The 144,179-nt window shown below is 36.7% G+C and overlaps 8 protein-coding genes and 1 long non-coding RNA gene across 11 annotated transcripts in view; 4 read left to right on the plus strand and 5 right to left on the minus strand.

Annotated features, from left to right (window-relative positions):
• Positions 1–19,045: 19,045 nt before the first annotated feature.
• On the plus strand, positions 19,046–20,553 carry LOC131166332 (uncharacterized). The gene is made up of 2 exons (XM_058124787.1): positions 19,046–19,298; positions 19,712–20,553. The coding sequence occupies exons 1-2, from the start codon at positions 19,070–19,072 to the stop codon at positions 20,404–20,406; spliced, it is 924 nt and encodes a 307-aa protein (XP_057980770.1). The 5' UTR covers positions 19,046–19,069; the 3' UTR covers positions 20,407–20,553.
• A 16,170-nt stretch (positions 20,554–36,723) lies between these two features.
• On the plus strand, positions 36,724–38,771 carry LOC131166333 (2-methylene-furan-3-one reductase-like). The gene is made up of 4 exons (XM_058124788.1): positions 36,724–36,976; positions 37,619–37,942; positions 38,136–38,295; positions 38,395–38,771. The coding sequence occupies exons 1-4, from the start codon at positions 36,782–36,784 to the stop codon at positions 38,670–38,672; spliced, it is 957 nt and encodes a 318-aa protein (XP_057980771.1). The 5' UTR covers positions 36,724–36,781; the 3' UTR covers positions 38,673–38,771.
• Positions 38,772–39,310: 539 nt separating this feature from the next.
• Positions 39,311–41,192, plus strand: LOC131166335 (2-methylene-furan-3-one reductase-like). Its single transcript, XM_058124791.1, has 4 exons — positions 39,311–39,936; positions 40,030–40,353; positions 40,467–40,626; positions 40,782–41,192. The coding sequence occupies exons 1-4, from the start codon at positions 39,733–39,735 to the stop codon at positions 41,060–41,062; spliced, it is 969 nt and encodes a 322-aa protein (XP_057980774.1). The 5' UTR covers positions 39,311–39,732; the 3' UTR covers positions 41,063–41,192.
• A 374-nt stretch (positions 41,193–41,566) lies between these two features.
• LOC131166334 (organelle RRM domain-containing protein 1, chloroplastic) lies at positions 41,567–50,917 on the minus strand. The gene is made up of 9 exons (XM_058124790.1): positions 50,457–50,917; positions 50,234–50,331; positions 49,733–49,973; positions 49,552–49,649; positions 49,399–49,464; positions 42,964–43,053; positions 42,539–42,607; positions 42,330–42,436; positions 41,567–42,224 (listed from the first exon to the last, which is right to left on the minus strand). The coding sequence occupies exons 1-9, from the start codon at positions 50,834–50,836 to the stop codon at positions 42,138–42,140; spliced, it is 1,236 nt and encodes a 411-aa protein (XP_057980773.1). The 5' UTR covers positions 50,837–50,917; the 3' UTR covers positions 41,567–42,137.
• A 1,703-nt stretch (positions 50,918–52,620) lies between these two features.
• Positions 52,621–73,099, minus strand: LOC131166385 (uncharacterized). Of its 3 annotated transcripts, none has more exons than XM_058124899.1 (15): positions 72,889–73,092; positions 72,492–72,753; positions 66,681–66,792; positions 66,443–66,555; positions 66,239–66,361; positions 65,967–66,139; positions 65,785–65,860; positions 65,108–65,194; positions 64,491–64,571; positions 64,374–64,406; positions 64,119–64,172; positions 63,973–64,014; positions 53,249–53,327; positions 53,084–53,154; positions 52,621–53,012 (listed from the first exon to the last, which is right to left on the minus strand). In XM_058124899.1, exons 2-15 carry the CDS (start codon positions 72,678–72,680, stop codon positions 52,911–52,913), a joined length of 1,335 nt encoding a protein of 444 aa, XP_057980882.1. In that variant the 5' UTR covers positions 72,681–72,753; positions 72,889–73,092; the 3' UTR covers positions 52,621–52,910. The 3 variants fall into 3 exon arrangements, with proteins under 3 accessions (XP_057980882.1, XP_057980879.1, XP_057980880.1); XM_058124896.1 differs by having other exon boundaries at positions 72,492–72,762; XM_058124897.1 differs by having other exon boundaries at positions 72,492–73,099.
• Positions 73,100–106,715: 33,616 nt separating this feature from the next.
• On the minus strand, positions 106,716–107,599 carry LOC131166805 (uncharacterized). The gene is made up of 3 exons (XR_009139873.1): positions 107,452–107,599; positions 107,163–107,304; positions 106,716–107,080 (listed from the first exon to the last, which is right to left on the minus strand). It is a non-coding gene; the product is annotated as an uncharacterized LOC131166805 (long non-coding RNA).
• Positions 107,600–113,151: 5,552 nt separating this feature from the next.
• LOC131166804 (uncharacterized) lies at positions 113,152–115,975 on the minus strand. The gene is made up of 2 exons (XM_058125391.1): positions 115,726–115,975; positions 113,152–115,139 (listed from the first exon to the last, which is right to left on the minus strand). The coding sequence occupies exon 2, from the start codon at positions 114,942–114,944 to the stop codon at positions 114,036–114,038; it is 909 nt and encodes a 302-aa protein (XP_057981374.1). The 5' UTR covers positions 114,945–115,139; positions 115,726–115,975; the 3' UTR covers positions 113,152–114,035.
• Positions 115,976–116,056: 81 nt separating this feature from the next.
• On the plus strand, positions 116,057–117,022 carry LOC131166542 (uncharacterized). The gene has a single exon (XM_058125133.1). The coding sequence runs from the start codon at positions 116,057–116,059 to the stop codon at positions 117,020–117,022; it is 966 nt and encodes a 321-aa protein (XP_057981116.1).
• A 10,860-nt stretch (positions 117,023–127,882) lies between these two features.
• LOC131165733 (uncharacterized) overlaps positions 127,883–144,179 on the minus strand; it is a 16,820-nt gene continuing 523 nt past the window's right edge. Inside the window, exons 1-14 of the mRNA XM_058123754.1 lie at positions 144,095–144,179; positions 141,731–141,842; positions 141,493–141,605; positions 141,289–141,411; positions 141,016–141,188; positions 140,834–140,909; positions 140,158–140,244; positions 139,535–139,615; positions 139,418–139,450; positions 139,166–139,219; positions 139,020–139,061; positions 128,620–128,698; positions 128,455–128,525; positions 127,883–128,360 (exon numbers count right to left, since the gene is read on the minus strand). The exon at positions 144,095–144,179 is cut by the window's right edge and continues 523 nt beyond it. Coding sequence (XP_057979737.1) covers positions 128,259–128,360; positions 128,455–128,525; positions 128,620–128,698; positions 139,020–139,061; positions 139,166–139,219; positions 139,418–139,450; positions 139,535–139,615; positions 140,158–140,244; positions 140,834–140,909; positions 141,016–141,188; positions 141,289–141,411; positions 141,493–141,605; positions 141,731–141,842; positions 144,095–144,179 — 1,231 coding nt within the window. The 3' untranslated portion in view covers positions 127,883–128,258. The remainder of the gene's footprint in view (positions 128,361–128,454; positions 128,526–128,619; positions 128,699–139,019; positions 139,062–139,165; positions 139,220–139,417; positions 139,451–139,534; positions 139,616–140,157; positions 140,245–140,833; positions 140,910–141,015; positions 141,189–141,288; positions 141,412–141,492; positions 141,606–141,730; positions 141,843–144,094) is intronic.

Here is a 144,179-nt window from a genome sequence, read left to right on the forward strand (position 1 = left end):
AAATGTGAATTTTGGCTTGAGAGGGTCGTGTTCTTAGGGCATGTTATATTTGGAGATGGAATTTCTGTAGATCCTAGCAAGATTGAGGCTGTAGTGAATTGGGCTAGATCGAGGAATGTCCAAGAGATCAGGAGTTTCTTGGGGCTAGCTGGGTATTATCGCCAATTTGTAGAGGGATTCTCAGTTTTGTCAGGACCCTTGACATGATTGACGAGGAAGAATATCATATTTGAGTGGAACGACAGCTGTGAGCAGTGTTTTCAGGAGCTGAAGCAGAGATTAGTCACAGCGCCTGTATTGATCATCCCATCTGGGGGTGAAGGTTACACTATTTACAGTGATGCATCCTTGAAGGGACTTGGTTGTGTATTGATGTAGCATGGTAGGGTAGTGGCGTATGCGTCCAGGCAGTTCAAAGAATATGAGAAGAACTACCCTACACATGATCTTGAATTGGCTGCAATGGTACACGCACTAAAAATTTGGAGGCATTATCTGTACGGTGAGCAGTGTGAGATCTTCTCCGACCACAAGAGCTTAAAGTATTTTTTCACGCAAAAGGAACTGAATATAAGGCAGAGAAGGTGGTAGGAGCTGATTAAGGATTTTGATTGTATCAGCAGTTATCACCTAGGGAAAGCAAACGTGGTAGCTGATGCGTTGAACAGGAAACCCATGGAGCCAATGTTGGTGGCTATGGGGATCTAGCATCCGATCATGATGGATCTGGAGAGACTTGGCATAGAGTTAGTAGAGAGTGATCTTCCAGTATGTATTGCCAGCCTAGTGGTACAGCCTACCCTGCAAGAAAGAATTAAAGCCGCTCAGAAGGAGGATCCAGAATTAGAAGAGGTGATAGATAGAGTACAGAGTGGGCAAGGGGAGGAGTTCAGTATTGTAGATGATGGAGCTTTGCGGTTTCATTCCAGATTATGCATTCCTGCCGATACTGAGATCAGGAAGACCATTTTAGAGGAAGCTCACAGATCTTTGTATACAGTCCATCCTGGTAGTACGAAGATGTATAGAGATCTGTGAGAGTCATACTAGTGGAGTGGTATGAAAAGGGAGATTGCCGAGTATGTAGGCCAGTGTCTGACATGCCAGTAGGTAAAGGCTGAGCACCAGAGGCCGGCAGGGCAGTTGCGGCCATTATTTATCCCAGAGTGGAAGTGGGATCATATATCTATGGACTTTGTGTCAGGACTATCGATGGCATTACATGGTTAAAATGCCATCTGGGTGATTGTGGACCATTTGACGAAGACCGCCCACTTTATACCTATCAAGATCAACTACTCCCTCAGCCGTTTAGCGGAGATCTACATTTAGGAGATAGTTCGTTCTCATAGAGTGCTAGTATCTATTGTGTCAGATCAAGACCCACGATTTACGTCATGATTTTGGAGGAGCTTGCAGGAGGCTTTGGGGTCTCAGTTATCGTTTAGTACGGCATTCCATCCTCAGTCAGACGGGCAGACTGAGAGGACGATACAAATATTAGAGGACATGCTCAGAGCGTGTGTACTAGACTTTGGGGATAGTTGGACTCAGTTCATGCCGTTGGTAGAGTTCGCGTATAATAACAGTTATCAGTCTAGCATTGGCATGATACCATTTGAGGCTCTGTACGGTAGGAGATGTCGTTCTCCTTTGTTTTGGGATGAAGTGGGTGAGCGGCGAGTTGTGGGGCCAGAGCTTGTGCAGCAAGCGTGTGATAAGGTTCGGTTTATCAGAGACAGGATTAGTGCAGCTCAGAGCCGACAGAAAAGTTGCGCTGACCATCGCCGCAGGAATTTAGAGTTTGATGTAGGTGATCACGTATTTTTGAAGATAGCTCCGATGAAAGGGGTTATGCGCTTTGGGAAGAAAGGTAAACTTTGTCCTAGGTTTATCGGTCCATTTGAGATTCTATATAAAGTGGGGCTAGTAGCCTACAGACTGGCTCTGCCACCTATGTTGTCCAGAATCCACGATGTATTCCGTGTTGCTATGTTAAGGAAATACGTCCTAGATCCTTCTCATGTCATAAGTCATGATGAATTGGAGCTTAGTGATTCACTAGTATATGAGGAGGTACCAGTACAGATTCTAGATAGGAAAGTACAAGAGCTACGTAACAAGAAGATTCCTCAGGTAAAAGTGTTGTAGAGGAATCATGCAGTAGAAGAAGCTTCTTGGGAGTCCGAGGAGCAGATGAGGCAGAAGCATCCGCATTTATTCCCAGAAGTTTGATTCGGTAAAATGTAAGTAATGAAGTAGTATTCTCTTTTGCAAGTACATGTAATGTTTAATGAATGTAGTATTTCAATTTTGGGAGAAATTTTCTTTTGTATATGTAATCTCCCAAGACTCGGAATGTAACAACGGTATTCCTCCGCCACAAGTGAGGGCAGGTAATAAAATAAGTAGACCATTTTGCCTTATAAGGGATGATGAACTATACGAATAGTATATTTCGAGGATGAAATTTTATAAGGAGGGGAGGATGTAACGACCCAAATAAAAATGGAATTTAGATAATTAAAATAAAGGGAAATGGAAGCCGAAAATAGAAGGAGGTCGTCGACTTCGTTGACGACATTGAACTTTGGAAGGACTAAAGGAAAGGGGGTCAGCAGGGTTTCGTCAATGAATATAGGGGATTTGTCGATGAAGGCTTTAAATATTTCATCGAAGAACACAGGGTTTCATCGACAAGAAGTGGATTTCGTCGACGAAATTTGTGAAGGACTCGTCAACGAATGACGTGGCTCGTCGATGAATCCCCTGCTTATAAATATGAAAAATTCAAATTTTTATCTTATTAAGGAAGCCATCTCTCTTTTCTCTCTCCCCTTCGGTTCTCCTTGTTTCTTTCATTGATTTTGGGCCAGATCTTTACCGGATCGACAATCCGAAGTCACCACGACGCTCTTGGCGGAGTTCTCTCCAAATCTGCTGGAGCGGATCGTGGAAGAAAGTTAGTTGGAAATTATCCTAGAGTTGAGGTAAGGCTTTTTAAGCCATATTTGGTCTTGCGCTAGTTATAAGAAATGTTGTGTGCATGAAAATACTAACTTTAATACTGAGAATTTCCATTTTCAGGGTGTTGAGTTGGGAACCCTGCGGGTGTTGGAAAGATTTTCTTAGGGGCTTTTCAGGAATTAGGTAAGGGGATAAACTAAGTTAGTTTTGTTTTGATAAAATACTTGTATATATATATATTTAGCATCTGATTTATAGAAAATAAATATATATATATATATATATATGTGTTATATTTGCAAAAGACTGTGAAAATGATCGTATGATTGAATATGTGAAAATCCGTTTGTGTGGCATGAGTAAAAATGTTGTGAAATACTATTTTCTGGGAATATGGATGATATGAATTTTTATGATGGAAAAACCTGCATACGGGCCGAGATATTTTTATATATATGATTTGTCGGCATATGAGCCGTGCTATGTGGATATGTTTTTCGGCGTATGAGCTGTGCTATGTGGATGAGGTTTGCCAGCGTACGGGCTGTGCTATGTGATTTGCCGGCGTACGGGCCAAACTATGATAAAAAGGTGTAATATCGGCGTACGGGCCGATGATTTTATGATACGCGTATATATATGCAAAATGATATGATTGATGTGAAAATAAATTATATGAGATATTTATGTATCACAATTTTAGCATATGTATATGATATCAGAACTTGGTTGGCTTGGTCTAGGCTAGCACTTGCATGGTACCGTTGCTATGTGTCCATGGTTTTCGTGATCATGATATCTGTGTTAACGCCACTGTACGGAGTGGTGTGAGATTGGATGGTCGATGTGGTTATTTTTAAGAAGTGTGTTGTTATCGCCCCTAGTGTACGGACCAGTCTGGGTAGACCCATCGGACCTACAAACTAGACTATTGACTTGGCAGTGGTCGGCCAACCATTGTCAGGTACCGCCTTCAGGCCATGCAACCCAGTCATGTGGGGGTAATACATGACAACAGCCAGCTAACCTACCAGGATTGTTTTTATGTTATTATTATTATGATATGAGATGAGATATGCTTATGAAATGCAGTATGTTCTGTCATGTTTTGATATTCATATGTTTTCCCAGAATTGATAAACAGTACCGGATATGATATGTATGGTATATGTAGAACACGATATACTCATGTTGCCACACACTAGTATTAGTTTATTTCCCTTACTGAGAGGTGTCTCACCCCTAAATCTTATTAACTTTTTAGGAGCCCCGAATAGGAGAGTGGGAAAAGCCTTGCAGAATTAGTGTTGTTTATCTGCCCTCTGCGAAGGGTAAGTTTTTGGTAGGGATAGTTAGGTTTTGTGGGATTTGTCCCTAGATTTCATTTTTGGGATGTATATATGGAAGTACAGTGATTGTAATAACTGTAGTATATTATGATGTATGATATGATGGTATGTAAATGATTGTACATTTTTTGCTGCGTAGGCTTCTGCTGTATGTTCTGATGTATCCCTGGTACTCACGGATCTAGGTGGATTGTGACCTGCTGAGCTGAAATGTGAGATATGTGGTATTGATTTTATGATGATATTATTAAAAAAAAAAATTATGTGGAAAATGAGCAGGTCGTGACAAGTGCTTACTGGTTTTGACTGCTCAGACATGCCAAAACTCTATACTACCTTCTTTAAATACTGTTTCTAAGACAAACTAACTCTTCCACTCGTTCAGTCTCTGCGAATCTCCATACCAAGTACCATCTTTGTTTCACCAAGATCTTTCATCTCAAACTTTTGATTTAACTGACTTTTCAACTTGTTGATTTCTTCCTTATTCTTTGAAGCTATCAACATATCATCAACATACAATAGTAAATATAAAAAGATCCAATTGTAGTCTGTGAAAATAAACACAATGATCATGTTTATTTTTGATGTACTTCTGACCCATCATAAACTGATGAAATCGTTTGTACCACTATCTTGGAGACTGTTTTAAACCATACAACGATTTACCTAGTTTACATACTCAATTTTCTTTTCCAGCAACCTGAAATCCATCTGACTGAGTCATATAGATTTCCTCTTCCAAATCACCATGTAAAAATACTGTTTTTACATCGAGTTGAACTAGTTCAAGATCAAATTGAGCTACCAAAGCCAACAAAGTTTGAATGGAAGAATTTTTAACAACTAGAGAAAATACCTCATTATAATCAATGTCTTCCTTCTGTGCGTAGCCCTTAGCTATCAATCTAGCTTTGAAGTGAACATTATTTGCATTTGGAAATCCTTCTTTCTTTACCATTTACAACCAATTGCTTTCTTACCCTTGGGCAGCTGGGCTAGCTCCCAAGTCTGATTTTGATAAAGAGATTGCATTTCTTCATCCATTGCTTTTTTCCACTTGTTCGATTCAGAGTTCCTCATTGCTTCTTTGAAAGTGTAAGGAACATTATCATCCACAACTGGAAGTCCATAGGCCACCATATCAGTATACCAAGCAGGTTTTCAAATTTCTCGTATTGGCATTTGAGAAACAATTGATTCTTGTTGCTGTGAAGATTCCCGAATTGAAATCTCCTCTTCTTGTATACTATTCCCCACCGTAACTGGAGAGTTACCTTGTGTAGTCTCATTTCTCACTAGGTTTCCCAAAATTTTCTCAACCTCCACCTGTTGTTGAGTACCACTGGTCTTCTCTTCAACTCATGACTCCTTGCGTATTGTTTTCTTCATCATCGCAAGTTCATCAAAAGTCACATCCCTGCTTAAAATCATTTTTTTCGTCTCTAGACACCAAAGACGATATCCTTTGACTCATGCACTTATCCCTAAGAATATTGCTTTTTTGGCTCTTGGATCCAACTTAGATTATTTAACATGATAATAAGCCATAGTTGTAACGACCTGCTTAATAAACTGATTTTTTTTATATACAATAACATTCTACATGCTCTGATACCATACTGGGAGTATACCCAATCAATAACCTAAGCAGCAAGAAGCATAAATCACATAGACATAACCATACGAAAATATATACATAAAACAAAATCAATACCACTTAATACCAGAGTACTACATGTTTCCTAAAATATACACATATCACTGTTTTTCCAAAATACCCTCAACTAGCTAGGGTATACAAAAATTCTCCCAAAACATACTCACTCTCTGACAGAGCACCTCTAAAGCCCCTCTATCTGCGAGCCTGATCTGCTCGCCTATCTGGATCACCTGAAAAATGATTCAACACTGGGATGAGCCAACGCTCAGTAAGACGAAATATGTTATTACTAGTATGTGGCAATTGAACTATTATACTATGAAAATCTGTTTTCATATAATTATGAATAACTGGATGCAAAAGTACAGTACAAGTAATAAAATATACCACCCCTTTTACATGTTGCTTAACATAACAGTATTATGGGTTATAATTCAAAGTACTTCTAGTATAAGTAAGTATGTTCCCTGTTTCTGCAAATCGATACATACGTAATAATAACTAAAAATGTTCCCTATGGCTATCTGGGTGTCATGACTTACCCCCTCATGACAGGGTTGTGCGGCCCGTAGGCGGGATTTACCCTGGCTGGCCAACCAGGAATAAATCACTATACTCCGTCAGTCGATCTGCCCACCTCAACCCATATCTAGATGGGGAGTCTGACCTCTTCAAGGGCTTAGGAGATCGACCTATACCACGTATTATCTAAATAAGTGGTTAAACTCATAACGTAACATAGTATCTGTAGCAACGGTGTCATGCTCTGTAGCTGCAAGTCCAACAGGATCTGATATCATATAATATATTTCTATACATATCTATCTGATTTGCCATGATTCTGAAGTAATCATAATAACCATGATGCTGCATAAACTATACTGTAAATCTGAGAACTGTATAGTCATAACACTGCAACTGCATAATCATAATACTGATATTTGTATAATTATGGTACTAAGATTCATAAAATCATGGCACTGAAATATCGTAAAATCAGAATACTGAAATATCGTAAAACATATTTTCGTACTATATTCATATTCACAAGCCACACGATACTGTAATACATAATTTTCATCATTTAATAATCTGCATAATGTTTTAAAAATACCTAGCATAGCATATTTCCCTTACCTGACTACTGAAAAGCCTCTATGGAAAAATAGCCTAATGCCCGCAGGGCCTCCTACAAAACACCCTGAAAATAATATTTTCCAGAACATAATATCAGTATTTCATTGCCTACATCATTTCTTATAACTACCATAAGGCCAAAAATAGGCTATAAGGTTATACCCTGAATTTGGGATGAAATCCAACTTCGTTTCCCTAACGATCCGCTCCGGCAGACTTGTAGAAAACTATGTCAGGAGCGTCGTGGAGGCTTCAGATCATCGATCCGGTGACTAGAGGGGCTGAAATTGAAGAGAGAAGGGAGAGAATGATGTAGAGAGAGAGGAGAGAGAGAGAGAAGTCAAAAATTATGATAAAAAATCTGAGCTTTTTCTACTTATAGGATCAGATTCGTCGACAAGACACGTCACCTCGTCAACGAGTTTTTTCATAAATTTGTCGACGAAACCCTGTATTCGTCGATGAAATTCAGAGCAGCTCAAACCGTCTCTCGGTATTTTCTCGTCGACGAAACCCTGTGTTCGTCGACGAAGCCTGGAAAATTTACTGAAATTATGATTATCCTCCTCGCCTTTTGCTTCTGTTTCTATTTCTCTCCCTCATTATTATTAAACTGCTATTATTCTTCGGGTCACTACAATAGTACCAAATACATGTAAAGAATCATAATCACTTGCTGACTTTCCAGACCATACCTCAAAGGGAATTTTTCCCCCTATTGTAGATATTGGTAGACTATTGATGAGATGACACGCATATCTAACAGTCTCAGCCCAAAACCTTTTGTCTAACCTAGCATTAGACAACATACATCGAACTTTCTCCAGCAAAGTTCAATTCATGCGCTCTGCCACCCCATTCTGTTGTGGTGTATTTCAAACTGTGAAGTGTGGAGCAATACCGTCATCCTAACATACCTTCATAAACGGGCCACCCGTGTATTCACCACCATTATCTGATCTGAGTCGTTTAATCTTTTTTCCAATTTGAGTTTCAATTAATTTTTTCCACTTAAGGAATATATCACACACTTCATTTTAATGTTACATAGAATACACCTAAACTCTTCTGGAAAAATCATCAACAAAAGTGACAAAATAATGCATACCACCTAACGAAGCCTTTTTGTGGCCCCCCATACATCTGTATGGATGTAGTCTAAAATATCTTTAGTCTGATGGATTGCTGTGCCAAATTTCACTCTAATTTTTTTTTTCTCAAAATGCAATGCTCACAAAATTCAAGTTTGCATACCTTTGCACCCATTAACAAACCTCGCTTAGCTAATTGTTGCAAAGATTTTTCTCCTGCATGTGCTAATCGCATATGTCATAACCTGGTTGTATCTGAACCTGCATATTTCTCAGAAATAACAGCTGCTGAGCGAATGAATGTACTACCTTGTAAATAATACAAGTTATTTTTTCTTATTCCTTTCATCACCACCAGCGCACCTGATTTAATCTTTAAGGTTCCATCTTTCAAAGTGATAGTGAGCCCTTTAGATTCTAAGGCACCCAATGAAATCAGATTCTTCTTTAGGCGTGGAACATACCTAACATCAGTCAAGGCCTTAATAGTTCCATCTTGACATTTCAACTGTATTGTTCCTATTCCAGTTTTTTTACAAGTATTATCATTTTCCATAAAAACAACCCCACCATCTAATTCTTCAAAATTAGAAAACCATTCCCTATTGGGACACATGTGATAGGAACAACCATAATCCAAAATCCACTCACCAAAATAATGTGACGAAGATGTTCCAATAAGAGAAAAATATGACTTACTTCCATCATCGTTGGCTATATTGGCATTAGAATGTGCTTTGCCTGTATTCTTCTGCTATAATTTAGGGCAATCTTTCTTCCAATGCCCTCTCTCAAGACAAAAGGTGCATTCATCTTTAGCAGGTCTCCCTCGAGATTTACTCCTCCCATGAGATTTACTCTTCCTTCTAGGCATACGACTCTAAGAACATCCCCTTATTGTTAGTGCTTCTGCTGTTTCCTTATGGACCCTCTGATCCTTCTTTTTGCATTTAGTACTAATCAATGCAGTATAAACATCATAAGTAACTTTATCTTTCCCATACAAAATAAGTGGTGGTCAAATGTTCATACTCATCAGGGAGAGAATTCAGTAACAATATAGCTTTTTCCTCATCTTTCACCTTTTCATCCAAATTTAACAAATCGGCCAAAATTTTATTGAAAGCATTTATGTGGTCATTAATCGAAATACCTGGTTGATACTGGAAGAGAAATAATTTCTTTTTCAAATAGAGCTGATTTTCCAGACTCTTGGTCATAAATGTATCTTCCAATGTCTTCCACAATTTCTTTGCAGATATCTCCCTTATAACACAATGTTTCTGATTTTTGGCGAGACATAGACGAATCGTACCACATGCCTGAATATTGATCTCTTCCGAATCTCTGTCACCCATATCTACTGGTTTATCATCCAAAGCAATATCTAGTTCTTGTTAATACAATATGTCCATTACATCACATTGCGCCACATACTAAAATTATTGGTACCATCAAATTTCTCCACCTCAAACCGAGCATTAGCTATCGTCTTCGATGATGATGTCGAAGCCGAAGAGGTTGGAGTTCATGTGGACAGTGTTTCTTCTACTGCTGCACTAGTTTTTGCCATCTTTTATATATTCAATAGCAACCAACAAAGCAAAAGGCCTAGGATGAATAGTACGTACCAACTGTGTCTACTTTGTTTTATCCTATGAAATTCCACTTTGACCAGGCCGACCTCCAAGAGCGATTGAGTCGCAATGGTCTCTGAGCACTCGCTTAGATAAGGTCTTTCTTAGGCATCAAACGTGGAATCAAGGATCCTAACAGAGAAACAGCTCCGTATCAACACTATTCAACCTAGCTCTGATACCAATTGTTGTGTCGGGCACCCCACTTGTGCCAAACACCAATACTACAACTATAGGTCCTCGGGCGCCGATGATCAATCTACTACTTCTTGACAAAGTACAACTTTGAGGTGTGTTTTACAAATGAAGAGTTGAGCTCTTTGTGTAGCTTCAACCTCAAGTCTAAAAAACACTTCTCTCCAATGTGGGAGAAATAATATAAAAAATTAAAAACAACCTTTTATACTAATGTGGAACTATTCTACCAATGTGGGATAAAAAACAACACTTCGTCTTATTTTTGCTACTCAAAGGCTCGAATTTAAAACTAATGAGCTAGGAATGGGAATTTGAGCATCGATAGGCGTGTGATTTTATTCAACAGTTCGTTGAGGAAAATGTTTACAATAGCATTGATCAAGAGACACATGCACGTACTCTGTGGAATAAACTTGAAAACTTATATGCTTCAAAACTGACAATAATAAGTTATTCTTATTTAAAAGGATGATGCAACTAGAATGTAAAGAAAGGACATCTATGGCTGATCATCTGAATGAATTTCAAGGAGTTATGAATCAATTACTTGGTATGGATATAAATTTTGATGATGAAATTATAAGGCTTTAATTGCTTGCTACTTTACTAGATTCTTGGGAAACATTTCGAGTTTCATTTATCAATTTTGCTCCCAATGGTGTTGTGACTATGGAATTTGCCAAGAATGGTATGTTGAATGAAGATGAGAGAAGGAGGTCTCAGGGTTCTTCATCACCATCTGAGGTTTTAGTTACTGAAAATAGGGGGACAAATAAATACAGAAATGAAAAGGGTAAAGAAAAAAGCTAAAGTAAGTTGAGAACAACATGCAAAAATCTTGAGTGTCATCATTGTGGCAAGATGGGTCCTATCAAGAAATACTATTACAAATAGAGGAGAAAGAAAGGGGGTGGTAGTGTTAAACAAAGGAAGAAAGATCCTGAAAATACTGATCGTGTTTATATTGCTATCTCTGATGATCTGGTGGTTGTTTATGATGAGAATATGATCGATCAACCTAGCATGCGGTGAGACAAGTTGGGTGATAGATATTCGTGCTTCACTTCATGTTACCTCACGAAAGGAATTCTTCACATCTTATACACGTGGTAGTTTCGGAGTAATGAAGATGGGTAATGATGGCTTGTCACATGTTTTTGGCATGAAAGATGTTAGTTTGGAGACTGACAATGGAACAAAGTCGAAGCTCATAAATGTCAAGCATGCACCAGATATCCATTTGAATTTGATTTCAATAGAAAAGCTCGATGATGAGAGATTTTGTAACACCTTCAGTGAGGGTCAGTGGAAATTAACTAAAGCTAGCCTCCTTGGTTATAGCTCGAGGAAAGAATTGTTCAAATTTGTACTTGATGTAGGATTCAATTTTTTTGAGGCATTGTTCATGTGACAAAAATGAAAACTCAACCAAGTTATGACATGCATAAACGACTTAGTCACATAAGTGAAAAGGGGCTTAATTAATTGTTTAGTGAGGAAGAATCAACTTTTTGGTTTGAAGAGTGCTACACTGAAGAAATGTGCTTATTGTGTAGTGATTAAAAAAAAAAAAGTAATTAATTAAATAATTATTATTAATTAAATAATATAATATAATATAATAACATATTAATATATATAAAGGATCAGGATGCTTTGAGAAGCATCCTGATCAATTTGATTTCAAATTGATACCCCCCTACGAATTCTCTTAGCTTTCTCTCACCACTTTCTGTATTCTCATTCTCTCTCTCTCTCTCTCTCTCTCTCTCTCTCTCTCTCTCTCTCCTTAAACTCTCTCTCCCCCCCCCCCCCTCAATTTTCTTGGGGAAACCTGCGCCGATTGAAGAACAAAAACTATCCTTGCTAGGTTCCAATTTCAGCCACCAACGTTTTAATTGGGGAGATTTCGTGGTTTGGGCGTTGTAGACACCACTCCTAGGATAAGGTAAGGGGAATAGATTATGTTAGGTATTTTCTAGAAATTCACCCGATTAAAATAAAGAATATAGTTGTAGAGTATTATATATGTGTTTTCTGAGTATTCAGGCTTGTGGAAATGGGAATTTTGAATTATCATTGCTATATGTATATTTCTGGGAAACGAGTATTTTGAGGTTTAGTAAAACCTTAGAGTTGATCACGCCATTAATTTTCAGCAAAAAATACAGTTATCCCAAGTAGAATATTATATTATGAATTATTAACTCAAATTGTGTGGCATGAGATTAATACAGAACAATGATATGATAGTGTTTTTATACAGAATTATAGTATGCTAGAATTTAACAGAGTTATAGAATGACAGTGTTTAATACAGAGTAATAGTATGACAATGTTTTATACAGAGTTATGATATGACAGAGTTTTTGTACAGAGTTATAATATGACAGTGTTCTATACAGAACTACAGTACAATAATATTTTTTACAGAATTACAGAATGACAGTATTCTATACAGAAGTACTACAGCATGACAATGTTTTATACATACAAAATTATAGCATGATAGTTTTATATCAAATTGTGAAATTGAGATTATGTTACTGTATTGTTTTATAAATCACATTATATGATTTAAGAACCCTGATGGACCAAAGTTAAGCTCGGTATCGTAGCTTCATAGATACTAGTGCAGCCATACTATTGTGAAAGTTTTGGTGGTATATAGTCGATTTGGTCAGTGAAGAGTAGAGTTACCCCCTAGATTTCAGACTAATTGGGTAGGCAAATCATACTTACAGTTACAGTCACAGTTATAGTTTTAACTTAGCCTGGTGGTAGGTCAGTCATGGTTAAGTCTAGTCTTCGGACCGCACAACCCGATCATGTAGAGTTAATTCATGATGTTGTGTGATTATCCACTTAGGGAGGTTCTTTTATGCATATATGTGGATTTATGTACACAGAGAAATTTATTAAGTCAGAGGAGGTATTGAGAAGAAAAGTAAGTATTTTGTAATTATATATATATATATATATATATATAGGTGTGAGTATAGTTTTATATGATTTCACAGTGAAAGAAAAATTAATTAATGGATGTGTTTTTATTAAACTATAACTCATGTTGCCACACAATGATAATAATCTATTCAGTCTTACTGAGATGTGTCTCACTCCTATAATTTCCAACATTTTAAGAAAACCAAGGAATCAAGCTTAGAGTCTTTGAGGCAAAATTGGATAGTGTTTTATTCAGGGTAAGTAGTTGTGAGACACGGATATGTATATGGATAGGCTTCGTGTGACCAGGGATGTATTATGGAGGTTATTTGGGGATTTATGTATATAAATGTGATGACACTAGAACTCTGGTATTGTGATTGGGATTTATATATAGTTATGCTTCCGTGAAGTATTATGATACTAGTTATGGACAGGTGTTGCTAGTACCCATTTTGGGCAACAGGTTGTTACAGTTCTGGTATCAGAGATTATGTATGGAGAATGACACTCTGGGCCCCACCAGGTGCAGGGCGTTTCAAATATGATATAAAAGCTTCTATTTATAGTGTTATTGTTTTTAGGTTTGTCACAGATGTGGTATTAGAGCAGTATGTTTTTCCTATGTGGCATTATAGACCCCACTTTCAGTAACGGGTCGTCACACATTGCTTGGCTAGAAAACAGAAAAGAGTCTCATTTAAGAGTTAGTACCCTCCTAAAAGAAAATCAGATTTTCTAAAGTTGGTATATTCTAATGTTTGTGGTCCTTTGAAGGTAAGTCTGCATAGTGGTGCATTTTATTTCGTGACTTTTTGTAACGACCTCAATTTCTTATGAAATGTAACATAATAAATGGAAAAGTCGACCCGAACCCGTGGGTAACGGGGACACCTGTCAATCACAGCGGAAACCTAAGCAGCACCAAGCATAAAATCTAAATCATCCATCCATAAGCATAATACCAGAGTTTACTACAATATCGTAATACTATATTTAATATACATCCTCATAAACGTCAAAATAACTTTAGGATCAAATACAAAATAATTCTGACCCTAGTACAAAATCTTACCCTCCTAACGAGGTAATATTACTGACTCAACAGCGGCCACGACCCGCCGGCCACTCAGGGTCTCCTAAAAAATTAATTAATGTTGGGGGTGAGACACATCTCAATAAGGGAAAATAAATTTAAATACAGTTATGTGGCAACATGAACATTTAAGGCAATTATACATATACGATACATTTCATATATCTGCAGACATTTATCATAACATACTGAATAATCATATACTTTCATATTTGCTAATAAATCGTACCGTACGTAAAATATTTGTTATAACTGATAATACTGAAAACATACCCAGGATGAATAGCTAGCTGATGTCATGTATTACCCCCCATGACGGGGTGTGCAGCTCGAAGGCAGGACCCGACAATAGCTGGCAGATCACTGTCGAGTCAAAAATGTCTGTAAGTACGATGGGCTCACCGCACCCTGGTTCGGACTGCCAGGTGGACGTCCACACTCTACTGAAAGCCACATTGACTATCCATCTCTCACCCCCTCTTGGAGTGGTTAGCACTAATCTGAACATAGATATCTGATCTATATAGCTACAGTACCAAGCTCCTAAACTGAACTAAACTAACATCCGAGTTCTGATAACATATAGTACATGATTATATAGCATCTTTCATAATTATGGCCTTGTACCGAGCATATCATAATTACGACCTCGTTCCGAACATATCATAATTACGGCCTCGTGCCGAACATATCAAACATATCATTCTGAAATTAAATCAATTACCATGCATTTCAAAATCATCATAATATACTGTACTCTTTCATAATTTCACAAAACATATTTCATTCGTATCATCGTTGTATCATGATATTCTTCCATGGAAAATAATATTCATGCCACACATTTGCTGTATAAAAACATACATTATATTCTAAAAATCATAATTTTTGGCATCTTATACATATATATACGTTTCATCACAATAGCAGTATTTTTCTCAACGTACATTTATTCCATAATATTCAAATATCATAAATACTTACAGGAAATCAAGTTACTCATAAATAATAATAATTTGCGTGAAAAGTAATTGCTTTAGTTTATTCCCTTACCTGACTACTAAGAAAAACTCATATAAACTCTAGTCTCACACTCGTACGATTTCCTAATCAATACCTTGAAAATAAAAACTCCTAGTATTAAACTTTAGTATTTCCAAGTGTATATCATTTCCTATAACTATCGTAAGACCAAATTTGGCTTAAAAAGCCTTACCTCAACTTAGGGATGATTTCCAACTTGCTTTCACCAACGATCCACTCCGGCATATTTGGAGAGAACTTCCCCAGGAGGGTCGTGGTGACTTCGGATTATCGATTCGGCGTAAATCCAGCCTAAAATCGCTGAAAGAGAGAGAGGGCCGAAGGGGAGAGAGAGAAAATGAAAGATGGCTTAACTGTGAAGTAAAATCTGGATTTTTCTATATTTATAGAACTAGATTCGTCGACGAGCCACGTCATTCGTCGATGAATCCTTTAATAATTTCATCGACGAAATTCAGTCGGCTTAAAACCTCTCTCGATATCTCTTCGTCGATGAAATTCAGTCTTCGTCGACTAATTCTCTTAAACCCTCGTCAACGAATCCCCTGTATTCGTCGATGAAGCTTTGATGTTTCCCCTCGTTTATTCCTTTCAAAGTGCAATGTCGTCGACTTCCTCCTTCTGTTATTGTTTCCATTTCCCTTCCTCTTTATTATTTAAATTCCATTTTTATTCGGGTTGTCACACTTTAATTGATGATCATTCAATAAAACTTTGGGTCTATATGCCTTGAAAACTAAATTAATACCAAGTACTTGATACATTTAAATAGTTTCAAGCCTCAGTTGAGAGGTACACAGGGAAGAAATTGAAGTGCATTCGTTCTGACAATGGCGGTGAATATAGTGGACCATTTTATGAGTACTGTCAACTACAGGGAATCAGACATCAAAAGACATCTCTTAAGACATCACAATTGAATGGCCTGGCTGAAAGGATGAAGAGGACATTGATTGAGAGAGTCAAATGTTTGCTTTTAGATGCAAATTTGCTTAGATCATTTTAGGCTGAAGCCTTATATACAATGGCACATGTGATTAGTTTGTCTTTTAGATAGTGTTCCTTTGTAGAGTGATGTTCCAGATAAAGTTTGGTTTGGCAAGGACATCTCTTATGATCACCTGTATGTGTTCGGTTACAAGACATTTGTACATGTTCCAAAGGATGAGAGATTAAAGTTAGATGCATGCCATAACTTGTCAATGTGTATTTCTCGGTTATGATCAAGATGAAATTGGGTACAGATTATATGATCTAGTTGAAAAGAAACTTGTCAGAAGTAGAGATGTAGTTTTCATATTGAGGATCATACCATTGAAGATATTGTTAAGGCAGAGAAGATAGTTCCACGGAGCAGTGATAACTTGACCGGTATGGATCCAATTCCTTTAATTCCTTTTCCAAATCCAATTAGAATGATATGCAAGAAGATGTTAATGATGATGAACAGGCTAGGTATATGTGAACTTAATTCTCCCATGGATGATGTTATAGATGATCAACCCCAAGCACCTATGAATCCACCAGGAGCTCCACTTTAGAGGTCTATTAGAGACCGACAACCTTCTACTAGGTATTCTTTTGACCAATATGTTCTTTTAACTGATGGAGGAGAACCAGAGCTGTGAAGAGGCTATAAAAAGTGACTACAGAGATCAATGGGTTGATGCTATGAAAGTTGAACTTAAATCTTTGCATGACAACCATACATTTGAGTTGGTGAAACTGCCTAAGGGTAAGAGGGCTTTGAAAAATTGGTGGGTTTACAAGTTGAAGTAAGATGAGAAATCTTCAAGTCCATGATACAAAGCTAGATTGGTCATTAAGGGTTTTAGTTAGAAAAAAAGGATTGATTTTGAGGAAATATTCTCGCCAGTTGTAAAAATGTCCTCTATTAGAACTATATTGAGTTTGGTAGAGTACTATGATTTAGAGGTTGAACAAATGGATGTGAAGATTGCTTTTCTTCATGGTGACTTGGAATAAGAGCTTTACATGGAACAACCAGAGGATTTTAGTGCACAAGGAAAAGAGGACTATGTGTGCAAATTGAAAAAGAGCTTGGATGGCTTGAAGTAGGCTCCGAGACAATCGTATAAGAAGTTTGAGTCTGTTATAGGGGAGCATGGCTATAAGAAGACTACTTCTGATCATTATGTTTTTGTTTAGAAATTCTCTGATGGTAATTTTATTATTTTATTGATTTGTGTTGATGATATGCTTATTGTTGGTTGTAAAGCTTCTAAATTTGACACATTGAAGCAAGAATTAAGTAAGTCCTTTATGATGAAGGACTTGGGATAAGCAAAGCAAATCCTTGGTATAAGGATAACACGTGATAGAAAGGCCAAGAAATTATGGTTATAAAAGAAGAAGTACATTGAAAAGGTACTTTAAAGGTTCAATATGGAAAAAACTAAAATGGTGAGCACTCCTCTTGCTACATACTTTAGATTGAGTGTCAAGCAAAGTCCTTCATCCATAGACAAAGAGAAGGAAGACATGTGGAAAGTTCCTTATGCTTCAACCATGGATAGTTTGATGTATGCAATGGTATGCACAAGACTTGACTTAGACTATTATGTTGTTACAGTTAGTCGATTTCTTTCTAACCCAGGTAGAGAGCATTAGAATGCAGTGAAGTGGATTATGAGATATCCTCAAGGTACCTCCAACTTGAAACTTTGTTTTGGTAACGAGAAACCTGTTCTAGTTGGTCATACAGATTCTGATGTAGCTGGAGATATTGACTCCAGAAAATCTACTTCGGGTTATTCGATCACTTCTGCAGAAGGAGTTGTGGCTTGGCCATCCATATTGCAAAAATATGTTGCATTGTCCACTACTGAGTCAGAGTTTATTGTAGTGATTGAAGCGTGCAAGGAGTTGATTTGGAGGAAGAGATTTATACAAGAACTTGACTTTACCCAGGAGATGTACATATCATTTTGTGATAGCCAAAGTGCTATTCATTTTGGTAAGAATTTGACCTTTCATGCTAGATTTAAACATATTGATGCAAGGTATCATTGGATACATGCTAAATTGCTAAAACTCGAGAAAATTCATACTGATTATAATGGTGTTGATATGTTGACTAAAGTCTTACCAAGAGGAAAGTTTGGAACTTGTTGCTTGATCGCCACGATAGCGTCCACATAGTTGGGAGGGGGATATTTGTTGGGTTTGAGTATCTCTCCTATGTGGAGAAACTCATTCAACCCTTTAACACATTTTCTTTGGGATCTTTGTCGGGATTTTTTAGAGGTCTTTTTACACCTCATTTAAGTAAAGAAAATTAGGGTTGACAGTGTAGAATTATATTATAAAAGTGAGAGAGAGGGAGAACCATGTTGAAAAAATCTAGGTTTATGTAATAGTGCGCAGTTTTGATTAACCGACAATTGGAGGATCATCCGTGGTCCGATCAAGCTGATTTTTCGTTAGTAGATAGAGGATTTATAGACGCTGATTTTGAACGGTCGGATTGGTCATCCAAGCAGTGTCGGTTAAGCTAGCTTGGCCGGGTCCATAACTCCTACCTTTTTTATTGCCTCGGTTGGTTGGTCTGTTTTTATTTTTTCATTTTTTACGGTAAAGAAACTCTAAATAATTAAATTAAATATTATCTAGCTATAGCTTGTTTTTTTTAAAAAAAAAAAAAAAAGAAATTCAAGAATCCTTCCATATGACGTAGGAGGCATGCAGTGCATAAGAGGAGAAACGTGAGATATCACGTGAAGCTAGCTAGCGCTGAAACTGAAAGCATATGCATATGCATGCACTTCTTCTGAAGGCTAAACACAAGATTTTCCAAAGACAACAAAACAAAACGCACCTCCCTCGTTGTCCCATGCCTTGCTCTGCAGTTTCTATAAAAGCATATGTACAGGCAATGGTCATTAGCACTACTTCAATTCTGGAATCCTTGTTCATGCACGATGAAGAATATGAGGATGAGTTTGTCAAGTGCGGCGGTTCTCTTTCCTCTCATCATCCTATTCCTGGGGCTGATCTCAACCACCGTCGAGGCTGGCCCGCCCGTCGCCCGGCACCGAGTGAGATGTAAGTCGAAGGGATTCCCGTGGTGCTACGGTGTCTGGTACTCTTGCCCCCTCCACTGCCCCACCAGCTGCTTGATTGACTGCATCTCCTGCAAGCCCCTCTGTAGTAAGTACTAGCTAGCTAGCTTGCAGTATTTATAGCATTTTATACGTGGAGAAAGACTTGCATGTCATGGGATGTCTTACTTCTTCTACTAAAATTATGCCATATAACTAATTTGACCTTATAGAAAAATATACGATTTCAGCATGTACTAGTAATCTTAAATCGAAGTATATATAAAGTGAACATTAGCCATTGGAGAATTCTTAAATATATAAAGTGAAGATTAGCACTGAAGAATTCTTATATATATAAACTGAACATTAGCAACTGGAGAATTCTTATGCCTAACGGGGTATGAGACTATGAGATACAATATTCTAATGTCTGAACCTAACTTCCGGTGAAATACGCACATTTGCAAGTGTGTGCAGCTTCATTTAACTACATTTTGTGATACTTATTTTGTCATGCAGGTTGTGATTTTCCGGGTGCCGTTTGCCAGGACCCTCGCTTTGTGGGTGGCGATGGCATTGCTTTCTACTTCCATGGCCGAAGAGACCAAGACTTTTGCTTAGTCTCGGATACGAACCTCCATATCAATGCTCACTTCATCGGCAAGCGAAATCTTGACATGAAGAGGGACTTCACTTGGGTACAATCCATAGGAATCATATTTGGCACTCACAAACTTCTCGTCGCAGCCAAAACGACGTCAAAATGGGACGACAGTGTCGACCATCTCGCTCTATCCTTCGACAACACTTCGGTTTCCCTCCCGACCAAAAGCAGCTCCATGTGGCAGCCTCCAACCATGCCACTTCTCTCCATTACCCGTACCGATGATACTAATAGGGTTGTGGTTGAGATGGTTGGGAGTTTTAGGGTTTCTGTGGAAGTGGTTCCAATTTTGGCAGACGAGTCAAGAGTGCATGGCTATAACATAACCAATGAGAACTGCTTTGCTCACTTGGAACTTGGTTTTAAGTTCTATAAGCTGACTGAAATGGTGGATGGAGTCCTAGGGCAAACGTATCGAAAGAACTACGTGAGTAAAGCGAAGATGGGTGTGTCAATGTCGGTATTGGGTGGTGCCGACAAGTTCTTCTCCTCTAATATCATGGCCAAGGATTGCCATGCATCTCGGTTTGGAAAAGAGGGTGGTTATTAGAAAGGGGCGGTGCTTAATGAAACATGTATGATTTATTAATTATGGCATCTTAAACAAGTTCGTTGCCTTCAAATATGTTGCACAATGTGCTAAAATTCTGCTTGACGTTTATGATTTAATACTATCACCATGTCTATTAAATACTAGACTACCTTCATTTGTTTTTCCGTTGCTTAATTATGAAGATTTTGCATCTCATTATTTTAATTTTTCATGCTATTAACAGCCGGCTTTAACAGATAAAAGTAGTTTTTATTTTTCTGTGTGATGATGATATATAATAATTAAGACGATCTAGTAGGCTAATTTTTTCAATTACGGTCGAATTATTGTCGATCAGAGTGGAAAGAATATGCTATGCCATATATATATAATTGAACTAAATGATATAATCTACATTAGATCCAATCTTTGAAAGTTGAAAAGGGTGAGATATTGTTTGATAGCTGGATTGTTGAAATGGGGTTATGATTGAAGAAGGAGTCGGCATCTAGAATCATGAAAATTGATTAATTTTTTTAAAAAAAAAACAAGAAGAAGAGGAAAATACTCTATTTGAGAAGGTAGTTTTACGTTTCAAGAAAATCAAGAGGGCTAGTTTGTCAACTTTGGTAAAGAAAATCAAGAGGGCTAGTTTGTCAACTTTGGTAAAGAAAGAAAAAGAACTGTGAAGGCAAAAAATCTAGGATGTTTTTGCTTGAAAGGGGAATAAGATTTCAACATTTTTTCAATATATAGATTGGTGAAAGGTAGAAGATATTGGAATTAAAGAAATGCTTGATGAATTTTTCTTTAGAGAAAAGTTTGAAGAAACTTTGGATTTTGTTTTGTGTGATTTGAATAAAGTTATTAATGAAGTGAAGCCATGTGGTTGGATGACAAATTTTAGATGAGACCTTTGGATGATAAAATGTAAGATTTTGTCCCAAATGATGTGACCCAATTTTAATTATTGGGATTAGTGAAACCGTTGCAATTCTAAATAGTTATGGTAAATTATTATTTTAATTAATTAGAGAAGTTATTTTCCTATTTGGACTTTATCTTTGATGGAAAGAGAGTCATTATGAAAAAAGGAAAATCGGTCCTCTCTCTACCTTATAAAAGTACAAAATATCCATCATTATTTGTGTAATTAACGTAACATCTTTTGGGGCCAAGAGAGAGAAACTGCTTTTCTTCTACCCGACATTCTCCAAAGGGTTTGCCTTCTCCTCTTCCAAGATTTGCCCAATGGATTGATCAGGTACGCTAATTATTTTACACATAATTTAAAGAGAAAATCATGATTATTCAAGATCTTGGCAATCAATAGATATAGATTTTTAATTTACATGTGGTATTAGAGTCTGAGTTTGAATTATTGTGATTTTCTATTTTGTAATTTGTGTTTCGCTGGTACTCAAGATTGTCAATCAGCATGTTTTGGATTTTACTCGTTATAGCACCGAATCAATTTTTTATCTTCATTGATCTATTTTCGCTGGCGAAGAAAATTCCCGGTTTATCGTAATTGAAAGGCATTTATGCTTTCTTAAAACTTGAAACGTGAATGCATGATTTGCCATTCTGTTGATTTATGTTCACATGTTAATATGTGATATGGATTTTTGTCTTTTAAGCCAAGTTCCTAGGTGAAAGTGAATCACCATAATTGTTTACTAGTGTATTGTAATTACAACCCAAAGGTGGAATATGGTAGCACTGCTTATGATTGTTAATTCAAAGCATTAATGTTGTGAACATTTCTTTTTACAGTCTCTGTTCCCATTTTGCTACATTCGCCAGTTTCATTCGTTTCTATGTTTAATGGAACTAATTTCTAAGATTGGTATGAACAAGTCCAGTTTCACCTTGGTATTCTGGATCTTGATTTAGCATTTCGAACTAAGAAACCAGCTACTATTATTGATTCAAGCAGTTTGGAAGAAAAGACTTTCTTTAAGTCTTGAGATAGATCAAACAGATTGAGCATTATGTTTATGCAAATGAGCATAGCGAATAACATTATATCAATGCTTCCTGAAACTAGCAGCACTAAAGAATTATTGAAAACTATAGAAGATCATTTCCGATCTGCTGACAAGTCTCTTGCAGGGACATTAATGGCTCAGCTTACCACCATGAAATTTGATGGTACACGTGGGATGCATGAGCATATTCTTGAAATGACAAATCTAGCTGCTAAACTCAAGGCTCTTGGGATGAATGTGGATGAGCCATTTCTTGTGTAGTTTCTTATGAACTCATTACCTCTTTAGTATGGGTCATTTCAAATTCACTATAACACTATTAAGGACAAGTGGAATGTGAATAAATTGACCAGTATGCTTATTCAAGAGGAGACAAGGCTTAAGCAACAAGGACATCATTCAGTCAACCTTGTAAGTCAGGGAGCCAAAAAGAAATTAAAAAGGCCAAGAGAGGGCATGAAATATGGACCACTTAAAGCTAAAGAGCCTCATAATGCTGTTGGGGCTCACAAGAAGGAGTGAAACAATGATAGATATCACTTCTATAAGAAGTTGGGGCACTTTCAGAAAGATTGTCATAAACGCAAGGCTTGGTTTAAAAAGAAAGGGATTCCTTACAATCCAAATCCTAAGCCAAAATGAGAATTTTATAATCTTGGGGAATGGTGTCAAAGTTCCATTTTCTGCCATTGGGACCTATAATTTGTTTTTAGATACCAGTCATCATTTAGATTTGTTTCAAACTCTTTATGTTCCTTCTATTTCCATAAATTTGATTTCTGTTTCTAAACTTGATGTTGGAGGATATTTCTTTAAGTTTTGGAATAAAAGAATCAGTTTGTTGAAGAATAATGCCTTTCTTGGTTTAGGTTGTTTATGTGATGGCCTATACAAAATAAATCTTGATAACCATTTTGCTGAAACCCTTATAACTTTGCATCATAATGTTGGAAATAAACGTAACCTAATAAATGAGAGTTCTTCTAACTTGTGGCATAGACATCTGGGCCATATATTCAAAGAAAGGTTAGAGAGATTGGTGAAAGATGGGATTTTTCCAAACCTAGATTTTACCGATCTCAATGTGTGTGTGGATTGCATTAAGGGAAAAAAAACCAAACACACTAAGAAAGGTGCAACAAGAAGTGAATCACTTCTTGAGATTATCCATACAGACATTAGTGGGTCTTTTGACTCCCCACTATTAGGTGGAGAAAAAAAAAATTATCACCTTCATCGATGACTTTTCACATTATTGTTATATATATCTGTTGCGTGAAAAATCTCAAGTTGTGGATGCCCTAGAGGTATACATTACTGAGGTTGAAAAGAAATTAGATAGAAAGGTGAAATTTATCAGATCTGATAGGGGTGGTGAATATTATGGAAGATACGATGAATCATAACAATGTCCTGACCCATTTGCTAAACTCTTAGAAAAGCATGGCTTACGTGCACAATACACTATGCCAAGAACGCCACAGCAGAATGGTGTTGCTAAATGGCATAATCATACTTTACTGGACATGGTTAGGAGTACGTTAAGTAATTACTCACTGCCCATATCGTTGTGGATGGAAGCCCTTAAGACCGTTGTATACATACTTAATCGGGTTCCTAGTAAGGTAGTTCCAAAAACTCCCTTTGAGTTATGGACTGGAAGAAAGTCGAGTTTAAGATACCTACATGTTTGGTGTTGTCCAGTGGAGGCTATGTAACGTCCCTCAATTTCTTAATATAAAATATCACATAATAAATGAAATGGTCAACCCGAACCCGGGGGTAGCGGGGACATCTATTAAACACAGCGAAAAACCTAACAGCAGTAAACATAAATCTCAATATCCAATCATAAAACATAATACCAGAGTTTACTACATCATCAATATATTGTTTATATGTACAATCTCCAAAAATCAAAAACAACACTAGGACCATACAACAGAAATCTCCTAATCCTAGTTCAACGCTTACCCTTCTAATAGGGAAGCTCCACTCACTCAACGGCGGCCTTGACCCGCCAGTCTCTCAAGGGCTCCTGAAAATTAATTAATGTTGGGGGTGAGACACTTCTTAGTAAGGGAAAATAAACTAAATACAGTTGTGTGACAACATGAACATTTAAAGTGCTTATATATATACAGTACATTTCATTACCTTGGAAATACTCATAATATCATACTGGATAATCATGTACTTTCATATTTGCTACTAAATCATAACATACATAAGCATCTGTTATAATTGTAATATTGAAAATCTACCCAGGATGAATAGCCAGCTAATGTCACGTATTACCCCCCATGACGGGTTGTGCAGCCCGAAGGCAGGACCCGACAATGGCTGGCCGACCACTGCCGAATCCAATATGTTTGTAAGTACGATGGGCCCACCACACCCTGGTCCGGACTGCCAAGTGGACGTCCACACTCTACTGAAAGCTACATCGACTATCCATCTCTCATCCCCTCGTGGGATGGTTAGCACTAATTTGACGTAGATATCTAATCTACACATATAGCTACGGTACCAAGCCCTGAACTGAACTAAACTAACATCCTGATTGTAATAAGATATACTACATGAACATACATAACATCATCACGGCCTCGTGCCGAAAACATAGATACGACCTCGTGTTGAAATGATAAATACATGGCCTCAAGCCAAAATTGTAAATACGGCATCGTGCCAATAATATAAATACATAGCCTCGCGCTAATAACATAAATACATTTCAGATATTGACATTCTGAAAATAACTCATTTTTCATATATTTGTCAAACTCAGTATAACATAACTCGTCTTTTCAAAACACCTGGAAATATGTTTGCTCGTAAAATCAATAATATCTTTGATTCACTTCACATAAAAATAATGTTCATGCCACACATATGCCGTTTAAAGTCATGCTTCATATTCTAAAAATCATCATTTCTGGCATCTCGTACATACATATACATTTTTATCATAATAGCAGTTTTTTCCAAACATACATTTCATATGTAATGTACAAAGATAGCATAGGCTTTTATGAAAATAAATGTGCTCATAATTAATAATAACATGCATGGAAAATAACTGCTTTAGTTTATTCCCTTACCTGGCTACTGAGAAAGCCCCCAAAATATCCTAGGCTAACCCCCGTATGACTTCCTGATCAACACCCTGAAACTCAAAACCCCCAGTACTAAACATCAGTATTTTCATGCGTACATCAATTTTTATAACTACCATAAAGTCTAATTTGGCTTAAAAAGTCTTACCTCAACCCAAGGATGATTTCCAACTTCGTTTTCCCAATGATCCGCTCCGACAAACTCGTAGGGAACTTCACCAGGAGCATTGTGGTAGCCTCAGATCTTCGATCCGGCGTAAAACTAGCCAAAAATCGAAGGGAAAGAGTGAGAGGGCCGAAGAGGAGAGAGAGAGAGAGAGAGAGAGAGAGAGAGAGAGAGAGAGAGAGTGAAGAGGAAGCTTGCAAATGAATAAAAATCAGATTTTCATATATATAGACAGCAGAATTTGTCTACGAGCCCGATCTTTGTTGACGAGTTCTTCATAAATTTAGTCGAGGAAATCCACTCCTTGTCGAAGAAATTCAGTCAGCTCAGAAACCCCCTCTCGGCATTTTCTCGTCGACGAAACCCTGTGTTTGTCAACGAAATCTTTGAAGCCTTCGTCGACGAAACCTTGTGTTCGTCGACGAAGCTTGGCAGCTTCCCTTCTTTTCCCCTTTTTCCAATTTCCCTTTCTTCTTTCTTTTATTATTTAAATTCCACTTTTAAAATTCGAGTCGTTACAGGCTAGAATTTACAATCCACATGAAAAGAAATTGGATTTCAGAACAGTTAGTGGATACTTTATTTGTTATCCAGAGAAATCTAAAGGGTCCAAGTTTTATTGTCCTAACCATAGTACGAGAGTTGTAGAAACCGAAAATGCTAGATTCATTGAGGATGGTGAAACCAGTGGGAGTGATGTACCACGAAATGTGGACATTCAAGAAGTTAGGGTACAAGTCCCTTTACCTATGGCTTCTAAGGAAATTGTTGTTCCTACAGTTGTTGAACACATTAACAACAATGAGCAAAATTTTAATGATCAAACACTCCATGATAAGGTTATCACCACTGAGCCCATTTTAGAACAAGCACAAGAAATAGCCTTAAGAAGATCTCAAAGAGGAAGGAGATCTGCTATTTTGAATGACTACGTGGTATATCTACAAGAATCTGAATTTGATGTAGGGACAAGAAAAGATCCGGTTTCACTTACACAAGCCATAGAAAGTGATGACTCCAAAAAATGGATTGATGCCATGAATGATGAGTTAAAATCAATGGACCATAATGAAGTCTAGGAGCTTGTTGAATTTCCTGAAGGTTATAAAAATGTCAATTGTAAATGGGTTTTTAAGACCAAGTTCGACTCAAAGGGCAAATGTGAACGACATAAAGCCAAGGTTTTACTTAAAAGGGAGCCATTGATTACAAAGAGACCTTCTCTCTTGTATCTAAGAAGGACTCACTTAGAATCATTATGGCTTTAGTGTCACATTATGATTTAAAGTTGCTCCAAATGGATGTAAAAACTACTTTTCTGAATGGGATTTTATAGGAAGAGGTTTATATGGATCAGACTGAAGGTTTCTTTATAAAGGAAAAAGAGCACATGGTTTGCAAATTAAAGAAGTCAATATATGGACTTAAACAAGCTTCCCGACAATGTTGTCTTAAGTTTATTGATGTAGAAACCTGAACTTGAAAAATAAAAGAAAATAAATATAAAAGAGAGAAAAAAAGGAAAAGGAAGGAAATGGGTTTGGTAGGACCCAAACCATCGACGGTTTTTCTAAAGCTTAAGAAAATCGTCGCCGATTTTCAGTCAACTGGGAGAGTCAACTACCAAACCGTCGCCAATTTTCTAAGGGCAGGGAAAGCCATCAATGGTTTTCCTGCAAGTTGGCTTACTTAAGGGCTAAGCAACACATTATTTTTCATAACTTAAAAAATTCTCTCTCTCTCTTTCTCTCTCTCTCTCTCTCTCTTAGGGTTTTTGGACTCTCTTCCTCTACTTTCACTCTCTTGTGGCTTTCTCTCTCTCTCTCCCGTAGACTCACCAGGAGCCCGTGCTTGGTTTTCGATCACTCTCCTCCTCTTTCTCGATTTGTTGGTTCATTTTTTAGGATCGAAAAGTTAGGGTTTTTCGTTTTTAGAACGGAATCAGTTTCTTTTTTCAAGAACAAGTAAGGGGATCAAGTTAAGTCAGGTTTTTATTAAGTTTGAACCGATTAAACTACTTTATATATAAGTATACTATGATTTCAAAGGTTGTTTCGAAAACCGACCATTCAAAAAGAGATTTTTTTTCAAATATAGGATATATGATACGGTATTTTGAATCAAATGAACGGTGAAAAGCTTGCTTATTAACCAAATATACTATGAGGTACTGGTTGGTTATTTATGGATTATGTTTAAATACTGAAATAGTGTGGAGGGTGAATTATCGATATAGTTATTGTGTAACCGGATTTGGGGTGTGGTTGTAAAAATACCGAACTGTTTGTGAAACATACTGGAACTTGCCTTTGCAAAATACTGGAATTTGATTTTACGTCAAGCGGCCGGGTTTTATTTAACGGTTGTGAGTCAGGTTTTATTTAACGGCTGGGGGCCGAGGTTTTATTAAATGACAGGTTCTATATGAAATGAGATTTATACTACATTGTTTACTATTTAAATTGCATGATATGGTTTAAGAACCTTGAGGACTAGTTGTATTGTGAGCACGATACCATTTCTATGGATTTATTATTGAGACCGTGTGCGCCCACACTATACTGATAGGTGTTGTAACGCCCCAAACTCTTAAACCCGGTCCGGTGCGTTATACCTAATTAAATCCTAATAATCCATAATTCAATCATACATACGCAGCGGAAAACATAACTATGATCCTCAATTATACAAATAATACTAGAGTTTCCTAATTCTATCCATAATTCATAATAATCATCAATCACCTACATTTCCATATATACACATATCACCAAAAATATACAGTATTCGCAAACATCAGTATGTTTCACAACCATCCAAACCTCAGAAAACTTTAAAACATATAACGTAAAACATAACTTATATACATCTCAAATTATCATTAAAATGTTTATACCCTTTCCTCTTTCTATAACCCCAAAAATGCTATGAAGCTCGATATTCTCTAAGCTCATTTACGTGGTGGTCTTGAAAAAAATAAATTCGTAATCGAGTGAGACACATCTCAGTAAGGGAAAGAAATAATATAAATTAAAACGTGTGGTCAACATGAGATTATAATCAACATTTTAATATCATTTGAAAAACCATTAACACATATATTCTGAAATCATTTTTTGAACCTAATCATACACAAGCAAATATTTACCCATGAGACTACCCAACAAGTAGCACCCCTCTATTCTGATATATTAGGCAACCCGAAGGTCACAACTAAAACATACCAAAGCACTCACCTTACTCAGTAAGCCATCAAGTGACAGATTAATCTCTTACTCACACAGTTTATACAAAGGTTTACTAGCGAAGACCCCCAAGAATAAGGAAATCTACCCGCCCATACAAGTAGTTTCCCTCTACCCTAGTGCGTTATGCAACCTACTGCTTACTGATACTACTAGTGCACTCGCCTTTCTCAGCAAGCCCTCAGGCGAAGAGTTTGCCTCGCCCTAGTGTAACATGTTCTACTATCATAAATACCTGATAATATCATAATACATTATTCTGTCTATTGTTATTCAACCATCCATATTTGTTCATGTTCATAACTTTAGCATTTCATAGCATTTCACTTTATGTAACCTTTAACATTTTACATCGTTCACATTTCATATTTCACATCCATTTCATTCACATTTCCATTTCATTCATTTTTATTTCATTTATTCGTACTACAGCTCCTTTTAGCTATACATCAGTTAACCCACATACATATGCACTAGAATCTGCTAATACAGCTCCTTTTAACTGTCATCAATTAGTCTACAGCTCCTTTTAGCTGTCATTGCATACATGGTTGCATTATCAAATACAAACAACATGGTCCTTATATCATTTCATTAACAATGCATTACTTACATAATCTGCATCTCATACATATAACATACATTTACATTGCATTACCATATGCTCATACCACACATTTTTAGCAGAAAAATTCATATATTGCCTGTAAAATAAATCAACCTACATTTAACATTTATATACTGAAAATACCTTTCATTACTTACATAATTATCCTGGAAATATATTCCACTTCCTTCAGTTCAATTTTTACATATACGTAGCTAAATAAGCATTCCTAAGCTCAAAAAACATAATTTACATGGTTGACATTTTATACCCACATGAAAACATATATACATATATAACATAGTCCATTTTTACTTAATTCATAAAAAACCTGATTTAATATATATAATTTCCTCCTTACCTAAATCCTCGACTACACCAATAGGTATCCTAAACCGATGTCTGTGATGCTCACCAAGTCCATGGTTCAAAAACCCTAGTTTAATCAAATAAACCCCAAATAAACTACTATTTCTACGTTTCCTCAACTTAATAAGCTTAAATAACCTTTTAAAAACCCAAAACTATAAATCCAGACCCTTACCTTAACTTAGGAGCGTTTCCCAAAATGCCCAGTTTAGGAAACTAATCTGTTAGATGTGTAGAGAGTCCTCCCTAGAACACAGAGCGACTTCTGATCGTCGATTCGAGCTGAATCTGGGCCGGATTCTTAGAGAGAAGTGAGAGAGACGATTTTAGAGAGAGAAAGCTGAAGGAAAATAAGTTTCCTTCGCAAAGAAGCTTCCCCAAACCTTCTTATACTCGACTTTTCCACGTAAACTCGTCGACGAGAAGATAGGACTCGTCAACAAACCACTGAAGAACACTCGTTGACAAGGCCATGAGCTCGTCGACGAGTATCAGAATAGCCAAACCCTCTCAGTTAATCCTCATCGACGAGACATACATACTTGGTGACGAGTTTCTAAAGATCTCTCATCGACGAGAAAATCCTGCTCGTCGACAAGCATCTACTTAATATCTTTTTACAATTTCTTTTCCCTTACTTTTATTTCCCCTTTTCCTTTTATTCCTTATTTACCTTCTTCATCTATTATTTTTCCTAATTATTTTATCATAAAAATTTTCAGGTCATTACAGGTGTAGGTTGGTTTCCGTCGTTTAGCGTGCGTAAGGATGAAGTACCTTTCCTGGGGACTCGGTCCAGGAAGTGGTAAGGCTATCGGACCTGCAAGCGAGTTGTGGATGTTTGCAGACGTATTGCAGATGGTTAGTTTGACTGTGTCTAGACTAATCTCCCAGGGCATAAGTGTAGTAACCTGGAAAAAGAATAATAATAATAATAATAATAATAATGTATATTAATTATTAATTAGTTAATTAAAAAAATAAAATGAATAGTATTTTAATAAGAAAAAAACTAACTAGAAATACCTCCTCGTCTCTCTCTCCCACTCTCCTCAATTTCTCGGCTGATTTTGGCCCGATCAAAAATCAGGAAATACCGCTAGACTCTATTTTCCGCCACCGCCATTTCTACCAGAGCGGATTTGTCATAGGAGCAGCATAAGCATATCTCTTGAAGTAAGCTCAATTCTCACTTTTACCTTAATTTCTCGTAAATCTTAAGCGCAAATAACGATCGGACACCACCACGAGAATCTAGGGATGATTCTCTACAAGTCTAGCGCAGCGAATTTCTCGTGGGGCCATCGTAAGCATAACCCCACAATTAGGCTAAGGGGGTTATTAAGGGGCTAATTATTGTTTAATTATTGTAGATTTCGAAATGTTAAATATTGGGTATTTTGAGGTTGAATTAGGGTTATTGAATTCAGGGCTCGGGTAAGCGTCGCGGGTGTAATTTCAAGACCCTACGGGCATAGTTCAAGAAACCGAGGTAAGTTGATTATTTTGGAGTTTAACAATTTATTTGGGTTATTGGGAGTCTAGGAAATGTTTTATGGAAATTATGTTGGAATTCAGTTGAATGTTTTGGGGAAATGGGAATTGTAGGTTTTTGTGCTGGAAATGTCACGGGCTCAAGATTGAATTATGTAGGCATCTCAGTAAGACAAGTAAGGGGAATAAGTTATAGCATATATTTTTTAAGAAATACTAGTTGAAATATATGTGAAATGAATTTTGGTTTTTTTTTTTTTCCCTAAAATTATTATTATGATGATATAAGTAATAGATGAGAAATTGTGTGACATATGATTTTATGAAAATTATGAAATGTATTGTGTAAAATGTGATTTGAAATGGGAAATCTGAGAAAAAGATATAATGATGAATATCCCTGAGAAAAAGAAATTAAATGTGGAGATGTTATACGATTTTCTGGAAAATATTGAAAAGGGATAAATGTATATATGGAGATGATTTTATGGGAATAGTGGAAATATGAAACACTGATATATGTGAATATTGAGAAATGTAGAATATGGGAAATATGGAAATTATTTTCTATGAAATGGAAAAAAAAAATGAAATATTGATATGTGCATATTGCAAATGATGAAATATATAAAAAGTGATATATTCCCATATTTGCTTATATATTATTATGAGATGAATTGTGAAATTGAAATGCTAAGAATGAAACAGTACAAAATGAGAAATCTACTGGGAATATTGTTTTATGAATATTGAATGAGAATACTGGATATGTGAATTTTGATATATGAATATGAAAATATTACAATGTGAAATACTGCAATATGAATAATGAAATATGGGAATTGATTTGTGAATGATGAAGTGTGAATACTGGAAATGAAATGTGAATATTGGAAATGAAATGTGAATACTAGAATTGTGAATATTGCAGCATAACAACTGCAATATATGTATTGATATGGGAAACGTTGATATAAGAAAAGTAAAATAATGGAAATGAAAACTCTGATGAATGGATATGTAAACCGTGGCGATAGGTTATGATATCAAGCACGGTACTGATGCTAGCGGTTGAAAAGGGCAACCACACGGACTCGTAGAGCGTGTGGCGTGACAGTGCGAATGGGCCAGAGTAGAGTTATTTATTGCCCCTGGATTTCGGACCAGGGTATGTGGCAGGTCATTTGTTACTACAAACAAGCATATGGTATTATTTTATCTAACTAGGTAGGTCAACCGTGGTTAGATCCAACCTTTGGGCCGCCTAACCTTGACCATGGGGGAAAGCATGACGTAAAGAAAAATCCTCCAGGCAACCATGGGTTACAGACACGGTATGTTATGGTTACAGAGGATACCCATGGACTGGATAGCAGACTAGAAATGGTCATGAGTTACAGACACAATATGGAAAGGTTACTGAGGATACTCATAGGCCAAATAAATGAGAAAAGAATGATATAATGGAAATAAACTGAAATGAAAGAAAGATGAGAAAAGTAAATGAAACTGAGAAATGGGGTATAAAGTTTATAATTGTTGTGTTTTATATTTATATAGCTATTTGCACATATCAGATATATCATATCAGATGAATAATGTTTTGACCGAATATATATATATATATATATATATATATATATATATATATATATTGATGTAATCGCACTCATATTGTCACACACTGTCTATAACTTATTCTGTCTTACTAAGATGTGTCTCACCCAAGTATTAAATATTTTAGGAAACCAAGATCGAGTTGGTAATAGAGTTCCTTGATAAAGTGGAGCAGGGACCCTGATATACAGGGTGAGTGTTTGATCTAGGGATGAATGTTTCCCTTAGAGTTTCGTTACTTTGGGATATTTACTGATGTACGTATTTTTTGATGGGTTATATACTTTGGTATGTATATTCACTATGGTGTATGCATTTATTGTCTTCCTCTTATAAGTATTTGAAATATAATGTGACCGGTATACCCGTGCCCAATGCGGGTCAGGTGATATGCATGGTATCAGGGTGTTGACATGTCCGATAAATATGATGTAAAAAAAAAATGGTATGAAAAATCGAGGCCTCGCAATAAGTCCAGCTTTTAGGTCATACAACCCGTACCATGGGGGAAGTAAATGGTGTGTTAGTCACAGGGAGTGTCTTCTATGCATATCTGTTAATTTATGTAAATGATATTATTATTTATTGAACTGGTTTATACTGAGAAAGCAAATGCATATTTTTCAACTGTAAAAATGTTTATGGCAAAGTAAACTATCTACTTGAGGGCTTGCTAAGAAAGGAGAATACCCTGATAAGTATCAGTTGTAGCCATACCAGGTTGCATAACGTGTTAGAGCATAGGAGAGCTACATGTATGGCATGTAATCTCCCTTATCCTTGGGAACTTTCTCTTATAAATGTGTGTGTGTGTGTGTGTGTGTGTGTGTGTGTGTGTAAGTATGATTTAGGGAATGATTTTATAACTGTGGTTAATTAATAACTGATGATGTTTTGTATACACTAAAATTCATGGTGGCCACACACTGATGTTAACTTAATCTGCCGTATTAAGAAGTGTCTCACCCCAATATACAAATCATCTTTCAGGACCATCTCAAGATCGTGCTTAGTGAACTCTAGGGTGGGGTGATAGCCAGTTTAGTTTTTGTGAGTGTCTGTAAGAACTTTGATGTATTTAAGTTATGTTTTAAGTCCCTGGATATGTAATATGGTTGTATGAACTGAGTTGGTTTTTGGCATTGTATTATGGTCTGTAATATGGATATGTGGAGCCCTGTGTATAAGGGTAGTTTAGAACTCTAGTAATGTTTTGGAGAATGTATCTTTTATTTCTGTTGCTTTTATATGATGAATATGGTATTAGGTACTCATACATCACTAAAGTAGCACCCCGAGCCCCACGTGGTAGGTCAAGGCGTTACAATTGATACTATTACATCCTTCGATTTTAAAGAAAACATTGTTGATTGGTATATATATCTGAAGGTTAGTGGAAAGAAGTTTATATTTTTGATTCTATACGTTCACGATATATTGCTTGCCAGTAGTGATCTTGGCTTATTGCATGAGACTAAAGAATATCTCTCTAAGAACCTTGAAATGAAAGATATAGGTGAGGCTACCTATGTAATTGGGATAGAAATATTCTGGGGTCGATCATGTGGATTGTTAGGATTGTCTCAGAAAGCATATATAGAAAGAGTTCTTAAGAGATTTGGTATGGAAAATTGTTCAGCTAGTGTTGCTCCAATTCAGAAAGGGGATAAATTTAGCCTTATGCAATGTCCACAAAATGATTGGGAATGTAAGAAAATGGAAGAAATTCCTTCTGCTTCTGCTGTTGGAAGTCTGATGTACGCTCAGACTTGCACTAGACCAAACATCAGTTTTGCAATTGATATGCTCGACAGATACCAAAGTAATCCTGGAATGGATCATTGGAAAGTTGCAAAGAAAGTGATGAGGTTCTTGCAAGGAACAAAGAACTCCATGCTCACATTCAGGAGATTTGAGAACCTAGAGGTGTTTGGCTACTCAGATTCAGATTTTGCTGGATGCATTCATAGTCGAAAGTCAACTTTTGGATATTTGTTCCTATTAGCTGAATGAGCAATTTCATGGAAAAGTGCAAACTATCACTGCTTCATCCACTATGGAAGCTAAATTTGTGGCATGCTTTGAGGCCACTATTCATGCAGTGTGGTTGTGGAACTTTATCTCAAGGCTTGGGCTTGTCGACACTATTGTCAGGCCACTGAGTATTTATAGTGATAATACTGCAACAATCTTCTTCTCTAAGAATGACAAATATTCTAATGGTGCCAAGCACATGAAGCTCAAATATTTTGTCATCAAGGATGAGGTTCAGAAACAACAAGTGTCTATAGAAAATTTAAGAACTGAGCTCATGATTGCAAATCCACTAACGAAGGGTTTACCACCAAAGACATTTAAGGAACATGTTAACAGAATGGGTCTTTGTTATGACCCATAACATTTATTTGTGGATTGTATTTTTGTTTATTTCTTGTGACACTTGAGAGCTCATCGAATGTGTTTCTAATATTTCCTATTTTCTATTATGTACGTACATATATATGATTTTGGATGAATGACAACAGGAATTGTCTCTGACAAAAACATAATTGTCGAACCTTGTAGTCACTTCTCACTTGTAGATTATGGTTGAATGGTTTACTAGTGTTGTAGTACATGGAAGGAACTATGTCGCTTTACTAATGTAAAACCGCCATGACTCGCACTTGTAGGTTGTTTAACTTATAGTATTATGGTGACCAAAATGATAAAGAATTGGAATGTTGTGCACCTAATATCTACCTTAACTATTCCAATAAGTATGATATCGTCGTATGAGCCAAGTGGGAGAATGTAAGATTTTGTCCCAAACAGCGTGACCCAATTTTAATTATTGGGATTAGTGAAACGGTTGCAATTCTAAATAGCTATGGTAAATTATTGTTTTAATTAATTAGAGAAGTTATTTTCCTATTTGGACTCTATATTTGATGGAAAAAGAATCATTATGAAATAAGGAAAACCGGTCCTCTCTCTACCCTATAAAGGCACAAAATAACCATCATTATTTGTGTAATTAACGTAACATCTTTTGGGGTCAAGAGAGAGAAACTACTTTTCTTCTACACATCATTCTCCAAAGGGTTTGCCTACTCCTCTTCTAAGATTTGCCCAATGGATTCTGGTACGCTAATTATTTTTGGCATAATTTAAAGATAAAATCATGATTATTCAAGATCTTGGGAATCAATAGATTTAGATTTTTAATTTACATAAAATTCAAAAGGAGGGTTGGACTTTGAGAATGTTCGTGGCATGATCGAGTACTAATTGAAGTTTCTTGAGTTAATTTTGTCGTTGCCTATCTTGCTCAATTCCCCTTTCATGGCAATTCAATCGTTCCAAAAACTACATCAGCATGTTGCAATTATATATATTTGTGAACGCACAGTTACCTAAAATTGAAAAAAAAAAAAAAAAACAAATCCCTCCACACCACCACCACCCTCCACCATGATTTTACAGCATGAGGCATGTTGAAATATGGGCATTGGCATAATTGGGTGCAACCATGGGAGTGTGCTGTGATCATGAAACATCAAGCACAGAAACTTCAATTGTGCTAGTCTCTCTAATTGCGTACCATTTCACACTTGACACTCAATCCCGTACAAGTCAGCTGTCAATTTTGAATTGACAGCCATTTTGATGATGAACTTGGATCTCAAATATGCCTAAATTCATATTTAATCCACTGCTCTGTTTCAAAAATCAATATATAAAAATCTGCACCAACTCTAGCCATTTTTTGGGTTCCCCCTCGCACTTCTAGTTACACAATAGTCATGGATGGCATACCCTCTGAAATGAAGGCATGTGTTTATTCCGAGTATGGAAATGTTCTGAAACTTGATCCAGCTTTGCCTCTCCCTCAAGTTAAGGATGACCAGGTGTTGATCAAAGTTGTTGCTGCCGCCCTTAACCCCGTTGATTTTAAGAGAATGCTTGGGTATTTTAAAGCCACTGATTCTTCTCCCCCAGTGAGCCTCTCTCTATCCCCCCTTAATTCTCTTTTGGGTTCCTTTGTTCTTCACCTTTTGATCCATGTGAACTTGACTTTCTTGGATGCATTCTGCAAAGATGCTTACTGTGATCTCTTGTTTCCCTAGTCTTCAGTCATCAGTATTTTTGTTGATGTGATGTTCATACCTTCTAAGAAACATTTGTATGCCACAGGACACAAAAAATTATTAGATTAGACAATCCTATTACTTCACAATCAATCACATCTCTGAATTTTGAATGATTTTAGGAATATTTTTAACTTTCCTAAACTTGTACAAAATCATTCAAAATCCAGAAATGTTTTCGTGTAATATGACATAATTAGACTGCTTAACCTAATAATTTTTCAAGGAGTATCATGTCTCCACCATTAAAAACTATATCATATAAGCAATTTGACTTCCCACAAAGCATATATATGGTACAATTTTAATGGAGGGATCCAGTATCCTTTTAGCACCTAAGTTTTTTTCCAACCATTTCCCCCATGTTTGTTTCAAGGCGGAAGGCAAAGTAATGGCACTATCACATTTCCTAGAATCACGAACCAAACTATTCCTAAGTTTGCTCTGCACTTAACTTTTTTTTGAATGATTAAATTTTTCCATGGGACACAGACTGTTCCAGGGTATGATGTTGCTGGAGTGGTGGTGAAGGTGGGAAGCCTAGTGAAGAAATTCAAAGAAGGGGATGAAGCGTATGGGGATATAAATGAGAAAGCTTTAGAAAACCCAAAAAGGTATGGGACTTTGGCGGAGTACACTGCAGCGGAGGAAGGATTATTGGCCCTTAAACCCAAGAATCTGAGCTTTGTGGAAGCAGCCAGCCTTCCCGTCGCCCTTGAGACTGCCTATGAAGGGCTTCAGCGATGTGGGTTCTCTGCAGCTCAATCCATTCTCGTTTTGGGAGGTGCTGGTGGCGTTGGAACCCATGTCATTCAGGTGTATACGTACCCATATGATTCATCTTTTTTCATGCATGACTCATTCTTAGTTTGATTCTAAGTTCAAATAGCTAGTAGCTTAATTGCATCATCTCTCAAACAATATATATATATAATTACATTCCTGTTCATCCCCATAAGAAGTAAAATGAATTAACTCTATGTTCAATTATTATGCGTCCGGGGAATAGCTAGCAAAGCATGTTTATGGAGCATCCAAAGTGGCAGCCACCGCCAGCACTGGAAAACTGGACTTGCTGAGGAGTTTGGGCGCCGATCTGGCCATTGATTACACCAAGCAAAACTTCGAAGACCTCCCAGAGAAATTTGATGTTGTCTATGATGCAGTTGGTAGCTTTCCATCCTCCAATGCATGTTTGTCAAATTTGTCGCGAAAAAATAAAACAGAATGCGAGTTAAGTGATGTGAGACCATTTTAAATTAATACAGGGCAAATTGAGAGGGTAGTGAAGGCCGTGAAAGCAGGCGGGAAAGTCGTGGGAATCGTGGGAAGTCAAGAGGCTCAACCGCCGCCGCCGGCGTTCGTTTTCGTGCTCACCTCGGACGGAGGCATCTTGGAGAAACTGAGGCCTTACTTGGAAAGTGGGAAGGTGAAGCCGGTGATTGACACCAAAAGCCCATTCCCATTCTCTAAGGCTGCTGAGGCACTCTCCTATCTTCAAACCTCCAGGGCTACCGGAAAAGTGGTTGTGTATCCAATCCCTTAATATGTTGTATCATGTGCGTGTATGCATACAGCTTGTAATAACAAGAATAAGCGGATCATGATGAAGCATATATAATAAGATGATATGAAATTTTAACTACAGCCGCTGAATAAATTGTTTAAGGGTGTGATTTGTTTTGGTCGATTGATTAAGTTAGGTTAGATTATTAATATTGTTTTTCGAGGTTTGGCTCAACAACAAAGGTGTGCCATAGAATTAGCCAAGGGATAAGGCTGGCCATCCCTTCCCCCATGATCTAGCTATTGACTGAACAATAAAACAAATAACCATGGGCCTAAAACAAATGGATAAAAATTGAATGAAATAAAAAAGATAAAAAAAAAATTTTTTTTTAAAGTGACAAATTTGATTTTATTTTGTATAATTCCATTCCATCCAGGCATAATTACTTGATCAAAAAATCATTTGGCCTGAGGAAAGCCAAACGGTTTCATTACATGATTTTATATCGCATTCCAAAATTGTTCGCACAACCACGGAAATGGATTTGTCTTCGTTGTTATAATGCCTTAAAACAACTTTCTATTACTCAAATCGTGGTAGGCTAAAATATAACGGATTACATTGAAAGTGAAATAGAATGAAAATTTATATATGAACATACAAAAAAATTAAAGAACAATTTCATTCCACTTTTGCAAATAAAAAAAAAAAATCTATGCATCATGTTAACATGTAAAATGAGCACCCAAAAAACCTAGACGAGATTTTACTTTTAACATTATAAGGTTACCTTTTTTTCAAGGGAAGCATGGATGACTTCTAATTTCCAACTTCTAGATAAGTCGAAATATGGGCATTGGCCCAATTGGGCACAACCACGGACATGCGCTGTCAATTTTGCCATTATTTCATATCATTTCAGCTGTCAATTTCCAAAATTAATTGATGACCTCTCTGAGGTTGAACATGGACATCAGTGTGTCTAGATGCATATTCAATCAATTGCTCTGCTCCAAAACTCAAATCTATAAATTCCCACCAGACTCTGCCCCCAACTTCATCCACTCATTTAAATTCTCTCTTATTTATCATAGTCATGGCTGGCATACCCTCAGAAATGAAGGCATGGGTCTATTCTGAGTATGGAAACTCTGTTGATGTTCTCAAACTTGATTCAGCTTTGCCTCTTCCTCAAGTTCAGGATGACCAAGTGTTGGTCAGAGTTGTTGCTGCAGCCCTCAACCCTGTTGATTTCAAGAGAATGCTTGGATATTTCAAAGCAATTGATTCTTCTCCCCCAGTAAGCCTCTTTCTCTCCATCATTCTTCAATGAATTCCTTCTTGTTTGCACTCGCCTTAACTGTTTTTTTTGTCAATTTTCAATGGCGGACAGACTGTTCGAGGCTATGATGTTGCTGGAGTGGTGGTGAAGGTGGGCAGCCAAGTGAAAAAATTCAAGGAAGGGGATGAAGTATATGGGGATATAAATGAGAACGCTGTGCATAAGCCCAAAAAGATTGGCTCTTTGGCAGAGTACACTGCTGTGGAAGAGAATGTACTGGCACTCAAACCCAACAATTTGAGTTTCGTCGAAGCTGCCAGCCTTCCTCTTGCCGTTGAAACAGCCTACGGAGGGCTAGAGCAATCTGGGTTCTCCTTGGGCAAATCCATTCTTGTTCTGGGAGGTGCTGGAGGAGTTGGAACCCAGGTTATCCAGGTATGCATCTGTTGAAAATTTTCCTACCAGCACTGTAATTCACACTTTGGTTATTTTTTGGATTTGGTATTTTAACTTGGAGCTGATAGTCTACATATTTCCTTGTGAGGCAGCTAGCAAAGCATGTTTTTGGAGCATCCAAAGTAGCAGCTACTTCCAGCACAGGAAAACTGGACTTGCTAAGGAGCTTGGGTGCTGATTTGGCCATTGATTACACCAAGGAAAACTTCGAAGACCTGCCAGAGAAATTTGATGTTGTCTATGATGCAGTTGGTAACTTTCTATCTCCACCTACACGCCATGATCTATATCTATGTCATAAAGATATGTGCATAGAGGAAACGTTTTTGTTCTTGTTAACTAATAGTAAATGAAAATTTTTTGCCATGAATATAACTAATGGAGTCATATATATGCAAATAACACAGGGGAGGTTGAGAGGGCAGTGAAGGCAGTAAAAGATGGGGGGAAAGTTGTTGGAATTGTGAGGCCAGTGGAAGGAGCTGCACCAGCACCAGCATTCCTTTTTTATGTGCTCACATCTGACGGAGCCATCTTAGAGAAGCTGAAACCTTACTTGGAAAGTGGGAAGCTGAAGCCAGTGATTGACCCCAAAAGCCCATTTCCATTCTCCAAGACTGTTGAAGCATTTTCCTATCTTCAAACCAACAGGGCAACTGGAAAAGTGGTAGTTCATCCAATCCCTTGAGAGGGAGAGTAGTCGTAAAAATGTTTGATATTACATATGGCTTCTCACATGTTTTTTTCGTTTGGATATAACATATGTTATGGCTTGTAATAATATTATAATGAGAGGAAGCATATGCTCATTGCACGCATAAGATGTTCTATGTTATAGAACAATATAACAAGAGGTCCTGACAATTAACAGATGCACATAGAGATTACCAGTGCATAAGAACCAAGCTTCCATGGCAATACAAAACATATATTGCTCTAATAAAGTGATTCAAACAGAATAGAACATTAAACAATCAAAAGCATACCTGAAGAGTGGAACTTCACAGGCCCGTTTCCATTCTCTGCACTGTGGATGCACAGCCATTTGTATAGCTGCTGCATCATTCAAGAACTGGGACGCCCTATTAAACGAGTCCACATTTCTAGAAATATAATAAAAAAGGACTGCAAGTTTTATAGGATATCTGGAAAATATGCTAGACATTTTTCAATAATATAAAGAAAAAGGAAATTTGAAAGAATTTCTCACTCTTCATTATCGGAATTATAATACATTAATACATGTTTTCAATAATAAAAACAGGAAATGCTTCTTGTATCAACTCTCTTCCCTGTCATTCCCTGCCCTTTCCCACTACCACAACCAATCTCCTTCCAGTACCATCCATCCTCTTCATGCAAGGAGCTATTGATTTTAACAGCAATTTTTTAGCAACTCAGTGCGTAAGGCTACCAGACCTTAATACGAATTGAAGATAGATACATAGCTTCTCTTTTTCATGCAACCAAATTTTTTTTGGAAAAAGAAGAGAAATAGATTAATTTAAAGGGGGAAGAGGGAACAAGTCGTCATTTTTATCCTCACAAATGACTCTACCTACACCACTGTACTAGGATCTCTAGAAATACTAAATACAGTTTTATTAGCTATAATGACCATTGTATCAACCGCTCACTCCACCTGCATGCAAATATGTCAAGTATATTATACTCAAATGACAAATATGCCCAGTATACTCCCCTTTCACAGACACATTCATCCGAGGCTCACATGCCCTCACACACTCATGGACATGCCAGTGTCAAACTGTTGATCTTAGGCTGCCTCTGCTGTACTTTGGTGGGTTCTTTTTTGCCACATCAACAACTATCATCCAGCCATTAATGACCTGCAAGAACCAAGAAAAAGTTGGGTCTTAGTGTCCCTATTTTTGTTACAAGTCTTAAAAGCATTATATTCCAATGAGTATAAACAAGGCTCCTTTGGTACATACTTTTCCATTCATCTCTTTGAGGGCTGCGCTCGCAGCTTCCTCAGTGGTATACTCTATAAATGCATAACCTTTGGACCTTTTAGAAATTTTATCCATTATAATCTTGACTGCCAAGAGAAAGTGGACCATCAGCATAGTTTTTTAATTCAGTAATTAGGTCACATTGCCTTCACAATTGAAGGGGGGGGGGGGGGGAGGAGAGGAAATACCTTCAACAAGCTGACCAAAACCTTCAAATGCTGCACGTAAGGTTTTCTCAGACGTATAAAATGACAGTCCTGTTCAGAAATAGACATCAATGATAATTTTGAAAATAAAGGAAGAAAATAGACAAGTGAAAAAAAAATAAATAAAAAAAATGACAGGTATGACAACATTGGTGGAGCAAATGGGTTCCTGGGAAGCGAACAGAGCACAAATATTCCTCTTATTAGCTATTCAAGTTAGTAAACATTCTTTGTTTTGCATTTCACTAGACTAAGATTTCCTCTGTGCCATTCAAAAATATTGAGAAGCTCATTCCTATGTGGCAATCGTAAAGTGTAGCCATGCATGAGACACTTCCAAAAAAAAAAGCCTTTATGGAATAAATAGACCAAATATCTTTAATACACTAATGGAAGCTGCAACTTACCAGTCACAAAAAGTTTCTTTGTTCCTATGTTGGTTGACTGATTTGCTTCAGCAGAATCAAGCAAACCACTAGAATTCCGTAAATTATCACCTGGATAATTGCATATCATTTTTTGTCTTAGATTGGGAGGGAAAAACAAGTAGTGCTAAATGCCAGATTAAAAATGAATGATAATGCAGCTAAACTATTGATACCTGGCATTTCTTAAAAAAAGAATAAAAGGAATAACAATGTGCCACATCGACATGCTCCATGCGCACATGCAAGGGATAGTAGAACCAAATTCAACATGACACATACATCCAACAATATACATTCTTTAAGCACATTGACTGCACATAGTAAGGAAACATACCAAGTACAAAGGAAAATAACTAGGGTAGACATTAAAGCCATAAAATGTCACCTGTTCAATGAATACTTCCATTTGCTGTAAAATTAAAAATGATCCCAAAAAATCCAAAAAGATTAATTCATGCATTACATGACTCTCTACAACACAAGCCATCTCTCCCATGTAAACATCCACAAAGTCAGCCCTTCCCAGCACACATCCTTTCCACACTTTAACTTCCTTGTGTTCCCATCCCATCTTTTCTTCTTTTTCTCCTCTAATTTATAGAAAGGCATCTACCTTTCTAACACATCTATGATTTAGGAAAATTAAAATGCTAATAATAATAATAATAATAATAAATAAATAAATAAATAAAAACCTTAATTTGTGTCAATATTTTAAAAGGCTCAATCGAGGCATTTTTTTAGACTCCCCTCAATCAAGGCATGCCTAAAACGCCTTGAGGCTCAATCTGAAATACCAAATCCCCAAAAGGGAAACACATTACACACCATAGCTTATGCATTTGTACAAAAGGCATGCTTTTGCACATTTTTAGTTGAGACTCACACATTTTGGGAGTGCAATTCTTAAGTTAGATTTGGTTAGAAAATTTTAACTGTGTTTATATAAAAGGGGTGTTGTAATATGATACAATTTCTATAGCTCTTGAACTTTAACCTTTCCAAAATAGAGTTGCATCTTAGATCTTGAAAATAATTTAAACTTTATAGTGTAACAGTTATCTCTTGTCATGATGTACATAATGAATTCAAGTCAGCAATTTTTGAATGGCCAAGAAGTGTTTCACAAATTATATTTGATTTTTTAAACTTATTTTTTGTGATTCTCTTAATTTTTTCTTTATTTTTTAAAATATATGTAATTTATTTACATATTTCATCTAAAGATAAAATTCTGAAGAATATTACGCACACCATCTCCACACATTTAGAAAGCATTAAAATTAGGGGTATGAATGAGTCAAGTCAACTCATGAAGCTCAACTCACTTGTAACTAGCTCAAGTTTCTTAATGATACTCGCAAGGCTGACGAAGATTATGTAATTTTATTATTTTTATAACATAAGCCATATAATATAAATTTTATACATATTATAATTATATAAGTGTTTAACATTGATTAATAATCAATAGAGCTTACTCGAGCCAAGCTTGGGCTTTAAGAACTTGCGGCTGAGCCAAGTTGAGTTGAGTTCAATAATTTTGAGATATTAGAATCGAGTTTTGAGCTCAAAATTTTCAAGTCAAGTCGAATTTGAGTATACCACTGTGTCGATCAAACTCGACTTGAGTACACCCTAATTCCGTAAATTAAGACTCATATCCAGGCAAACCAGTGCCATGTGGCTATCTGATATATAAAACTCAAACAAGGTCTGCAATAGACAAGTAGCATTATTTCTTGGGTTGATCTAGTTCTCACAACAACTCAATAAAGCCTTATCCCAACCTCTTTGCTTCACATTATCAATAAATGTAGCAAAACCTCAGCCCTCCACCTGACTCCAGGATAGGGGAACAACCACATACAGAAGTAAACACAGGAGAGGCAAGTTGTGGATCAGCCTATTTGCATGCAAGATTACAAGTCAGTTCATTTAACAAGAATATGAAAGAACAAGAAAAGGAAAGAAAGGAAGTTTATCTGCTTTTCTTTGCTTCTGTCAAATAAAATTTTCATAGAATCTACTTCTAGCCTCAGCTTCATTGTCACAGCAGTAGATGTATTTTGCAAGGGTTCAAGTAGATCCCAAATATACAGGAAAAGACTTTGACGTTTATCTGTCATAATAACCAGGAAGGCAATGCTATGTTGAATATTTTGACTCATTTTTAAGCTAGAAGAAACAGACTTCTTGATAATTTTACTCAGGTAAGCCAAGCTTATATTTTAAATCATTCTTAATATGGAAGCATTAATATACTTAATAGTACACCTCCTAAGATTCTCAAGTTGCAAGTTCCGCTTGAACAGCCTCCCAGACCATTCTATATCTTAACTATCATCAAATCATAAATCACATTCCTTCCTCCTGTTACACATTACCCAAATGTCTAGCCAACACCCAAAACAATCAGAAATGTCCCACCATATGTTTCTTACGTGTAATACAAAAAAAAAATCTTCAAAATGCCCACAATTCAACATCAACTATCCATGTCACCCTGGAACCCTCCTTTGGTGTAAGGTTAGGATTCAAGGTGGTCCCTAAATAATTCATAACTCTCATACCTTACCCCTCTATTTCAGTTAACCAAGTCATCTTCAGACTCTTGGTAACAAACACCATTGCAGCTCATCTTATAATAAGAGTTGCTGATTCATCAATTTAAGCTAGCAAAAGAAAAACTTGCTTGTATCCCGGCTAGCCTTGCAAAAGCAGGTGTTTGGGAGAACAGAACTGAGCATCAAGGCTGCAAGATGGAAGGAAGGTTCCGTGTGCAGGAAAGCTTTTTCACCATCCATTGGGTATTTGCCTCCATCTCACTCTCCCAACTCATAATTATGATAGACGGGCTCAACGCTGGATATTTACCTCCGGAGATCCTTCTTTTTGAATTCCCATTATTCAGTTGTCTTCCTTGGTTCCACCCTTCTCCAGAAAAGACATCCTCAACAAATATTTTTATGTCAATAAAAATGCTATTGGAACCTAAGCACAAATTGTGCAGAAAAAGGCCCAAGAATTGACACCCAAAACAAAAGGCCAAATTTTCCTCTTTAAAATTTTAAAGGCCTTTGTGTCTCATTAAATCTCTGCTCCACCATTCCCTCCCAAGGTTCCAAACTAGTAAGTCCCAATTTACAGTTGAAGACCTTTTTATATCATTCATTCTTAAGAGTTCACAGCATCTTTTAATATTCACAATAACGTGAGGTACATGGCATCATTGGCATCACATTCCCATGTTTGTTCTGGGGTTGGAATCTGATGTGGCGGTAAATCTTACATTTCTCGAGAATGAAGGATTCCCATCCATTCACATGCTCCAACCATGGGTAAGGTTCATGGGAATCTCATTTCCATGGGCATCCTACTTTTGGGACTGAATTGGCCCCACAATCTGGCCAATTAAACATTAATACCCCCCATAATATAGTATTATTATGCAGTATCATTATATTTATAATGATAAATTATAATAATAAAAAATTTTAAAAAATAATGAATAATAATATTATTATATTATTATAAAATAACATAATTGCCCTCATTATTGTTGAATTTTTTTTTTTTTTTATGATGGTTGCAATTTTTAGGACATAGGTTTAATCCGTACATATTCTTAGTATTTTTTCCAAAAAATATTATTATTTTTCATATATTGTTCATATATATATATATATATATGTATGTATGTATGTATGTATGTATGTATGTATATACATATTCATGAGGCATGCATCCTGTTTGGAGAATGTCTTCCATGGGAAGATTTGTTATCCGCAAACCAAACAGTACCCTACATGCTACATAATTGATTATCCAGTCTTCCTCATATTCTCCTTAAGAACACTACATTACTTTTCTCCCTAATTAATGATAAAACTAAACCACTTTCATATGCTCAATCCCTTAGGCTCCATTTGGATCAAGAATTTTGTATTAGGAAAGGAAAATATAAAGGAAATTCATTTTCTGTTTTGTAAATCTCTATCAAATACTATTAAAAATGTAAATATGTTCTAATATGGTTAAAAATTAAGAAAAATCAAATGTCAATCATGTGTAAATTAAATTTTGTTTCATTGATTTAATATATATTTTATTTTCTTTACAGTTTCTTCGATAAACAAACATGAAAAGATGGATTTGTTCATATTTTCTTTTCCTTTCCCTAATTTTTCTGAGTTCCAAATGGGGCCTTAAGTTTTCCTTTTCTGTCTTGTTTAAGTCATTCCTCTGTGTTCTCTTTTACGTGAAATGTATAGCTTTGATCTCCTAAGGCTGCTTTTTGATTGCTTGATGCAATGGAACAGGAAATGGGAATGGGAATAGGAATGTGATTTAAGGAATACACATCTCAAATACAACCTAATAGTTTCTATCAGGAAAGGATGCCTTAATTTCAAGAGAAACAACACCTCAAAGGCTCAAACCATGTGATGTAAATCCCAATTCCAAAAAACAAATCAATAACCTGACAACAATTTTAAAAGATAATAACAGAACCCATTCAAGAAACTGTAGTCACATATTCACCTGTGGAGAATAGTTTTCATTTTTCATTTTCAGTTTTCCAAATAATTTAAAATTGCCACTTTTTTCCAGTTCTCCAAATTGAAAAGTTACAATAATTATTTTTGTTGTTTTCCAACTTTTTCTATGTAATTATTGGAGAATTGAAACAAGGTGGCATTTTTGTATTTCTTTTAAAAACTTGACTTAAAATTAAGCAATTTATTAAGCTGAAATTGTGCCAGACTTCAATAATCTGTATTTTTTGACCCAAAGTTTTAGTCTATCTGAACAGACATGACAGCAGGCTAAGGTGCCTTAGTTTTAAGAGAAACAACACCTCAGAGGCTCAAACCTATAACCAAGTTAATGACCAGATCAAAAATCTTAAAATAAGACTCTTGTATTTGTGTGTGGCTCTTATACTTGGTGGAGTTCATACACAAAGGAAGAAAAGCATATGGTTGAAGTTATTGGTGCTCTGCAGCAGGGACTCGTCGACGAGTGTGCCTCACTCGTCGACAAGGAGATACCGAGAGCAGGAAAATCTCAGATAATGGAGATACCGACAGCAACAAATCTCAAAGAAACAATCATGTATGGTAGAAATTCTTTAACCTTAAAAGAAGTTCAATCTATTCTGCACTCTAGAGAGCTGCAGGCTAAGGAAGAATCTAAAACTGAAACTGGTGAGGATCTAAGAGTTAGAGGAAGAGGGGATAAACGGGAAAACCAACAGATCTAGGTCTAAGTCTAAAGGCAAGAAGTTTAAATGCTTCTTGTGTCATGAGGAGGGACATTTCAAAAGAAATTGCCCCAAGAAGAAACTACATCCAAATAAAGGGGAAACTGTAGAAGGGAATGTTGCTGTGGTCCTAGATGGATATGAGATTGCTGAGGTACTCACTGTGTCCAAGATAACTTCAGGTGAGGAATGGATAATGGACTCAGGCTGTTCTTTCCATATGTGTCCTCATAGGTCCTGGTTTGAGTCATTCACTAAAACAGGTGGAGGACATGTTCTTTTAGGGAATGATAGGGTCTATGATGTCTTAGGTGTTGGTGCAGTGAGAATAACAATGCATGATGGCATGACCAGATTGCTTCAAGAAGTTAGATAGGTACCAGACCTTAAAAGAAACCTAATCTCCCTAGGAATGCTAGATCAGTTGGGCTGCAACTTTAAATCTGAATCAGGGGTTTTAAGTGGATCTTCAAGAAAAATGATGATACTCCAAGAGTTGAAGGACCTAGGTATAAAGCTGGTATAACAGAATGAGATCAAGGCCAGATGAAGCAATCACGTGGCATCAAGCTGAGATGTATAAATAGCTGGTAGAAACAACGATGCAAAGCAAGTTCAACAATTAAGCAAGAGATCAGATACAGAGAAAAAAAAAGAGCCAGAAAAACCTTGAGAGAACACTTCTTGTACCCGAGAGAAGATCTGTGAGGGTGGCTTGAGTTTTCTGCTGTGTACTCTTAGTTTTTTTATTTTAATCTTCAATAAAGAGTGGCCCTTGCTGTGTGAATGTAGTGACTCTTGGACCGAACCACATTAAATTACTGTGTGATTTTCTTTTACTGCATTTTTCAATTCTGTCATTCTAGATTAGGCATCTTCTCAGATTCTTGGCTAGTGTTCTAGAATTGTGCTAATATAATCAATATCAAGAATTTACAAAGACAACTAGTCAAAAGTCAAAAGTAAAGTTGCAACTACTCTTGGCAGCAAGCCCCAAATCATATATTCCACAAACTTTTGCAGCTTTTACGCTGGCAATAAGAGCATAGTGAAAAGAAAAGAAAAGAAAAAAAAAAATTCTCTCTAGGATGGCAACCACACAATTGACTTAAAATTAAGCTATTTATCAAGCTGAAAATATGCCAAACCTCCATAATCCTTATTTTCTGACCCAAAGTTTGTGTCTAGCTGAACAGACATGACACCAGGCACACCTGCACCACATTAAATGGTTACTTCCAGTCTGCCTAAACAGACATGCTGCTAAGTTGATTGAACGAAGAAAAGCAGCACATACTGACCTACTAGTTCCCGTGCACATTCCTCGTCAAGTTCACAACAGAACCCAAAATTGGATTGCCAAGAAATGTGATATATACACATTTGAGCATCCTTTTCACTGCATAAAAATATGCCACTATTAGGAAAAAGAGAAACAAAGTACTAAACAAAAGCCCTAAGCATCCAAATATCAACACTTACTTCCCTAAAACCTTGGATAGTATTTGGACATAAAAATCAACCATCTGCGCCTTTGTCACAACTCCAACTCCCGGCTTGTCCATTCGAACAAGCCAATGCTTAGAACTACCCGCAGGAAATAAGTAAGGGCTCCCAATATGCAAGTTTGAAAGATTACCAGAATGGATCATCGAAAAACCATAGTCCTTATTAGCAGAATTAAAATCCAGGTCAGGCCTAACAGATAAAACCCCTGGTAAACCTACAGATCAATGTATGCAAAGTTCATAATTAGAACGCATTCTGAGGTTGAATAAATCCATAAATAACATCTCCAGGTTTAAGCAGCTCATTAAACAGAAATCCCAAGACACCCATTTCGTTGCAACGACAGATAAACAAGACAAGAACTTAAAAATACTATGATTCGCGACTCCTTACCTAAACAATGTAGCCTACATTAATCTAGACACAGGCCAAAAATTATCAGAAAGACACAAATGACAATACAAAGAAACTTACAAGCAAGCTCGCGTGAAGTTTCTTCATCCACATCACAGCAGAATCCGAAATGGGTGTCCCAAGAAGCATCATAAATACACATCTGAGCATCCTTTTCACTGTCCAGACCGCAATTAAAACAGTATTCAGACCAAAAACCGAAGAAATGTGAATTGGGTCGAATAATGAACCACAAAATGAAAGCGGCATTAGTCATTAAAACAATGAATAGCAAAGGGCGCACCTGCCCAAAACTCTTTCCAGGGTTTTGACGTAGTAATCAATGATTTCTGGCTTGGAATCCACTCCTTGAGGTTTCTCCATGACCACCACCCAGTGGTGGTGGCCACTGGCAGTGGATAGTAAAGGAGGGGAAGTGGAAGAGCCAGGTGTTGATGATGCACTTCTTGCTGTCGATGAAGAAACACAATAAATGGAAGAAGAAGAGGAATGGTAGAAGGAAGAATGATTGAAGTTGTGGCTTTGATTTTTCTTGTTGGGTGAGTTGGAAAGTTTGAAGCGTACGTGCAAGGAATTGGAGACTTGGGTTTGCCTCGTCGGCGATTTAATAGGGAAGTTTCGGATTAGGCAGATGTTTGTGGCTGAGGAAGAAAGGACTTCCATGGTTGCCTTCTCAAAATTTCATGCCGAACCCAACTCCACCTCGCCTGTGTCCGGAAGTTCTGATATATTTTGGACACTTTCAGGAAAAAAAAAAAGTTAAAATTGTTAAATATTGTAATGGAGTGCGTTATTTTTTTTTATTTTTTTTGGCCCTTCAGTTAAACACACCCAAAAAAAAAGCTATAACCATACTTTGAAATTATATGTTAAATTTAAATGTGTATAAATTTTAAAATTTAACATTCAAAATTTATGCTCTCAAGTCAATCTAATGAGAGATCCTATTCATTCATCGATTGAAGATAGAAGTAAAAGGTGATCTTGTAAAATGGGATGAGACGTGTTAGGTATAGAATAAATTCACTTGAAGAATTTAAAATGTTACAAATGTTCTTCTAAACTTTTGAAAATAATACTAAAATCCATTTAATTATCTTTTTATATAGAAAATATATATTTTTATAAATAAAACTATTAAATCTAATAAATCTTTATGAATAATTAATAGTTTTTCAGATAAAATATATTTATAAGTCTATGGAAGATAATATTATTATTTGATCAATTTTGCTATATGAGATGGAAAAACTTATTTGCGGGGTGTTTTTTACCTATTGTTTTCCTTTTTTATATTTTTTTCTTAATGTAGAATAAAATTACTCATCTATAAAACAGAAAGGAATAAAATTACCTGTCAGTTATGTTACAAAAATTCAATACACTTGAAAATCGTTAATTCCAAGAAGATAATGAACATAGAATAGTATTAGATAGTTTGTAGAAAATATTGAAAGTTATTTTCAATAGCTAGATAGCAGCAGACTAAATAAAGTTAGTGTTAAAAATATTAAATTAGGGTCAATTATGAAATAAAATTATCACGACTACTAAAAATTACAAATTTCAGTAATTTTTATGTTGATTATAAAATAGATCAAAAATATTGAAAATGTATGTAACATTCAAAAATATAACCCAATATCTAATAAAAAGTTTTGATATTTTATAAAGTCAATTAAATTGTAGAATATTTTTGTGTCTTTTGGGCTAATAAAGGCAAATTAGTTTAAAATTAATTATTATATACATATGTCATGCAAAAGATGCTAATTCTGTCAAATTTAACTCAACTTTATTATGAAAGAGATCGAAATTTTGCCACTAAAAAAATGATTCAATGAGTTTTAGGGTCATTTTTAAAAGTTTAAAGGTCCATTTTAACATGATTTTGAAATATAAATATAATGAAACTTAAGAGGCATGATCTTCATATGTCTAATGATACTAGTTGTACAATTGAATTTGTCTTGTGGTGCAAATATGTAATTCTGCACTTGTGATTTGCCAAATGAATTATTAGAGGAGGAATTGGTATCATCTGCGATTCTGGGTGTCCACTTCCTGAGTTGTTCCTTCAGTGTGCTGTTTATTTTTGGTGTTCTGGGATTTTTAGCCCTGCTTTGAACAAACAAAATGCACACTCTATTCTTCATAACAAAACATCCCGCAATTTTTCACAAGTGATGTATAATTTCGTAAGTTGTTAAAATTATATTTGAAAAAATGATGAACTGATCTCGAAAAGTCATCATCCGGTAATTTTCTTGCCATGAATAAAAATACTTCAAAAATAAATAAATTGGGCGACATTAAAGACATGTTAAGACCCAGAAGAGAAGTTTTGGGCAAAGACTGATCATGGACAAAAAGACATCTAAAAATTATTTATCAAACATTAACACCTAGAATAACACTTGATTCCAACAATTAAGGAAGGGGACTTAAAAAATCTCTCCAATAACTTTTTATTATAAAAGCATCCTATGTCATTTGGCCTAAAGAAGGACAACTGTATGCTCAAGATGCATGTACACTCGTATTTACAACATTACATTAAGTGAATCAATGGATGAATGCCAAAGTTTATATGCTACATTTGAGAACATGAAAATAGTATTGCAATTTCATCCAAGTTCACATAAGCCTAAACTCAAAGGCTTGAACTTCATGCTCCCAAATATAGTTACTGTTTAAATTCGTAGTCTCCATGAAGAGGGCCATGCATCATCAGCTGCTATGATAGAAGTGGTGCTTCAATATCTTCATTGATATCCTTTAAGCCTTCCTTAGGGGGCACTTGTGGTTTTAGCAGGCAAGCAAAGCATAAAGAAACCATCTGAGATTATTGAAAAGTTTGAAGTTAAGGATTTGTCATTTGGTAAAGATTGGCAGATAAAGAGGTCTTACCATGCACACAGATGCACATAGAATACTGAAACCTTTGCAGTTGAATGGAGCATCAGTAGATAAGAACCATGCTGCAACAACACCAGGGCAAAACTAGTCAGGAACATAATTCTAAGGTTTGGAGCAATCATGTAATTAAAAGATGATAGTGTAGCCAACACTCACAAGTCAAGGGGCTCATTGCAATCGGCGCTAACAAACCTGCAATTGATTGCACACCAGCAATAAATCCTTGCGCTTTTCCCTGTAATAAGGAAATAGATAGATAATTATGCCATGAAAAATGATTTTTTTTTTTTTGCAGGATGTTACCCCAGTGCATTGTGTGTTAAGCCCATAGAACAGCAGGAAAAATACAAAAATATGCACATATAAATATTATAACAAATACATTAACAAAACCAGCTGTCTGTGTGGGGAAGGGGGGGGAGGGGGATGGGGTGTTAAGCCCATACAACAACAAGAAGAATGCGCGCCGTGCACACGTACATTAACATGACCACATTTAACAAAGCACAACTGAGCAGAAGGATTCATCAGTTCCATACAAATGCAGCTATAAACTTCCAGGCCATTCCCCCTCTCCCCTCCTCTACCCATCCCTCCTACAACCTCCCATTCCACCTATAAAAACCAGGATCCACCCCTCACGGCCACACAAAACCATACCAACTGTGCTAGGGCGACAGAATCCCCATCACCAGCCAAGCTACCTCCCTTAACCCGCCTCTCATTTGTCCACACCACCACTAGAAGCCCCTCCCTGGTTCCAGAACCACCTTCCACCACCTCTCAGGTTCATGACAACAAGTAGACCAAAGCAACACCACCCCCATCTTCCTCCTCCATCTTCAGCAGACGCATGACCAAGCACCACCCTGCTTCATCTTCAACCACCATTATAGCACACCCCCCCCCCCTCTCCCTGCGCAGCGAGGAAGCCTCTCTCTCCCTCTCTCTCTCTCTGTGCCTGCCATTACCAAGGTTGCACCCTCTTCAGTCAGCCCCACTCTTTGTAAGTTCACTCCCTCCCCACCCTTCTATTGCAGAAATGCAGGACCTTCCCCACCCCTAAAAAATCCTTAAATTAAAAAACGAATTTAGAAATTCAGAAAATTTCTAAAATTTACAGGATAATCTTGAAATTTTGGAAACAAAATTTTGAAAATTCAGGTCGTCCCAAAAATGCCAAAGGCCCAGAGGACCCTAAAATACAACAGGGGATTCCAAAGGTGCCGATAGTCCTGCCAAAACGATTTCCAAACTAAAACTCAAAAGTTTAAAAGTTGAAGCCATCCTTGAAGTGTTGGGAAGGACAGGAGATAAAGGATGCCCTGGAAGTGTCAGGCAACCTGCGAAAACTGAACAAATTCTCAGAATTTCCTAAACATAATCTAAAACCTCGAATGTACGAGAAAACAGTAAGATACCCTTTAGGTTAGGTAGGCAGCACTAGAAATGCCAGAAAGGACCATCTGAGCATGAGTAATTCAAGACCAAAAAAATAAAGATGAAAGAATGCCGTTATAAATTGATCCAAAGCACAGAGGTCACCCTTGAAGTGTTAGGGAAGCCTCCTTTAGATGTAATGGCTGTGCTTTGGTAAGTTCTACGATGGTCAGACTTTGGAGGATTATGCAGTGGAAAGCCTCTGACATTGCTAAGGACCAAAAACCCTAACAGGGGATACTGTTAAGTTTGAACCCCGCACCCCCAAAATATGTATATATATATATATAGTTTCTTCTTAGAATAATGTTGTCTCTTTTCCATGTTTTAGTATATGCTTGTTTCTTAAATATTTACTATCTCCCACGCATAGTCATCATGGTAAACTCTAATCAATAAATCCAATGACAGTGTCTCTCTGATGGTGTCACAGTGACGGCCCAAGTGATGCTCCTTAGGTGAGAGGACTGAGGATTTCTATTCATTCAACCAAGAGTGCTCGTAGCATAATAAGACAAATCAATATTTAAAGGGATGGCTAATATATAGATAATTCATGGCTGCATTCTATAATAGTTAATTCAAATACTTCATTTTCTCGCACTTTTAATGAATACAACAGAGCAATAGTGACAGCACCTAGGAAACTCCTGATTGTAGGGATCCTTATTCATCTGACAAGGAGCACTAATTGGCAGATGAGATGAGCCAATATTTAAATACTTGATTAACACCAATCAATTTTGTGTTTAAAAGGAACATAATTGTGTTTTGAGGACCATAAGAAGACAAGGAATTGGTTACCTAGTCTTAACGATCAAACTCAGCCCTTTCATTTTGAATTCTTTAATTCTGAATTTACAGTTATCGCTTTTTTGACCTAGCAACCCTGTCCTTCTCCTTAGTTTCTAAACTAGCAGAATCATTGAACATAAAAAGTGGGAGGCGGGAAGTTGGTTGTTGGTTTTTATGCTGTGCTGGAGCTGGAGACGCGTGAGCTGAGTTGGAGACGGGTGAGCTGAGCTGGAAATGCGTGAGCTGCAAGCTGGAGATGTTATCCGCAGGCCATTTAATTTTGATGACCGTAACATCTCAATTTTGATTTAATGTAATTAATTGTAATTGATTCCAAGCTACCTATAAATAGAGGAGCTGTGGAGAGATGAAAATACATAAAAGAAAAGAGAAGCAGAAAAGAGTGTGAGGAAGAGAGAAGCTGAGAGAATTGTATTTCTTCCTGGCAGTTTTAAGTGAATTGTGGTGTGCTCTGTGGACGTAAGTCGATCTTGACCGAACCACGTAAATTTCTGGTGTCTCAATTTTTTTGGTTGCTCCCAGGGTCCTAACAAGTGGTATCAGAGCCCGATTGGAGCAGAAAGGCCAAATTTGAGTTTTTTCACCAAAATTAGAGCTCTGTCCGGTGGCTCGAAATTGAATTTTGAGGCCACCATCACGTTCACCTCGCCGAGACGAAGCCAACAGTGCAAGCCGGAGCTCGAAAGAAGCTCAGACGGACGCACACGCGCCAACACGCGCTTCGCCGGAGTAGTTCGCCTCATCAACCGCCGATCATGCGCCAATGACCTACCGTCCAACCGCCCACGAGCGCCATGCGTCTTCTTCGCCCGGCTGCCATGACCCGGCGACCCGCTCCAGACCCAGACCAACCCGTCGCCCACTCCAGACCAATCCGCACCCAACCCGGATCTTCAGCCCGTCCACATCAGCGTGCCAGCGATGCACGGAGTCAACGCCACGTCAGCAGTGGGACCCACAGAATTTGTCAGCAAGTGGGCCCCACAGTGCCACGCCAGCAAAGGACCCCACACTGCCACGTCAGCACACTGCCATGTAAGCACCTGCCACATCAGCACTACCATGTCAACACCGTTGACCAAGTTTGACCTAATCTTTGACCAAGCTTTTCGGAGTTATTTTGGGTCCGTTTTTTGAACGACTTAAACCATTTCTAAGGTTTTCGACCGTTCCGGATCCAACCGTGCTATCCATTTGAGCTAATTTCATCTCTAGATCAACAAATCGAGATGTCGAACGAAAAGAGCTCAAAGATTGAAATGTTCAACGACAATAATTTCGGTTTCTGGATGATGCAAATTGAAAATTATTTGTTTGGAAAGGAAATGCACTTACCATTGAAGGGTAAGCCAGCATCTATGAACGAGAACGAGTAGGAGTTGCTTGATCGAAAAGCTCTCGGAGCCATCAAAATGACATTGTCAAAGTCTGTGGCATTCAATATCAAACATATATCATCCACCAAGTCTCTAATTGATGCACTTTCTAATATGTACGAGCAGCCGTCAACCGCTAACAAGGTACATCTTATGAAAAGATTATTTACTATGATCATGTCTGTAGGTGAAATTTTTAGCAGGCATTTGAATAATTTCAACGAGTTATCGGATCAACTCGCCTCAGTCGGGATAACATTTGATAGTGAGATTCGTGCCTTATTGATTCTCAGTCAATTGCCCAAAAGTTCGAATGGTGTTGTTACTGCAATCAGTAGCTCCGCGGGAAAATCAAAGCTTGTATACAATGAGGTCGTCAGCATGATTTTAATGGAAAAAATCAGAATGCAGTCAAATCATGGCTCCACTTCGAGTTCAGCCTTAAACATGAAAAGTCGAGGCAAAGGAAACAAACATGGACGATCAAACAACCGCGGAAAATCTAGGCCCAGGCGGTCTAAATCCAAAAATCCCAGAGGTTCTCAGGACACGGGTTTCTAGGGCACAAAAATTATTGAGTGCTAGAATTGTGGAAAAACTGGTCATTACAAGAACTAGTGCAAAATTCTTAAGAAAGAATATGAGACGAGGGCGAAGATAGAAACAAATATTGCTTCAGAAAATGATGATATGTTGATCTGCTCTATGGAGAGCAAAAAGGAGTCATGAGTGTTAGACTTTGGAGCTTCATCCATGCCACTTGCAGCAAAGATTGCCTAGAGGATTATACATTAGGTAATTTCGGTAAAATATATCTTGGCAATGATCAACCTTGCGACATTGCCGGCAAGGGGACAGTGAAGATCAAAATGAATGGGTCAGTATGGAAACTGAGAGATGTCAGATATATTCCAGACCTAAGGAAGAATTTGATCTCAGTCAGTCAACTGGTAGATGAAGGATATAACACTACTTTCATTGATGATGAATGGAAGATTTCGAAGGGTGCATTGACAATTGCATGAGGTAAGAAAAGTGGTACCCTTTATGTAACTCCTAATGCATGCATGTCTATTACAGTTGCTACAGGAAATGATGATAGCAACATATGGCATCAACGACTCGGACACCTGAGTGAGAAGGGACTCAGGGTGATGCACTCAAAGAGTAAGTTGAGTGATTTACAGTCGATAAAAATTGACACATGTGAGGATTGCATATTTGGGAAACAGAAGAGAGTCAGTTTCTAGACAATCATCAGTAGCCCAAAGAAGGAGAGACTTGAGCTAGTCCATTCAGATGTATGGGGACCAACAACCATTTCGTCCACATGTGGGAAACATTACCTCGTCACATTTATCGATGATCATTCACGGAAGGTATGGGTTTACTTCCTGAAATATAAATCTGATATTTTTGATGCTTTTAAAATTTGAAAAGCAATGATAGAAAACGAAATTGGTTTGAAAATCAAGAAACTAAGAACAAATAACAGTGGTGAGTATGTTGACACCAAGTTCAAGAAATTCTGCTATGAGCATGGCATCAGAATAGAAAGAACTGTATCAGGTACGCTTCAACACAACGGCGTAGCCGAGCGGATAAACAGAACGTTGACGGAAAAAGCCAAAAGCATGCGTATGCAGTCATGCTTGCCAAAGATGTTTTGGGCAAAAGCAGTCAACACAGCAGCTTATTTGATTAACAGGAGTCCATCAGTGCCATTGGATTATAGTCTACCAAAAGAAGTATGGAGCAATAAAGAGGTAAGACTTTCACATTTGAAATTTTTTGGTTGTGTTGCATATGTACATATCAATGATCATGTCAGGAATAAGCTGGATCTAAAATCCCGGAAATGCACTTTCATCGGTTATGGTGGAAATGAATATGGGTATCGCATTTGGGATGATGAAAACAAAAAGGTGATCAGAAGCAGAGATGTGATTTTTGATAAAAAGATGATGTACAAAGATAGACACACAACAGAATCTACAGAGTCTAAAACAACCTTTATAGATGTGGATGATGTTTTAAAAGGTGTAAGGACACGTCAACAGAACACCAAGAATCCTTAGCAGAATACCGAGAATCCTTAGGCAGAAGAACATGTGGAGCAGATTGTTGCACCACCACCTCCTACTCTAGCACCAGAGCTTAGGAAATCTGCACCACCACCTCCTACTCCAACACCAGAGCTTAGGAGATCTTCTCGGCAACATGTACCAAACAGGAGGTATGTGAATCATTTACTTTTTACAAATGGAGGAGAACCTAAACGCTATGTTGAAGCATGTCAGGCAGGAGATTCGAGCAAGTGGGAGCTTGCAATGAAATACGAGATGAAGTCTCTTAACTCTAACAAAACATGGGAACTAACTAAGTTGCCCAATGGTAAGAAGGCTCTTCACAACAAATGGGTGTACAGGATCAAAGAAGAGCATTATGGATCCTAGAGGTATAAAGCTCGGTTAGTAGTCAAAGGTTTCGAACAGAATGAAGGAATTGACTACACTGATATTTTTGCACCAGTTGTCAAGCTGACAACTATCAGATTTGTTTTGAGTATTGTTATCTCAGAGGGTTTACATCTTGAGCAGTTGGACGTGAAGACGGAATTTCATCACGGTGATCTTGATGAGGAAATTTATATGCAACATCCAGAAGGTTTCTTAGCAAAAGGTAAAGAGAATCTTGTATGCAAATTAAAGAAGAGTTTGTATAGTCTCAAACAAGCTCCTAGACAGCGGTACAAGAAATTTGACAGTTGTATGCAGAGGAACAATTTTCAGAAGTGCAATGCCGACCACTGTTGCTACTTCAAAAGGTATCGTACTAGCTATATTATCCTACTGTTATATGTTGATGATATGCTAGTTGCAGGATCAGATATAGAAGAGATCAGAAAATTGAAGCACCAATTATCAGAGGAATTTGATATGAAAGACTTGGGTCCTGCAAAGCAGATTCTTGGGATGCGAATCTATAGAGATAGCCAACAAGGAACGTTGCAGTTATCTCAATCAAAGTACATCAGCCATGTTTTACAGAGGTTTAACATGAGCAGCGCCAATGCTGTAAATACACCATTGGCAGGTCACTTCCGTCTCTCTAAGGATCAGTCTCCCCATACAGATGAAGAAAAAGACTTCATGGCTAAGGTACCATATGCCTCGGCCATTGGAAGTCTAATGTATGCTATGGTTGGTACCAAACCACATATTGGCCAAGCAGTGGGAACTGTCAGCAGATATATGTCAAATCCAGGGAAGACACACTGGGAAGCAGGGAAGTGGATTTTGAGATATCTACGTTGCAATATTGATAAGTGCCTATGTTTCGGCAAAAGTGATTTGAAAAACCAAGGGTTTGTAGATGTTGATTTTGCAGGTGAAATTGATCATCGCAGAAGCACCACCAAGTATATATTCATTGTTGGCACAACAGCTGTTAGTTGGATGTCACAGATACAGAAGATTGTTGTTTTATCCACTATAGAAGTTGAGTATGTAGCAGTGACAGAAGCTAGTAAAGAAATGATTTGGCTTTAGGGTTTGTTAACAGAGCTTGGATTAAAGTAGGAGAGAAATGTTTTGTACAGTGACAGTCAGAGTGCGATAGATCTGGCAAAAAACTCCGCATTTCATTCTAGAACTAAACATATTGGATTGCGTTATCACTTCGTTAGATTTCTGATAGAGGACGATGTGCTGACATTTGAAAAAATCCAAGGTAGCAGAAATCTGGCAGATATGTTAACTAAGGTGGTGACTACAGAGAAGCTAAAATTGTGTTCAACTTCAGTTGGTCTTCATAACTGAAGACATATTTTGAGCACATCATTTATTCATATACTAATACTGGTTGAGAAGGCGTCTCCGTCTCCAAGTGGGAGAGTGTTGTGCTGGAGCTGGAGATGTGTGAGCTGAGTTGGAGACACGTGAGCTGAGTTGGAAACGCGTGAGCTGCAAGCTGGAGATGTTATCCACAGGCCATTTAATTTTGATGAATGTAACCTCTCAATTTTGATTTAATGTAATTAATTGTAATTGATTCCAAGCTACCTATAAATAGAGGAGCAGTGGAGAGATGAAAATACAGAGAAGAAAAGAGAGGTAGAAGAGAGTGTGAGGAAGAGAGAAGCTGAGAGAATTGTATTTCTTTTCGGAAATTTTAAGTGAATTGTGGTGTACTCCGTGGACGTAGGTCGATCTTAACCGAACCACGTAAATTTGTAGTGACTCAATTTTTCTAGTTGCTCACAGGGTCCTAACATTTTAATCAATTTTAAGTGAATTGTGGTGTACTTCGTGGACGTAGGTCGATCTTAACCGAACCACGTAAATTTCTAGTGACTCAATTTTTCTAGTTGCTCACAGGGTCCTAACATTTTAATCCTTACTCCCATAGAGATGAACTTGGTTTGTTCAATTCTTTGTGGCCGGTTGGTCACGTGTTTTGAGTCTAACAAAATAATCTCTCTCCATAAAAGCAAGGGTATTGTGCACAATGTGACAACCTTCCCCTTACCCTCACAAAGCAAGGAGCCTTGTGGCCCAAGGACGCCCTTTATATTTCTATGAGAAAATGGTTTGGGAATAGCAGCGACAAACATCATATTCCTGAGAGCAGAATATCCTCAATCCATTGAAGCATTTGTTAGGTTCTCATTTGGTGGGGTTCTCCTATTTCACTTCGCATTGTACTGCCAAGGAACAGCTTCCTCGCTTTTCTAAAGGATTGTACGCTGTCTCAAACCCAAAATTTCCAATCCTGCTTGGGTATTTTGGTGCCCTTAATTAATTGCTTTAAAATTTGCAATTGACGCAGCGACATTGGCAGCATCTTGTTTCTTTTAAGCCCCTTAGAACTCATTTCCAGAAAATTTTGTTACGTATGAGTTTACCAGGGCTTGGAATTTCTTTCTAAGCTCTTGGCCACTTTTTGTAGAGTGTCCCAACGTTCCTATATGAAAATTCACATCTTTCTTCAGAGGAGCACTATAGCATATCTATAGTGGGTTGTAAAAGCATTGGCTGAATCGCGGAGCTGTGACCAGGGCATTGCAAATTGCATTCATCAGAGTATTAACTTCTCAGACGTCACCCCATCTTTCATCTACTACATTGTTGATACATTTTGCTGCCATCATTTCACAGTTTGGAAGTTTTGGCTCCTTTTTGTAGAAATGAGGAGTCTCTAGTTGTTTGCAACTCATGGATTTCACTTTCCATTTGAATGTAGTGCAATTTTCTATGTTGTGCTGACTGCCCCATCAAGCATTGGGATCGTCTTGCATGGTATACAGTTGTTCGGTTAACAGCATTGGCACTGGAACAACAACTTGACTTTGCACCAGCTACAGGATATGTCATATAGCCTGCATAGGTCTCCATTCCTAATTGCTTCTGCTTTTTGGGGCCCTTGGGACAGAATCAGACTCACTATGGAAGGCTTTGGGGGCAACCCAATTGAAGCCATTGCCTACATGGCATTATGTCTAAACTCAGGGCTATGTTGTTGATAAATTTTGCTGCCGTCTTTTCGTGGTTTAGCAGTTTCCGCTAACATTAGGCTCCTTTTGAAGATAGGAGTCTAGTTGTTTGGCGTCTCTCATGGATTTCGCTTTCCATTTGAATGTAGTGCAATTTTCTATATTGTGCCCGACTGCTCCATCATGGTATTTCACAATGGACATTGGGATCATATTGCATGGTATACAGTGGCTGGAACAACAGAATTGGCACTGGACAACAACTTGACTTTGCACCAGCTGCAAAACACAATTTAACATATGTCACGAAGACTGAATAGGTCTCCTTGCCTGATTGCATCTACCTTCTGGGGTCCTCGTGACTCAAATCAGATCCAACATAGAAGGCTTTTGGGGCAACCCAATTGGAGCCATTGGCTACATGGCATTATGTTCGAAACTCAGGGGCATGCTGTTGACATAAGGGAAAGAAACTGAGTGAACTGTGATGATAGGATTATGACATTTGTTGCTTATTGGAGAACACTTTATGGGTTTCCTGAGATGATTGCCCAACAATGGTTTGAACTTCCTTTCTTTCTTCTTCCTTATGTTGCTTTTCCTAAACCCTTCTGAGTTGGGTTCACTAATTTCCCCCAATTTGGTACTATATATACCCTCTCACCTGAGAGGACCAACTTCGTAAATTTTTTTGCCGTGTTCTCCACCAATCCCTCATAATAACAAAAGTGAGTATTGATGAAAGGAACAACCATTTCTCTATCCAACATTGGGGGTTGCACATCTGCTCCTACACTTTTCCATGGTTCCACCGATGGGAAAACTCCTTCAAACTTTCTATTGGCTTCTTCTCCATAATTTGGAGGGCTAATTGATCAGGCACCATTTCCATGTGTGTGTGCATGCGTAATTTCTGTTTTTTTTTTCTTTTCTGTTATTCTTCTGGAGTTTTAATCTTATGTTTGGTTCGTCTCCTATTTTTTTTTTTTTGTTTTCTTCTTTTTCTGATTTTATATGTTTTTTTTCCTTGTTTTCTGTTTTTCTTTTTTCTGTGTTTCCGTTTTAAAGAATTTTCTAAGGTTTTTTTTTTTGAAAAATAATTTTTTCCGTTTTCATCAAAGTAGTATTAGTAGTGTCAGGATCAAGCGCTACCGGTTCTTCTAAAACCAATTGGTGGTAGAAAGGGCGCAACATTTTCCTTTAAACAGCAGCGCAGAGCCCCGCACTTAGCGTCGGGTGGACATGAGGGGCTGCACCAATTCTAAGCAGGGGTGCCGACGGGCTGGCACGCCAAGCACTGTCGAGATGGGGCCCACTGCTACGATCCCTCGCAACAAGGTTGACTGCTGACTTTCCATAAAGCCAACAAGTAGTTATAATAATAGTAGTAGTAGCAAAAATTCGTAATAATAAAAAAATAAAAAAAGGGAGGTGGGGGGGTGGGTTAATTTTGCCAAATTTGGGTATCTAGTTGATTAAACCTAGGTGATTAAACTCAACAGACAGAAGTTCAAGCATACACTATCAAGTTTTAGAAACACCCTCAGGACTCTTATTCATGGTCACAGTCCTGGTTGAACGAATAAGAGTCCTCTCAACCGAGTTGATTAAACTTGAGGACTAATATCATGCATACACTATCAAACTTTAGAAACGCCCAGAGGAAGGAAATTCATAAATTACAGAGAGAAATTTCAGAACCCTACTTGTCAACTGGAGCTACTAACAAAAGGATAACAGATGCAATTACAAACCTGATTAATAGAGCTCGAAGCTTTTGAAATGATAGCATAAGTCTGTCATAGAAGAAATCAATTAGAAAAAGAGAGAAGAAAAATTCATTATCGCTATTCAACTGTTGGGAGGAATAAAAACAAGGATTCAACAGAATACTACTCACAGAAGGTTTCACAAGAACAAAGATGACTCCAAATGATGCGCTTAGGTATGGCACCTGCATTTTGTACATGACTAAAATTAACTTTAATTCTTAACTATAAAGGTAAATTAGTTTTTTAAAATAAAACGTAATAAAAAAACCATTAAAGTACATCATAAACCTTGCTCACAAGTCACAACTCACAAGTGTCACAATCTCTCTTGCTTTCTTTTTTTAAACATTCATATAACCATCTCGTATATAAAAAACACATACCCAAGATGCCCAGGCCAAGCCATAGAAAAAAGCCTGTACAGAAAAGCATTGGTCAATGATTATAATTTTAGTGGATGAATACTCAGTAATTAAAATGTATTACTCAAGGCAACTTACGTAAGCTATTGATGAAAGTAAGGCAGCACACAGAATCACTTTTTCTCCAACTAATGGATTGATTAGTGGAAGCACCAACATCTAGAAAAGCACAAAAATACACATTACAGATATAACTTAAACTCTCTTAACCACAGTTATAATTTCAGTACATAACACACATGGTTTTGAACCAGAACAATTTTCATGAGAACTGTTGTGCACAGTTCTCTCAACTTCTAAAACCACATAGAGGATGCCTTTGTTTTTAACATCTATTTTCTGTTCTTTGAAGTGCGAAGAAAGCTTTTGCCACAAATATAAATTAAAAATCAGACCACACATATCAGAATATCAAACGAAGTTGAATTAAAACATCCTTACAAAAAAAAATTAAACTAAACATGTGAAACAATCGAAACAGATTAAGTTCCTACCTATTTTTTCTTCCAACTTCACAGTGACAAAATGTCAGTGACGAGAAAAATAAAAGATAAACAACATACATTCATGAAACCTTTGTTGTGCTTATGTGGTTTCTCTTCATTAAAGTGAACTTAGTCTGAGACAATCATTCATTCTTCAGTAAAGATCCACGAGGTCCCCTACAGGAAAAGAAGAGCTCCAGAATTAAATACCTGAGAAACAATTGAGCCTATTCCCACCATCATCCGAATTTCTGATAACTGATTTTTAGTGAAACCAAAAACTGCCTTCAGATAATACTGCAAGGGAATTTTGTCCATGCGTCAAGTTATTAGATTAAATATGTGAAATATTTTTGTTCAATCACGCATATCACTTCACAACTATCATGTGAACAGATTGAATTAGTACGCTATGGAACTCAAAGTTGCAAGACCATCTGGACTTTTGGCATTGACAGGTGTCACCGTTAAGTAGTGTACATACACTAACAATAATACTATGGCCATGTCCTAATGCGCATTTTCATTTTAAAAATAAATTCAAGGAGAGCTTCCCACCCAAACAGGCCTTGGGGGCGAAACTGCAAAAGGACCAATTGCTTCTCAAAAGAGAAGACATGGAACAAGCATTTTATTTTTAGGATCTTTAAAAAAAAAAATTCTCCACAGTTGACAAGTTTTCCAAAGATAAAATGGGTTTAGGATAAAATTTATTCTCAGAAAGCATAAATGGCACCAAACTGTCAATGGAAAAACAAACAATTTCCTACATGAATTCTTCTTTTTAAGCACCCCAGTTTGCAAGAACTGTCAAAATCAGTTGCCTATGTTAATGATGCTTATAAGGAAAACAAGTTTTGGCTTTTTCAGATTAACAGGTAACATACCAGTAAGACATTGCCGATGGCGGACATTCCCAACTTGTAGAAGAACAAAACAAAAGCAACGTCTCTAAGTGCTAGACTGGAGAATAAGGCAGAGCATTTTGGCCAAACACATATAAACACACATTTTTAATTGAATCAAGTATATGAAAGATTCAGAGAAGATGTGCTTTTAATAAATGTACCTGCTAAAAACTATAGTTGCAGCATATCTCATGGTGTTGTAACGCTCCTTGGAAACCTTAACAAACTTATTTAGGCAAGGTGTATCTTGCTCCTGCTTTGGAGCTGGTTGAACTGTCTCGACCAGAAACAGCTTAACGTAAACAGGACAAAAGATCAAGAGGGCTACTGAAACCTGAAACAAAAGGCCCCTTCAGTAGAATTATTTTTTGTTAAAAAAAAAATCAACAGAATACAAATTACATAAGAGAATGATCATAAAACTACGACATGCCTTGAAAATGTAGCTTTCAGGAAGAAAGCGAGCAAGCACATTTCCTATGCCATGTGAAGCAGAAAAAAGGCCTGTGATCCAACTAAATGCTGCAGCTCTCTTGTTCTCCTCAACAACATCTGCCTACTAGAGGAAGAGAATATATGAAGCCTAATAAACCCCAGTACTAATTCTTATTCGGCAAAATACAGGAACAACACTTACTGCATAGGCAACAGCAATGCAGAAAATACTTCCCTGGTTTAAAATATATGCAATTGTACGGAGCACATAGTAAGCATACACAAATTCCTTTGTCTGCCTGAAAGCAAGTAGAGCTAAAACAAGGAAATTGGTGATCAGAACATAAAGAATCTAGTGATTTGTTTTACAGAGAATCTCCTCAAAATTCAGTAGCATAGAGTAGCTATACAGTATGAAAAATAATCACTTTAAAACATACCAAAAGGGAATATAGTCGTGGATAGGATAAGGAGGAGCATCGGTTTACGCCCACGCTCATCTGCAAGCTGACCTAGGAGCGGAAGCACCACCATGTTGAAAACTCCAACAACCTACATGCGAGAGTGTTCATCAAACCTTGATAGGAAAGAATCAGAAATATGCAAGCGAATTATTGAACATAGTGTATAGTTTTAGTCCTACATCGGAATGTTAGGATAACCTCACTCTCTTGTATAGCTATATATATACATTTCAAAGTTGTAAGCAAAACACACCAAGTGATATTCACTTTCTCTTATATAGTTCTCTCTCTTTTACTTCTTTCTTGGTAAGGTTGGGTTCCTTGTTTAAGGTTCGGGTTCTCAATTGAGCCGTATGCTTTGCACTCACTGTGTATGTAGAGCTTGTGCATCAGAAAGCTTTATTGATAGTAGGTTGAGTCGTATGCTCTGTACTTGCCACTTTTAGTGGATCTTGTACATTAGAAAACTCAGTCTACTATTTTCCCGGTGCCTTCTGACGGCTTTTCCGGCGAATTTTCGTCGACTTTCCCACCGAGCATTGACTTTCCCGACAGCTTTCTGTTGAATTTTCCAGCGACCGGCAACTTTTTCGACAGCTTTTCCATCGGCTTTCCAACGAATTTCTCGTCGTACAGTGTCTTTCTGTCGAAATTTCTGACAACCGGCAACTTTCCGACAGCTTCCCGACTTATTTTCATCTACTTTCCTGCCTTTCGTCGACTTTACCGGCAGCCGGTGGCTTTCCGGCAGCTTTCCGACGACTTTTACAGTACCTTTCCGGAAGCTTTTCCAACAACTTGCTTTGCTGTGTTGATACTTTTGCAGCCTATTTCTCTTCTTTACAATGGCTACTAAGGATGAAGATATTCCTACCAAGGATAGTACATCCACCTCTTCGTCTCTGAACCTTCCATGCCCTGACTTATCTTTGGCTCAGACTGCTCTTGATTTTCTTGGCTATAAAAATTTTTCAGTGTAAGAAAGTAGACGTGAAGTGTGTTGAGAAATTTCTTCATTCTTCGGAGTCGAGAACTCTGATTTTCTCGAAGATGAAGAAAAATTTTCTGGAATTTTAGTTTCAGAGCATTTATAGATTTCTTTTTTTTTTTTTTTCTGCTATTGTGCTTCTCATCAATGGAGTCTTTTACATCGTCTTCTCTGTTCAATGCCTTTGAGGATCCTACCAGTCCTTACTTCTTGCATCACGACGACAATCCTGGTACGATTCTCGTCTCTCAACTTCTTTGTGGAGAAAACTATAACAATTGGAGTCATTCTATGTTAATGGCACTCAATACAAAGAATAAGACTGCATTTGTTGATGGAACTCTTCTCAAACGTGATTCCTCAGATCCACTTTATTCTTCGTGGACTCGTTGTAATAACCTAGTTCTCTCTTGGCTGCTTAATTCTGTTTCAAAAGAAATTTCCACAAGTATCATCTTTATTGATATTGCTGAAGAGGTTTGGAGTGATCTGAAGGAACATTTCTCTCAAGGAAAAGGACCTCGAATTTTTCAATTGCAAAAATCGTCAGCTTCCTTAGCTCAAGATCAGATGTGCATAAGCCATTATTTTACTCATCTCAAAGGTTTATGGAGTGAATTAACCAATTACCGATCCCTACCAAGCCCTACCAAGCTATTCTTGTGGTGCCTTAAGGAATTTAGTTGATTATCAGCAGCAGGAATATGTGATTAAGTTTTTAATGGGTCTCAATAAGTCTTATTCACCTATCTGTGGCCAAATCTTATTAATGGATCCTCTACCTCCTATTAATAAGGGTTTTTCTTTGATTCTTCAAGAAAAGCATCAACGAGGTATTTCCACCTCTATTTTCATACCTAAAGCTGCTGCATTAGCCAGCCATTCTACTAATGTTAAACAATTTGGTAAGGCTAGAGAGAAACCAATTTGTAGCTATTGTAAAAATATTGGTCATACAAAAGATAAATGCTATTGTCTTCATGGATTTCCACCTGGATTTCAAGTTCACAAAGCCTAAGTCAGCTTTTGCATCTATCAATCAAGCTACTGCTATTTCTTCACAAGAGGACCTCAGTGAAGTTCCTAAGATACCTATTACACAAGAGCAGCATCAGCAACTGATTTCTTTACTAAATTCCAATTCTTCAAAAGACAAACTCGAAAAACACTTTTTCTCACACTGCTGCCAACATGACAGGTGATCTTTCTCATTTAATTTTTTCACCTCATCATTCAAATTTTTTTTCATTCTCAGCAAGTTTATCTCATCCATCTTCAAATCATGTTTCCTGAATCTTAGATACAGGTGCAACTGACCATATGTTCAATTCCACTTCATATTTTTCTTCTTTCACTCTTGTATCAAATACACATGTTCATCTTCCCAATGGTTTCAAGGTTAATGTCACTCATATTGGCACCATAGCTCTAACCGATTCATTAATCCTCACCAATGTTCTTTGTATTCCATCATTTACTTTTAATCTCATTTCCATCAGTAAACTAACTTCCTCGCTCAATTGTTGTGTTCTTTTCTTGGCTCAACACTGTTTTGTTCAGGTCCTGCAAACTTGGAAGACGTTTGGATGGGGTAAACTGTAGAATGGCCTATATTACATGGCATCCAGGTCACAATGTACTGCTTCACCTTCACCTTCTATTGCTTCCTTTGTTTCATCTACTACAGAATTTTCTTCTTTTGATGTATGGCATTATCGTTTAGGACATGTACCAACTTCCAAGCTGCTTGTTTTACATAATTCTTGTCTTTCCATTTCTATTTCATCACATACTCATTGTGATATCTGTCATTTTGCTAAAAAACAACGTTTACCTTTTTCACTAAGTGAGTCTTTTAGTTCCTCTATTTTTGAGATAGTTCATTGTGATATTGGGACCCTTCTCCATTGCTACTATGGAAGGTTTTAGGCTTTTTTTTTACCATTGTAGATGATTTCAGTCGTTGTACTTGGGTTTATCTCATGAAAAATAAAGCTGATACTCGTTTGCTTCTGAAGAATTTTTTTGCTCTTGTTTATACTCAATTCAATGCCACTATCAAAATCTTACGATCTAATAATGGTCAAGAATTTAAAATGCCTGATTTTTATAGTTCTCTTGGCGTCATTCATCAACGTAGTTGCTCTTATACACCGCAACAAAATGGCATTGTTGAGCGTAAACACAAGCACTTGTTACAAGTTGCTCGAGCCCTTCATTTTCAGGCACATTTACCATTAACATTTTGGGGGGATTGTGTTCTAACAGCCACATATTTAATAAATAGAACCCGCACTCCCTTCTTTCAAATAGAAGTCCATATCAAGTTTCGTTTTCCAAATTACCTTCATACAATCATTTGCGTGTCTTTGGTTGTCTTTCCTATGCTACCATCACTTCCCCAAACACAAGTTCGACTCAAGAGCTCGTAAGTGTCTTTTTCTTGGTTATCCCTATGGCATCAAAGGTTATAAGCTACTTGATCTTCAATCTCATACTTTTTTTATTTCTCATGATGTTATTTTTTATGAGTCCATTTTTCCATATAAAGCTACTTCCCCTTCTTCTTCTCCTCCTCCTACCAATGATAATAGTCTAGTTCTAGTTCTCCCTCTTTCTTTTTCAGATTCTCTTTCCACTTCTCTACCCCCTTCTCCTTCTTCATCTCCTATAATTCCTACCTCTACATCTTCCATTTCTCCTTCTTCTCCATCCCCTTCTCCTGCACCTATTTCTCCTATTGTTCGCAGGTCAACTCGGGTTAGACATCCTCCATCTTATCTCAGCAGTATCATTGTGACTTACCACTTAATTCTCATCCCCATTTGGTCTCTTTCATGTCTGCAACCTCTACACATTTAGGTACTCCTTTTTCTTTATCTCATGTTCTTTCATATGATCATTTATCTCTACCTCATCGTGCATTTACTATTTCTGCTTCATCATCTTCTGAACCCAAATTTTACCACCAAGCTGTCCAATATCCTCATTGGAGGGAAGCCATGTCTGCCAAGTTATCCGCTCTTGAGGCAAATAATACTTGGGTTCTCACTGATTAACCTCCTAACAAACACCCTATTGGCTGCAAATGGGTGTTTAGAATTAAATATCAGGCAGATGGCACGATTGAAAGGTACAAAGCCCGACTTGTGGCTAAAGGTTACACTCAAATTGAAGGTTTGGACTATTTAGATACCTTTTCTCCTGTTGCTAAACTCACTACCATTCGATGTCTTCTTGCCCTTGCCTCTATTCATCATTGGCATTTACATCAACTTGATGTCAATAATGCTTTTTTACATGGCGATATTTTTTAGGAGGTTTACATGGTGCTGCCTCCTGGTTATGGCAGCAAGGGGGAGACACGTGTTTGCAAATTACAAAAATCCATTTATGGCTTGAAGCAAGCTTCAAGACAATGGTTCAATAAACTGTCCAGTTTTCTTCTTGAAAGTGGTTTTGTTCAGTCCAAGAACTGGTGGCACCTTCCTAGCACTATTAGTGTATGTTGATGATGTAATAGTGGCTAGCAATAATCCTCAGCAAGTGACATAAATAAAGGAGGTGCTACACAATAAAATCAGAATTAAAGACCTTGGTTTTTTTGAAATATTTTCAGGGTTTTGAAGTGGCTAGATCAGCCAAGGGAATTTCTATTTGCCAAAGACATTATGCTTTAGATATTCTAAATGATACTGGTTATCTTGGTGCAAAACCAGTCAAACTTCTAATGATTTCCAATCTAAAGCTTAGACAATCGGATTCAGCTTTTCTTGATGATTCAACAAGCTACAGGAGATTGATAGGGAGGCTACTGTATCTTACTATGACAAGACCAGATTTCTGTTACTCAATTCAAGTCTTGAGTCAGTTTGTGGACAAACCGACACAAAGCCATATGGATGCAGCTTATCAGGTTCGAAAATACATCAAAGGGACACCAGGTCAAAGGATCTTCTTTCCTTCTTATTCATCATTACATTTGAAGGCATATAGTGATTCAGATTGGGCATCTTGCCCTGACACAGATGTTCAGTCACTGGATATTGTGTTTTCCTTGGTGATTCTTTGATTTCCATGAAATCAAAGAAACAAACAACTATTTCCAGGTCATCGGCGGAGGCCAAGTATAGGGCACTTGCATCTACAAGTTGTGAACTTGTATGGTTGATATCCTTGTAGAAAGATTTTGGTATTCATCATAAACAAGCAGCTTTATTATTCTGTGATAGTCAGGCAACCTTGCACATAGCAGCAAATCCAGTATTTTATGAGAGAACGAAACATAGAGAAATTGATTGTCACTTGGTGAGAGAAAAAATTCAGTTGGGGATCCTTAGAACACTACATGTCTCATCAAAGCATCAAGTGGCAGACATTTTGACAAAGGCTCTTGGAGTTGATCAGTTTACTTATCTTCTTTCCAAGATGGGAGTGCATAATATATACTCTCCATCCTGAGGGGGAGCGTTAGAAATAAAGTAGGCTTTGTTTGTAAATAATTAAAAAGTGAGGGATATAATTGAAATTTAATTTTTTCATTTCATGTACTAGTATAAATACTGATGTACAGTACATTCACTTCATTTTTTCGATCATTCTGGAATATAGAAGAGTTTCTTCAATTTTCTTTGTTTACAAAATTTCTCAAAATTGGGGGGAAAACAGATCAAGAAATAAAAACCCAGTCGCGCAAATCAATAGAACTGCACTGAAAGTTGAAACAGAGATGTACTCAAGCACTGCAACAGAACCCTGAAATGAAAAAATAAGAGACAGAGAGAGAGAGAGTTAAGCACCGTTTGTTCTAGGCCGTTAAGATAGATGGCTTCGGAGCAGGTGGAGCCACCGGGACAAAGAGCTCTGGTGATTACGTCCACCAGCACGGCGACAGTCATCTCTTCAGCCACCCAGTGGACGGTGAGAGGCAACAGCAGGTGCACCATAGGCCTCAGCGCCTTCAGCCCACTTTTCCACTCCGTACCCATCAAATTAATCTCGGCTTTCAGCACTCCTCTGCTCAATTAACTGAAACTACCGACTGTCTACAAAACCCACACTCTCTTGACTCTTCCGCACAGGAGTAACGTATATGCAAAAGACAAATTTCAGTGCAGAGAAATGAATTGAAACGCAACAAGATAAGCGAGAAATTAACGGGGGGAAGGAGGAGGAAGACGCGGGCTGCAGGCTTGCCTGGGTCGGGTTCGAACTGGAGTGAGTAATTATAGCATAGAGGCCAGTGGAGGAGGAGTTCGTGATGAAGGCTTGTGGTGGCCATGGTCATGGCGTGGTGGCCATGATGGCGTTAGTGATTCAAGTGGTGCAGGGGTGGCCCCAGTGCCGTTTCGACAGTGACGACAACTCTGTTTTTGCAGCTAAGCTCACCACCTTAGCTTCAGCCCGGGCACGAAAACCCCAAACCCCCCCCCCCCCCCCCCCTAAAAATAAACTTCCATAAAGAGGCCTTCAACTTTAAATTATACAGTCGTTTATTTTTCTTTTATTTTTTCCTAATTTTTAGTCATAATAAAAAAAAAAATTTTTTATAATATCTAATAGAGAAAAAAAAACATAAGAGCTCTTTATTTTTATTTTTTTATAAAATCATTTATCCAAATTGATCCTAAGAATATTTTATTCTTAAGGGCGAACATATGTTAATTCTCCTACCATTTTAATAACCCAATCTTTTATTATTTTATTATTTTATTACTTTTACACTTGTTCTTAAAATAACAATCCAATAAACTAGAGTTTAGGGCGCCGCCATATCCATATCAACAATCTAAGATGAAAGTTTTAATTATATCAAAAAATTTGAGATGCAAAAATTGATGAAGTGTTTTCCCTTTGTTTGGCTAAGATTTAGCTAATCCAAAAAAGAAATATTTTTTAATCCTTTTATCATTATCATGCCCACTCAACAAAAATATAGGGGTGGTAGTGATTGCAGTATGATAAGAAGGTTTTTGTCCTTTTTAAACAATATTTAATTAATTCAAAATTAAAAATAATCTATCTCTAATTTTAATGGTTCAAATATTTTATTCCAAATATGAAGTAGGCTGTAGGTTTATTTACAAAAACATTTTTATAAATTTTTTTTAAGGTGAAAAAGATAAAAAAAGATGAGATTTCTCCGTTTTTATAAGTAATAGTGAAACTAAGATTCATTATCACTCATCACAATGACTTGTGTTGTTACAAAAAATCGAACGGCTTTTGTAGATCATCCTTCGACTGTAACCATTTGAAATGATCACTCTAATGTCTAAGTTAGAAACTATGAAAGGCTCTAGGCTGCAGCATTAAATGTGAATGAGTGAGAATCATATTTATCTCTCCCTGTGACCCCCTTTTCATAATAGTGAAAATTAACATTTTCCTAACTTGGCATTCATGAGGTACCATTATGCTTTTAGGGGATTACGAGCAACTTATGAGTTGTAAGTAACTTGTGCAAGTAACAAGTAACTTACGGACTATTATTTAAGTCATCAATTGTTGCTTTCATATAACGCTAGGAATTATTAATAATTTAGTGGGAGTTACGCGAGGCGTCCAACGTTATTCAAAGCTGACCTTACAACTACCTGCCTCCATAGATATATTTGCAAATATGAGCATACTAATTTTGGCTGTGTAAACTTGTATCTTAATTTTTTTCGTAATTTTAAATTATAAAAGGAGATATAGGCAATTTAGCGTTATCAATGTATTGAAATAAAAAATTTATTTGAAAATATCTTAATTTTATATTTGAAAGAGGCATTAAATTTAGATTTGTGTGAATTTAAATAAAATATAATATAAATTTATAATAAATTTTATTAAATTTTAAAATCAAAGTATAAAATCTAAATTTTCAAACCTAACTGAAAAATAAATATAAAATAATGCTATTTATTACAAGCCACATATCAATTATTTTTTAAAATATAAACTTTAAATGAGTCCAAATGACCATGTCCCCAACCACCAAACCATCTCCTCCCAAACCGTCCAATTAAAACTGACCCCTACATTCCCTCTGACATCTTCATTCCCTCAATTGAATTGACCCTTCAATAAGCCTCACAATAATTATTATATGTTTGTTATAAGAATATTGTCTGTGTCCATGAATATAGTATATGCCATAAAATTTAATAAAAATATTTAAATTGTTTTAAAAATACTATTCTATCCTCTATTTTGATAATTTGAATTTTAAATTTATGGACAAAATGATCTTTTTACTAATGTCGTAAGTCAACCGTTAACTGGATTTGAAAAAATAAATTTTACATTTGATAAAATAACAATTTTATCATTTTTATTTAGCTATGATGAGATAACTTAAGAAAATAATATTAATTTAATAAATTAAGTTAAAAAATTATTTAGTCTAGTTGAATGTGTTTTGAAAATTGAACTTGTAAATAAATTAAACACCCAATTCTCAATTTTACTAGTTTAATTGGTCCGACTGGTTCCTATCAACTTTTTTTTTTTTTTTAACCAAAGGAGAGCGGCACCTCCAATTATTGGTTCCAATCAACTAGTTGACATAAGTATTATCATAATTGAATTATTATTTCAATTACCAGATTCTTTTACTAATACCAAAGTGACATATTAAAATTTCATATACATGCTGCAAATATTCCAGCATGTATTGATGTCCTTGAAGGACAACAACCGACAAATGAACCTAAACCGCAAGTTAAGCATGGAAGACACATTTGTGCAAAAGATAAAACTCTCATAAGGAGAAAATTGAAATCTGTAAACACTCCAGAAGAGGTTACAGAGGTTGATAATCCATTCAATATTCATAAACTCGTTTCTCCTAAAAATGAAATCCCTATTATGAAACCTCCTGAAAAGGAACCTCTTGAAAAGGAGTCTCCTGAAGAGAAAATTCCTAAAGAGACATGTAGCGACCTGCTTAATTAACTGATTTTTTTTTTTAAACACTGTAACAATTAATATACTTTGATACCACAATATTAACCTAAGCAGTGAGAAGCAGAATCATATAAACATAACCATAACTATTATATACAATATAGAACCAATATCACTCAATACCAGAGTACTACATGTTTTCCCCATATACACATATATCTGAATTTTCCAAAATACCCTCAACTAGCTAGGGTAATACAAAAATCCTCTTAAAATATACTCACTTTGCTAACAAGGCACTACAGACGCCCCTCTATTTGCGAGTCTGATCTGCTCGCCTACCTGAATCACCTGAAAAATGTTTCAATACTGGAATGAGCCAACGCTCAGTAAGAAGAAATATGTTATTACTAGTGTGTGGCAAATGAGCTAACAATATTATGCAAAACCTGATTTCATATAAATATGTATAACAGGAGATGTTAAGTACAGTATAAGTAAGAAAATGCATCCCTTTTTCCATGTTGCTTAACATAACAGTGTTGTAGGTTATAATTCAAAATACTTCTAGTGTACATAAGTTGGGTCCCTGAATCTGTAAATTCATATATATGTAATAGTAACTAAAATTGTTCCCTGTGGCTATCTGTGTCATGACATGCCCCCTCATGACAAGGTTGTGCGGCCCGTAGGCTGGATTTACCCTGACTGGCCAACCAGGAATAAATCACTGTACTCCGTCAGTCGACCTGCCCACCTCAACCCATATCTGGATGGGGAGCCTAACCTCTTCAAGGGCCTAGGTGGTCGACTTTACCACGTATATATGAATAGGTGGTTGCACTCATAAAGTAACATAGTATCTGTAGCAACGATACCGTGCTCTGTAGCTGCAAGTCCAACAGGGTCTGATATCATATAATATATTTCTATACATAACTAACTGATTTACCATGATTCTGAAGTACTGAAATAATCATAATGCTGCATAACGTACTAAAATCTGAATAATCATAACATGGAACTGCATATTCGTAATACTGGAATTCGTATAATCATGGTACTGAGATTCATAAAATCATGGTACTGAAATATAGTAAAATCATGGTACTGAAATCCATAAAATCATGATACTGAAGTTCGTATAACCAGAATACTGAAATTCATAAAATCAGGAAACTAAATTCATAAAACATATCCCTATACCATATACATATTCACAAGTCACACCATACTAAATACATAATTTTCGTAATTAAATAAACTGTATCATATTTTATGAAATGTCTAGCGTAGTATATTTCCCTTACCTTAACTTTGAAAAGCTCCTAGGGAATACAAGTCTAACACCCGTAGGGTCTTCTACAAAACACCCTGAAACTAACATATGTCAGAACATAACATCAGTATTTTTCCGCCTATATCATTTCTCATAACTGCCAGGAAGTCAAAAACTGGATAAAAGACGTTACCCTGAATTTGGGATGAATTCCAACTCTGTTTTCCCAACGATCCGCTCTGGCAGATTCGCAGAGAATTCCGCCAGGAGCGCCGTGGTAGCTTCGGATCATTGATCCGGTGACTGGTGGGGCCAAAATCGAAGAGAGAAGGGAGAGGGAGTCATAGGAGAGAGAGAGAGGGGCGATAGAAATGATAAATATCCCGGGTTTCCACTATTTATAGGGCCAGGTTCGTCAACGAGACACGTTACCTCGTCGACGAGCCCTTCACAAAATTCGTCGACGAGGCCCTGTGTTCGTCGACGAAATTCAGAGCAGCCCGAACCGTCTCTCGGTATGTTCTCGTCGACGAAGCCCTGTGTTCGTTGACAATTTCTGAAGACCTTCGTCGACAAGACCCTGTGTTCATCGACGAAGATTGGCAATTTTCTAAAATTATGATTATTTAATATTATCTCCAAAATGCAATGTCATCGACGAAGTCTACGGCCTCCTTCTGTTTCTATTTCTGTTTCTATTTTTTCTCCCTCTTTAATATTTAAAAATGCTATTATTCTTCGGGTCACTACATTCTCCCCTCCTTATAAAATTTCGTCCTCGAAATTTACTATCTGAATCTCTATCTATACTTCCATTATTCAGTAAAGAAAAGGGTCTACTTATTTTATTACCTGCCCTCACTTATGACGGAGAAATACCTTGGTTACATGGGTGGTTCTGGGAGATTACATACACCAAAAGAAAATTTCTCCCATAACAAAATACTATCTACTAACCATAATCAATACATGCACCTGCAAAAGAAAACTTATCTAACCATTATACTTTATCTGAGTATCTCTATACCTCTGGGAACAACTATGGGTATCTCTATCTAATCTGCTCCTCAAGTTCCCAAGAAGCTTCCTCTATGCCGTGATTCCTCCACAAAACTTTAACTAACTATATCTCTTTAGTGCGTAAAGTCTGAACCTTTCTGTCCAAAATTTGTACTAGTATTTCTTCATATGCTAAAGAATCCTTAAGCTCTATCTCTGCATAGCTAATGACGTGGGATGGGTCTGGGACGTATTTCCATAACATGGCAACATGAAACACGTCATGAATACGAGCCAAAGCTGGCGGTAAAGCTAGCCTGTAGGCAACTGACCCTATTCTCTCAAGTATCTCAAAAGGACCAATATACTTAGGGCTCAACTTGCCCTTCTTTCCAAATCTTATAACTCCTTTCAGAGGAGCTATTTTCAATAATACTCGATCTCCAACATCAAATTCCAACTCTCGGCGGCGAGTATCCGCATAACTTTTCTGTCGACTCTGTGCTGCACTGATCCTATCTCGAATAAGTCGGACTTTATCACACGCCTGCTGAACTATCTTAGGACTTAGAACTCGTCTTTCGCAAACTTCATCCCATAAAAGAGGAGATCTACATCTCCTACCATATAATGCTTCATAGGGTGCCATGCTGATGCTAGCCTAATGACTGTTATTATAAACAAATTCAACTAGCGGCAAGAATTGAATCCAGCTACCTCCAAAGTCTAGCACACAAGCACGAAGCATATCTTCCAATACCTGGATGGTTCTCTCAGTCTGACCATCGATCTGAGGGTGGAAAGTTGTGCTGAATGCTAACTAAGTCCTAGTACCTCCTACAAACTCCTCCAGAATCGTGATGTAAAACGTGGATCACGATCCGAGACTATGGATATCGGCACTCCATGGGATCAAACAATCTCCTGTATGTAAATCTCTGCTAACCTGTTCATAAGGTAGCTGACTTTAATAGGCAGAAAGTGCACTGTCTTCGTCAATCTATCAACTATCACCCATATGACATTCTGACCATGCAACGCCGGTGGCAGCCCAGTAACAAAATCCATGGATACATGGTACCACTTCCACTCGGGAATGAAAAGTGGCTGCAACTGACCAGCCAGCCTCTAGTGCTCAGCTTTAACCTGCTGGCACGTCAAATACAACCGCACAAACTCTGCTATTTCCCTCTTCACGCCACTCCACCAAAAAGAATCTCACAAATCCCTATACATTTTCGTACTGCCAGGATGAAAAGTGTATAGGGACCTGTGTGCCTCCTCTAAAATCGTCCTCCTGATGCTATCATCTGTAGGAACACACAATCTGGTGCGAAATCTCAGAGCCCCATCGTCAGAAATACTAAACTCCTCCCCTTGACCGTCCTGAACTCTGGCTATCACCTCCACTAACTCTAGATCATCTCTCTGAGCAACTTAATCTTCTCATACAATGTGGGTTGTACAACCAAACTGGCAATAAGTGCCTGAGGATCATCCTCCACTAACTCCACACCGAGTCTCTCTAAGTTCATCTAAATCGAATGCTGAACTATCACTGCTAACTGTGTTGTATCTCCTAGCTTACGGCTCAACGCATCAGCTACCACATTTGTTTTACCCGAGTGGTAACTGATAGTGCAGTCATAATCCTTAATGAGTTCCAACCACCTCCTCCGCCGCATATTCAATTCTTTCTGCATAAAGATATACTTTAGGATTTTATGATTAGAAAATATCTCATACCTCTCACCATAAAGGTAATGCCTCTAGATCTTCAGTGCATGTACCACCGCAGCCAATTCTAAATCGTGAGTAGGGTAGTTCTTTTCATATTCTTTCAGCTGTCTAGACGCATATGCTACCACCCTACCGTGCTGCATCAACACACAACCTAGCCCTTTCAAGGACGCGTCACTGTAGATAACAAAACCATCGCCACTCTATGGAATCGTCAGAACTGGTGCAGTGACGAGCCGCTGCTTTAATTCCTGGAAGCTTTGCTCGCACTCTTCATCCCACAAAAACCTGGCATTTTTCCTAGTCAAACGCGTGAGAAGATCTGACAAGGCTGAAAACCTCTCAACAAAGCGGCGGTAATAACCTGCCAATCCTAAGAAACTCCTGACTTCCTGCACATTTCTTGGCCTAGCCCAATTTACCACTACGTCAATCTTGTTGGGATCCACTGCAATACCGTCACCTGAGATCACGTGGCCTAAAAATGCCACCTTCTCTAGTCAGAACTCACACTTGCTAAACTTAGCATAAAACTTCTCCTCCCTGAGAGTCTGCAACACCTGTCTCAAATGCACCTCGTGCTCCTCAAAAATCCTCGAGTACACCAGTATATCATCAATGAAAACTACTACAAACTGATCTAGATACTGGTGAAAAACCCTATTCATCAAGTCCATGAACACAGCCGGGACATTCGTCAAACCAAACGGCATAACGAGAAATTCATAGTACCCTTACCTGGTCCTGAAGGTTGTCTTCGCGACGTCCTCTGCTTTTACTCTCACTTGATGATACCCGGATCTGAGGTCAATCTTGGAATATACCCGTGTACCCTGGAGCTGATCAAACAAATTGTCTATACGGGGTAGAGGATATTTATTCTTAATAGTAAATTTGTTGATTTATCTGTAATCGATGCACATCCTCATGGACTCGTCCTTCTTCTTTACGAATAGAACTGGAGCTCCCCACGGCGATACACTAGGCCGTATAAACCCCTTGTTTAACAAATCCTGCAACTGCTCCTTTAATTCTCCCAATTTAGCTGGAGCTATACGGTACGGGACCTTAGAGATCGGCGCAGTCCCTAAAGGTAAATCTATAGGAAAATCTATCTCGCGCACAGGAGGCAACCCTAGTAGCTCATCTGGAAAAACATCTAGAAATTCCCGTACCACTGGGGTGCTATCAATCTTTAATTCATTTTCAGATGCTTCCTTCACAAATGCTATAAATCCCTAACCTCCATCCAGGAGTAATCTGTTCGCCTGCACGGCGGACACCAGCTGTGTTGGAGCACATACCCGTGAGCTAATGAATCTGAATTCCTACTATCCAGGAGGTCTAAAAATTACTTCTTTTTGGAAGCAATCAATGCTAGTGTGATTGGCAGCCAACCAATCTATACCAAATATTATAACAAACCCGCACATATCAAATACAACAAGATCTGCTGGTAATACTTTTCCCCGAATTTCTATCGAATAGCCTCTAAGTACTCTCTGACATCTGATCACTGACCCTGATGGTGTAGCTACCGACAGTACTATATCTAATGACTGGGTCTCACTCTCAGATAATTTAACATAAGATGTAGAAATAAAAGAATGAGTAGTACCCGAGTCAAAAAGAACAATGACTGGGTATGATAGAATAGTAAATATACCTATCACCACATCAGTAGCAGTCTCTGCATCTCTCGACATCAAAGCATATACTCGCGCTGGAGCTACGTTCCTCTGTTGGCCACCTTGGGGAGCCTGGTATCCTCCCCGAGCTACCTAATGTCCTCCCTGATAAGGCTTGGGTGCTTGGACCTGGTTCTATTGACTTGGGAAATCACGCATCACGTGAATTGGTCTCCCACAACAATAACATACACCCTTGCCTGCCCGGCACTCACCCAAATGATGTCTCCCGCATGTCTGACACACTGGGTAAGTCTGCGCACCCTGGTTCCCACGAGGTCCTGCCATCTGCCTCTAGTCTCCCCTATCACGACCAACTCTCCATGGACCCCTACTGAAGCCAGCCTGAAAACCCTAAGGCGCTGGCCTCTTCCTCTGATTCTGAGCTGCTACACCCCTTTGAATGCTACTCTCAATAATCACAACTTTGTCTACAACCTCTTTAAATGTCTGAGCCCTAAAACCAATCACCTGCTCAAACAGATTCTGTCTCAACCTTTCTTCAAACTTCCTAGCCTTCTTTTCTTCATAAGGTGCTAGATGTGAAACAAAACGCGACAACTCAACAAACTGAGCCGCGTACTGAGATACAGTCATTTGCCCCTGTACCAAATGTAGGAACTCTGCTGCCCTCGCACTCCGAACAATAGTAGGGAAATACCACTCGAAGAACATATCCTTGAATCGATCCCACGTCACTGGAACTGGAACCGGAATCTGCTCCTCTATCAAACGCGCTACTCTCCACCAGTGCTTCGCCTCCCCTGTCAGTTTAAAAGTGGCAAATGCTACCTTTTGCTCATCCATACATGGAAGCACTGCTAACATCTCCTCGTCCTCCAACAAAGGATGGGGGCTTCATACGTGTAAACTGCTCAATCGAACAGTCACGCTCCCTAGAACTCCTGGCCATCTCAGCCATCACCTGCTGAGTGACACTGCACAGCACAACATCAGTATCTCCTCCACCTATGCTGGAAGGTCCTAGTCTGTCCTCCCCAGCATTCGTGCCGCTACTCCCTGGGTCCATCCTGAAAATAAGAAACACACTTAAGCACTTATTCCCTATACGGGTCGATCTTGTACCAACTCAAAATCAACTACCTTCCCTATCCTTAACCAATATCCGGTTCTGCCATCTAGACACATGATCCAACAATAGTTTACTATGGTTTTCCTGAAATCATCACCCCAGGAAAAACACAGAAACCACTACGGAAATCCTGTACCCAGACACAGAACAAACCTCGAATTCTCTTCCTATACTCTGGTGTTGCTTCTGCTGCACTCTAAAGTCTACAGAACCTAGCAAACCTAGGCTTTGATACCAAACTATAGCGACCTGCTTAACTAACTGATTTTTTTTTAAACACTGTAACAATTAATATACTCTGATACCACAATATTAACCTAAGCAGCGAGAAGCAGAATCATATAAACATAACCATAACTATTATATACAATATAGAACCAATATCACTCAATACCAGAGTACTACATGTTTTCCCCATATACACATATATATGAATTTCCCAAAATACCCTCAACTAGCTAGGGTAATACAAAAATCCTCCCAAAACATACTCACTTTACTAACAAGGCACTACAGACGCCCCTCTATTTGCGAGTTTGATCTGCTCGCCTACCTGGATCACCTGAAAAATGTTTCAACACTGGGATGAGCCAACGCTCAGTAAGAAGAAATATGCTATTACTAGTGTGTGGCAAATGAGCTAACAATATTACGCAAAACCTGATTTCATATAAACATGTATAACTTGAGATGTTAAGTACAGTATAAGTAAGAAAATGCATCCCTTTTTCCATGTTACTTAATATAACAGTGTTGTAGGTTATAATTTAAAATACTTCTAGTGTACATAAGTTGGGTCCCTGAATCTGTAAATCCATATGTATGTAATAGTAACTAAAACTGTTCCCTGTGGCTATCTGTGTCATGACATGCCCCCTCATGACAAGGTTGTGCGGCCCGTAGGCTGGATTTACCTTGACTGACCAACTAGGAATAAATCACTGTACTCCGTCAGTCGACCTGCCCACCTCAACCCATATCTGGATGGGGAGCCTAACCTCTTCAAGGGCCTAAGTGGTCGACTTTACCACGTATATTTGAATAGGTGGTTGCACTCGTAAAGTAACATAGTATCTGTAGTAACAGTACTGTGCTCTGTAGTTGCAAGTCGAACAGGGTCTGATATCATATAATATATTTCTATACATAACTAACTGATTTACCATGATTCTGAAGTACTGAAATAACCATAATGCTGCATAACGTACTGAAATCTGAATAATCATAACATGGAACTACATATTCGTAATACTGGAATTCGTATAATCATGGTACTGAGATTCATAAAATTATGGTACTGAAATATAGTAAAATCATGGTACTGAAATCCATAAAATCATGATACTGAAGTTCGTATAACCAGAATACTGAAATTCATAAAATCAGGAAACTAAATTCATAAAACATATCCCTGTACCATATACATATTCACAAGCCACACCATACTAAATACATAATTTTCGTAATTAAATAAACTGTATCATATTTTATGAAATGTCTAGTATAGCATATTTCCCTTACCTTAACTTTGAAAAGCCCTTAGGGAATACAAGCCTAACACTCGCAGGGCCTTCTACAAAATACCCTGAAACCAACATATGCTAGAACATAACATCAGTATTTTTCCGCCTATTTCATTTCTCATAACTGTCAGGAAGTCAAAAATTGGATAAAAGACCTTACCCTGAATTTGGGATGAATTCCAACTCTGTTTTCTTGACGATCCGCTCCAGCAGATTCGTAGAGAACTCCGCTAGTAGTGTCGTGGTAGCTTCGGATCATCGATCCGGTGACTGGTGGGGCCGAAATCGAAGAATAAGGGAGAGGGAGTCGTAGGAGAGAGAAATGAGAAATATCTCGGGTTTCCACTATTTATAGGGCCAGGTTCGTCGAAGAGACACGTCACCTCGTCGACGAGCCCTTCACAAAATTCATCGACGAGGCCTTGTGTTCGTCGACGAAATTCAGAGTAGCCCGAACCGTCTCTCGGTATTTTCTCGTTGACGAAGCCCTGTGTTCGTCGACGAAGCTTGGCAATTTTCTAAAATTATGATTATTTAATATTATCTCCAAAATGCAATGTTGTCGACGAAGTCTACGGCCTCCTTCTATTTTTGTTTCTATTTTCTCTCTCTCTTTAATATTTAAAAATGCTATTATTCTTCGGGTCACTACAAGACATCCATTGAAAAGGGACAGAAAGCTGAAAATAATAATGAGATCTCAATTCATTGCACAGGAGAAACGTATTATAAAAATAAAGTTATTGTCAACAATATATTTGCATATACAGTAGCTACTAACATTACCAAAAGTAATGAGGATCATGAATCTAAATCTATTAATGAATGTCGATATAGAAGTGATTGATTAAAATGGAAAAAGGCAATCATGACTAAAATGGAAAAAGGCAATCACATCAGGATTAAAATCTCTATCAAAAAGAAAAGTTATTGGACTTGTAGTCTAGACGCAAAAAATGTCTAACCTGTTATATACAAATAGGTATTTGTGTGCATGTAAAATGAAAATAATGAAATTACTCGATATAAAGTAAGGCTTGTGGCACAAGGTTTCTCGTAGAAATCTGGAATTGATTATGAGGGGACATATTCTCCCGTAATGGATGGAATCACTTTCATATTCTTAATTGGGCTAACAGTCGCTGAACGACTAAGCATGTATCTTATAGACGTACTAACAACATACCTATATAGATCATTGGATAATGAAATTCATATAAAAATCTCCGAAGGATTTAAATTGCCTAAAGAAAAACCCAAAAATTTATATTTAATTAAACTCCAACATTCTTTATATGGATTAAAGTAATCTAGGCACATGTGGTACATTAATTAAGTACCTTGTGAAAGAATGATTCATAAATGATACAATTTGTCCATGTGTTTTTATTAAAAGATCATAATCTAGATTTGTTATAATTGTTGTTTATGTTGATGATTTGAATTTAGTTGGAAGAATAGCTCACTAAAATTGTTAATTATTTAATGGCGGAATTTGAGATGAAAGATTTAGGAAAAACAAAATATTGTCTTGGCCTACAGATTGAATATTTAAGTGGCGAAATTCTTATTCATCAATCTAAAAATATCGAAAAGGTATTAAGGCAATTCTATATGGACAAAGTTCATCCTTTAAGATCTCTAATGATGGTACGATCACTGGATGTTAAGAAGGATCCATTTCAATCTCATGATGAGGGGGAATTTCTTGGTCTTGAAGTACCATATTTAAGTGTTATCGACTCTCTAATGTATCTAGCCAATTGTACAACACCTAACATTGCATTTGTTATAAATCTACCAGTAAGATATAGCTCTGCTTCTACTTGACGACACTGGAATGGAATTAAGCATATTCTACGCTATTTAAGATGTACATATGATTTTGGTCCATTCTACTCATTTGATTCCAAATCTCAATTAGTAGGATATGCAGATGTTGGATATCTATTTGATCCTCATAATACTAAATCTCAAACTGGATACGTATTTTTTTTATAGAAAAAAATGTTACATCTTTGAAACTAGTAAAATAGACAATTACAATAACATCATCAAATCATTTTAAAATACTAGTTATTCATGAATATAGTAGAGAATATGTATAACTCAGATCAATGATTTCTCACATCCAAGCAAATTGTGGTCTTCAATCAATCAAAGATATTCCAACAGTTTTATAAGAAGACAATGCTGCATGTATAACTCAACTAAGAGAAAGATACATAAAGGGTGACGGAATGAAGCATGTCTCTCCAAAATTCTTCTATACACATAAACTTTAAAAGAATGATGATATAAATGTTTAACAAATTCGATCAACTGATAATCTAACAGATTTGTTTACTAAAGTTTTTTCTACTACAATATTCAAAAAATTGATCATCTCGTCGGAATGAGACATCTTAGAGATCTTATCAGGATGAATTAATATATGAGTAACATCTAAGAAGGAGTGTTATGAAAAATATGAATGTCACCTCATCTTCAACACCTTCGTTTTTCACCCAATAAATGTTTAGTTATCCTTATTATCCTATGAAAGGGCACCCTCCCCTTTTCATTTGAAGACGCATTGCATGCTTGAAGTAAATAGCATATAGAAATAATTATAGAAGAGAAGAGATAGAGATAGAGAAACGAGAGATATTTTGTATAAAACTGATTTCAAATTCCTCTCGAGAGAGTGAAGTATTTTATTTCATCCGCTCGTAAAGTAGGCATAACCAAATCACGTAAAATTTCTATCTCTCCCCTATTTTATACATTAAACAGCCATGGCCCACGACCGCCACCAACGCTATCTCCCTCCCATTAAATCTTCCAAATCTGCAGCCTACCCCAGATCGAGAATCAAGATGGCCCCCAGCCAACGACCACATTTTGAATTGACACTTCAAAAACCAGCTCAAGCCTGAAACCGCCCCAAAAAATTGGCAGGATTGGCACCTGCATCATGCAGACGCGGCCTTCGTGAAATGATTAATAGGGGTAAACAGTTTTGAAGGTGGAATTAAATTAACAGTAGCCGCATAGCACAACTAGTGGAATTTAGTTGGGCACTCACCTTAGTATGACATCACTCATGAGTTATCTTCTGATTTCTTTAACGTATGCGGTTATGAATTAATAAACATGTGTGAACACTGTTTGCTTCCTCCTTTTTCAAAATTCTAACTTGAATTTGTTGTATGAGACTTTAACAACATCACAGTCCCACCCCCCCAAAAAAAAAAAAAAAATACCACCCTTCCTGAAAGTTCTCCTCACATCCAACCTCAATTTGGAGTTTCGAGCAAGAGTTTTTAAGCCTATGCCTTGTCTCTTTAGGTTTTTTTATTTTAAAGGTTGCGTGTGATATTAAATGATTTGTGTCACATTCTAAGTGTATCAAATTTCTAACCCTGAATATTCAATAATTAAAGTGTTCCTATACAAATATGTCGCGTGAGATATTAAATGGTTAGTGCATCAAATCTTCAACTTGATATTCAAAAATTGAAGTATTCCTGTACAAATATTGGTTGAATGGTAATAATTGAGGCCTTATTGATACTTTAAAAAAATATTAGTAACACTCCATTTGTTTTTTTTATTTTTTTTTTTCGTGTGTACTAAATGGTAATTTTATCTTATGAATTTAACTTTTTTAGTTACGTCTCACTTGGAGCTTGAAAAATGTTAAAGAAAGAAAAAAGAAAATATGAAAGAATCCATTTTTTTCGTGTTTGGTTATCAAGAAAAGTGAGAAAAAAATAAAAATATATCAAATTAATGGATAATATACTGAATTTATTTAAAAAATAATATTTTATTTTTCTTAATTTTTAATTATATTAGAATAAATTGTTATTTTAATAGTGTTTGGTATACATAGAAAATATAATGCAAAATAATTTTTCTTTTTTCTTTTCCTTTCCCTTTTTTCAATCAAATCTTTAATTCAAACTAGCACTTAATGGTTTTTTTATTTAAAAAAGGAGACAAATTCATTATTTTATTATAAAAAATTAAAAATAAATTTATTTAATACTTGAAAAATTAAACATGAAACAACAATAGGATTTTTTAGTGTCAACAGTGGCCCAAAGAACTCATATTTAATTATGACATGCATAACTAGTGTTCAATTAGTCTATTTAGTATAGTTGTTGTTTTCTGCTTTTAGTTTTTGTTTCTGTTGTCAATTTTCTCTTTATATTGTCAATTTTTTGATGTTTGTCAAAAAACTTAAAACCAAAATTTATGATTTTCGATAAGTTGTTTTGACAACCTATTGTCAAAAATTTTAATATCTAAAAATAGATTTTTTTAGATTAAATTATTCATTTAATACACTTCTAAATTAAAATCAAAATCAAATAATCATATGAATTTAAATATATTAAAAATAAAAATATACATAAATTTCAAAAAATAATATGAAGCCGACTACAAAATTCTATGACTACTTTTTAATTATGACGTCCAATAAAACTTTTATTATAAAGTAAATTTTGAAAATAGAACAATTAAGTAAAATAATTATAATAAAATTTATTTTTATCATAGTAATTTTATAATGTGTATTATTTGTAACTTTATTATTTTATTTATATTTTATAATATTATTTAATTTAAAGATGAAAATAAGAATTTTTTAATTAAGTTTATAATTTATATTAGTTTTATAAATATTAACCAAACGTTGATTTTTAATTTCTAGTTTTTGTTTCTGATATTTTATTTTCATTTCTCTAATTTTTTACAATGATATCAAATAGACCCTTAACTAATCACTAGTGCATTCAAAAAAATAAATAAATTTAGATGTCCACTTTAAAACTAAATTTAGAAAACTGAAAAATAATTAGTCATATGGAAAATATAAAATTAGCCACAAATGAAGAAAGATTAGAAAAAAAGGTTCACTTTAATGGTGGGCAAATAGGGTTTACACTTTATAGCCTTTACCTTTCCAAAAATAAAAATAAATTATTAGCACAAGCATCATCCAAACACGGCCTAATAGTCCTAGCCTAGCTTGTAAGCTATTTTACAACATTTTAATTTGGGGAAATTAATTTTTTCAGAGGGGAAAATGAATTAGTAGCAGAAACTAGAAGACTTTTAGGGGGTTGGACAATCTCCCTCCTATGATTTGACCCATCTTATGATTTTTTAATGTTGTATGAGAATCATTCCAATTAAAATGCTTGTGCGATGATATTTTGATTTTTAAAATTTATGCTTTTCAGAATATAAGGATTTCAAAAAATATATATATAACTAAAATTTGAATCAAAGTATCCAACAAACTTTAATTACATGTTTGGTGCGTAAGAATTGAATAGAATTGATTTTCTTATTTGATTTTATCATATTCCTCATTCAAGTTTTCATCCTATTCGTTTTAAACCATATTATCTTTGAAAAATCAAACATTATTGGAATACTGTGTTTGATTAATAACATAAAATGACTATAGAAATTATAGTTTTGATTCTTGTCTAATTATTTAGTATATTTGCATGTGGTTAGAAAAGAATAAAAAATAAGTCTACTTTTAAATGCCCCTTTACAAAAAATAAAATAAAATAAAATTTTGTAATCTTTAAATATATAATTTCTATCAATTTTATTGAAAATTTTTGCGATCATAATATTTTTACATTTTATGACAATAATAATGATAATAAATGATTTTTTTGTTAATATTTTCTTGTTATATTTTAGAAATGTACACAAAAAATTATGTATTTTATAAGAAATAATAATAATAATAATAATAATAATTATTATTATTATTATTATTATTGATATTTTCATTCTTCTTCTTCTTCTCTTTCTTCTTGTTATGGTTATTATTTTTATTATTCTAAATTATTATTATTATCATCATCATCGTCATCGACCATCCCAAAAGAGACGATTAACTTGTACTTTTAAAATTTTTATTATTTAGTAAGAATTTTGTTTATTTCTTAAAGAAGAGACATGTAGACTTTTGATTATTTCTTAAAGAAGAGTCATATACATAAATGTAATCTAGACATGCACACTTAACATCATAGCTAAACATCGAGTGAAAAAATGAATATAGGAATAAAAGTCAAGATTAGAATTTTAATTTCATGTAGGGGCAACCGTGTGTGAATGCACCTAGGGTTTCTCCTATTTAAAGATATGGTGATAAAAAAATAGTCCCACCCTTAAAGAAAGAATCATGCTTTCCTCACAAATCAAGCATGAATAAAGCTAGGACGAAGCACAAGGCAAATAGGAATCTTGTTCCTCCCTAGTCTTTTTAGGCATATCTATAGCTTCCCTTAATAAAAAAAATATACATATGCTTTAAATTCTCATTGTTATCATTATTTATAAGGAAAATGTGAAAGGTACACTTAAATAAGTTTAGGATCTTTTTTTATTTTCATTGAAGGCTTACCATGCCTAAACCATATAGGGAAAGGTAATTTATTTTCTATTTTATATTTCTTTCTGTAAACTTAAAAGGTAACTTATGACCTCTCAAAATTAGAATTCAAGACTTCCAAACATGAAAGTATTAAAAATTTGACCTCTAACACTTGTCCTCCAGAAATTATGAATGGAGTAAATAATAGTCTAAAACTTTTTATGAATGGAAAATAAGGTAAGGAATAATTATTCTCAAATTTCACTATGAGATTTTTTTTTTTTTTTTTTTTGTTGACCCAGGGACTCCAGCCACCACCACGCCACTTTGTGACTCAATGGTGCGGCACCAACCTTTGGGGCAAGCCCAACACACCCCAATGTCGGCCGACCATGTTAACTCACTTACCATGAGAATGTTATTCCTTTCATTTTACATATTGGATGGAATACTGAAGAATAAAATAGAAATAACTATTACCTCTACTTCCAGATATCTCATTGTGTTCCATCTCATTCATATGAATAATCATTCCCTGAACTAAAGGTACTTGAGATCCTTACCAATTCTTGGGCAGCAATTGTTGGGAGAGATATCAACAAACAATCACAGCGGAATAATTCTTCTCCCTATATGCAAGCAAATATAGTGTATCTCTACTTTTATAAGTGCTGAAAATAGTAAGAAAAATAATCAATCACACCAAACCACAAGAACACAAGCAATTTTTTTACGTGAAAAACTTCTCAAGTATGAGGAAGAAAAATCACGGGACCTAGTCTAATTGAAACCTCCACTATCAACCAAATAATAGGTACACCAAGTCTTCTCTAATCTCAATTAGAGGTTACAAATATATCTCATCAAGATATCAACAATCTTGGCAAATATAAAGAGAATTTGAGAGAATACCAAATTCGTGGTTATTGTTTATGGGCAAAAATCCCAACTCCCGAGCTCAAAATTCGATCTCTACCATTCAGATTGTAGCTCCTTGAGTCGTGAACCTCTCCTCCAAATTTTAGCTCGATCGAACCACAGAAGAAACAAGATCTTAGTCTTGATGAAATCGGGACAGGATAAGAAAAATCACGTTTTTCTTTCTTTCTTTTTAGAAGTGATGGCTCCTCCCTTCTCCCCTCTCTTTTTTATATCTTCCTTTAGGTTTTCACACTAAAAAGTTGGACTTTGGGCTTTTAATAAAGCCCACTTGGGCTTTCCTCCACATAGAAGGAAATAACCCAACAAATCTCCCTCTTTCTAACTATATAGAGGGAATTGTCATCCCGGCGATCGAACAACAAACTTCAAGTTTCTCCTTTGGTAGTGTCTTTATCAACATATCATAACCATTATCATCAGTGTGAACATTCTCAAGTTCTAGTAACTTATCGTTCAACGCATCTCTGATCCAATGGTATCGTACATCAATGTGCTTTGATCTTGCATAGAAACTGGAATTCTTAACAAGATGAATAACACTCTGGCTACCATATAACAACACATACCTCTGCTGCATGAAACCAAGTTCTCTCAAGAACTTTTTTGCCCATAGCAACTCTTTAGTCGCTTCCGTTGTTGTAATGAACTATGCCTCTGTCGTAGAAAGAGCAATACACTTTTGAAGTCTCGATTGCCAAGTTATAGCCCCACTTGCAAAAGTTATCATATAACTCGAAGTAGACTTACGAGTATCCACATCCCAAACCATATCAGCATCTGTGTATACAACTAAAATTGGTTGTTCGTTTCCCAAACCAAGTCTCAAATTGGAAGTGCCTCGAAGATACCTCATGATCCACTTCACTGCATTCCACTCCCCTCTTCCCGGATTTGACAAAAATCAGCTAACTACACCAACTGCATAGGCTATATCTAGTCTTGTGCAAACCATTGCATACATCAAACTTCCTACTGCTGAGGCGTAAGAAACTCTTTCCATGTCTTCCTTTTCCTTATCTATAGAAGGAAATTTCTTTGTACTTAGTTTGAAGTGGGTAGCAATAGGAGAGCTAACCACTTTAGCTTTGTCCACATTGAACCTTTGAAGCACTCTCTCAATGTACTCAACCTGTGACAAATATAACTTCTTGGCACTCCTGTCACGACTGATTCTTATGCCAAGAATTTTCTTTGCTAGCCCCAAATCCTTCATAGCAAATGACTTACTCAATTGCTTCCTTGAAGCATTCCTGCCAACAATCAGCATGTCATCCACATAAAGCAGTAAGAAAATAAAATCATCATCGTAGAATTTCTAAACAAATACACAGTGATCAGAAGTTGTCTTCTTGTAGCCTTGCTCCCTTATAACATACTCAAACTTCTTATACCACCGTCTCAGTGCTTGTTTCAAACCATATAGGATTTTCTTCAGTTTGCACACATAATCCTCTTTCCCTTTTACTCTGAAACACTCTGACTGCTTCATATAAATCTTTTCCTCCAAATCACCATGAAGGAGGGCAGTTTTCACATCCATCTGCTCAACTTCCAAGTCAAGACTAGCTGTTAAGCCGAGTACTGTACGGATTGATGACATCTTTACAATTGGAGAGAAGATCTCATCAAAGTCAATACCTTTTCTCTGACCGAACCCTTTTACAACCAATCTAGCTTTATACCATGGCTGTGAAGAGAACTCATTTGGCTTCTTCTTGTAAATCCACTTGTTCTCCAAAGCTCTTTTCCCTTTAGGTAGCTTCACTAACTTAAAGTTGTCGTTATCATGCAATGACTGCATCTCATCTTGCATGGCCTCAACCCACTCTGTCTTGCGTTCATCTTCTATGGCTTCTGCAAAACACTAAGGCTCTCTCCCATCAGTCAATAACACATATTGTTCTATTGAATACCGAGTGGAAGGATGTCGGTCTTTGGCTGACCTCCTGGATGGAATCTCTGGTGGAATCTTTGGCACTGTCAACTGCTTATTAGTCTCAACATCTTCCGGAGGCTATAAGAGAACATCCACATCACCTCTACCCTGGTGGTCATCCTAAACATCATTCTCAACATGAGATGGAAAATTTTTCAGAGGAACTAGATCCACATCAGTCAAACTATCATCCTTCTGAGACATAGATTTCTCTACCTTCTCAATATCCTGAATCCTCTGATCTTCTACACACGACATCTCTGTTTTTCATAATTTTCTTCTCAACTGGATCATAAAGCTTGTATCCAAACTCATCTTAACCATAGCCAAGGAATATACACTATCGCATTTTCTCATCAAGTTTGGACCTTTCATCTTTTGGAATATGCACAAATGCTTTGCACCCAAAAACACACAGGTGATTATAAGAAACATCCTTAGTTGTCCAAACTCTATCTGGCACATCAAACTATAGAGGAACACAGGGTGTAAGATTTGACACATGAACAATAGTGCTCAAAGCCTCCCCCCAAAAGGATTTTGGCAACTGGGCTTGTGAAAGCAAACATCTCACTCTCTCAACCAATGTTCTGTTTGTCCTTTCTGCTAAGTCATTCAATTGAGGAGTTTTCAGAGGAGTCTTTAATGCCGAATACCTTGCTGTCTGCAATAATCATCAAATGGACCAGAATACTCTCCACCGTTATTAGTCCGAATGCACCTCAGTTTCTTCCCAGTCTATCTCTTAACTAGGGCTTGAAATTGCTTGAACTCAGCCAACACCTAGTCTTTTGACTTCAAGGTATATACCCACAACTTCCTTGAATGATCATCTATGAAGGTCACAAAGTATCTGGAGCCACCAAGTGTTTTTGTCTTCATAGGGCCACACACATCTAAATGTACCAAATCTAGTATCTCTGACTTCCTCGAATGAGGGGAACTCTTGAAGGAAACTCTGCTCTGCTTCCCTGACAAACAATGAGTACACCTTTTTCAGAAGTGTACTTTTTAGTCCACATAGTAGATTTTTCTTCTCCAGCAGAGCTAATCTTTTCTCACTCATGTGAGCCGGTCTCTTGTGCCACAACTTTGTTGTACCCTTATCCGACATCGCATTAACTATGTCATTGGAGATCTTTGCTTGCAAAACGTACAATGCAGAGTGCTTCATGCCTCGAGCCCAACCATAGCACCCCTGGTGAGCTTCCACTAGCCATCATTGAAAGTGCTGTAGTACTCTTCATCATCAAGTTTACCTGCAGAAATCAAATTCAAACGAATGTCAGGAATATGCTTCACATCTCTAAGAACTAAACTCATGTCATTATTTGTCTTCAGATACACATCCCCAATTTCAATGACTTTAACCAAGCCATCATTTCCCATCTTTACTGTTCCAAAGTCACCAGATCTATAGGATGTGAAAAAATCATTCCGAGATGTAGCATGAATGTAGCCACCACTGTCAATCACTCAGCCGGTCTCATGGTATGCAACATTTATCATCTTATCATCATAAACAATGAGGAATTCTGCAGGAGTGGTGGTAGCAACTCTATAATCACCATCTTTGTCATCTCCATTCTTCGTTCCCTTCTCTTTCTCATTCTTGTTTTCTTTCTTCAATTGCCTGCAATATTTCTTGATGTGTCCCCTTTTTTTCCTGCAATGATAACACTCAACATTTACAAACTTGTTGGACTTGCTTCTGCTATTATCTCTGTTCTTCGGACCTCTGTTCTTACTTCTCCCCCCTTTTTTCTGTAACCAAGATCACTGACTATGAAGAGGATCCTTGTGTTTTTCTTCTCATCTCTTCATTTAGCAAACAACTCTTGGCCATATCCATTGTGATTACACCTTCTAGAGTGGAGTTAGACAACAAAGTTCTGAGCGTCTCTCATGAGTCTGGTAATGAACCAAGCAACCATAACCCTTGTATCTCATCATCAAACTTAATACCCATTCGAGCCAACTGATTAATAATTTCTTGAAATGTATTCAGGTGATCAAATAAATGAGTCTCGTCTTGGTACCTCAAAGCCATCATTTGTTTAATCAGAAACAACTTATTATTTCCAGCCTTTCTAGCATATAACTCTTCAATCTTACTCCATAGAGAACGTGCATTTGTCTCTCCACTAATATGGTTCAAAACATTATCATCTACTCACACACTTGTCGATGTAACAAAGTCCATTCCACATAAGACTTTTTTTTTTTTTTTTTTTTCTGGTTTTTCAGCACTAAATACTGGTAAGTAATAATCTTTCACATAAAGAAGATTCTCCATTTTTCCTTTCCATATGTGATAATTTGAACCATTGAGATTAATCATTCTACTAGTATTTGCTTCCATAACTCAAACTGCCAACCTGACAATCTGTCAACCGAGCTTTGATATCACTTTGTTAGGAGAGATATCAACAAACAACCACAACAGAATAATCTTTCTCCCTATATGCAAACAAATATAGTGTATCTCTACTTTTATGCGTGCTGAAAATAGTAAGAAAAATAATCAATCACACAAAAACATAAGAATACAAGCAATTTTTTACGTGGAAAACTTCCCCACTGTGAGGAAGAAAAACCACGGGATCTAGTCCAGTTGAAACCTCCACTATCAATAAAATAATAGGTACACCAAGTCTTCTCTAATCTCAATTAGAGGTTACGAATATATCTCATCAAGATATCAACAATCTTGGTAAATACAAAGAGAATTTGAGAAAATATACCAAATTCGCGGTTATTGTTCATGGGAAAAAATCCTAACTCTCAAGCTCAAAATTCGATCTCCACCGCTCAAATTGTAACTCCTTGAGTCGTAAACCTCTCCTCCAAATTTCAGTTCGATCGGACCATAAATGAAGCGGGATCGGAGTCTTGATGAAATCTGAGTAGTATGAGAAAAATGACGTTTTTCTCTCTCTCTTTTTAGAAGTGACAGCTCCTCCATTCCCCCCTCTCTTTTTTATAACTTCCTTTAGATTTTCACACTAAAAGGCCGGACTTTGAGCTTTTAATAAAGCCCAATTGAGTTTTCCTCCACATGTAAGGAAATAACCCAATAGAATAACTATCTATCCAAGAGGGGCAAATGGCTGGGAAAAGGGAACCTGAAATTCAATGTGGAATGGATTCATCTCTCAAATAAGCAGCACACTGTATGACCAATCCATCTCGGAGTAATACCTATATCTGCACAGATGATTTGATAAATTTACAATCACCACCTTACAAAGATGATTTCATGAAACCTTCATGACTACTAAAGTTAATCCACCCTATTTGATTTTTGTGCAAGGAGTACCCAGGGCATCTCCAATCCTGTTATTGAAAGCAAAAGAACAAGTCTAGTCAATCAATCCATCAACCCGTTACTGCATGTATATATATTCGTCTTCGGCATCTACTTAATCAATCATGGAAGTTGAGAATCACTGCATTGAGCCCATAAGATACAAATGCAAAGAATATATTGATGTGATTCGGAAAGGATAAATTGAGTCTTCAAAAAGAAATGTATAAAAAATGCCTACCAGTCAAGCACTTGGGTTGATATGATAGATTCCATTATCAACAGGGATACATGACTCGTATGATTATGAACTAATAATGTAGGACAGTGCATAATCTAAACATATTTAGAAACATTGTCTGCTTCCTGTTGTTGTCAAATTCTAGCTTGAATTTTTTGCATGAGACTTTTCTTTTATAATATTATTTAATAAATTTTAAAATTTAATATGATGCTCGGAACGTGAATTCTAGACTTTAAATTTGAATTCGGATGAATTTGTATAAATTTTAGTTTAATTTTATATTATATTTTATTTAAATTCAATATAAATATAAATTCAAGACGTCTCCAAACTTTGCATAAACATACTTGAATAACATCATATTCATGTACCCAAAAAAAAAAACCACCCTTCCTTAAAGTTGTCCTAACGCTATGCTTTATTATGCGTATTACTATTATTATTTTTCAGAGATACAAATCTCAAGTATCCTATTGAACCTCAATTTCGAGTCTTCGAGCAAGACTTTTTAAGTCTATGCCTTGTTGCTTTGGGTCTTTTTATTTTCAAGGTCGTGTGAGATATTAATTGCATGAATTGAAGTCTCTCCCTCTCAATTTTCTCTGCTTTTCTCTGCGTAAATTGAAGAACAAATTCATTCTCGAGTCCCAATTTGCTCTCCAAAGATTTGACCACGGAAATTTCTTCTTTTGCACATTGTAGGGACTACTCCAGAGTTAGGATAAGTGGACTAGATTATGTCAGATTTTAATTTAAAATATGTCTGGTTTAAATTGATTACGTGAATTTAATTATATCCAGGTTATTTAAATATATGTCTGAGTTAAATTAAATCACGGGAATTTTATCATATTTTTATTTTAATTATATCCGATTAAATTGAGTATATGAATATGGTGATATTTGTTTGATTTAGATATATACCCGAGTAAAAATTGAAGTACGTATATTTGACCATATCAAGTTTTCGAATATATTGGAATTAAATTAAATATGTGAAATTAATTATACCCACGTTTTTATTCAAATCCATCGAGTATATATTTATAAGAATTTCTCGAGTAATTTATGAAATTATAATTATTATACAAATCGTGTAACATGAGTTTATTTTATTTTATTGCATAATTGAGCAAGTTTGGGATTTTTACGGTATTATGTTTATTACGTGTTTTATTGTGAATTTTACGATGTTATATTTATCACGTGTTTGATTGAGAATAATGATGAAATTTATTACAAATTTTACGTTAGAAAAATGATGAGATTATTATACTGTTTTATTGCATAAATTGAAATTATATGTTTTAAGAACCTTGATGGAAGGAATGTGGTGAATGCTTGCTACTGCAGCTATGGATGAATATTAGTGCAGCCACACTATTATGGAAGTGTTTGCGATAGATAGTGGAATTGTCCTGAGTGGGGGTGAGTACTCAACTGTTTCGAACCAGGATGTGATAGACAAATTGCACTTACAGACATAATGTTTTGATTTAGCTTTGGTCTACCAACCAAGTTAAGTCCAGTCTTCGGAGCGCACAACCCAGTTATGAAGGTAAACATGACATGCATCAGCCAAAATGAGTCTTTTATACATATATGAGTATTTATGTAATTATGATCATTTCATAGGCTTAAATGATGTTTTAGAGAAAAGTACGGATATTTATTTATATATGTGATTGACAGTTTACAAATGCAATTTTTATTAAAGTAAAATTATTATTAAATTATTTTTCACACTAAAGCTTATTTTAGCCATACACTGATAATAATTTAATTCTTACTTATTGAGAGATGTTTCACCCTAATTATTATCCTACATTGATACCTTGAGGAGCATAGCCGAAATCAGAGTAGCATAGCGAAAGAATGGGTGGGATTAGAAAGAACTATTTAGAATTGTATTAAATTATTTGATGTTTTCGAATTTTTAAGGATGTATTAAATTTGATATTGGGGATTGTTGTAAATTAAGTAATTAGTACTCTAGTAGTAAATATAATTGAGGTCTTCCACTATATAAAATTGTTCATAGGTCCGGGTTACTACAGTTGGTGTCAGAACTTAGGAGATAGGTTTTGTAGACTTTAGCAAATAATTTTATCAGAGTATAGGTATAAATCATGATAAGGATATGAATGGGTAGTCTAAGATATTGTTTAAACTTATTATTTTGTTACGCTTTAAACAAAATATTTTAATTAGAATTTTGTGCATTTTGGAATGTGCGCACATTAGAGTTTACTTTTGGTTCTCTATGATTCCCTTTATGGTTTAGCGTGCGTGGATCTAGAAGCAACTGAAAGAATTTTGGTGGTTACCCTAGGGTTCAAATGCTTAGAAATCTCACGGGTTCTTTAACAGTGAAGTTCTTAGGGAAAATTGGTTATCCTAAGGTTCTATGAGAAGTTATAGTTCTCTTGTGCATGTTGTTCTCGCATGTTTTCCTTGCACTTAAAGAAAATATTCAATCTTTCCATATTCTCATATGTCAACCATGAGTCTTTAGATTACTTTCTGAAGAGAGTATAGGGTCAAGATTCAATTCAAGTCTGCAATAAAAATATCAAGGAATTAAATTTAAATTTTGTTCAATCAATAGATTAATAGAAGATACTTTTCAAGTAGCCCATGAGTCAAGTATCCAATGAATTTAGAATTTCAAAAATTGAGAGTCTTTTTAATTTGTTAAACAAAACAAGAATATAGAAAAATAAAATAAAATAATGAGATAAATTTAAATTAAATGGGGCTTACACACAAAATAATATGGAGAATAACTAATCCAGGTGAGTGTGAGAAGATCCTGCAATAAGAATTCACATTACTAGCACATAGAAATACATCAAACACCCAAGGGAATATCAACATGTAAAAGAGACTGCGATGCATAAGGTGTCTTAAGACTCGTCCCATGATCAGTCTGGCAAGTCATTTCAAACTTGGAAGTTATAATTTTTGCATTTGTTTAATATGATAATGTAGTATATTAAGTTGATAATCCAAGGACAAAAATTTAGTTTGGAAATCATCAAAACTCTTTAACGTATGAAATTGAAATTCAAATAAACAAGCACACATATATAGATATGGAAGCGAAACTTCCACAAAAATGGTGAGAGATTGAAAGAAAATCCTTTAATTTGCAAGTGGAAAAGTTTGATAGGGCGTTTTGTTTGCTTGGAGGAGAAAACCCCGATTTGCAATTGATGGATTTGGATTCCCTTATTTGGTGGCTAGATGGGTTTGTGAGTGCTTGCCTTCGCTTTTGAAAATTGAAGAAAAGTACTCATTACAAAAAGTTGGCGAGATAAAGATTTGGGTGGGGATTAAAGAAAATTTGAATGGTAAACTTATAGAGTTGGGTTTATAATTGAATAGTAAGGGTTCTTGCAAGAGTTGTAGGCGATTGTGGGTTTGGAGAAGACGAGTGCAGTTGTGGCTCAAATTACAAACAGTCATCCCAAGGTTGGAAGGAGGTCCTATCCAGTTGTTCAAATTTAGTGAACGGTGGGAGGCAATGTGGAAATTTCAGTGGTTTTGAATGGGCATTGTTCTTTATGCTGAAGCATTGCTAATTAGAAGAGAAGCCTTCCTTTTGGTCCATTCAAAAAAGAGGTCAGCTAGTGAGAAGAGGTAGTTGAGAAAGAAAAATAGTTGTGGTCACCTTCAAGTTTATTTGTGGTCTTTGTTCTTCATCTTTTGCATTTTTAAAATTTGAGGTTGAATTCTTTCTGATAGTGGGGAAATGATGCAGCTTGCTACCAAGATTTATTTTAACTTCCTAATTTTAATTGTATTTTCGTTTGTTTTATTTATGGTGATTTTATTGTGGCCATATCTTCAAGATTCTAGGATACTATTGCTTAGAAAGCAAGATTCTAGGTTATTTAAGGGATTGATATTTTTGCTTAATTAGGTTTCTTAATTTAGTTTCCTCATCTTTCAAGCATAAATCTATGAAGGCCCGTATATATTAGTTTTGAGGGATTGTAATTGAGAATTAAAGTTGTTGGATATTGGTCATGTATCACTACATGTAGGAATGTTGCTTTGCCTAATAGTTATGTTTTCATACTCAAGATTTCCAAAATCCTTATTGAGGTGATGCAGTATAATGAAAGCTTAGGATACTTTAGCCTTGGTAAAATTTTTTTGTTTTTCATATTTCCTTAAATCCATTGTTTCGAAATGAAGCAATTATTATGGAGGTTATGGAGGTTCACCACTACCTTTTGTTTCAAAAGTTGAATTTGAAGTCTATGATAAGGTTCTAGTTAAGAGTCATTCTGCAAATAAATCAAATGTATTGGGAAAATATTTAGCAACTCTTGCTTAAGCTTTGGGGGTCACTTTAGTTCGGGTTGGCCTATTGCACAAGGCTTCCACTCATAATAGGGTCCAAAAAAGTGGATGTGCAGAGCTTATGGCTGTTTGTGGCCTGGACTTTATATAGTTGGTGTAATGAGATTTTAGTGATGTATTCCAATGAGAAGTAGAGTCAAAGATGCATGTGTAACGACCTCAAAATTCTTATCATATTTTAAAAAAAATATATATATACAATAAACATTCCTACGCAGCGGAAATACAAATCACAAAACCATTTATACATAAACTGTACAATACCAGATTGCAGAATATACAGACCATACAAAATGCCCTTCCAGTATCATCTACTCAAAAAGATATACAACTTTGACAAAAACTCACCCTATAACCAGGGTGATCTGAGTTACACTCTACTCGCGAGCCTGATATGCTCGCCTCACTGGCTTACCTGAAAAATGTTAGAGTAATGGGATGAGTCGACGCTCAGTAAGTGGAAATATGCTATCACAAGTGGGTGACAACTAAGTTAAGGATACTTTTAAAAATAATAAGTGAACTGCAATGAAATAAATCATCTGTAAAACATATCTTTCTTTCACAATTTAAAACATATTGTAGCGTCTGTTTTTCTACTTTTCATACTGATAATATCATACTATACTCATCATATACTGTAAAATTGGATACATATAGATATAACTGTACTTATTCCCTGGGACTCTATACGTCATGATTTGACCCCTTATGACAGGGTTGTGCGGCCCGTAGGCGAGACTCTATTTGGTCGGCCCTCTAGATAAGTCATCATACTCTACACTACCTCAGGCCGGCCAAACTACATCCTCTCCTAAGTTCGGGACTGGCTACTACCTCGTCAAATCGGCCCCCTCAACCCAGTGTATTGGGGAGCTGCATACTCTCCGAGCACGGCTGACGGTACCCACATACTATCTGAGATATGTGGTTGCACTCTATTTGTATCTAGTAACGGTACCGTGCTCTGTAATCTGTATCTGTCTGTGTATCTTTCCTCAGTGATCTGAGACTATATACATATATACATATATACTCTTTTACTGTTTTTATCATGTTTCCAAAATTACCATAACTCCATCTTTCTGTACTGTAATTATTGTATCTCTGTGTACTGTATCTGTAGCATCTTGATGCTACCTCTGTATATCTATCTGTGTATTCTATATATATACTCTGTCTGTATGTTCTGTATGTTATGGTAATAGGAAAACATGGCATGTTATAACACTATATATATATATATATATATATATATATATATATATATATATATATATTGTTTTGAGTATCTGTATACATGTATATGGATATATGTATATATCTGTTTCATGAAACCATTCATATAAAAGCTATATAAGCATGTACATTTCTCTGTGAATATAAATCTATATCTATATATTCTATGTAAACCCATATACTGGAAAAACTATGTAAATTGTATGTACTGTCAATAACTATGTATTCAGTATAGTATGATACATCACAAAACTATATAAATTCTTTATCTCATGAAAATCTACTCAGGCCACACAAGTATTTAACCATATTCTATATAAACTATATAATAAACTGATATGAATATATGTTTATAAATTCTCTAATAACTTTATAAAAATTCTTAGCATAGCATATTTCCTTTACCTCAACTTTGAAAAGCTCTATAAAAATCTGGCTCTATACCCGCAGGATTCCTAATCCAATATCCTGAAAACGCAATGTCCTAGAACAAAACATCAGTATTTTCTAGTCTACATCATTTCCTATAACTACCAAAAAGTCAAAAACTCAATAAAAGACCTTACCCTGAATTTGGGATGAAATCCAACTTCGTTTTCTCGACGATCCGCTCTGACAAACTTGTAGAGAATTCCACCAGAAGCGTCGTGGTAGCTTCGAATCGTCGATCCGACGACTGATGGGGCTGAAAACGAAGAGAGAAGGGAGAGAGAGTCGTAGGAGAGAGAGAGGAGAGAGAGAGAGAGGCGCTGGAAATGAGATAAAATCTCAGATTCCATATATATATAAACTAGGGGATTTTGTCGACAAGCCCGTTCTTCGTCGACGAATCCTTCACAAATTTCGTCGACGAGACCCTGTATTAGTCGACGAAATTCAGGCTACCTCAGAACCCCTCTCGGTATTTTCTCGTCGACAAAGCCCTGTGTTCGTCGACAAAATTTCTTAACCACTCGTCGACGAATCCCTGTATTCATCGACGATTCCTTGTAATTTCTTGAATTTATTTTATTCTCCAAAATGTAATGTCGTCGACAAGGTCTACGACCTCCTTCTATTTCTGTATCTATTTTCCTCTCTCTTTAATATTTGAATATCAATATTTTCTGGGTCGTTACAGCATGTGCGTAGAAATAAATAAAAACATTCATGTTATGTTGTGGATTAAATTTTGTTTAACTTATGTTTGGATCTGCATGCGCGTGTGCATGCAGGAATATAATATCTTGGTATAAATCGATAATAAATCAATTTTGAGTGTTGTCTACGATGATGATTTCCTATTGTCTTCATGTATAATACAAGAATTTTTCAAGATTGGTACCTACCTTTGTTATTATTGTGGGATAAGATTGTTGTTGTGGCTTCCTTGTGAAGTTTTGTATTGAGAGCTTTTAAAGGAGGATCTAGAATATATTGTCTGCTGAGAGAAAGACTAATCTATAACGATTTCTATTTATTTTATTTTATTTCTTTCTCATTCCATTTGTATTTTCCTTATCTGTCATAGAATGCTTTATCCTCCTTTTTGTTATTCATTTCCTTTCTTTTGTATTCTTCTTCTTGGTCTTCTTATTATTCTTTTAAAATAAAATGCCAAACTTTTATTCCTTTCCATGTATATGTAGCATTCAACAATTATCCAGGTTTTTTAATCAGCAAAGTGAAATTCTTTAAAAGGTAACAAGGAGGTGCCACCCATGTACACACAGTCAAAAGACAAATCATCTACATTGGAGGGTGTCAAAAAGTCGAGAATAGTATGTGTGTGTATAAAAAACAAGCCACTTTGTCATCTGGTTACTTCTTCTTCTCCTCTTCCTTCTTGGCATGGTGTGTGCATGGACGTGTGTTTGATACAGGAAAGGTCATGTCGATGTTAGATTTTGGGAGACTGGAATTGAGAATTAAAGTTGTTGAGTGTTGGTTCTGTATCAAGTGGTATTAGAGTATGTTATCCAATTCATCTGTCAGTGTTAACTATCAACTTTTGACAAGATTGTTTACGAGTATTAACTCAAACTTGTTGGGTTAACGATAAATTTTATTTAGAGTTATTTTAGCAAATTTCAAGGATGAAATTTTAATAAAGAGGGGAGAATGTAACGACCCCAAAAATATATATACATGATTAGGGTAAAAAATCAATTAATTTAATAATTATTAATTAAATAATATAATATAATATAATAATTATATAGCTTATGAAGGATCCTGAACCATCCTAATCCTCTAGGAGGTTTCCCCGGCCCTCTCAAGTGTCCCTCTCTCCACTCTTATCTCTCCCTCTCAATTTTCTTTACTTTTCTCTACGTAAATTGAAGAACATAAATTATTCCCAGGTCGCAATTCTGCTTTCCAAAGATTTGAACATGGACATTTCTTCTACACGATGTAGGCACTACTCCAGAACTAGGATAAGTAGACTAAATTATGTCAAATTTTAAATTAAAATATGTCTGGTTTAAAATGATTATGTGAATTTAATTATTCGAGGTTTCGCGAGGATTTGATCATATTTTTATTTTAATTATATCCGATTAAATTGAGTATATGAATACGGTGATATTTGTTTTATTTAGATATATACCTGAGTAAACATTGAAGTACGTAGATTTGACCATATCAGGTTTTTGAATATATTGGAATTGAATTAAATATATGGAATTGATTATACTCACGTTTTTATTCAAATCTACTGAGTATATATTTATAAGAATTTCTCAGGTAATTTATGAAATTATAATTATTATACAAATCGTGTGACATGAGTTTATTTTATTTTATTGCATAATTGAGCAAGTTTGGGATTTTTACGGTGTTATATTTATTACATGTTTTATTGTGAATTTTACAGTATTATATTTATTACGTGTTTGATTGGGAATAATGATGAGATTTATTACAAATTTTACGTTAGGAAAACGATGAGATTATTATACTGTTTTATTGTATAAATTGCAATTATATGTTTTAAGAACTCTGATGGACCGGATGTGGTGAATGCTCGGTACCATAGCCATAGATGATACTGCACTGTTGTGAAAGTATTGACAATGGATAGTGGATTTGTCATGAGTAGGGTTGAGTACACATTTGTTTTTTGATCATAATGTGATAGGCAAATCGCACTTACAAACATAATGTTTTGATTTAACTTTGGTCCATCAACTAAGCTACGTCCAATCTTCAGACCGTATAACGCGATCATAGGGGTAAACATGACATGTATCAACCAAAAGGAGTCTTTCATACATATTTGGGTATTTATGTGATTATGGTTATTTCATAGGTTTAAATGATGTTTTGGAGGAAAGTACAGATATCTATTTATATATGTGATTGATAGTTTACAAATGTAATTTTTATTAAAGTAAAATTATTATTAAATTATTTTTCACACTAAAGTTCATCTTAACCACACACTAATAATAATCTAATCTTTACTTACTAAATGGTGTCTCACTCCAATTATTATCCTACATTTCAGATACCTTAAGGAACATAGCCGAAATAGCATAACGAAAGCGTAGGTAGGATTAAAAAGAGCTATTTAGGACAGTATTAAATTGTTTGATGTTCTCAAATTTTTAAAGATGTATTAAATTTGATCTTGGAGATTGTTATAAATTAAGTAATTAGTACTCTAGTAATAAATGTATTTGAGGTCTTCCGCTGTATAAAATTGTTTATAGGTCTGGGTTATTACAATCATCGACCACCCCATAAGAGACGATTAACTTGTGCTTTTAAAATTTTTATTATTTAGTAAGAATTTTGCTTATTTCTTAAAGAAGAGTCATGTAGGATTTTGACTATTTCTTAAAAAAGTCATGAACAAAAATGTAATCCAGACATGCACAGTTAACATCCTAGCTAAACATTGATTTCACACTCATTTGTGCAAAAAAATAAAAGCCAAGATCAAAATTTTAATTTCATGCAGGGGCAACCGTAGGGTTTCTCCTATTTAAAGGCATGGTGATGAAAAAATAGTCCCACCGTTGAAGAAAGAATGATGCTTTCCTCACAAATCAGCCAAGAATAAAGCTAGAAAGGACAAGGCAATTAGGAATCTTGTTCCTCCCTAGTCTTCTTAGGCATATCTATAGCTTCACTTACTCAAAATATGCCTTATAAATTCTCATTATTATCATTATTTATAAGGAAAACGTAAAAGGTACACTTAAGTAAGTTTAGGATCTTTATTTTTTTTTTCCTCCATTTGAAGGCTTCCTAGGGCCTAAACCACCGAAGGAAAGGTAACTTATTTTCTATTTCATATTTTTTCTCAAAATTAGAATTCAAGACTTTCGAACATGAAAGTATTATAAATTTAATCTCCAACACTTGTCCTGTAGAAATTATGAATGGAGTAAATAATAGTCAAATTTTTTTTATAAATGGAGAATAAGGCAATGAATAATTATTCTCAAATTTCACCATGAGAATGTTATTCCTTTCATTTTACATATTGGATGGAGTAATGAAGAATAAAATAGGAATAACTATTACCTTTACTTCCAGATATTTCATTGTGTTTCATCTCATTCATATGAATATATTCATTCCATAAACTGAAGGTACTTGAGATCCTCACCAATTCTTGGGCAGCAATAACTATCTATCCATGAGGGGCAAATGGCTGGGAAAAGGGAACCTGAGATTTTGTGTGTGGATTCATCTCAGATAAGCAGCAACCTGTACGACCCATCCATCTCGGAGTAAAACCTATATCTGCACAGATGATTTCATAAATTTACAATCATCTTACAAAGACAATTTCATGAAACCTTCAGGACTACAAAAGTTAATCCACCTTATTTGATTTTTGTGCAAGGAGTAGCCAAGGCATCTCCAATCCTGATATTTTTCTGAGCATGCTTTGAATGCAAAAGAATAAGTCTAATCAATCAATCCATCAACCGGTTACTGCATGTATATATATTCGTCTTCCGCATCTAGTTAATCAATCGTCGAAGTTTAGAATCACTCCATCAGTTGGTGGCTCAAAAATAACCATATGATACAAATGCAAAGAATATATTAATGTGACTGGGAAAGGATAAATTGAGTCTTCAAAAAAATAATTTGTAAAAAATGCCTACCAGTCAAGCACTTGGGTCTATTTGATAGATTCCATTATCAACAGGGACACAATGTTGAAATCATTGTTGAGGCTTGATAATATTGTTGGCACTTAGCTTGCAACATAATAGCTTGAGCATTTAGGTAAAGTGTTAATCTAACATGGTATCAAAGACATAGTTTGAGAAACATAAATGAGAGAACCAAAGAAAAGAAGTTTATAGAAGTGATAGTATAAATGGAAACATTGTATATGAAGCCCAACAGGGGGAGAACGGGTCAAAATTGCCCAAGTTGTTGCATAGGAGGGGTGCATTCTAAAGCTGAGCTAACCAAATATCAACTTGAATAAAATTTTGCTCCAGTTCTATCATAGCTTTTCTCTTATCTTCCACAAATATGACAGCAGATCAAGAAGCAATCCTAGGACCACCTAAAGAGCGAATATAAGGGGGGTCCCTTAGAAAGATTAACAAAACAATTCCTGCTCACATTGCTGCAGGCAAGTTTGCCAGGGGTGATACATTCCAGCTGGATACCCTGGTCTAAGTTGTTTGCACAAGAACTCTCAGTATCAACGCATAATTCTTGCCAAGAGCTCATGCGTACACGGTTTCCCTATCACCATGTGGTTGATGCAAGGGCGGCATCAAAAATAAAACTAACCCACCTTATTTTGATACCAATATACAATACTAATATAACCAAGCTAAATGAGACTTAGTCTCAAAACATTTTCTTCAATGCATAAGGTTTCAGACAACAGTGATAAATACGTTTGTAAATCCAGATAATTAATGTTACCTCGTACACAATGCATCTAGATATTTTCACTACCAGATTTTTCAAAGTAGCAGATAAGCTAGGACAGTTGCTACAAGCAACTCGCATTCAAAGTGACAAATGTTACATTGCGTTAATTGCAAACTAATGATACCACCACAAACAAATTTCATTGGGGAGAGCCTTGGTTGCACAAGCGGAGGTAGCCCATCTCCCCTCCCATACTCATTCCCACCCTCTCAAAATGTTAGAATATGATACCTCCAACACAAAAAGTCTCAAAACTCTAACTATTGAGGTGTCCCCTGGGGGACACAAACAAAAGTTAACACAAATTACACAATACAATGATTGGATCCAAAAGAAAACAGGGCTATTGGCAAAACCGAAAGTGATATAAAGTAATTGCCAAAATGGAAGCTAACAAGACAGTAAGTGAGAATAATTATAAGTTAGGCCAGCACAATGACATTTTTTTTGGGTCGGGGGGGGTGCATCCAAAGTCAAACTTGCTAACATAAGAAGAACGAAATACAAATTTTCATTGTGATTATATCCAAGATAACAACTAAAGAGTTTATGCCAATGAGGTATGGCAAAATAACAATTTAAATTTTTTAATTAAAAAGCGTAAGGGACTCGTATGTTAAAACTTATGGTGGCATTGGAAGTATTACATATTTCTAAAGGAAAAGAGTATAAAATTTGAGATTGTAGAAAACTTAAAACACAAGTTAAGTCATCTAAGTGAACAGGGAAAGGTAGTGTGATCATTGATGAAGTCTTTCCACATGATCATAGGCTAAGTATTGAAGGTATTCAAGGAACAAGAATACCTAGAGAGAAGGGAAGAGTTTGTGGGTAGTGGGCAAGGTGTTACTGTGAAGAATATTTGGAGAGAAGGGGAAACAAAGGACACAAGGAAGTGGGAGAGAACTTGGTAGCTGTAAATTTATGGTCGAAGTTGCACCAACAAATAGTAGTGAATGTTGGTTCACATAGAAAACCCTAGGATGGTAAGCAAACACAAAAAAATATTCAATAATAATATTAAGAAACTAATTACTGAAATATCATAAGATTTATAGGAGTTCAAAGGTGTCCATATAAAACATATGAACTTCAAAAAAGGCAAGTGCTAGGATTAATATAGAGATGCAAAGGTGGATATCAGAAAAGATATCCAAGAGATACTAATATGATCAAAGATTCACATGCAAATGTGACATCACCCATCATAAGAGGGCAAAATAAAACCAGAAGATCTTATTTAATTGAAATTACATTTGGATTCAACAGCCACATTTTAATCAAGTAAAAGACTCAAAATCCAGCAACGTTAGAGAGCCAAAGCCCTGATTTAAACTAAAATTTGTGATACAATTGAACACTTGCATTTTAATTTTGAGTCACAACTCACAATTTTAAATTTAAATGGCATCGGAGCCAAAAAAATTCTTAATATATCTATATTCAAGTAATCTGGTTCAACACCTGCACATTAATCAAGTTAAAGACTCAAAACATAGCAAAGTTCAAATCAAAGGTCTTGATTAATCTATAGGCAGCTTGATTTAACTTCTATAATTACGAGAAAGGCTCTTGCTTTGGGAGTCAAAGACTTTTTTTTTTTTTGAGTTGGAAATTACTAACCATGTATACTTTTTCACATGAATATTAACTATTGAGCCAGGAGTCGAAGTATAATAATTATACAAGTGCATAACATGAAAGAAGAAGACCAATTAACAATTTTGAGAACCAAAGGTTTTTCGCATCAGGGCATAATTTGTGAACCAAGGAGCTTTCACTGAGGTGAATTCATGGCTCAGCAAGCACTCGGAAAATCTGCATTCCCAACTTCTATAACAGGCTTCGCTGCATGATAAGTGTACAGGGGATGAAGGATAAAGATGGCCCTCCTCTGCCTCTGGCAAAGTAGCATTGAAGTAAAACTATTCATTGTCTAAGTTTCTGGATGGGCGACGAACAATTTTTAATTTATTTTCAAAAGTTCATTCTCCCAAACAATCACAATCTTTTCCCCCAACTGAGACAGACTGAAGTTAAAAGAAACAAGGAGCACCGACAAATTTGACTAATGATAGAATTTCCCTGCATAACATATTCATTGTTTTCTGGGTTTCTTTGAGTAACCTTTTTCTGCCTAGTGCTAATTAATCAAGCAGCATGACAAAATGGATAAACTGTACAAGTGGGCATTCATGTAAAATATAGAAAAGCTTTGGAAAACAGAGAGAAAAGCAAGAGGAATAATATTTCTTATCTTCATTGAATTGAATTATATGGTATACAAGTAGGGTTCTTACATAGATAAAATAACAACCATTGGGCAACTAATCTAACTGTCCATATTAGTTATAACAACTTGGTGTATTTAGTTTGGTTCTTGATCTTGCTCCAGGTGAGAATGGATATTAATCATTCCCATCTTGTGAATAAGATGATGAAAATGGATTGAACCAAGAGGCTTGGTTAATATATCAGCTAGTTGGTGCTTAGAAGGAATATGAATGATAGTAATGAGGCTTGCTTGCAGTTTTTCTTGAACCAAGTGGCAATCCAGCTGAATATGTTTAGTCCTTTCATGGTGTACAGGATTAGAAGCAATTTCAGAGGCTGGTTTGCTGTCAGTATATAATAAGGCAGCTTGAGAATGAGAAATATGTAAATCAGCTAACAGATAAAGAAGCCATTGAATTTCACATGTAGTTGTAGCTAAAACTCTGTACTCAGACTCAGCAGAAGATCTGCTGACAGTGGGCTGCTTCTTCAATTTCCAGGAGATAAGAGAATCCCCAATAAATACTGTAAACCCAGTCACATTTCGGCGAGTGTCCAAGCAACCACCCCAGTCACTATCTGAGTTTGCCTTTAGATGAAGAGATAAATTTGCAGACAGAAAAATGCCCTGACCTGGTGTAGATTTAATGTATCTGAGTACCCTTTTAGCAGCTCGAAGATGAAGTGTACTTGGATTAGCCATAAATTGACTTAATGCTTGAACAGAATAAACAATATCAGGCCGAGTTATAGTTAAGTATAACAATTGACCTATGAGCCTTCGATATGATGCAGGATCAGTGAGAGGAGGAGAGAGATCTGTTGTGCTGAGTTTCAGAGTAGATTCCATGGGAAAATTTGCAGGTTTACAGCCAGAAAAACCACTGTCTTGGAGAATATCCAAGGCATATTTTCGCTGAGATATAGCAATACCTTTAGCCGATCTAGCTATTTCCAAACCCAAGATGTATTTTAGTTCACCAAGATCCTTGATTGTGAAAGAATCATGGAGAAATTTCTTGACTTCATTAATCTGAGCAATACTATCAGAAGCAAGAATAACATCATCGACATAAATGAGTAAAGCTATAAAAGCTGAGGGGGTTGTTTTGATAAAGAGAAAAGAATCTGATTTGCCCTGAGTCAATCCAAGTTGCAGCAAGGAGGTGGACAGCTTGGAGAACCACTGTCGTGATGCTTGTTTTAGTCCATAGATGCTCTTTTTGAGCTTGCATACACGAGGGTCATTTGCTGAAGAGTAGGCTGGTGGTAATTGCATATATACTTCTTCATTAAGATCTCCATGTAAGAAGGCATTATTTACATCTAATTGATGTAAATGCCAGTGTTTTATAGCAGCAACAGCAAGTAATGCTCGCACAGTTGTCATTTTAGCAACAGGAGAGTAAGTATCAAAAAAATCTAACCCGTCTTGTTGAGTATAGCCCTTGGCCACTAGTCTGGCCTTATGCTTTGCAATTGTGCCATCAACATTGAACTTGACATGATAAACCCATTTACAACCTATTGCAGTCTTATTTGAAGGTAAAATGGCAAGATCCCAAGTATTGTTCAATTCAAGAGCTTTTATTTCTTCTGCCATGGCAGTTTGCCATTGAGGATGAGCAATAGCCTGTTTGAAGGTTTGGGGTTCGAAAGTGGAAGTAACAGCAGCAAAAAATGTTTTATATTTAGGGGATAACTGAGAAGTAGAAAGATAATGAAGAATAGAATGAGGGTAACCTTTATTATAAGCTGAACTGCAATTGGGAGATGATTGAGAAGCTGAAAGTGTTTGAGCCATATTACCACAATAAAAATTCTTTAAGTATGCAAGAGGATTTCTGATCCTTTGAGATCTTCTGAGAGTGTAAACATGAGAATGTTCAACTGAAGTGTTCTCAAATTGGGGAGGATGTGTAATAGAAGTTGAGGAATGATTGGGCTCTGAAGAATCAAAATACTGAGGAAAATTAGGAAAAACATAGGGTGTATGAATTGTGTTTGGTATGGAAAGAAATATGGATTCATGTAAAACTACATTTCTAGAAATAAAAGTTTTAAGAGTAACAAGATCCAGAAGTTTATACCCTTTGAGATTTGGTGTATAACCCAGAAAAATACATTTTGAAGCTCTTGGTTGGAATTTTCCTCTATCAGCTGTGAGTGTGCTAGCAAAACACAAACACCCAAAAACTTTTAGATAGTTATAAGCTGGATGTTTTTGAAATAAAAGAAAGTATGGTGTTTGATTTTGGAGAATAGAAGAAGGGGTTCTATTTATGAGATGTGTTGCTGTTAGCACACAATCTATCCAATAAGAAAGTCGCAATTTGGATTGGAAAAGCAAAGCTCTAGCCACATTAAGTAGGTGTTGATGTTTTCTTTCAACTCTACCATTCTGTTGGGGTGTTTCAACACAAGATAATTGATGTATTATGCCATGACTATTGTAGAAATTAAGCATGTTAAACTCTTGGCCATTATCAGTTCTAAGAGTTTGAATAGATGTGTTGAATTGAGTATGAACATAAGAAACAAAATTTGTGAGAATGGTACAAGTTTTTGTTTTGGTTTTCATAAGATAAAGCCAAGTAAATCTTGTATAATCATCTACAATAGTGAGAAGCTACTTGAACTAATTGAAAAGCTTTATTTGAATAGCTACTTGATACAGGGAATACAAGCCTTTTCTGTTTGGCTAAAGGACAGATTTCACATATATGAATTGGATTTGTTGATACATTGGAATTTATATCACTAATAAATTTCAATCTGGTAGATGGAATATGTCCTAGACGAAAATGCCAAATATCAACATTGGTAGTACAATTATTTACTGAAGAAACAGAAGATATACAATTGAGATCAGATTTATTCCTTGCTAGAACAGAAGGTTGTTGTAGGTGATATAGGCCAGACTTCACTTCAGCAAGACCAATCATCTTCCAGCTGATTAGGTTCTGCAAAATACATTTGGATTGAAGGAAAAACAAACTAATGGAATTTTATTTAGTAAATTTTGAAGTAGATATGAGATTAACACTGAATGAAGGAATGTAAAGAGCATTATGTACGAAAATATCAGCTGAAAAATGTACAGTTCCAGCGAAAATAACAGGAGCAGATTGACCATTTGGTAAATGGACTACAGATGATTGTTTTGGTAGATGAATTGAAGTGAAAAAATGGGGAGAATGAATCATATGATCTGTAGCTCCTGTATCAAGAATCCACGGAGAATTATTTTTGTTAGCTGAAACAACATGACATGATATGATACCTGATGTAAAGGCAGTATTTGCTATGGAGTTCATGTGTGTATTAGAAAGGCTATTTGCAAGGGACAGCAAGTTTTGAATTTGCTCTTAAGAAAATATATTTGAGATGCTTGAATTTAACTCCAAAGAAGAAGCAACATTTGCATTGGACAAATTTGTATTTGTATTTGTATTTCCATGTTGAGCAAGAATAATTTTCTTGCCTTGTGGACCTTTCCATCCAGGTGGAAATCCAATCAAGTGGAAAAATTATCTGCAAGGTGACCAGTATATCCACAATGGGAAAAAATAACATTTCCTTTGGCTTTCAATTTTTTGAAACACGTACCATTAGTAGTAACAGACTTCTGTGTTTGTGCAGCAGTCATAGCATGAGAATCTATGGAAAAATTAACAGCATTAGACAATGATCTTTGACTTTCTTCTTGCAGTAGCAAAGAAAAAACTTTGCTCATAGAAGGCAAAGGTGATTGGAGAAGTAATTGACTTCGCATCATAGAGTACGAATCATGCAAACCAATGAGAAACTTCATCACATAATCTGATTGCTGCCTATTTGTAAAATTCTTTAAAAAATTATAAGAACACTTATCAAGAGTTCCACATCTGCGACTTGGAATTGGTCTGTAGCTGATATATTCATCCCAGAGGGTCTTGAATTCATTGAAGTATTCAGTGACTAATCTTGTTCCTTGAGAAATCGAACTGAGAGATTTTTCTAGGGTAAAGACTCTTGGACCATCACTTAGAAGGTACCTTGTCTTGAGTTCTTCCCAAACATCACATGCAGCTGTGAAGTATAACAGACTCCCATGAATTTCTTTGGCTATAAAATTCATTAGCCAAGATAGAACGAGATTATTTGCTCTCAACCAGGCAATTCGAATCCGAGAATCACCAAAATTGGATTGAGGCAGAGTACCATCTATGAATGTGATCTTATTCTTAACTGTAAGAGCAATGGAGATAGATCTACTCCATGCAACATAATTTTCACCAGTCAAGATTTCGGAGACTAGAAGAGCTCCAAGGTTATCCGATTGATGCAAGTAATAAACACTTGGAGAATCATCCCATGGATTTCTTGAAGATTCATCAACATTTGCAATAGAAGCAGAATGCATAGAAGATTCAGGTTCCATCATAGAAATGGAACAGAAAATAGAAAAAAAATAAAAAAATTAAGAGAGCAACAGAAATTGAATCAATTAATTTCCGAAATTTGAAACTCCCTTGGCCAACCGCAGCTCTGTCTGTAGTTGATTTTCTTCTCCCTGGTTTACACCGAGAGATAGAAGTTTGGTGAAGATGACTATGCTTCTTCTACAATAAGCATCTCCCTGTGGAATTCAGTCAGTGCACTATGAAGCATACGGCGGAATTTTGCTCTGAAACCATGTAAAATACAGAAAAGCTTTGGAAAACAGAGAGAAAAGCAAGAAGACTAATATTTCTTATCTTCATTGAATTGAATTCTATGGTATACAAGTAGGCTTCTTATACAGATACAATAACAACCATTGGGCAACTAATCTAACTGCCCATATTAGTTATAACAGCTAGGTGTATTTAGTTTGGTTCTTGATCTTGCTCCAGGTCATCTTGTAAGCTCCAACAATTCAAAACACCAAAATTAGAATTCAGCTTCTTAGGCACCGTAATAACACAAATTATAGTTTCATCTCTGGGTTTTCTTCAATAAACCTCCAACCCACTGGCCATATTGCAGGCAATAGATTTTTTCAAATAGAAAGCCCACAATTAATCAGACCCTGCAAAGTATAATCTTTCGCCAAGAAAATAACGAAAAGAAAAGAAAATTTTCAATATGCAAGACCCAAAACCTGAATGACTCCATTGTACAATAAAATGTACAGCAGAAACAATAATGGAGAAAGACAGAGAGGGAGAGGGAGAGGAGCGAACCTCCAAAACAGCTCCATGTGACTGAATCGTTTTGAAAACGACGAAAGTGCGCTCTCTCTCCCTCTCCCCCTCCCCGTAAGAACGAGTTTCTAATTCCCGACATCTATTTTTTACGATATTGCAAAACGCGCCTTTCTCTCCAAGTCAAAACGACGGCGGATTAAAATATAAGGAAAATGACACCAGTTTGACGTCGTTTTGGAAACACAACGAAACGACGCCGCTTTAAAAAAAAAGCCTCATGCGCTCTCCTTCGTAAAACCCCACTCTGGGTCGCCGTTCAAGGCTGCAAAATGTCAATTTCCCAACCGGAGAAATAATCAAAGCAATGATGGGCGTGTTAACGGCGGCGACGACGACGACAGTGCACGACTACCGTCTCACCGGTACAATCCCAAACCACTTCTCCATCTCCGATAAAAAACGCGTCGTCGCGTTCACGACGCCGCCAAATTACGCCGCAAGACTTCGCAGTCTCCTTGAGCTCAGGGGATGGAAACCCCTGTGGTGTCCCACCGTCGTAGTGGAACCCACGCCCCGCACCAAGGCTTCCCTCCGACGCCACCTCTCCGCTCAAAACCCTAACTCTGACGACTGCATTCCGCTGGATGATTTCTCCGCCGTCGCTTTCACTTCCCGTACCGGAATAGCGGCTTTCTCCGAAACCCTAGCCGAACTCGCCGCGCCTCCGCTGGGCCCAATCGGCGAGCCACTCACGATCGCCGCCCTCGGCAGAGACGCGGAGCTGCTGAACGAGGGGCTCATCTCCAGTATCTGCGAAAACCCCGAGAGAATCAGAGTCCTGGTCCCTCCGACAGCGACGCCGGCGGCTCTGGCGGAATCTCTTGGCCCCGGGCGCGGGCGGCGAGTTCTTTGCCCGGTGCCGCGCGTCTTGCATCTGGAAGAGCCGCCCGTGGTCCCCAATTTCCTCCGCGACCTCGCGACGAGGGGGTGGATTCCTGTGAGGGTGGACGCCTACGAGACGAGGTGGGCTGGGCGGAGGTGCGCGGAAAGAGTGGCGGAAGGAGGCGACGACGGGGAGGGTCTGGACGCCGTCGTGTTCACGAGTACGGCGGAGGTGGAGGGACTGCTGAAGAGCTTGAGGGAGCTTGGGCTGGATTGGCAGACGGTGAGGGGGAGATTTCCAGGATTGGTGGCGGCGGCGCACGGACCGGTCACGGCGGCCGGCGCGGAGAAGCTGGGCATCGGAATCGATGTGGTGAGCCCTAGATTCGATAGTTTCAGTGGAGTGGTGGATGCTCTTGCTGTGAGATGGCAAGGTTTTGATTCAAAGTAGACAAAAGAAACAGATTTCTTCTTCCTTACTCTCTGCAAGTAACATGTAAAATAGAAGTTCAACCATAACATTCATAAACTATTGAAGCTTTTATTAGATTTTAATTGATTTTTTTTTTTTGGCAATCTACACCTTTTCTCGTATCTTCCGCCATATCTATGCATCATTCACTTCTTGTTTCAGTATTCCTATGTATGAATTATGAAAGGATTTTGTTTTTTTAGTGAAATGATAATTTAATTCTTATGTGAATTTTTATATATTTTTAATTAGTATAATTAAAATTCATTCATTAATTGTATTCAATTAAAAATTCCATGTAAAAAAATTTAATTGTTATGCATTGATGAATAGAATGTCCATTCATTTAGAGTTCCATAAATTGTGACATATTATATTATTGGGTATGAAAAAAAAAAGTATATATTTCTTTAAAATTATTTTATGTTAATTATGCAATTGAAGTTATAATTACTTTGTGAGTAAAATTAATTGAGATTTTTTTGAAAAGGAGTCTCCTAACAAATGTTCTGTAATATAATGTATAATGCAACTTCAACATTGTATATATAAGGAAGATTTAATAATATTTTTATATTTAAGTAAGATGATAAAAATAATTACATAAAATTAATAACAATTTTGGATCTTCGGGCACAAATGCATTTTAAATCATCCTTATTTTTCAATCAAGTCATTTGCCTCTACCAGATTTGATAAAAAAATAGGGATCTCCATTAACATTTCAAAAATTCTATTAAACTTTCTTTAGATTTCAAAAATGTCACAATCTTTCATAAAGTACAAATGGCCACTTAACATTTTTTTCAAAAGATTTATCTTTTTACAAAATATAAGAAGATATTTGTGTTTTTTTAACAAATCTCAAAAATTCTCTTTTTTTTTTTTTTAACTAAAGGAGGACGGCACCTCTAATTATTTATTGATATACCCTCACTTTTGCAGAGAAATACCGTAATTACATGACAATCGTTGAGAGATTACAGATAAAAAAGACATTAAAGGCATCCTAAAAATAACACCAACAACTAACCAAAATAGGACTACAAATCCAACCAAAACTAAATAAGAAACAAATTTAAACAAACCTATCAAAAATAATAAAATCAAATCAAATCAAAAAATCTAAACCAACTAAACAAAAATCGATAGGATGAACTAATGACGAAGGGAAGTGAGACCCAACTTATCCATCCAAAAGATATCTTTCAGAAAACGTGATAAAAAATGTTGTTTTTCGTAGATGACATTGTTTCCCATTTCTCATTCTCTAACGAGAAAACCAGCCGCACTATTGTCTTCCTTATATTGATGGATCACCATGAAACTCACTCCTTTTAGCTCCGCCACAAAGTCCTCCCAAAAATTTCAAAGATACCGTAAGGTACATTTACCTTTCCGAAACCAATCAACAACAATTCTCGAGTCACTTTCAATAATCACATTAAAATAATAAAATTGTTTTTTCAGGATTGCTTTTAATTTCGCACTATTATTCGTACCATTATCAAAATAACTTGAAAAAACTGCTTTCACTATGCCATGACAGTCCCGAATGATTCCTCCACCTCTTGAAATGCTCAGATTGCTCCTACAACTCTCATCACAATTAAGTTTTATCCACCTTGTTGCGGGTTTAACCCACGAGATAATTTTTCTAGGCCTCGCGCAAACTCTCTGATGTTGAATTTAAAACTCTTTCAAAATCATAATATCCGATATCTTCAATTTTCGAAAAGAATTAGAACTCTCAGCTAAAGAACTAACCCAATATCGATCACTTCTCCACCTCTGATCCGCACTTTAGTAAACTCCTTCCATTCTCGTTTTGCATCTTCGATTCCAGAGGCACCACGTAATCAAACACAGAATCAGACCGATTAAAATACCTTTAGTAAATGATTTTCGAGCATAATGGAATCAGTTTGCAATTCTGTTTTTTCGGGGAAGGAACCGTTGGAAAGGAATCCCCAACGCCACACTAGCCCGATGCCAAACCTCTAAAGCCATCTCGCCTAAAAAAAAGAATGTGATCGGTGTTTTCCTGGCTTCTCTGCACGCAGCAATCACAAGCCGAAACCATCGATATTCCTTTTGCCTAAATTATATCATCTACTGCCAAGCATCTAAATCAGGCTTTCCATAAAACATTGAGATTCTTCTAGGCAATAGAGAATGTCTGTAACATCCCTCATTAAAACACAATAAATAAATCAAATGGTCAACCCGAACCCGTGGGTAACGGGGACATCTGCCATACACAGCAGAAAAAAAACCTAGCAGTAGTAAACATAAAAAATCCATACATCCATCCATAAAACATAATATTAGAGCTTTTATAACATTATATTCTTGTACTTCTGTACATATCCATATATGTCAAAATATCTCCAGGGTCACACAAAATAACTCTAACTCTAGTACAAAAATCTTACCCTCCTCACGGGGTAATCTCTCTATCTCAACGGCGGCCCTGACCCGCCGGTCTCTCAAGGGCTCCTGAAAAATTTAATAATGTTGGGGGTGAGACACTTCTCAGTAAGGGAAAATAAACTAAATACAGCTGTGTGACAACATGAATATTTAGAGTGCTTATACAAGTATAATACATTTCATAACTCTGGAAATAATCATAATATCATACTGGATAATCATGTACTTTCATATTCGTTAATAAATCATAACATACATAAATATCTGTTATAACTCGTAATACTGAAAATCAACCCAGGATGAATAGCTAGCTAATGTCATGTATTACCCGCCATAACGGGTTGTGCAGCCCGAAGGCGGGACCCGACAATGGCTGGTCGACCACTGCCGAATCAACTATGTCTGTAAGTACGATGGGCCCGCTGCACCCTGATCCGGACTGCCAGGTGGACGTCTACACTCTACTGAAAGCCTCATCAACTATCCATCTCCCATCCCCTCATGGGACAATAGCACTAATAAGGCCTCGTGCCAAAATCAACCCATAGCTACGGTACCAAGCTCCTGATCTGAACTAAACTAACATCTTGATTGTGAAAACATATAATACATGATCATACATAACATCATTAAGGCCTCGTGCCGAAAACATAGATACGGCCTTGCGCCGAAATCATACCTATGGTCTCGCGCCAAAATCATAGTAAATATGGCATCGCGCTAATAATATAAATACGGTCTCGTGCCGATAACATAAAATATGGCCTCGTGCCGATAGCATAAAATACGGCCTCGTGCTGATAACATAAAATATGGCCTCGCGTCAAATCGTTTCAAGTATATACATTCTGAAAATGCATCGTTCATCATATAATCGTCAAAACCATCACAATATAACTCATCATTTCATAATACCTGAAAATGTGTTTTACTTGTAAAAGCATTCATATCTTATCTCATTTCACGTAAAATAATATTCATGTCACACATGCTCTATTAAAAGTTATACTAAAATCATGATTTTCTGACATCTCATACATACATATACATTTTAAGCATCATAACAGTATTTTCCCAAATCATACATTTCATTCATAATAAACGATTATATCATATGCTTTTTTGAAAATAAATCTACTCATAATCAATAATAGTTTGCAAGGAAAAGAACTGCTTTAGTTTACTCCCTTACCTGGCTACTGAGAAAGCCCCTACAACTTCCTAGCCTGACCCCCGTAGGATTTCCTACTCAATACCCTGAAACTCAAAACTTCCAGTATTAAACCTCAATATTTTCATGCATACATCAATTTCTCTAACTACCATAAAGCCTAATTTGTCTTAAAAAGTCTTACCTCAACCCTGGGATGATCTCCAACGTTATTTTCCCGACGATCCGCTCTGGCAAACTCGTAGTGAACTTCGCCAAGAACATCATGGTAGCCTCAAATCTTCGATCTGGTGACTTGTGGGGCCAAAATAGAAGAGAGAGAGTGAGAGGGCCGAAGAGGAGAGAGAGAGAGAGGAATCTTCAAATGAATTAAAAATTGGGTTTTTCCATATTTATACAGGGGATTTCGTCGATGAGCCCGACCTTCGTCGATGAGTCCTTCACAAATTTCGTCGACGAAATCCACTCCTCGTCGACGAAATTCAGTCAGCTCAAAAACCCCTCTCGGCATTTCTTCGTCGACGAAGCCCTTTGTTCGTCGACAAAATCCTTTAAGCCTTCGTCGACGAAACCCTGTGTTCGTCAACAAATTCAAGCAATCTCTTTAAAATTATTTTATTCTCCAAAAGCATTTCGCGTTCGTCAACGAAGTCTACGGCCTCCTTCTGTTTTTGTCTCTATTTCCCTCTCTCTTTATTACTAAAATTTCCAATTTAAATTCGGGTCGTTACAATGTCAAAACCATTCATTCTACTCAAAGTTATCACTTCTGCTCCTCACTACCTCCTGAAACACCCCGAACCCTTAAATTCGGGTCCGGTGCGTTATACCTAATCATATCCTCATAAATCATATTCCAAAATATACGCAGCGGAAAAACATGATCATAATCTCCATATAACATAATACCAGAGTTTATTAATTCTAACTATAATCCATATTATCCATTCATCACCTGTATTTCCATAAATCTACATAACTCCCAAAACAATTCAGTATTTTCACAATCATTTCTTACTCAATAGCCTTAAAACATAAAGGCATAAAACATAAATATTCTACATCCCAAAATTAACATAGAAATATACCATTTTCTTTCACTATTTCCCAATAATGTTATAGAACCTCGAGCTCTCTAAGATCGATCTCGAAGAAATCCTGAAAAAAGATAAATTCATATTCGGGTGAGACACATCTCAGTAAGGGAAGAAACCATATATTAAAACAGTGTGTGGCCAACATGAGTTTATATATAACATAATATTTAACATTTAAAAATCCTTAACATAATTTCCGAAATCATTCCCTGATCCTAATCAAACACATGCAAATGTTTAACCCACGAGATTACTCGGGGATAGGGGTGATTACCCGCCCATACAAGCAGCACCCCTCTGCTCTGATATTTTTGACAACCCAAAGGTCGCAGCTAAAGCATACCAGGACACTCACTTTACTCAGTAAGCCCTCAAGTGATAAATTAATCTCGTACTGACACTGTTCAACAGTAGCTTACCGGCAAGGGCCCTAAGGATAGGGAAATCTACCCCCCAATACAAGTAGGTTCCCTCTGCCCTAGTACGTTATGCGACTACTGTCACATCTGTAGCTATTAGTGTACTCTTCTTACTCAGCAAGCCCTCAGGCGAAAGGTACGCCTCGCCTAATCGTAACATGTTCTACATACATACATACTTCTATTATCATAATACATCATTCTTTTCTGTCATTATACATTCATGCACATTCATTCTTGTTCATAACTTAACTTTGAATTTCGTTTCACTTTAAGTGACTCTTTCCCATTTACATCATTTACCTTTGCTATTTCATTTCATTGCCATTTTATCGTCATTTCATTGCATAACATTTTATTTCATTACTTCGTACTACAGCTGGTCTTTAGCCATCATCAGTTAGTCTATGTAGAAACGTGCTAGATCTGCTAACACAGCTTCTTTTAGCTGTCATCAGTTAGTCTACACAGAAGTGTGCTAGATCTGCTAACATGGCTATCTTTCAGCTGTCTTACATTTACATAGTTACATTTAACATACACAGGCAACATTGTCCATATCATATTTTATTCTCATTGTTTTACTCACTTAGCCTGCATCTCATACATTTAACATATATTTGCATAGAATCTTATGCCACACAATTTAGCAATAAAATTCATACACTGCGTGTAAAATAAGTCAACCAACATTTAATGTGTATATACTGAAAATACCTTTCATTTCTTACTTAATTATCCTGAAAATATTTTCCACTTTCATCAGTTCATTTTCGCATATACATATCTAATAAACAGCCCTAAACCCAGAAAAAAATATAATTTAAACAGTTGATATTTTACCTATACTGAAACATATACACGTACATATAATACAATTTATTTTTCCATTTAATTCATAAAAATTCTGATTTAATATATATTTTTCCCCTTACCTGGTTTCTTGAACTACGCCAACAAGGACTCCGAAAAATACCTGCGGCCCTCACCTGGACCTTGAAATTAAATTCCTAGTTCCAATAAATTATTCCTGAATAAAATATTAATTTAATACTTCCTAGGGCCATAATTCCTAAATAAATAATAATATTCTTAAATTTAGCCAAATCCCACTCTTACTTTGGAGTAGGGTCTAGAAAACCCCAATTAGAAAATTCCCTACGTCAAAATGACGATAATGACGACTAGGACCCCGTGGTGGTGTATTTTCGTCGATTTAACCACATATTAACTGCGAAATTGAGAAAATGGGGAAAAATTACCTTTCCCCAGGAGCAGTACCTAAGCCGTTACCATGAAAAATCTGCTCTAGTAGAAATGTCGGCAGCGGAACCAGGATTGTAACGGCACCTTCCGTTTCCCGATCCATCGCAAACTCACCGAGAAATTGAGAGAAGAAGAGACGGAGATGAAGGTGGCTGGCGCGCTCGCAGGAAATATTTTCAGAGGGGGGCGTGCAACTCTGACTCTTCTCTTTCTTCTTTCTTCTTTCTTCTTTCTTCTTTCTTCTTTCTTTCTTCTCTTCTTATCTCTTCTGTCAGATTCTTTACTTTACATATATATATATATATATATATATATATATATATATATATCCTATTTTAATTATTATTATTTTTAAATCCAATACAATAATATTTTATTTAACAACTAATTATTTAATTTATCTTAATTTAATTTCTTTAATTTTATTTTTAATTTTTTTTCTTTTCCCACGTCATTCCTTTTATTTATTTATTTGTTTTTTTTTCAAATTATTTTAATCTTTTTTAAATTTTCCGGGTCTAAACACCTCCCATGCAGTTTTTTTAGAGAAATTGCCGTTAGGGGCAGGCTTCCAGATGAACATATCCTGACCACTTTTACCAGCTAGCACATTATGCAAAATTTCCATTGTTTTGTCGGCTCCAACCAATTCCATTAATAAATCAGAGTTCCAGTTGTTATTCAGCCAGAATTCCTTAATACACAGCTTCTTGTTCGAAATATCCTCAATGTGCACCGCTAACGGGCCTGATATAAGTCACCTATCGAACTAAAAAGAAGAATTCACACCTCTCACCAAAATTTTAGTATTATCCATAACTTCTGGAATAGAGGCCTTCATTGATTTCCAAAACCGAGAATCATTTGGTCTCCCCTTCCTTATTAATAAATGATCAATTCTACAATATTTAGTCCTGAAAAAACCTGACCATAGATTGTTAGAAGTGAGCAATCTGAAGGCAAATTTCATGAGAAGCGATTTTTGGACTACTTTAAGATCTCTCAAGCCCATACCCCCTTCCAAGGTGGGTTTACAAATTTTCTCCCAAGAGCATCAATGTTCTTTTACCTTTCACCTCTCCCCATAAAAAAATTAGCAAGAAGAGAGTTGATGTGAGAAAATGTGACCTGTGAAATATTAATAATCAACATCAAATGTATCGGCATATTAGACAACACATGTCTTCATAAAATCAATCTTTCACCTATTAGGCTTTTGTGGAGCCTAGTTGCGTTAAATTTGGATGATGACCTAAGCTTTCTTTAATGAGAGATTTCTATCCTAAGGTTTAGTCAATTCGGAACCCTATGCGCAGCATATAAAATGATTGTTTTTGGGTGATTAGGGTATGTGGTCACACTTCGCGAGAGAGTGAGAGGGAGAGCATTGTACCGTCGCGCTCTCTGTATTTTCTTCCTGATAATAGTGAAATCCCTACAACTCCGTGGACGTAGGCAAAATTGCCGAACCACATAAATACTGTCATGTGCGTGTGATTGATTTTTCTTTAGCGTGTATTATTTCTCTATTTTGTTTCTCATAGGTTTCGGGAATTTGTTCCTAATTCCCAACACCACCTTGCGAGAGCAACTTAAATTTCTACCCTGCAATTTTCTTCCTAATCTTCTCCACAAGAGGCTCCAAGATCCTAGAAAACATTTTTTTAGAAACCAAAGGCGCACCCAAATACGTAACTGGGAATCTACCTTCCATGAAACTCGTGATTCTCAATAACACATGTTTCCGAGCAGGAGTAATGTATTTCGAAAGGAATAATGCAGACTTTGTCTTGTTGACTTTTTGACCCAACCACTTCTTATACATCTCCAGAGTGTAAACCAAATTTCTAATAGACATTTTTCCACCATTTGCAAAAATAAGAATATCATCCACATAAAGCAAATGCGAAACCAAATGGATCCCAATCAAATGATTAAATTGTCCAATATGACCTGTCTCATAGTTTTTCCTAAGCAACCTTGTCAAAACCTCCTCCATTATGATAAATAAATAAGGAGAAAGCGGATCCCCTTGCTTCAAGCCTCTAGTCGATTGAAAAAACTCTTTAAAAGTTCCGTTCATCATAACGAAAAATCACGAGGACTTCATACATTTTTTTATGAGCTTACAAAACCTCTTAGAGAAACCAAAAATCTTAAGAACCTCCAGAAGAAAATTTCAATTCACTCTATCATAAGCCTTAGCCATATCCAATTTAACCATCACATTGCCGTCAACCATTGTTTTGTGCAAAGAATGAACCATTTCCTGTGCAAGAGTAATATTCTCAAAAATACTACGCTAGGGAATAAAAGCACCTTACTCATGGGAGACCGACTTATCAACAATCTCAGTTAGCCTAAAAACAATAATCTTGGAAAAAATTTTGTAAGCCACAGAGCACAAACTAAGAGGCCAGAATTTATCAAAGCTAGAAGGATTGTCCACCTTCGGAATTAAAATAATAAACAAAGAGGAAAAGAATCTGGAAAGAGGAGTGCCCTAAAAAAGAAATTTTGCCGCATCCAAAACATCTTTTTTAACAATGTCCTAACAAGAAATATAAAATTCAGAGCCAAACCCTTCTGGTCCCGGACTATTTTCTTTGGGAATAGAGAACACCGCTCTTTTGACTTTTTTCTTCCGTTGGATCAGCGCAGAGAAAATTATTATCCACATCTGAAATCTGCCTTTGAATTAACTTAAAGAGATCATAAGGTTCAACCACTAAAGCCTCTGAGAGAAAATTCTGAAAAAGCAGCGGCGTCATTATGTATTCCTTCTGCACCATCCAAAATCCTCCCGTCGTTCATAACCATATGGTCTATACGACCCTTATTCCGCCTTTGATTGATAACTAAATGAAAGAATTTGGAGTTTTGATCCCCCTCAATCAACCCTTCTTTTTTTTTGCAATTTGTCCTAGACGATATGCTTCCCTATTCTCCCACACCTAAATCTCCAACTTAGTAGTCAAGTAATTGGCTTCGACCTCCTAAGAAAAACCTATTTGCAGCTAATTTTCTAGAGATTCCATCTTTTCCTTGAGAGCTTGTAGGTTTTCTCCCACTCTCCCAAAGACATTTTTATTTCATGCACGTAAAGCAACTTTAGTTCTCTTAAGATGAATAGCAAGTTTCAAAAGACCCGAAACCGAGTCATTCCTGCTCCAGGCATCTTTAACACACGACAAAAACAAATCATGCGAACTCCACATATTAAGGAACCGAAATGGGATAGGATCATACAAAGAGAATAATGTATTCGTATACACCACCATAGGACTATGATTTGAGGTCTCTTGAATTCTTGAAACTTTAGAGGAGATTTCTATAATTTTTGAAATCTCAAAAAAGATTAGTGTATTTTGTTCATAAAGATCTTATAATAGCTTTCGTATTTTATGAGTGATAAGGTTAATAAGTAATATCACACTTAAATTATTAATTTTGAAAAATTCAAAACCACCTTCTTTCTTTAACCTATATCTAATTCTTTAGGAGGATAGTTACGTGCAAATAGTGTTAAAATAAAAAATTTATTTCAATATGATTAAATTTTTTAAAATATATATTAATCATGTGTAAAATTAAAAATTTATTCACTAATTTTCTTCATTTTATTTTCTTCTTAATTTTCTTGATAACGAAATATAAAAAAAAAAAAAAAAAAAGTTAATTCATTTATATTTTCATTTCCTTTCTATCACATTTTCCGAGTTCCAAACAAATCCCTCCCATCACACTTGAACTTAGATGCCTCCATTATCATATATTCCTTTCCAAACATTCACTCTTAAAAAGATTAGTTATACCACAAGAAGGTGACAACACTACCTTGACACCATAAGCCAAGAATTTGTTCCTCCCTTGTGTTAGGCCCAAATCATCCATTTGAATATATATATATATATATATATATATATATATATATATATATATATATATATATATACATATTATTTATTTATTTATTTATTTACAAACAAACAAACGCATCTATATTACTTGAGGAGAAAAAAAAAATGTTGATGGGAAAAAGTAAAGAAACAAATTACCATGTATCAGCAAATGTTGATGATAACATTACTTGGTTTACATGAGTGCGATTTTTGTTGAATGCAAGTTGGCCTATTGATTTTATTGAATGATAGTTAGTGCAAGTTAAATTTCAAATAAAAATTTATATATGTTTTAAGTTGTAGAATCTGATAAAGTAGACTTATGAGATTTGGTAACTTTTAAATTTAGGATTTTTTGAAGTTTTGATGAATGTTGTAGTAAACGCAGAGTATTGTATATTTTAGGTTCTTGAAAAAATGAACTGATCTCAAAAAGTCGTCATCCCGTAATTTTCTTGTCATGAATAAAAATACTATAAAAATAAATTAAATTGGGCAACATTAAAGACACATTAAAACCCAAAGGAGAAGTTTTGGGCAAAGACTGATCATGGACAAAAAGACAAGTAAAAATTATTTATCAAACATTAACACCTAGAATAACCCTTGATTCCAACAATTAAGGGGGACACAAAAAATCTCTCCAATAACTTTTATCATAAAAGCATCCTACGTCTTTTGGCCTAAAGAAGGACAACTGTATGCTCAAGATGCATGTACACTCATTTTTACAACATTACGTGAATCAATGGATGAATGCCAAAGTTTATATGCTACATTTGAGAACATGAAATTCGAACCGGTATGGTGCTGCAATTTCATCCAGGTTCACATAAGCCTAAACTCAAAGGCTTGACCTTCATGCTCCCAAATATAGTTACAGTTCAAATCATCGTGTCCTTGAAGAGGGCCATGCATCATCAGCTGCTATGATAGAAGTGGTGCTTCAACATCTTCATTGATATCCTCTAAGCCTTCCTTAGGGAGCACTTGTGGTTTTAACAGGCAAGCAAAGCACAAAGAAACCATCTGAGATTATTGAAAAGTTTGAAGTTAAGGGTTTGTCTTTTGGTAAAGAGAGACAGATAAAAGAGGTATACATAGTGCAGGAGAATGTACTTACCATGCACACAGATGCACATAGAATACTGAAACCTTTGCAGTTGAATGGAGCATCAGTAGATAAGAACCATGCTGCAACAACACCAGGGCAAAACTAGTCAGGAACATAATTCTAAGGTTTGAAGCAATCATGTAATTAAAAGATGATCGCGTAGCCAACACTCACAAGTCAAGGGGCTCATTGCAATCGGCGATAACAAACTTGCAATTGACTGTACACCAGCAATAAATCCTTGCGCTTTTCCCTGTAATAAGGAAATAGATACACAATTATGCCATGAAAAATGATTTTTTTTCAGGATGTTACCCCAGTGCATTGTGTGTTAAGCCCATAGGACAACAGGAAAAATACACAAATATGCACAGATAAATATTATAATAAATACATTAACAAAACCAGCTGTGTGTGTGGAAGGGGGGGGGGGGGAGGAAGGGGTGTTAAGCCTATACAGCAACAAGAAGAATGCGTGCTGTGCACACACGCACATTAACATGACCACATTTGAAAAAAACACAACTGAGCTGAAGGATTCATCAGTTTCATACAAATGCAGCTATAAACTTCAAGGCCAACCCCCCCCCCCCCCCCCTCCTCCTCAAACCATCCCTCCTACAACTTCCATTCCACCTATACCAGGATCCACCCCTCACGGCCACACAAAACCATACCAACTGCACACCCCCACTGCTAGGGCCACAGATCCCCCATCACCAGCCAAGCTACCTCCCTTAACCTGCCTCTCATTTGTCCACACCACCACTAGAACCCCCTCCCTGGTTCCAGAACCACCTTCCACCACCTCTCAGGTTCATGACAACAAGTAGACCAAAGCAACACCACCCCCATCTTCCTCCTCCATCTTCAGCACACCCATGACCAAGCACCACGCACCACCCTGCTTCATCTTCAACCAGCATTATAGCACCCCCCCCCCCCCCCTCTCTCTCTCTCTCTCCCCCCCCCCCCTCTCTCTCTCTCTCCCCCCCCCCCACCCCCCTGGCGCAACGAGGAAGCCTCTCTCTCTCTCTCTGCCTGCCATTATTAAGGTTGCACCCTCTTCAGTCAGCCCCGCTCTTTTGTAAGTTCACTCCCTCCCCACCCTTCTATTGCAGAAATGCAGGACCTTCGCACCCCTATAAAATAATCCTTAAATTAGAAAACGAATTTAGAAATTCAGAAAAATTTTAAAATTTACAGGATAATCTTGAAATTTTGGAAACAAAATTTTGAAAATTCAGGTCGTCCCAAAAATGCCAAAGGCCCAGAGGACCCTAAAATACAACAGGGGATTCCAAAGGTGCCGATAGTCCTGCCAAAACGATTTCCAAACTAAAACTCAAAAGTTTAAAAGTTGAAGCCATCCTCGAAGTGTTGGGAAGGACAGGAGATAAAGGATGCCCTGGAAGTGTCAGGCAACCTGCTAAAACTCAACAAATTCTCAGAATTTCCTAAATATAATCTAAAACCTCGAATGTATGAGAAAACAATAAGATACCCTTTAGGTTAGGTGGGCAGCACTGGAAATGCCAAAAAGGTCGATCTAAGCATGAGTAATTCAAGACCAAAGCAAAGAGGTCATCCTAAAAGTGTTAGGGAGGCCTCCTTTAGATGTAATGGTTGAGCTTTGCTAAGTTCTATGATGGTTGGACTTTGGAGGCTTATGCAGTGGAAAGCCTCTATTATTGCTAAGGACCAAAAACCCTAATGGGGACTACTGTTCAGTTTGAACCACCCAACCCCCAAATATATATATATAGTTTCTTCTTAGAATAATGTTTTCTCTTTTCCATGTTTTAGTATATGCTTGCTTCTTAAATATATACTATCTCCCAAGCATAGTCATCACGGTAAACTCTAATCAATAAATCCAATGACAGTGTCTCTCTGATGGTGTCACAGTGATGGCCAAGTGATGCTCCTTAAGTGAGAGGACTTCTATTCATTCAACCAAGAGTGCTGGTCATAATAAGACAAATCAATATTTAAAGGGATGGCTAATATAAAGATAATTCGTGGCTGCATTCTATAATAGTTAATTCAAATACTTCATTTTCTCGCACTTTTAATGAATACAACAGAGCACTACTCAAGGATCTGTACTGACAGCCCCTAGGAAACTCCTGATTGTAGGGATCCTTATTCATCTGACAAGAAGCACTAAATGGAAGATGAGATGAACCAACATTTAAATACTTGATAAACACCAATCATTTTTGTGTTTAAAAGGAACATAATTGTGTTTTGAGGACCATAAGAAGACAGGGAATTGGTTACCTAGTCTTAACGATCAAACTCAGCCCTTTCATTCTGAATTCTTTAATTCTGAATTTACAGTTATCGCTTTTTTTAACTAGCAACCCCTGTCCTTCTCCTTAGTTTTTAAACTAGCAGAATAATGGGACATAAAAAGTGGGAAGTGGGATGTTGGTTTTTAATCCTCACTCCCATATAGATGAACTTGGTTTGCTCAATTCTTTGTGGCCGATTGGTCACGTGTTTTGAGTCTAACAAAACAATCTCTCTGCATAAAAGCAGGGGTAAGGTTGTGTACAATGTGACGAACTTCCCCTTACCCTCGCAAAGCAAGGAACCCTGTGGCCCAGGGAAACCCTTTATATTTTTATGAGAAAATGGTTTGGGAATAGCAGCGACAAACATCATATTCTTGAGAGCAGAACATCCTCAATCCATTGAAGCATTTGTTAGGTTCTCATTTGGTGGGGTTCTCCTATTTCACTTCGCATTGTGTTGGAGTTTGTGGCTCATATTGAGTGAAACGCATGCACAAGGAAAGCATGGTGAGCAAGAACAAGGAAGCTGGGCTGCAGGAAGAAACCGTCGATAGTTTGTTCGATGGTTTGGTCGACAGTTTTCCTGAAATCGTCGACGGTTTCAGTCTTCATATTTCAATCTCAGTATGAAATCGTCTAGCTGAAATCGTCGAAGGTCTTGTTCGGCGCTGATGTCGAATTTTAAATCGGGAAGATAAGCAAGTTGGGGATTTCAAAGGATTTTCCTCCGAGGATTGCTACAAGGGTACTCGGGGAACTTTCTAAGTCTTTTGTACGCATAGGGTTAGTATATAAACATTATTGTAACCCTTGTTTGTTGATTGATAGTGAAAATTCAGCCGCTTGCTCCCGTGGACGTAGGCACATTGCCAAACCACGTAAATTGTTGTCTCGCGTGTTTTATTGCTTTGATAATTACCTGTGTGTGATTGTACCTGTGTGTGATTGTGTTTCCATATATTATTCATCATTGGTTACTGCATTGCACGATCCAATCGATTTGTGTTTCCGTTGCGCATTGGTATCTTTGCACAACAAATTGGTATTAGAGCTATTGGTTGCAATGGCTGGGATTTCTTCTGCAAAGTTCGATGTTGTCAAGTTTGATGGATAGGGAAACTTCGGACTTTGGCAGAGGAGGATTAAGGACTTGTTGGTGCATCAAGGTATGGTGAAGGTATTATGCGGGAGGCAGCCAGAAAGGCATGGATGACATGAGTTTGAAGGAATTGGAAACAAAGGCTGTGGCAATTATCAGGCTTTGTCTGGCAGATGACATGATGCATCATGTCATGGATAAAGGAATCGCCGACCGCAGTTTAGCTCAAACTAGAGAGCCTATATATGTGCAAGTCATTGACGAACAACTTGTATCTTAAGCAAAAACTATATGGGCTTAAGATGGCAGAGGGTTCAGATCTGAATCAACACATCAACGTATTCAATCAGATTATAAGTGATCTGAATCGGGTTGATGTGAAGTTCGGGGACAAAGACAAGGCATTGATGCTGTTGAATTCCCTACCTATGTCTCCTATGTATGAAAATCTGGTCACGACTCTGACATAGGGGAAAGAAACTCTGAAGTTGGAGGATATCACAAGTGCTCTCTCGGCCTTTCACCAGAGGAAGAAGACCAGCGATGAGAATTCACATGGTGAAGGGCTTGTGGTGAAGGGTAACCAAGATTGTGGAAGAAGCAAGTTCCAGAGCGGAGCGAGTAACAATAAGGCTCAGTCCAATTCCAGGAAAAGGAAGGACGTACAATGTTTTAAGTGCGGGAAAAATGGGCAAATAAAACAGGATTGTCCAGAGAGGAAGAAGGGTAATGCAGAAAATAAATATGGTTCATTAAAATCAGCGAATGTAGTGGAAGAATGAGACTCAGGGAGCGATGATGGTAATATGTTCTCGGTTTCATCTGGTTCAGATGGTCTCATGGATTCTTGGATCTTAGATTCAGCATGCTCTTATCACATGACTTCTAACAAAGACTGGTTCACTACTTACAGGTTGGTAAATTCTGGTTTTGTTCTAATGGGGAATGATGCTTCATGCAAATTTTCGGATTTGATTTCATTAGACACTTTAGATTGTAACAGGTTTAGTTACAAGTCTAAAAGTAAGGCAATGAAGTTGAGTAAGGGAGTTCTAATAGTAATGAATGGGCAGAAAGTACCAAGGAATATTTATATAATGCTAGGCACCACAGTTGTAGGTGGAGCTGCAACTGCAGAGTCTGAGTCGGATAGTAGTCTTGTGGCATATATGGTTAGGGCATATGGGTGAACGTGGAATGATGGAGCTTCATAAGAGAAATCTTTTGAAGGGGGTCAAATCATGTAAGTTGGATTTCTGCACATACTGTGTGCTTGGGAAACAGAATAGGGTACAATAGGCAGCCATGCACAAGATGGAGGGAATCCTTGACTACATTCATTCAGATGTTTGGGGACCGGTGAGAGTAGTATCACAAGGGGGGCATATGTACTTCGTGAGTTTCATTGATCATTACTCACGAAAGGTCTGGGCGTACTTCATGCGACACAAGTCAGAGACATTTGTCAAGTTTAAATTATGGAAAACTAAGGTGGAAAACCAAACCGGGAGGAAGATTAAATGCCTCAGGACAGACAATGGAACAGAGTACACAAATACGAGGTTTATGGAGTTGAGATAGCAGCATAGCATTATGAGACATTTCACAATACGCAAGACACCACAACAAAATGGTGTGACAGAAAGGATGAACCAAACCATAGCTGAAAGGGTTCAATGTCTTAGGTTAAATGCAAGGCTCGCTAAGAACTTCTAGGCAGAGGCAGAAAATATGGCGTGTTTCCTAACTAACAGATCACCAAAAGCAGCACTAGATGGGAAAGTTGCAGAGGAGGTGTGTACAGACATCGAGGTAAACTACTCTGGTTTGAGAGTATTTGGATGTCCAATCTATATGCACGCTCTTAGTGAGGGGAGATCAAAACTTGAGGCAAAGTCTAGACGGTGCATTTTTCTAGGGTATCAAAAAAGGGTGAAAGAGTTCAAATTGTGGGATCCGAAGGCAAACAAGATGATGATTAGTAGAGGCGTGGTTTTCAATGAGAAAACCATGTTGCGGCGTACTTAGGAAGAAGAGGAGAAACAGGTGTCAGAAAACTGCAGCAGTAATGAGCATGTGGTGCAGTTGAAGTTAGAAACTCAAGGAGGAGATGACAATGGTCCAAACGCAGGGAGTTCTGGCTCAGGAGACTAGCAGCAACGTAGCATAGCTATAGACAAGTCCAAACGCACTATCAGGCCACCACCCAGGTACGAATTTGATGATCTGGTGTTTTATGCACTTATCACTAGCAGCAAAGATCCTACTACTTTTTCAAAAGGCGGTGCACAGTCAAGAGAAAAGTAGATGGATGGGTGCTATGGTGGAGGAGATGGAATCACTACATAAGAACCATGCGTGGAAGTTGGTGGAGCTTATAGCAAGGAAAAGGGCAATAGTATGCAAGTGGGTGTATAGAAAGAAAGAAGCGGTTTTAGAAAAAGAATGAGAGAAGTTCAAGGCTCAGTTAGTGATAAAGGGTTACTCACGGAGGAAAGGGGCTCATTATGATGAGATCTTCTCCCCTTTGGTCAAACATACTTCCATCAAGGTAGTGTTGGGATTGGTGGCGCATTACGACATGCATTGGGAGCAGATGGACGTAAAGACAGCGTTCCTCCATGGTGATTCAAAGGAGCTAATTTACATGGTACTGCCATAAGAGTTTAGTCAACCTGGACAGGAGCACTTGGTTTGTAAACTGAAAAAATCACTTTACAGGCTAAAGCAATCTCCGAGGCAGTGGTACAAATGCTTTGACTCCTACATGATCTGTATTGGCTACAAGAAGTGTGAGTATGATTGTTGTGTATATGTAAAGAGTTTTGAGGACGGTTCACTCATTTTTCTGTTACTTTATGTTGATGACATGCTGATTGCCGCAAATGATATGACTAAGGTAAATCAGTTGAAAACTCTGTTACATAAAGAGTTTGACATGAAAGATTTGGGTGTAGGCAAGAAGATTCTTGGGATGGATATTCTCAAGGAAAGAACTTCAGGGAGATTGTGATTATCTCAGGACAGTTATGTGCAGAAGGTGTTGGAGAAGTTTAGCATGGTTAATGCAAAATCGGAGAGTACACCGTTAGCGAATCACTTTAGGTTTTCTACTGCCTAGTGCCCAAAGACGGACAATGACGTTCATGACATGTCAAAGGTTCCCTATGCCAGTGCAGTGAGGTGTTTAATGTATGCTATGGTATGTACAAGAACAGACCTGACATAAGCTGCCAGTGTGGTGAGCAAGTTCTTTTCGAATCCAGGTCGACAGCATTGGGATGCAATCAAGTGGATCTTCAGGTACTTAAGGGGTACTACAAACTATGGCATTATGTTCAGCAGACAACAGGGTGATCCTTCAGTAGTAAGATATGTAGATGCTGACTATACAGTGGACCTGAATAACAGAAGGTCTACCATAGGGTACGTATTCACTCTTGTGGGAGGGCCTATTTGTTATAGATCTATGGTGCAGTTACTTGTTACTTTATCTACTACTGAATCGGACTACATGGCAGTGGCTGAGGCTGCCAAGGAAGCGTTGTGGCTTCCAGGATTAGTCAAGGAGCTGGGTATTCAGCAAGGTGGAGTTCAGCTGCATTGTGATGGTCGGAGTGTCATCTATTTGGCGAAGAACCAAGTGTTTTATGCGAGAACCAAGCACATAGATGTGCAATTTCATAGAATCAAGGAACTAGTTGCTTCTGGTGAACTACTACTTGAGAAAGTTCACACGTTGGAGAATGCAGCTGATATGTTGACAAAGCCTATTACAACGGACAAGTTCAAGCATTCGTTGGACTTGAACAACATCCCCAGTTGCTAGATGGGAGGCGTCCCAACCTACTGTCCTAGGGGAAGCTGCGGGTTATGCTTTCATATTTCTCATACGGGGTGAATATTCGCCAAGGTGGAGATTGTCGGAGTCTGTGGCTCATATTGAGTGGAACGCATGCACAAGGAAAGCATTGTGATCAAGAACAAGGACGTTGAGCTGCGAGAAGAAATTGTTGACAGTTTGGTCGACAATTTAGCCTCAGGAGATAACCATCGACGATTTTAGTCTTCATATCTTAGTCTCGGTATGAAACCGCTAAAACCGTTGACGGTTTTGTTCGGCGCTAATTTTGAATTTTGAATTGGGAAGATAAGAAGGTTAGGGATTTCGGAGGATTTTCCTCTGGGGATTGCTACAAGGGTACTTAGGGAACTTTCTAAGCCTTTTGTGCGCATAGGGTTGGTATATAAACATTATTGTAACCCTTGTTTGTTGATTGATAGTGAAAATTCAGCCGCTTGCTCCCGTGAAAGTAGGCACATTGCCGAACCACGTAAATTCTTGTGTCGTGTGTTTTATGACTTTGATAATTACCTGTGTGATTGTGTTTCTATATACTATTCATCGTTTGTTGCTGCATTGCACGATCCGATCGATTTGTGTTTCCACTGCGCATTGGTATCTTTGCACAATACATTGACTTCCAAGGGATAGCTTTATCGCTTTTTTGGAGGATTGTACGCTGTCACAATCCAAAATTTCCAATCCTGCTTGGCTATTTTGGTGCCCTTAATTAATTGCTTTAAAATTTGCAATTGATGCAGCGACATTGGCAGCATCTTGTTTCTTTTAAGCCCCTTAGAACTCATTCCCAAAAAATTTTGTTACGTATGAGCTTACCAGGGCTTGGATCTTCTTTCTAAGCTCTTCGCCAGTTTTTGTGGAGTGTCCCAACGTTCCTATATGAAAATTCACATCTTTCTTCAGAGGAGCACTATAGCATATCCATAGTGGGTGGTAAACGCATTTGGCCGAATCGCTAAGTTGTGACCAGGGTATTGTAAATTGCATTCATCAAAGTATTAACTTCTTAGACGTCGCCCCATCTTTCATCTACTACATTGTCGATACATTTTGCTGATATCATTTAACGGTTTGGAAGCTTTGGCTTCTTTTTGTAGAAATGAGGAGTCTCTAGTTGTTTGGAACTAATGAATTTCACTTTCCATTTGAATGTTGTGCAATTTTCTATCTTGTGCTGACCGCCACATCATGGTATTCACAACAGGCATTGGGATCGTCTTGCATGGTATACAATTGTTCGGTTAACAGCATTGGCACTGGAACAATAACTTGACTCTGCACCAGCTCCAGGATATGTCATACAGGCTGCATAGGTCTCTTTTCCTGATTGCTTCTCCTTTTTGGGGCCCTTGTGATAGAATCAGACTCACTATGGAAGGCTTTGGGGGCAACCCAATTGATTGGCTACATGGCATAATGTTTAAACTCAGGGCTATGTTGTTGATAAATTTTGCTGCCATCTTTTTTGAGGTTTGGCAGTTTCCGCTAACATTAGGCTCCTTTTGAAGATAGGAGTCTAGTTGTTTGGCGTCTCTCATGGCTTTCGCTTTCCATTTGAATGTAGTGCAATTTTCTATATTGTGCCCGAATGCTCCATCATGGTATTCACAATGGACATTGGGATCATATTGCATGGTATACAGTGGCTGGAACAACAGAATTGGCACTGGACGATGACTTGACTTTGCACCAGCTGCAGAACACAATTCAAAATATGTCACGCAGACTGCATAGGTCTCCTTGCTTGATTGCATCTACCTTCTGGGGTCCTCGTGACTCAAATCAGATCTGACACAGAAGGCTTTTGGGGCAACCCAATTGGAGCCATTGGCTACATGGCATTATGTTCGAAACTCAGGGGCATATTGTTGACATAAGGGAAGAAACTGAGTGAGCTGTGATGGTAGGATTATGACATTTGTTGCTTATTAAAGAACACTTTATGGGTTTCCTGAGATGATTGCCCAACAATAGTTTGAACTTCCTTTCTTTCTTCTTCCTTGTGTTGCTTTTCCAAAACCCTTCTGAGTTGGGTTCACTAATTTCCCCCACTTTGATACTATATATATCCTCTCACTTGAGAGGACCAACTTCTTAAATTTTGTTGCCGTGTTCTCCACCAATCCCTCATAATAACAAGGGACGAGTATTGATGAAAGGAACAACCATTTCTCTATCCAACATTGGGGGTTGCACATGTGCTCCTACACTTTTACATGGTTCCACCGATGAGAAAACACCTTGAAACTTTCTATTGGCTTCTTCTCCATAATTTGGAGGGCTAAACGATTAGGCACCATTTCCATGTGTGTGCGTGTGTGCATGCGTAATTGTGTGTCCAAAAAGTAAAAGTTGCTGAGATGAGAATGCTTAGATGGATGAGTGGTATAACATTAAAAGATAAATTAAGGAATGAACATATTCGCGGTAAGTTAGGTGTAGCTCCTATAGAAGATAAGATAAGGGAGGGACAACTCAGATAGTATGGACACTTGCAACGTAGGCTACATAGTGCACCTGTGAGGAAGAGTGAGTTAGTTACTATGGGGGGCAGTAGAAGGGGTAGGGGTAGACCTAAAATAACTTGGGAGGAGATAGTGAGTAAGGATTTAATATCCCTAAATCTATCAAAAGAAATGGTCCATGATCGCATAAATTGGCGGAAAATAATTCAAATAACCGACCTCACCTAGCGGGACTAAGGCTTGGTTTTGTTGTTGTTGTATTCTTCTGGAGTTTTAATCTTATGTTTGGTTCATCTCCTGTTTTTCCTTTACTTTCTTTTTTTTTTCTTTTCTTCTTTTTCTGATTTTATATCTCTGTTTTTTTCCTTGTTTTCTGTTTTTTTTTTTTTTCGTGTTCTAAGGTTTTTTTTTTTCAAAGAAGATTTTTTTCTGTTTTTTTCAAAGTAGTATTAGTTCTTATAATAATAGTAGTAGCAGTAGTAGTAGTAGTAGTAGTAAAATTCGTAATAATAAAAAAATGAGAAAAAAGAAGTGGGGGTAACTGGGACAAATTTGGGTATCTAGTTTATTAAACGTAGGTGATTAAACTCAACAGATGGAAGTTCAAGCATACACTATCAAGTTTTAGAAACACTCTCAGGACTCTTATTCATGGTCACTGTCCTGGTTGAACGAATAAGAGTCCTCTCAACCTAGTTGATTAAACTCGAGGACTAATTTCATGCATACACTATCAAACTTTAGAAACACCCAGAGGAAGGAAATTCATAAATTACAGCGTGATAAATTTCAGAACCCTACTTGTCAATTGGAGCTACTAGCAAAAGGATAACAGATGCACAAACCTGATTAATAGAGCTCGAAGCTTTTGAAATAATAGCATAAGTCTGTCATATGAAGAAATCAATGAGAAAAAGAGAGAAGAAAAATTCATTATTGCTATTCGACTGCTGGAGGAATAGAAACAGGGATTCAACATAATACTACTCACAGAAGGTTTCACAAGAACATAGATGACTCCAAATGATGCGCTTAGGTATGGCACCTGCATTTTGTACATGACTAAAATTAACTTTAATTCTTAACTATAAAGGTAAATTAGTTTTCTAAAATAAAACATAATTAAAAAAAAAACCATTAAAGTACATCATAAACCTCGCTCACAACTTGCAAGTGTGACAATCTCTCTCGTTTTCTATTTTTAAACATTCATATAACCATCTAGTATATAAAAAACACATACCCAAGATGCCCAGGCCAAGCCATAGAACAAAGCCTGTACAGAAAAGCATTGGTCAATGATTATAATTGTAGTGGATGAATATTCAGTAATTAAAATGTATTACTCAAGGCAACTTACGTAAGCTATTGATGCAAGTAAGGCAGCACACAGAATAACTTTTTCTCCAACTAATGGATTGACTAGTGGAAGCACCAACATCTAGAAAAGCACAAAAATACACATTACAGATATAACTTAAACTCTCTTAACGACAGTTATAATTTCAGTACATAACACAGAAGGTTTTGAACCAGAACAATTTTCATGAGAACTGTTGTGTACAGTTCTCTCAACTTCTAAAATCACATAAGAGAGGATGCCTTTGTTTTTAACATCTATTTTCTGTTCTTCGAAGTGTGAAGAAAGCTTTTGCCACAAATTAAATTACAAATCAGACCACATATCAGAATATCATAACGAAGTTGAACTAAAACACCCTTACAAAAAAATTTAACTAAACATGTGAAACAATCGAGACAGATTAAGTTCCTACCTATTTTTTCTTCCAACTTCACAGTAGACAATAAATCAGTGACATGAAAAATAAAAGATTAACAACATACATTCATGAAACTTGTGCTTATGTGGTTTCTCTTCATTAAAGTGAACTTAGTCAGAGACAATCATTCATTCTTCAGGTACAGATCCATCAGGTTCCCTATAGTAAAGAACAGGAAAAGAAGAGCTCCAGAATTAAATACCTGAGAAACAATTGAGCCTATTCCCACCATCAACAGAATTTCTGATAACTGATTTTTAGTGAAACCAAAAACTGCCTTCAGATAATACTGCAAGGGAATTTTGTCCATGCATCAAGTTATTAGATTAAATATGTGGAATATTGTTGTTCAATCACGCATATCACTTCAAAATTATTATGTGGACAGATTGAATTAGTATGCTATGGAACTCAACGTTGCAAGACCATCTGGACTTTTGGCATTGACAGGGGTCACCGTCAAGTAGTACATACACTAACAATAATATTATGGCTGTGTCCTAATGCATGTTCATTTTAAAAATAAATTCCAGGAGAGCTTCCCACCAAAACAGGTCTTGGGGGCTAAATCTCAAAAGGATCAATTGCTTCTCAAAAGAGAAGACATAGAACAAGCATTTTATTTTTAGGAAGGATCTTTAAAAAAATAAAATTCTCCACAGTTGACAGGTTTTCCAAAGATAAAATGGGTTTAGGAGAAAATTTATTCTCAGAATGCATAAATGGCACCATACTGTCATTGTGAAAACAAACAATTTCCTACATGAATTCTTCTTTTCAAGCACCCCAATTTGCAAGAACTGTCAAAATCAGTTGCTATGTTAATGATGCTTATAAGGAAACAAGTTTTGGCTTTTTCAGATTAACAGGTAACATACCAGTAAGATATTGGTGATGCCGGACATTCCCAACTCATAGAAGAACAAAACAAAAGCAACGTCTCTAAGTGCTGGACTGAAGAATAAGGCAGAGCATTTTGGCCAAACACATATAAACACACATTTTTAATTGAATTAAGTATATGAAAGATTCAGAGAAGATGTGCTTTTAACAAATGTACCTGCTAAAAACTATAGTTGCAGCATATCTCATGGTGCTGTAACGCTCCTTGGAAACCTTCACAACCTTATTTAGGCAACGGGTATCTTGCTCCTGCCTTGGAGCTGGTTGAACTGTCTCAACCAGAAACAGCTTAATGTAAACAGGACAAAAGATCAAAAGGGCTATTGAAACCTGAAACAAAAGGCCCCTTCAGTAGAACTTTTTTTTTGTTAAAAAAAAAATCAACAGAATACAAATTACATAGAGAATCATCATAACACTACCGACATGCCTTGAAAATGTAGCTTTCAGGAAGAAAGCGAGCAAGCACATTTCCTAAGACATGTGAAGCAGAAAAAAGGCCGGTGATCCAACTAAATGCTGCGGCTCTCTTACTCTCCTCGACAACATCTGCCTACTAGAGGAAGAGAATATATGAAGCCTAATAAACCCCAGTACTAATTCTTATTCAGCAAAATACAGGAACAACACTTACTGCATAGGCAACAGAAATGCAGAAAATACTGCCCTGGCTTAAAATATATGAAATTGTACGAAGGACATAGTAAGCATACACAAATTCCTTTGTCTGCCTGACAGCAAGTAGAGCTGAAACAAGGAAATTGGTGATCAGAACATTAAGAATCTAGTGATTTTTTTTACAGAGAATCTCCTCAAAATTCAGTAGCATAGAGTCGCTATACAGTATGAAAAATAATCATTTTAAAACATACCAAAAGGGAATATAGTCGTGGATAGGATAAGGAGGAGCAGCGGTTTACGCCCATGCTCGTCTGCAAGCTGACCTAGGAGTGGAAGCACCACCATTTTGAAAACTCCGACAACCTACATGCGAGAGTGTTCATCAAACCTTGATAGGAAAGAATCAGAAATATGAGCGGATAAAACCAAATTATAACAAAATGAGGAAACTCAATCTTCATCAACAGCAGCATAGGCATCAGAATTGTCGTCATCATCAATTCCATGTACCAAACTCATTTGAAGACATCAAATTGAAATGCTTACAGCATATTTTTCATCAGAAGTGTATTAATTAGTCTTATCTCAATACCTCAGTCTCTGTCCTACTCTTGGTCTTCCCTCACTCTCTTCAAAACATTCAACCAACACAAATTAATCCTACTATCTAGTTCTGCTATCCATCATTTTGTTGTATGTCCAAATTATCTTCTTCGTCAGCTCTCCTTTTGTTTTCCAGTCTGCTGTTTGTCATTTGTAGAAGATATGAATCCAACACTCAATGCACAAGGCTCCCACATACTGGGGCTCTGGGGAGGGCATGCTGTAAACAGCATTACCTCCACATTTGGAGAGCTATTCGTTTGTGGATTGTATGAACAATATTAATCAAATATCCCTTTTCACCCATTAGATATGGAGTATCCTACATTTCTCTGAAAGGAGTAATCTGTTCTATTCTTCTTGATTTGTTCATTATTACTTCATCTCAATGTCGTAGCTCAAACTAAAAAATAATCCATAGTAACAAAAGTTCTAAAAACTAAAAACCCATGTGGCAGAAAAATACAAGAAAAGTACCAAAACAAAGGCCAAGATAACCTGAGAACTGATGCAAAACCCCAGCCAAAGAAAGACAATGAGCATGTGCTTGTGAAAAATATTGATACAGATGTAAAATCTCTATTCTCAAAACCACAATCAACTTTAATATATATCATGTCAATGGAAAAAGGTATGGGCAAAGGAACGGGAGAGAAAGAATGAAGACAAAAAGAACAAGCTCATTCATATATCCTGCCCCACATTTCAAAAGAAATAAAAAAAAAGCAGGGCCCATTAACTTGATAATCACAATGTTAAATCATTAACCCTATTTCTTCTCATCTAAAATTAAAGCCTAGCCAAATCTAAGATGAAACCAATCAATCAAAAATCAGTGCTACAAAAATCTACACGTATCATAGTCACTAGAAAAGGACATCTGGATAACAACAACGGTGTCAAGAATATAATACATTTCAAAAGGAAAGCACGACATCTCTCATTTCCCCAATTTCTTTACCAATATATAAACACTCTCCCAAATCCCACTAATTAATATTTCATCATAATTCTCACAATACACCCACCTAAATGATTATATCTATTAAAGCAAGGGAACGTTTTCTTTTTTCTGGGAATGTGAGTTAAAACATGGATCCTAAGAGGGAAACCAGCATCATGGGATGACATTATCTGCCCATGTGATAGGAATTTTTTTCTCTGCTGGGTTTGGAAAATTCAAACCCCAACACATGCTATTAGAGGAAGGATTCTCCCAACACAAATAATCCCTGTGGAGTGCTATGCTGATTGAGTAATTGTTGAATCCGGGTCTATTACATGTGGTCCTCATTAGCATATACTGTCGGAACTGAGCGGTGCAATCTAAATTGAAACGACAAAAAACAGAGAATCAGATCTCTCTTTTATTAAGTGATTTATTAAAATATTTTTGCTCATCTCTGTTACCACTGCAACCAAACAGATAGATAAGCAAAAACACACAAACACACACACACAAACCAACGAACTAAAACCCAGGAGTCAAAGATGCAAATATAATCACCAAATTTTGATTTCTTGCAAGAGATTACTGCGTCAATGATTTTAAAAATTCAGACTCATAAAAAGAACAGCTGGCTTGAAAGTTTTCTTACACTTTCTGCAACTCATAAAATATTCATATACCAACAAGAAAACGCGATTGATAAAATATACCCTTTCACCCATCAAATTGAAATCATGTAAGGAATAGACAATGAAACAAAGTAATGTCCTCGACTAGTGGGAAAGCACTCAGCATCAACTCAAGAAAAGTAAGCTTAAATTAATAATTTTATCTCTGTTTGAAAACAGTGGCTTCCTCAACAATAACCTCATAATTTTATATAAAAAAAAATTAGAATTGCAAAGTCTCGAGCAGAAACCGACTTCTCCAAATTTCTCAAAATTGGGGGGAAAACAGATCAAGAAATAAAAACCCAATCAATAGATCGCAGAGATGTACTCGAGCACTGCAACAGAAGCCTGAAATGAAAACATGAGAGAGAGGGAGAGAGAGAGTTAAGCACCGTTTGTTCTAGGCCGTTAAGATAGATGGCTTCGGAGCAGGTGGAGCCGCCGGGACAAAGAGCTCTGGTGATTACGTCCACCAGC

This window comes from Malania oleifera, chromosome 10, assembly GCF_029873635.1.
Source record: "Malania oleifera isolate guangnan ecotype guangnan chromosome 10, ASM2987363v1, whole genome shotgun sequence".
NCBI classification, from domain to species: Eukaryota; Viridiplantae; Streptophyta; class Magnoliopsida; order Santalales; family Ximeniaceae; genus Malania; species Malania oleifera.

What these genes read in the sequence shown, in the direction of transcription:
- LOC131166332 (XM_058124787.1), top strand. Translation starts at nt 19,070, where the DNA reads ATGAAGAATATGAGGATGAGTTTGTCAAGTGCGGCGGTTCTCTTTCCT. An exon ending in CTCCTGCAAGCCCCTCTGTA is followed by an intron (nt 19,299 to 19,711) that starts GTAAGTACTAGC and finishes TTTGTCATGCAG; the next exon opens with GTTGTGATTTTCCGGGTGCC.
- LOC131166333 (XM_058124788.1), top strand. Translation starts at nt 36,782, where the DNA reads ATGGATGGCATACCCTCTGAAATGAAGGCATGTGTTTATTCCGAGTAT. An exon ending in CCACTGATTCTTCTCCCCCA is followed by an intron (nt 36,977 to 37,618) that starts GTGAGCCTCTCT and finishes CATGGGACACAG; the next exon opens with ACTGTTCCAGGGTATGATGT. An exon ending in TTGGAACCCATGTCATTCAG is followed by an intron (nt 37,943 to 38,135) that starts GTGTATACGTAC and finishes TCCGGGGAATAG; the next exon opens with CTAGCAAAGCATGTTTATGG.
- LOC131166335 (XM_058124791.1), top strand. Translation starts at nt 39,733, where the DNA reads ATGGCTGGCATACCCTCAGAAATGAAGGCATGGGTCTATTCTGAGTAT. An exon ending in TTGGAACCCAGGTTATCCAG is followed by an intron (nt 40,354 to 40,466) that starts GTATGCATCTGT and finishes CTTGTGAGGCAG; the next exon opens with CTAGCAAAGCATGTTTTTGG. An exon ending in TGTTGTCTATGATGCAGTTG is followed by an intron (nt 40,627 to 40,781) that starts GTAACTTTCTAT and finishes CAAATAACACAG; the next exon opens with GGGAGGTTGAGAGGGCAGTG.
- LOC131166334 (XM_058124790.1), bottom strand. Translation starts at nt 50,836, where the DNA reads ATGGAAGTCCTTTCTTCCTCAGCCACAAACATCTGCCTAATCCGAAAC. An exon ending in ATGTGCACGGGAACTAGTAG is followed by an intron (nt 49,465 to 49,551) that starts GTCAGTATGTGC and finishes AATGTGGTGCAG; the next exon opens with GTGTGCCTGGTGTCATGTCT. An exon ending in AAAGAAACTTTTTGTGACTG is followed by an intron (nt 42,608 to 42,963) that starts GTAAGTTGCAGC and finishes ATTTCTGAACAG; the next exon opens with GACTGTCATTTTATACGTCT.
- LOC131166385 (XM_058124897.1), bottom strand. Translation starts at nt 72,680, where the DNA reads ATGGGTACGGAGTGGAAAAGTGGGCTGAAGGCGCTGAGGCCTATGGTG. An exon ending in TTAACGGCCTAGAACAAACG is followed by an intron (nt 66,793 to 72,491) that starts GTGCTTAACTCT and finishes TCTCGCATGTAG; the next exon opens with GTTGTTGGAGTTTTCAACAT. An exon ending in TACTTTCATCAATAGCTTAC is followed by an intron (nt 64,407 to 64,490) that starts GTAAGTTGCCTT and finishes TTTTCTGTACAG; the next exon opens with GCTTTTTTCTATGGCTTGGC.
- LOC131166804 (XM_058125391.1), bottom strand. Translation starts at nt 114,944, where the DNA reads ATGATGGAACCTGAATCTTCTATGCATTCTGCTTCTATTGCAAATGTT.
- LOC131166542 (XM_058125133.1), top strand. Translation starts at nt 116,057, where the DNA reads ATGGGCGTGTTAACGGCGGCGACGACGACGACAGTGCACGACTACCGT.